The sequence below is a fragment of the Fistularia commersonii genome, chromosome 11, assembly GCF_037954325.1.
Source record: "Fistularia commersonii isolate RoL2024-O1a breed Wild chromosome 11, RoL_Fcom_v1.0, whole genome shotgun sequence".
In the NCBI taxonomy this organism is placed as follows: Eukaryota; Metazoa; Chordata; class Actinopteri; order Syngnathiformes; family Fistulariidae; genus Fistularia; species Fistularia commersonii.
In genome coordinates, this window is record NC_141294.1 from 4,728,449 (window position 1) to 4,862,870 (window position 134,422).

At 38.1% G+C, this 134,422-nt stretch overlaps 3 protein-coding genes across 10 annotated transcripts; 1 reads left to right on the top strand and 2 right to left on the bottom strand.

Annotated features, from left to right (window-relative positions):
* The first annotated feature begins 17,759 nt into the window (after positions 1 to 17,759).
* Positions 17,760 to 67,635, top strand: LOC147229270 (zinc finger protein 236). 3 transcript variants are annotated; one of them, XM_086154595.1, is made up of 34 exons: positions 17,784 to 17,856; positions 19,693 to 19,832; positions 21,237 to 21,401; positions 21,500 to 21,678; positions 23,151 to 23,281; positions 25,084 to 25,256; positions 25,926 to 25,955; positions 30,574 to 30,696; positions 31,058 to 31,231; positions 32,719 to 32,896; positions 33,155 to 33,427; positions 34,188 to 34,391; positions 34,644 to 34,776; positions 35,985 to 36,245; positions 36,482 to 36,714; positions 37,250 to 37,351; positions 37,563 to 37,705; positions 38,603 to 38,706; positions 41,686 to 41,837; positions 42,215 to 42,391; positions 42,545 to 42,845; positions 43,556 to 43,659; positions 43,799 to 44,233; positions 46,068 to 46,204; positions 47,562 to 47,793; positions 47,876 to 48,067; positions 48,772 to 48,930; positions 53,008 to 53,085; positions 54,688 to 54,833; positions 55,338 to 55,466; positions 55,908 to 56,102; positions 57,897 to 58,026; positions 58,388 to 58,561; positions 60,874 to 67,635. In XM_086154595.1, exons 1-34 carry the CDS (start codon positions 17,805 to 17,807, stop codon positions 60,993 to 60,995), a joined length of 5,661 nt encoding a protein of 1,886 aa, XP_086010721.1. In that variant the 5' UTR covers positions 17,784 to 17,804; the 3' UTR covers positions 60,996 to 67,635. The 3 variants fall into 3 exon arrangements, with proteins under 3 accessions (XP_086010723.1, XP_086010721.1, XP_086010722.1); XM_086154596.1 differs by lacking the exon at positions 53,008 to 53,085; XM_086154597.1 differs by lacking the exons at positions 25,926 to 25,955; positions 53,008 to 53,085 and having other exon boundaries at positions 17,760 to 17,856.
* On the bottom strand, positions 62,827 to 78,654 carry LOC147229271 (myelin basic protein-like). Of its 5 annotated transcripts, XM_086154617.1 has the most exons (7): positions 78,205 to 78,654; positions 69,985 to 70,092; positions 69,836 to 69,862; positions 68,853 to 68,882; positions 67,551 to 67,634; positions 67,403 to 67,420; positions 62,827 to 64,243 (listed from the first exon to the last, which is right to left on the bottom strand). In XM_086154617.1, the coding sequence occupies exons 1-6, from the start codon at positions 78,322 to 78,324 to the stop codon at positions 67,418 to 67,420; spliced, it is 372 nt and encodes a 123-aa protein (XP_086010743.1). In that variant the 5' UTR covers positions 78,325 to 78,654; the 3' UTR covers positions 62,827 to 64,243; positions 67,403 to 67,417. The 5 variants fall into 5 exon arrangements, with proteins under 5 accessions (XP_086010743.1, XP_086010742.1, XP_086010746.1 ...); XM_086154616.1 differs by lacking the exon at positions 67,403 to 67,420; XM_086154620.1 differs by lacking the exon at positions 68,853 to 68,882 and having other exon boundaries at positions 67,551 to 67,625; positions 78,205 to 78,572.
* mbpb (myelin basic protein b) lies at positions 78,205 to 118,382 on the bottom strand. Of its 2 annotated transcripts, XM_086154614.1 has the most exons (5): positions 118,107 to 118,382; positions 117,479 to 117,535; positions 102,440 to 102,492; positions 92,732 to 92,816; positions 78,205 to 78,756 (listed from the first exon to the last, which is right to left on the bottom strand). In XM_086154614.1, exons 3-5 carry the CDS (start codon positions 102,482 to 102,484, stop codon positions 78,458 to 78,460), a joined length of 429 nt encoding a protein of 142 aa, XP_086010740.1. In that variant the 5' UTR covers positions 102,485 to 102,492; positions 117,479 to 117,535; positions 118,107 to 118,382; the 3' UTR covers positions 78,205 to 78,457. The 2 variants fall into 2 exon arrangements, with proteins under 2 accessions (XP_086010740.1, XP_086010741.1); XM_086154615.1 differs by lacking the exon at positions 117,479 to 117,535 and having other exon boundaries at positions 78,458 to 78,756; positions 118,107 to 118,338.
* Positions 118,383 to 134,422: the final 16,040 nt, after the last annotated feature.

Genomic DNA, 134,422 nt, shown 5'->3' on the forward strand with positions numbered 1-134,422 from the left:
TTGATTCTGCTCTGACACTGAAGACGCACTCGACAGTGACCTTAAGACAAATGCATGTGTGTGTGTGTGTGTGTGTGTGTGTGTGTGTGTGTGTGTGTGTGTGTGTGTGTGAAAATCTGTTCAATGAAAATCCAGTGTTACAGATGAAAGACAGGAGTCACATTGTGCGGGGATATAATAGTAATATTTGCTGTTATTATTATTATAACCGTCATTATGGGGGTTGACTTCAATGTAATAAAGAATATGGACACACTTTGTAATAACAAGAGGACTAACCCTTTTTATTACACCTATTGGCTGATCTCGGTTTGTTTGCCCTTTTATGTCAAACTTAAATCCACAAGAGGGCTCGGAACCTGATTTGTGGCAGTTATTACATTTCAGCATAATCAAAAGAAATCTGAAACTGACAGATCTGGTGCAGATCTGTTTTTCTACTATCTCATAGTTACCTCTCTGTCTTATGTAAAAGTTCTGACTAAAGTGATTTTACGGTGCAAAGTTGTTTCCATGTTTTTTTGGGGCAAATATATTAAGTTACCATCTCTCCGACAGGTCCCGAAGTCTGACACGTGAGGTATAATTGTAATATTAACAAATAAAATTAAAGCTAAGTTTATCACATAACTACAATACCATAAACAACTGTTGCCCCTCATATCCTGCTGCGTTTTCAGCTAATTTGTTTTTCCCTTTTAAAAGCTTTACTTTATAAGATTGCAGTTAAAACAGAAAAAAGTGGGGGTGCCGCTTAATGAGATGGTATTTTCGGCCAACGCTCGTATAAACTAGATGTAAAAGATAATACGTCATTGATTCCCATAGTAAAAATTCTTTTGTCACAGCAGCACCACAACAGCAATAAATATGAATATAAATATAAATAAAAGAGACAATTAAAAGGACGAAGGCAACAACAAGGATAAAAATAGATAACAGAATGACAACAGCACGGATAAAGATAAAAGGGCTGAAACTGATTCAACAGGAAGACCTGAAATTCTGGCGAAACCAGGAAGACAAATATGACAATACTAAGCTTTACTAATCCGTAGACAAATTGAATTGTATTAATGTTATAGGCACTAATAGTGGCATATCTTTCCTAATGTGATACATGTGACACATGACACAAATGTGACAAATGTGACATTTTGTGCAATGAGCAAACATAAAGAACATAAGAACAAAGAAAATTCCAGCTTGTTTGCTGATTTCATGTGTAACAACTACCCCACTATTGTATTGTTCTGGGTGTTTTGTAGAGGTCAAACTTGTTCGCTCAGCATGCATGCAGTGAGAGGGAGACATGTTTTTGACTGCTGATGTGCCAGTGACTTAAGACACACAGACAACTTATCAGCATTGAGCCCTTGAATTGTGAGGCAGCTAGCCTTTCTACAGCAGCTCCAGAGCTTCACCTGAACTCCCTTAGCAGAAAATATAGACTGTATTACTTATGATGAACAAGTGAAAATACATCTTAAAAACATATTTTGACATTGAAACACACCCACGCACATGTACTTATGTACATGCACATCATTAAATCATTGGAAAAGATAGGCTATCCATATCTAAAAATGCAAAAAAATGCAGTGCTGCATTCTTGAAATGTGATCTACTTGTATAAAGCACACACCCATACACATACATATGTATGGCCTTTCCTCCTACACAAACCAGATTAATAAAAGGGCAATTTATTTGAATAAAAAAATGTGTCTCAACGATGTGAACACACATATACCGTCTGCTGACATTCATTATTACAGGTGAGGAAGAAAATACAGAATCACACCCAGAGACTTAATGACAAGACACACATAAGTAATACATAGTTGGAACACAATGAACAGAGCCTCGCTGCTCTCTTGCTTTCTCTCCCAGTAGTGTGTGAGTCACTATTCAGATACTTCCTGTTATTAGAGAGCAGTCTTTAAAACAGCCCCCTTCTCTCAATTCATACTTTCATTTGCAGGGAACGGCAGGCCAAACACACACCAAGGTGTCCTCTCTGTTTTCCTCTCGGAATCAGTTGGCTTCTTTGTTGTTGGCAAACGCCCTTCAGCTGGCAGGTCACCCACTTAGCATTTTAAACCATACCTCAGTGAACGCTTACTTTTAGAAGGAGGTTGGAAAGCCCTCTACATGCACTGTATGCTATATTAGCAGTGTCTGTGCACAAAAAAAATCATGCATATGGTTGCACACTATTGCAAGCTGAGCTGCTTGTGTATGCACTGCAGACATATAAATACACCTGAGGGTAACAGTCTGATAAGCTGCCTGTGGTATCAAAGTCAATGTGCACTTTTCCAGAAAATACATTCATTATATTTCTTTTCTTGCTTTATTCTAGGTTGACTTGCTCAGATGTTGCATGAATGAATCACTCAAAAAAAGTCAAAGTTAACCCTAAAAAAAATTCTCGAGACATTCTTCTTTTAGACATCGTGATTTTTTTTTCTCTCCTCCAGCTGTGACCCAGTCTTTTTTCATATCATAAAATTACGTTTATTCGATCTTTTCTTAAGATGAATGTCTTGGCAGTGATGTTTTGTTGGCCGTAACACTTCTATCACAAGCACTCTCCAGTGACTGACACCTTCAGCCCCCTTGTGTTCAATTAGCTTGCTGTGCATTAGCGGTTGCATGCTAATTGTCAGCTGGCAAAGGAGTGCGAGGAGAACTCCCAAGGAGAGACCTCGGGGAGAGTTGGGGTTGGTGGGAAAGGACTGGGCTGCCTTGCTGCCTCACAACACTATGAGCCCATACATGGAGGATATATGCTGCAAGCAGCATGAGAGAGCGAACATCTCTCTGTACAACATGAAATATTTATGCAAGGTCACATTACATTGTTTGAATAAGGCAAAGAACAAACCATTTGCACATATCTTCATCAGTTTTTTTTTTCAAACCAAATTTGTTTCAACTAAAAGTGCTTTTAATTTAGTATGAATTAATCTCAAGCGCACAGAGGGCACTTTTTTGATCATGTTAATGCAAAGGCGGCATTTTTTTTTTTTTTCACAAATGCAGCGGATACTCTATCTCTTTTTATCTCTTCAGATAGTGCTTCAGTAATAAGGAAGATATACAGACTTTGAGTGTTTCTTCTTCAGTCTGTATGAGGATATGCTGCTCCCTCATTCCCTTTTTCTGTATCGTGTTGACTCAATCTGAAAAAGCCTTAGGATCTCATCTATTTCTTGGCACTCTGTTTTTTTTTAAATGTTCACATCTCTCTTATTTTTAGCCCCCCCCCCCCTACACTGGCACCCCCAACCCTCCTCCTTTCTCTGTCCACCTTTTCTTCCCATCTTATCAAATTCCATAGGGTGGGGAGGGGAGGAGAGGGTGGATCCACCCACATGAACGATCATCATTCATGCTATTTTAGCAGTATTGTTCTCTGAGATGGACCACTGCATACACCTGCCAATATGGTACTCCGAGTTTTTGGAAATACTGAATTAAAACAAACTCATCAAACACATAAGTATGTCCATACATTGCCGGGCAAACGTGGAATCACGCTGATAACAATGAATTTATCAGCAAATGTAAAGATTAAAGATATACTTTAGGTGTCTGTCCTGACTGTGTGCAGTGTGCAGCTGTATAAGAGGAAGGCAAAGGCTACTGAAAAGTCTTCTCTGCATAAAGAGAAGGTGGCTGATTGAGAAGTCCCCGTTTGTGTTCAGTTGCTAATATAGTTATGTGGCGCAGTTGTGCATTAATAATATCATAAGCCCATCTGAAATGAGAAACTGGGGACTGTATGCTCAGTGATTGAGGCCATTTCCTCTGTATATGTATATATGTGTGTGCGTGTGAGTGTGTGTCTGTGTGTCTGTGTAGGCGCATGTCCGTTCATGTGCTTTTTTTTGTGTGTGTGTGTGTGCGTGTGTGTGTGTGTGTGTGTGTCCATGCATTGTAAGCAGCAGTGACTGCAGGAGGCAGCCTGATGGATACAGGATCATACTGCAGCACTGACATTGTCTTCAGTCCTCCTCCTATTCCATCTTTTGCCTCCCTCACTCTCTGCTTGCCTCTCAGCAGAATTACAACTCGAGATACCGCACACACACACACACACACACACACACACACACACACACACACACACACACAAACACACACACACACACACACACCCTGAATATGCACAGTTTGAGAAACAACTACAGCCAATTGCAGCTGTGCCTGTTGACAGGCTAGAGCTCAAATGCAAGAGATATGATGACAACACATGCACTGAACACACACAACCACAACCACAACCACACACACGCGTGCACGCACACACACAAAAAACAGAGTGATGGGGATAGAGAGAGACAGAGAGGGAGGAAGGGAAAAGAGAGTTTCCAAGCTTATTCAAAAGCAGCCAAGCATGCTCAGAGACAAGGTACTAAAGGAACAAACACTAAAACAAAAACAGACACTGGGGAAAACACAAAATTTTACAGCAAGGGTTTCATCATCAAATCTAATGTCACTTTGCAAGTCTGTTACAGAGCACACATGAGATTCCGTGACTGTCTTAAAAAGGCAAACAGGAAGTGAGACTGGGATCTGTGGTTATACTGTACCTTGACATAAACGGTTTATTTTACTGGTGACAACGACCTTGTTATGAACAGCTGTCACGGAGAGGGGAAATATCCACTCCTGTCATAGCCTTGTAATTCAAACACGCTCTGTGCGTCCACGCATTCAAAGGAGAGAGGAATTGTGTATGTGTGCAAACATGCACTGGTGTATGTGTGTTTTTGTGTGTGTGTGTGTGTGTGTGTGTGTGTGTGTGTGTGAGAGTGTGAGTGTGTGTAAGGTGGGGGAGCAAAAGGTGCCTAGTGCTTGTGTATGTTATAAGTAAACTAGTGTTTATGTCTGGATTGGTCACAGTGCTGTTATCAACATTTTGTTGGAGACTGGCACTGTTTTTAAAGCCTTTACATTTTTTTTTTCCCTGCTGACTCTAAAACCTGAGCTGCATGGTTTCCTGCATTACATTCTTGTAAATGATATCTCAGTATCACTTCCTTCTTTCTTTTACACATTTAATACAGGAGTTTCTTTTTGAAGGCCGGCGAGACTGCAGTTGTATATAAGGACAGTAATTAATGTTTTCTTAGGAAAGGTTAGTCACTCTTTTTGAATCTAGGATTCTAAATATTTATTCATTTTAAATCACAGGAAGTTTCCTTAAAGCTAAGGCATTGCGGTTAAACATCATTAAAGTCTGTCTGCATTGGAAGAATCTAACATCATTTCTCATTTTCAGAGCCGTCATGTTGCAGGAGTGTTTATTTGTGTGATGATGATGTTGTAATTAACACGTTGGCCTGGACGTGTTGCCTGTCTGACATTGCGTCTGACATTGAATCTGGCGGTAGACAGGCGCTCAGAGGCATGTGATGAGTACGCCGGGGAAGCTGGTCTAGACTCCAGGCGACACACCATATGATATTGATTATCTTTTGTTTGGCTATCTCTGCAGCTCCTTGCCCTGAAGGACTTAACTCACATTATTGTCTGGCATGAAGCTCGATTACTCCAATTTACTGAGCACTCCACCCAGCAGTAAATACACTGCAGTTGAAATGTGTCCAGGAGATCCCATAACAAGACAGCAAAACATCTCATGTTTTTCAGGTTTGTTATATTTCAATTAATGGCCTGTTAACACCTTGTGAAAGTTTTGCAAAGTTTACCAGGGAAACAGCTGTAGGCAGGCCATTATCAGAAAATGTAGAAAGTACTCGATGTGTTGCTGAGACATTACCGAGGTTTGCTCTTTCCTCAACATAAGTCATATTGAGTCTGGTGACTTTTTCTCATGAACCACCATATTGTTGACAGTTGTGTTTTTTTTAGGAATGTCTGTAATTAGATGGCTTGTTTTATTCCTCCCTTGGATGAACTGTATCATTGGTGATCCTGGATTTTCCATCCGGCGGCATTAGAAGATCTCAGTTTGTTTGTTTTAAAATCATGGAACACTTTAGTGTATGACTTACCAGCGCTCAGAAAGAGGGTTTATTATTTAACTGCTGACATTTGAGAATCTGTTCAAGTTACAACCTACCATTGGGTCAAATTCTTACTTATGAAATAACTGTACTGACATAATTTTAATTCAACTAATACGCAATTTTGGGGCATTCGAATCCCAAGCACTGGAGCCTAACTAGACAAAATCAATTGTTTTCAGTTTTTTTGTTCAATATCTTGATTACTAGTTCTTCTAAAGCCCATATATTGCAAAGCAACGATGAAAAAAGAAAAAAAAATGTTTTGCTGATAATAAATTCCATAAGTCTTTATCAAAATATCCTATTATGTAACTTTAACCATGGACGTGTGGCACTTCAGACAAAAAATGAAAGTTTGGGCCGTGACAGGAAACATCAGTTCTCTAAAGCACCGAAAGAGAGCTTATAGAAAAGACAATGTGATGAGTAAATGTAGCTGCCTCCCAGTGATAACCAGCTCTCCTGACAATGCATGAAACATTACTTTAGCCGGAGGAGCTATAAAGTTTGGACCCTATATTACCTGCTTTGCAGACGTTTGAAAAAATATGAAATAGTGCTGTATCTTATCCTGCTCACAAACCCACTCACCTAACCCTTTTCTCAGCCATTCTCACTCACCATCATAAAAAACCCCCACACATTACCTCCCCCGCCAGTATGGAAAAGTTGAAATCGGTCATCATTTCAACTTTTACTTTGTGTTGTGACTGGCAGCAGTGAAGTGAAGATACTGCTGTATTTCAGATGGAATGTGATTCAACTGTCTTTTCCATTCCACCTGTAGATAATTTTGAGAGCCAGATTATTGCGCATACATATGTACACTATACACATGTATACATACAGTGCATGTGTCGGGGAAAGCTTTATCGTATTAGCCTCTAATCATTACATTCATTATTTTGATTTTGTAACAATCATAAAATATATGGGAAATTTCTTAATATTTTTCTATAAAGATTCTTCAAAATGAATTACATTTTACTTAATATGCTTATATCTTGCAGACACAGCCCCTACCCAACCTCCCATCATACAATCTAAAGTTAGTAATAAATATTTAAAACAACAAATTCTGTTCTCAACTAATAAAGGGCTTCAACAGGTGACGGTGGGGGCAGATGGTACGAAATCGGCTTCATATTTTCTTCTAGGGGGTAAGTTAGAAATGTCTTTGCATTTACTGGTGATCGTATATGGACATGTATTAAATGTTAAGGTGCAATATAAGACATATGACAATTATGCAATCTATCCATCCATTTTTTAACAATTTATTCTACTCAGGGTGGTGGGGGATGCTGGAGCCTAGCCCCGCTGCCATCGGGCGAGAGGCGGGGTACATTAGTCAAGGGTGTACGCCTGGTCACCAGTCAATTGCAGGACCACATATAAGGACAGATGACGGTTCACTCTCATATAAACATCCAGGCAATTCTCTATTTTTCCAGTTAACCTGCATCATGTTTTTGGACTGTGGGAGGAAACCGGAGAAGCCGGAGGCAACCCACACCAACATAAAAACCCAGGAAGGTACCGTCGGAATCGAACTAGGGTATTTCGTTAGGCTGTGAGGCTAACCACTGTGCTACCATGCCACCCTATCATACATACAATATATACATTATTTCAGCAGGTGCTCTAAAAAAGGTGGAATTTAGTTATAATGATGTTACAGAAGATGATACAAGTGAACTGAGCGTTGTGTTGTTTCGAACAGTCTACTAATAAAAATGTAAGTACACACGTGTTCAACTTTGGGAATATCTATTTGTGAATGTATAATATTTCAAATAGTTGTTTTACAGAGCACTGCACACAAACAAATATTTCATGTTGCCCTTCATTTATCTTCATCTTGCTAATTATATCCAAGGCATGTGTGTGCATCTGTGTACACAACTGTGTTTGGCTTTCCTACTTATGCCACAGACAGCTGTTGTTTGTGTTGCCCCGAGTGCTCAAACACGCTTTGTAATTAGTCCTATCTATGCTTCTCTTAAAGTGCCGAATGCGAGGGAAGGAATTGGAGGAAAAGAGGGGCGACTCCCCCACACATGTGCTAGCAGCACCATCCTACTTCATCTCCCTCACCCACCCCAAAACCTTTCTTGCAAAGTGCCTGAATATCCTTCACCCCACTTAGCCCCACCACCACCACACAGCACAGACAATAGCTTGAAAACAGAAGGCATGTTCAAAACAGCTGACGTCGATGTTGGGTAATGATATTATTTGAAAGTATTTGCTGTACTGATGGTGTATTAACATAATATTTATCCACTAACATGTCTCAGCTTACTACTTCTATCATGTCGAACCTGTTGACACAAACTACCCAACTATTTGCTTCAAACCAGCACAACAGCCAAAGGCAGTCAAATCTTACAAAATAAATATGTTGGAGAGTCTTTTGCATAATCTTAAGGATATTAAATCGGACGAACGTAACTTTAAAATCCAGATCTCATAAAGGAAGGTGAGGGAGGAAGTCAAAGCATGTCTGCATTTTTTTTTTTACCAAGAGGGGGATGGGTGCTTTTTGGATTGTCCCTCCTCCCTCTTCCTCTGTCTTTTTTCTCTTCCCTCTCATCTTTGTTCAAGGGCTGCCTGCAAACACAACCCTGAGCACTGAATGAGATTCACAACGAGTAAGTCAAAAGTTGCTGGAAACAGTCAGAAAGAATGGTTTTTACTTTAGCTATGGCGTGTTATTATCAGCCGGTGGTCAATATATCCGTGTGTGCATGGAAATGAGTGGGTGGGGACTCAGGAAAGTTTGCAATGAAGTGAAGATAAATGAATGAATAAACACAGACTTATTGAATAAACACAGACTTATTGACAACAGACATATACCCCACCATTGTCTGGGGTATGTAAGCAAAATGTTGATCCCCTTTTCAACCTTGGTGTTTGTTCGAAAACTCACGTCATGAGTGTGTTTGTGTTGTATCAGTGCAATTAATACAGGCTTTCAAATCTGTGCAACAGAGCAAGTTCATTATGATCCCCCCCACCCCTCCTCCAAGTTGACCCTTTATCATTATACTGCAAGTGGTTCTGGAGTATCTCCTGGCTTAATGACCACTGATGACGCACAACACAATTTGAAGCTCCATCTACATGCAGTCTAGGCTTGAACATACAAAGGACTTCACTGACAACGCCCTCACAAAGCTTGCATTCCTCTCATTTGTAAATCACTTAAAAGCATGACAAATGTGCATTGGGAGTTTCAGAGCGTCCCTCTTGAAAGCATTTGCAAGTCTCTCATTCACAGTCTTACACAGCAACATTCTACCGATTACACATAAAGTTTGGCATACAATGCATGGTTATTGTAGCTCGATTAGTATCGTCGTGAGCTGAAATATTGACTATAATGAAAATGCAATTTCCTTGTGCATTAACAGTGCTCATCTTTGTTTCCTCGTTTGGTTCCTGGTGAATGATGTGTTTCAAATGACTAAGGCAGGTCAGTGTGATGTGCTTGATTATGTTCAGTGTTTCTGTAGGCTGAAAAGAGTTTTGTAGTTGTGAAATGATTTTGAGCAGAGAGGCTGTTTTGACTGAAACACAAAACAAAGGGGTCTTGTCCACAATACTAATCCCACAGGAACATTTCTACCATTGACTGGGAATTACTGTGTATTTCAATCATGTGATGGACCATCCAGCAGGGGTTTACAGCATTTTCTTTTGTGATTGGATGTGAATAAGCTGATGGCAGTACAAAGGAATTTTACAGTGATGTTTTTTGATTAGATATACTATATGTGAGATTGTGATCTTTGTGTATTATTTAAAAATAGCAGTCAAGGGACCTGCATAGCGTCGCTTTTTCAATCTCTGGGTCCAGATCCATTTGTTGGTCATGAAGGGGTTACTTGCTGTATGTGTCGAATTTATCATGTGCTATATTGAGACATAACCTTGCAAATACCAGACTATTTTCCTAACTCTAAACCTTAACAGAATTTTTGTCATTTTTCCTACTTGAAGTAAAGTGAAAAATGTTTCCAAGGTCAAAACATATCAAGCTCATCAGAAATGCACCAGAATAATAAGATCCAGCATTGACATCATTACCTTTTAAATTGATGATATCAACCCTGGAGGGGATTATCTGTCTCTTCAGCTGCTAAATGCTCCATGGTGTTCACCAGCAAGTCACTGTGTGCCATTTAATGCTTGGCAGGTAGTGTACAGTGGGTTTGTACGTCCTTGTAAACAACTGAAAGCATGGAAAATGAACAACAACAACGGCAATGAGATCAAGGAGATGTTCAGAGCATAGTTATAATTCTCTGTATCTAGATTATTGTATGCCATTTTATGATAATGAAAATAGCTTGAAGTCACATTGACTGTTGTGTTACCAGATTATTGTTCTTGAATAAGATGAAAAAAACTGATCAAATGATCATGCTAATATAAAATAATTGATTGGGATCAGAATGTATTTACTTCATGATGTTTATTAACATATTATCATGTGCTACTCAAGATAAGTTGAAACAAGCAGCACTAAATGTATCGCGGCAAATCCCATGAACTGTAATGCTGTAGACAATATATAGATTAACAGCCTCAGAGAAAGTGGTGCACTAAATAAACACAATTACAATTTTCACAACCAACAATTTAACAATTAATCAAATCATTCAGGTCAATTTGATTTTTTATCATGAAATGTATCATGCGCTAATGTCTTTACTGACTCGACAGATCTTTTATTAGCGGGTGTTTACAACATTTTTAATGTCAGTTTTTGTTGTTGCCGCTTTTGCTATCTCATCTTCACTGCAACTGACATCAAAAGACATGAGAGGTGCCGTTCGAACATTCTGGTAAACTGACAAGGCTGCTTTTGTGTCATAAAGAAAGCTATTTTAAAGGCTGAAAGGGAAGTGTGACTCACTTTCCACAATCTACTCAATTATGTTTTTGACATTGTAACATAGAGTAATACAGAAAAACATTTTTTTTTTTTTTTTTGTGATTGCCAGTGATCTAAGAGGCTGCTCAGAAAAAATAACCCAACATTCCCATTTATGGTTGTTTTTGTTTTGTGCGTTTTACTCTCATGAGTTGTGAAATACAGGAAAGTGGAGGGGAGTGTGTGCAATCATTTTCACCGAAGCTTTTAAGTGTCCTCTGGCTTCATCAGCAACTCAAACGTGGAATTAAAGAGGTTAATGCTTAAAAAGAGAAATAAATCAACAAACAAAAACTCCATCTGGAATGTACTTCAAAATGGCACATGTATATAAGAATATTTGATTAGCTCAAAATGGACTGTTTGATTGTTTGAAGGGCACCTGTCCCTTCTTTACCCTTTACCTGACAATTAAAACTCATACTGGTTCTGAGACTTCATGACTCACACATAAATCTGCTACAATGAAAAATTAATGAAGGATACTTTGTCAAAAGATCAATTATTTATCTCCACGCAAGGTTTCAACACCTTCCATAAGTGTGTGCTCCCTCCTTGCTGCACAAGTATCAGTCCTAGGAGAGAGAAATTATGCAACGCATTAGAGATTTCTGCCGTTGAGTTTTATATCTACACTTTCTTGCCTTTGTCCTGCGAGTGTGCAATGGCATACAGCATATGAGCACCTCCGCCTCCACAGCCCCACCACCTTTGTGTCTTTGAATAAGACCCCTGCCTCATTCCTATTGTCATGTTAATTACCTGTTTGCTCTGTTTTTGAACAGGAGCCCACCATCCATCAAAGCATCTCCCAGCTTTTCATCTCACACAGTGCATCTCCACCTGTAATTAGGTTTGGGTGAGGCAGAAGATGGATTTTGTTAGCACCATGCAGAGGGGAAAAAGACATTAGGAAGTCTCCATGGCTGTTCTGGGACCAGCCTTTAATGGAGTCTAATTGATCTGAGCTGTCATGGGGCCATGGCTTCATGTGCTAGGACGCTGATTATCCTTGTGTGTCATCCTCAGTCCGTAAGCATTAGCTCAGCACTATGGCTACGCTCTTATAAGGTGACTGTATGTGTGTGTGTATACAGGTATGCACATGTGCACATATTTATATATGTCATCATGAATGTGTGCGCGCACAAGCACGCACATGCGCAAGTGAATGCGTGTGCATATTTATATTTATAATGCGTTGGGAGAGGAGTGGCTGCACTATGATCAGAATAATTTAACATCCAGATGTGCATGAACCGGCGAGGAATCGATACAACCAATGACTTCCAACCAGATGATGGCTACAATGTCATAATGCTGTGAGGTTGGAGAGAGATTCATTTTAACAGTGATGAGGGAACCGTGACATCAGGAGATGATATCAAAGTAAAGGCTAAAATTACATTATCAAAATACAGTGAAATAATAATAACAAGGTTAAATATTTTACATAAAGCCTCTTCTGTGCAGATCCATTATTGAAAAGATCATGATAAATTAGGGATCAAATTAAACCACCAGGCTGAAATAACCCAGGTTAAATTTCAGCCCCTTAATTGAGAAGCTCCCATCAATTAATAGTCTCCCTTTATGTCTTTAGATGGTCATGGTTCTATGTTAAAATGATATTAGATATTAAAAGGGTGTTCTGTGCATCACCTCCACATGTTAAGCAGCTGTATTTACTGTCTGGTTGTCTGTGCTGCTCTGCTGACCTTCAGCATTAAATGAAAAGTGTCTGCTGCCTCTGGTGTGTTTGGAAGGGCTTTTCTTTTGCAAGGATGGACAGCCATGCATTATTGATTACAAAACACTCCTGCACTGCTATTTCATCTTTCAAACACGGCTGACCATGACTTGGGATTTATTTCAGAGCAGTTTACATTAAGCCATGCTCTTTTTTTTTTGTGGGCTGCATGTTTTTTTGTTTGTGTAATCCCCCCACCCCAACTACTTTCCTGAAACGCCCACCGGGAGGCTAAATAGTAGATATGCAGAGACAACCCTCTTTTCTCCTCATCCTACAATGCAGTGTGCTGACAGAAAATTGTAAAGAGAAAAGGCAAAGGAAGGCAGAGAAAGACCACTATGGAACAACAGGAGGGTGAAATACAATCTAATCGTTATGACAGCCAGTATGTCACATCAAGGAGAATGCATTGATTATTCTGAATTGATCGTTACGGTGGTTTTTACGACACACAATAGTCATGTATATATCTAATAATCTGTGACTAGAGTGTATATTCCAACATCTCTTATTGATTAGCTATTATGATCATTGTACTTGTGAAAAAGTTGCATATATTACAAAAGAACACTTTATATTACCTGAAGTTACATTCTGATATCTTCATTTAAAATACTTTATATGACTCAGACATTTATTCCACACATTAACATTCATCTGCTTTGCATTAGTATTTCTGTTCTGGAATGCCGAATCCCCCTATTCATATTAAGAATTGCTTTTTCAGTTACACTCAGTTCACAAGAAATTAAGAAATAAAATCTCTAATCTAGCCCATCTAATACGAACATAGTCTAGTTCCCTTGCCTTTGCAATAACAGAAGGATGATGTAAAGGATGAGGATGTCATCTTGAGCTTTGGGGGATACACCTCGCTCTCAAATTTTTTACCTGTCCTGCAGAAAGGGTTGCAGGGTACAGCAACCAAACAAAGCCAGCATTCAGCAACAGTGGGGTTCACTCTGGAATGGTTGTCAGACAATCACAAGGCCACCTATAGACATACATGTGGTCTCTCATTCACTCTTACAGAAAATGTTAGACTTTTTAGTTAACATATTAATACTGGTCCAATAAGAACATGCAAACTCCATACTGAAGGTCCCAGCAACCCACTGTGTCCAAACCTTGAACCTTCTTGCTCGAGGGCTCTGAGAAAACCATCATGACACATTTAATACAGGAAAATAAATGTCACTTGCCCCCATAATTCGTATTCAAAATGTTTTTCTCTCCGACTGTTCTTTTTCAGGTGCAACGTTTTACATTCAACAAAAATAATGTCCCACTTCATGCCGGGAATGTAACTTCAAAAAATTCTCTGCGTAGAAGAAAGCTTCTTTACTAAAGCTGAAATCCAGCAGTCCTGAGGGTGTTGCAGAAAATGGCCTTACCGCCCTGGTCCCTAGTTGGAGATGGTCACAGGGGAAGATATCCATGGCGACTGTGGCTGTCAGATGCAGTTTCCATGATGCCAAGAATGATTGGTTTCGTGGATCTAGAGAGTGCTCCCTGACAGCACCGTGGGAGATTGTACGGCACCTGGGAGAAGAAACACTGGCAGTATGTGAAATGTTTGTGAACAAGGTCATTGCAAGGGTCATAGCAAGACCTGTCACCCGCCTCCCCTTCATCAGGGATCCATAGTTCAGCCTTGTGTTAAATATGGAGAATTCTGTCCCTGAATGTGAGTCTTTTTCAGTTGTTTGAGGCTTTTTTGATACATCCATACTTTGAAAAGAAACACACAAAATGACACAATGAGGAAAAACACCTCTGAGTCATCAGGTATTTTTTAACTATACAGTTTGATAGGATTAAAATGTTAAGGAAGGTTTTGATTAACCCATTACTGCCCTGGGTGTGTTAAAACCTGTCACATAAAGAGCAAGCACTGAAATCTTCTAGTTTCAGTACCGTCCAGCCTTCTCTGTTGAAAAGGAAGTGTTATTGCTGTCATTGTGTGTGCTTTGGCTTGTTAGGATGAATTGCACTGCCAGAGACAGCTCTCTCACACTCAGCATATTTGTCACTACATGAATTTCACATTGTGTAACAGAGAGATGGGAGTCCTAACAACCCCAATCCCAGAGCCGTTTACTATTTCAGTGACTGATCACATTGAGGCTTGAATGCATCTGGAGCAAAAGAGAGCAGATCACAGGTCTGGAAGAGGGAAAAAGAGAGGGAGGAAAGAGGGGCGTGGACAATCCCACAAGGTCAGAATTATGTCCAGTCTTTTGTTTTCAGTGGTGAGATCAGTGATGTGTGCAGCACAAAGGGACAAGCGGAGTTACTAGTGGTCTGGCAGAAGCAGATGTTCTTACACAATGAACATGTACTTGTTTAGTGGCTTTTTCACAGACAGCTGAGATACTCACTTCCCCTCATCGGTAACAAGGAAACTTACATAAAAAAAAAAAAAATCACAGATACACACCTGTAGGTTAAAAATGTTGCTGAGGCAAATTGACACCATACAGTTTAACTTTATCAAATTTGATTTTCTCACAACACAGAAAAATGTGTATAGCTAACAATGATGAAGTAGATATGAAGTAAAAATTAAAATGCAAAGCCATCTATTTCTAACAGACTAAAGCCACCCTCTATATCAGAAGAAAATGGTTGATAATATATAACCAGATTGTACCTCACACAGTCTGCTTTTTAAGTCAGGACCAAAATATCTTCAGCATGTAGATGAGAAGGAGACATTCATTATGCATATGATGAGTATAACAAGAACATTTATGAGAAATGTTTATATTTCATAAGACAGGCTTTACTGAATACATTTCTGCCCATAAAAATGCATACAGAAAAAATAATGAGGAAGCTGTCAAGTGAAGAGTTTCTGTGGAAATGAAATTATGGCGCATAGCTTTGATTCTGTTGTCTTTACTGATATGGTAAATATTCATTAGGTAACTTTTATTAACAGCCCAATTGTTTTCAATGTTTATTGATGTTTTGGATTGGAGGCAGGGAAATAAGATTCACAAATAGCTGCAATGGTTCAGTCATGGTGTTTTTCATGCATGCATCCACGCACACACATGCTCACACTGCCACACTCAATATATCACTAATGCAGGCAACACTCTGCATTTTGTGGTGAAAACCGTCAGTCATAGAGATAACAAGTTGTGGTAAGCACACAAATGCAAAGAGGTTTCTTCTATTGGAATTTTATGACAATTGTCTAGACCATAATAATAACCCTACAATGAAACTCAGCATAAACTCTCATGCTCTGTACTGTGGCCATCCTTAAAAAGATAGGACTCTAAAGGAGACTTTTTCAGTGACAGGCTCCTCTGCAATAAAAGAGGCCAAGGTGAAAGAGCAAAATGATAGTCTTATGATTTGAAATATTTACTTGGGCTTCAATGCTTTCCCATTGCAGGTGGGGGTGGGTGTCAGAAGGCTCCTTTTTTATTGAAAATGTATTTTTAGGTTTCCCTTTAGGTTTCAAAGACAGTAATCAACTTTACATTTATACAACGCATGTGAAAAATGGGTCTGAATTCCACTACCCATTTGTGTTTTCTTTGCAGCATTCTCCAGACTCCATGAGAATGACATAAATACAGTAAGATTACACACTCTAAAGAATATAAGGATGTATTATACAAAACCTTTCCAATAAGGAAATGGCAACACCCTTTTATGTGAATGCAGCAGATGTCTGTCTGTATAGCTGTTGTCATGAAAAGCTAATTTCAAGAGTTGGGTAAAACATTCATCTACTACCTGAAAATCCTGATTTAAATGGCAGCATTTTGAGTTAATTATCTCCTTAGATTCTTATATGAGTGAAACACGCTTCCTCTGTCTGTGGGGATTTGCACAGGTTACAACCGTCCTAGTTTCACCAACGTAATCAGTTTGCCTGAGATTACTGGCCCCTAATTTACCAGATATTCACGACTCATTGCCTCCCCCTGCTGATATTAAACTACAAATGGTTTTCCACTTTCCCCTTTATCTCTTACTTTTCTTTATTAAGTGTTTCGTTTTCAATAGGCAATCTCCTATTTGTTACTCCAATGAGACATGAATGTTGTCTCTGTATTTCTGTCCAACTAATCACCTAGCACTTTATATCATATAGTTCAAAGATGGTTTCTTGGGCCTCTTTTGAGAATTATCTCAAGAATTATCTCGAAGAGAATTATCTCAAATACATTTTGCAGATATTTTTGCAGCAATCTAGCTGGCATGAGAGAGAAGGATCACCTGCGCACATTAATTTTGTTCCTTCCTACAGAAGTTTTATTGATTAGGTCTTCAGCAGACAGTTACTAAAATAATGAAATTCCAATGCTCAGATTCTAAATACACTAAAAAAAATTTTTTTTACTGAAAAGGCAATATGAGTCCAACGTTGGCTAAGTTTGACCATTTCAGCTGGCAATTTATTTACGCTTTGTTTTCTCATCTTTGTTTTTACTTGTTTTTCAACTTTCTCATTAGTAAATAGATTTTTTAATGTGATTTTTTGGCATAACACGACATGATTTTCCTCTTATGTCCAATGTGTTTTCCTTCAATTCCAATTGATTGATTGCTTTCCACAACGTGCCAAAACTCTTTTGCGAAATACTAACATCCATGCAATCTTCTCATTTCTCCTCCATATTCATTGTTTTAACCATTTGTTCACTGCAGACACTTAACTGCTAAGCTAGCTTGAGATCAAGAAAAGACCTGTTTCATTCTTTAGGAAACACATTCAGAAAATGGCCCCAATTTATTCTTGGTGCTCTAGTGGTGATTTACTTCAGTGACTTGGTGACCTTCATATATGTATCCTTTGATTAACTATCATGCTGCTAATAATAATAATAACAATAATGATCATAATAATAACAACAACAATAATAATAATTTCGAGGCCACCTGCATATGTGTTGCAATAAATCGAACAGTAGATGTCTCCCCACTCCATGCAGCTGTGTGTCTTCATGGTTCAGACTGCTGTCTACAGATGACCGAGTCGCCATTTTGAAAAGCAAATTGTTCACAGCACACATCCGCCCTGAGTACTGGAACTATGCCGCGGGGCCGGCCTCGCAAACTGAGAGTTCAAAGCAACGACGAAACAGGTAATAAGTACCAAAATGCAAGGAATAAAAAGTAGAGATTAAAATTCATCCAAATTGGCCGGTGTTAATGGGACAAACAAATCTCTGCCTGAAATAATAACACTTCAATGTAGTGTATATAGTCCCCGGATATAGTATTACGGGTGGGCTTTGCTTTGTGCGGCGAAGGAGTGATTGAGGCGGAATGATATTAATAGCGTTTCGGTGGCTCCTCTGACTGGCTTCCAGTCTAAATTGGTGTCAGGGAGGGAAAGAACTGCGGTGCAGCGAAACGTTAGTCAAAGTACGCTTCGCGCACTTTGTCATTGTTTATCGGTTATTTGTCGTTAGCTTGTGTCGCTAACTAGCTTGCTTCGCTATAGTTAGCTTCAAGGCTAACACGCTAAAATTTTCCCCATTGTTATTTTAGTCATTTGAAATTCTCAAGTGCCGCCGATGGTTTAGTTATCAATGGGGAAAGTCGCAGCGTCCACATTGATTCAGGTAGTTTTCCCGCTGCCGCGTCGTACTTATACAAACAATTTGAAACCATGTTTATGCCAGCATCGACATTTAAACATTTGTAACATTTGACTCAACGTTAGTTTGGCTACACCAAGCAACTTTATAAAAGCGAAGCGGGATATGACTCCGCATCTGATAGCAAACTATCAACGAATAGCAAAAGGCAAAATCTTCGACTACCAAGATACGTTGAAGTTTATTTACCCCCAAAATAACCGTTGAGTTACGAAAATGCTCAAGCTGTCACTGTCCACTCACGCTGACCGCCAGATGGGCGTGTAACGGAAACGTTCAACACGGCGAGGAAAGTTCAAAACAAAACATAAAATTACACTCTTTCATTTAGCAAAGGATTCTCGTGTGTGCGTGTATATATGAATACACCCTCGCACACACATGTTTATATGCGTAGTTATTTATAAATGTGCATTTGTATGTGTACGCGTGCGCGCGACCAAATTGGGTTCGATCAAAACAAAAATACGAGGAAATGGAAAGCATGTAAATCAATTCAAAGAGACAATCTTTGCAGAAATTTAGACATAATAACAGATCAATACCAATAGATCCAAATACCTTATTTATTAGTGACATCGTCAATTTACAAAAGAATGAATTTGGGACATACGCATGCATTTACGAACTTTTGTTTATTTACATTTTAAAATGGTTTACGAGGATTTAATGCCGAATGGCCAGGCAAAATAATCTAAAGCTTCAGCCTACACCTCTCTGTCGGGGTATTTTGTTTTGGGGTTTTTATATGAACTACTGTTTCCTATTTATTTATGTTGAAATTGTGTGTCATTTATTTATGTATGTAATGAATTCAACAAGTTGAAAAGAACGAAGTACGGTCAACTGAGCTTATGCAAACATTTTTGATTCAGATTTACATAGCAGAGTTTGATAATATTAATGCTTACCAACTGTAATTGAGCAAGCAACCTGGAAAACACTAGTAATCCATATCCACATAGACTCAGGGCACTGTCCTGATCAGATGCTGCTGCTGCTGCAGTTTATTTATAATTATATTGATAGTATTATTACTATTGTCTAGTTAATATATGATTTTATACAAGACTTTGATTTTCATGCCTTGTGGATAGTATGGATCACCCAAATGTTGAAACTATAATCCGCTTCAACTCCACACATTGGACCATGAAGAGATTGTCTTAACAGGTCACGCATTAGTTCCAAGATTTTAAATATGGATCTTTGGTTTTAAAAGGTCAAAAAGTTATGCCTTGTGTGCTGTGTCACCACTCGCTCAGATTATCCCATAGGAATAGTCAATGCAGTATTCTCTCTTCTACTTCACATTAGATGCAAATGCCAGTGAAAATAAGGGGGACGGTTTCATCGATGGAGAATTCAAGGACAAAAAGTGCTCAATATGTTCTCAGATCTTTACCACGGAGAGCCAGCTCCAGAAGCATCTTCGTGAACATGAGACAAATGACAAGGTGGGTATAATATCAATGTTGAAATCTAACTAAAGTTGAGTAGGGAGGCGATGGTGTTGCAGTAGTTGGATTATTATTCCTTTTTTTCCCCACCTTTTTATTCATTTTCTCCAACTATGCTGTTGTAGTTGTTGACCGTAGGATGACATATGTCTCTGACAACCATTGAGTGTGAAGTGATTACATGTGATTACCCGCTGGAAATTGACTTAATGATAAAAGTGTTTGACAATTGAGGTGGCAGTTGTTGGCAAGAAAGTATTTGGCGTGATTCCAACCACGGTCTTTCTACGTGGAGTTTGCATGTTCTCTCTGTGTTTGTTTGGGTTTTCCCTTTGTTCTCTGGCTTCCCCCAACAGTCCAAAAACATGATACAAGTTTATTCAAAACCTGTCAAATCTGTGGTTCTATGATTGACAGGCAATCAGTCCTGGTTAAACCCTGGCACTAGCACAGCTGGGATACGCCACAGCCCCACCACATTATTGAGTGCAGCTTAAGCTGTTTATGCAATGAATGAGTGAAAGCTGTTTATGCAATGAATGAGTGAATGAAGAAGTGAAGTTCAGTAGCCTGCCACCCTTACCTGTGGGTCTGGTCTATGGTTCTCTGGGTTAGTCTTCCACTGTATCTTTGGAGAAAATTGACATTTCATTTTATGTCAGCATTCTTGTGACATTAGATTGAATACAACCAACATTTTTCTGTTTCCACCAGTATATAACAGTAATTATGCATGTCAGTTTTAACCCATGCTGTGTACATTAACATCTTTAATACTTTTATGACATTCATGCTGCCTCTTGGAAGCCCCAAATTAAATTAAACTATACCATATTTAGATGGCAATTACTATATCTAGATATACTGTCATGGTTTCACTAAAAATATGGTATAGGTTTGTTTTGAAAAACAGTTCAAGTGGAATTGTCCTGCTGTAGACTGTGATAAGGGGACACTTCCTCTGCTCGATCGCCTGTTAGACGGTTGGGAGTGTTGTTAGTCAAGAGAAAATATTTCCCCATGACACCGACCACAGGGTTTCTGTATTTGTAAGCACTATAAGATAGTTGTTCCAGAAAGCGAACATTCTCTCAAGGAAGCATGTCTCAAATTCAGCAATTTACTACAAAGTCATATAGCTACAGAAAAAAAATCAATACAGCCAAGACCAGAAACTTACTTTTTTTGACTTAAATCCTGTTTTGGAGTGATTCGCCCCTGTCAGTGAGATATTTTGGCAAACACATGGTTAGTGACTTTATCTCTAAAAATTATATCATTGGGGCACTCTGAAAATTGGATTATATCAGAGCTCTCTTCACCTTGTGGACAAGACATTGATTTAGATGCAGTTGAGTTCTTTTCCACTAATTTACTTACCCTTCCCTTTCGCCTTTGCAGCCTCATCGATGTGACCAGTGCTCTCAGACTTTCAATGTCGAGTTCAACCTCACATTACACAGGTCAACTCACATGACCTCTGATTTCACCTGCCCTGTGTGTCAGAAAAAGTTCTCCCGAATCGCCAGTCTCAAATCCCATATCATGCTGCATGAAAGAGAGGAGGTTAGTTTTCCGCCAAACAAGTGAATCTATCGTTAATTGCATTGACTACCCAATAGCAAGAAACTCAATTCTTTTTTTTTCCCTTTGGTACCTTCCAGAATTTGATCTGCGCAGAGTGTGGCGATGAATTTGTTCTTCAGAGCCAGCTCTCTCTCCACCTTGAGGAGCATCGGAAGGAGCTCTCAGGCATCAAGGTCTACACCTGCAAGACCTGTAACAAGGAGCTCAAGACTCCAGCACACCTCAAGGAGCATTTGAAGAGTCATGCCAAGATGAGGTAAGGACAGAGGTTCAGATTTCATTTTATTATGCGGCTGAAAAGCTATTTCTGTGTCAGATGAGTGAAACTGGGGCCTTATTCTCAACAACTTAGATGCAATTGTACATAAACAAGTTTCTCCAGCATATTTATCATGCTCTATAATGCTCAATGACTTGCATGGGACCAATGTTTGCAAACAACTCTTAAAAAATTCAAAAGCTGTCACTCTTACAAAACCCCTCAATATGACAAAGATGTGGTATTGTCACTGCACATTGACAGTCTGCTAGGGCATTCAAGGGACAATCTTCTAGTTGCATGCAATTCAGGAACAACATAAATCGTTGGCCGAATGCATATGACAGGAGGATTTCAGCATGTTGTTTTATATCCAAACCACCCTGCTCAGTCTGCTGTGCTGAACTGTCCATTCATTTTGTTGGTAAATAAAGACAAAGCAACCTCAAATAAAGAGACTAGTTCAAACAGTCTAGTTCAAACAGTCTCTCATGTTTTTTTCATAATCATGTAAAAAAAAAACATGATGGAAGAATTTCTTACCAGAATTGTGTTTTTTTGAGTATTGGTAGTTTTATTAGCATTTCTCCTAATTTTGGAATTTATTTTTAATTAAGTAAATGACTGGCAGATGTTTCACATATGTCATCTCTGATCAGATTTTAGGTAATTTTAGGGACTGAAAAAAGCCGGTTGGGACAGAGAGCAACATTATTGAAAAAAAGTGACTGTTTAAGACAAGATGCATGGTGAATGCACTTTGTTTCACATAGAAACATATTTTTTCCAGGTCAAGTGGAAAAAAATCCATTTTAACTGCATGTCTTCTAATGGGGTTTATTGATGTTCTTATTGTACTTCAACAGCTGAATTTCATGTTTTATCTGGAATTTTTAGATCCAGAAAAAAAACAGGGTCTCCTGGTTACTTTTGCAACAGTTTGAGTGATTCTTAGAATAACGTGTCAATGTATTTGAGTAACTAGGGTAAGATTACTTTCACTTAAGAGCTTATATGTGTAGTTACTAATCGGTAAAAGTCGAAACCATAGGAAATGGTATGATTAAAATTTAGAAGCCTAAAGTGTTAAAATTTTGGAGACATTGAAAGTGTACGGACAACTCAGTAAGTCAAAATTGAATGGAATGAAAAGAATGTGACAGCCATCACAATGTCCTATCATCCAGGAATACTTATATTTAATAAGCCGGTTGAATAAATGAAAAGGAGGCATTTTTCTGGGGGAAACTTGATACAGTTTTTTTTTTATTGGAAGCTAGACAGCCATGATCTCCTTGAATCTACAATGACAGCTCATCAGACAGGAAAAAATGCACTTCATTCCCCACCCCTGTTCCTCAAATAAAAATGAATGACTTATATAATTGTGAGAGTGATAAAAAGTTAATTGGTGTGATTTTTACAACATAAAACCATTAACAAATTTCTTGTGTGAATCTCTATTACAGGCCACTCACATCTAGTTCCAGAAATTACAAGAAAAACATAGATCGCAGTGGCTTCACAAACAACTGCCATCACTGTGGAAAGGCATTCAAAAAGCCTAGCCAGCTCGTCAGACACATACGGATACACACAGGTGAACATAATAAAGAGAAATGGAGTCATGAGGTGTAGCAAAAACAGACTGTCTTTTCAGAGAGTCTTTTGTTTTCAAGGCCTTGACTTCAGCCGCCTTGTGTCAAATACAAAAGAAGTCAAAGACAAGTGCTTTCATAGGTGTTTTCTGACAGCCAATGAATCACGATTGCCCATTCTAACCTCTCAATGCCTCTGCGCCCGAATTATCCTCGTAATGGTTGCTCGTTCAAACAATTTCTAACTTGACATAGTCACCAATGCATCTTTTAGGGTTGAAGTACATTGAATGTTGTCTCGAACAGGAATACAGAAGGGTCTTCCTTTATCGTTGCTTATTTTTTTGGTTTGATTGCTGAATTACACATTACATGTGTAATTTAATTGGATAGTGAAGCTAACTCTGAAACTCCGTTTCATATTCATACATGATTATTTTAAGTCAGTCTCTGTTGTTTCATTATGGGTTGCTGACCTGTGAAAATCTTGTGAGATGACTCACATGACAATGGGAGTTTTTTTAATCTGTTTTAATAGCAGGATAATGCAGATAAAGCTTGCAAAGATACAAATGAGTTGCATTTACATATGAGAAGGAAAATGTATCAGCGTTTGAAAAATAAAATAGGGCCTTGTATTTTAAAGTAAAAAGAAGAAGAAATTAAAAGAAAAAATGAAGCTTTAGGACGACATTTAACAGAAACAGCTGGTCTTATTATCCTTGCGGTTTAATTGCCAATATGATGGCAATTAAAATATGATCGAAATTTAAATCATACAAAGATATTCTTTATTGATCTTGACTTAAAAAAAATGTCCTCATAACTGATATTTCTAAAGTTCTCATTGTTTTTATAGTCCCCAAAACTCCCAAAGCAAAAAGATTCTACTTCTGCTAGATGGTGTATTTGAAACAGTGACAGGAGGCAGAGCTAAAGGTCGCAGAGATGAAGATGCTGAGGTTCTCTTTGGGAGTGCTGTGGATGAATAGGATCAGGAATGAGTCTGTCAGAGGACCAGCACATGTTGGATGTTTGGAGAGAAGGTCAGAGAAGCCAGACTGAGATGGTTCGGTCATGTACAGAGGAAGGATAGTGAATATATTGGTAGACAGATGATGGAGTAGGAGCTGCCAGGCGGGAGGTCTAGAGGAATACCAAAGAGAAGATTTATGGACGTATTGAGCGATGATATGAAGTTAGTTGGTGTAAGAGAGGAGGATGCAGAGAATAGGGTTAGATGGAAAATGTTGTTTTGCTGTGGCGACCCCTGAAGGGAAAAAGAGAAGAAGGTCTATTTGAAACAAAGTAAACTATTTTATAAACTTTCTTATTGAACTGTCATAACTGATTGCAAAAAGATTTGGGAGGAAAAGCAAGCCCATAGTATCATTTTGTTTCAATAGGGAGAGTTCATACCAATAACTAATATTTTACAAACATGTTTCCTTTTGATTGTAGTCCTATTTATCCATGTAGCTTATCCAGTCTGCTGCAGAATCTTGAAGCGACCAGTCATTGAGGTGCCTCTCTTTTCCTAAATACAAATTGGAATATACAATGCCTAACCCCCCAAAAATTTAGGTATCAATATGAATGTTTAGATAAAAAAATTAATTGTAATGTTGGTTTACTTTTTTAACGACGGTTCACAGACCTCACTGTAAGGTAGGAAGAAGCAAAAGAGAGAGCAAGAGAAAAAGCAAAATACTGTAGAACTTAGTAACATACAACAAGTAAACTTAACATTGTTTTTTTCATGGATCTCAACAATTGTCATTTATCATGGTATTGTTCTTTTCAGGTGAGCGACCCTTTAAGTGCACACATTGTGGCAAGGCTTTCAACCAGAAGGTGGTGCTCCAGACACACATGGTGCGACATACTGGGGAGAAACCTCACCTTTGTATGTTCTGCCCTGCATCCTTTTCACAGAAGGGGAATCTGCATTCCCATGTTCAGAGAGTTCATTCTGAGGTAGGAGCAAACATTTTTGTTGCTATCAGAGGTAAACGTTGCTCTAGCAACAAAACCTGTGCAGGAAATGCTTGTGAAAGATCAAGAAATTGCTGTACCACATAGTCCTAAAACTACATCAAACAGAACCTTTGCATTTATTTCATAAATTTGTTTGTTTATTTGCTTGCTTATTGATTGTTTCTGCTCAGCAGAATGTTTCTTACGATTGTTAAATTTGCTCTCTCATTTATACTTGTGCTACATCATATTTTAACACATTGTCAATCAAAGCAAAATATCAGGATTTAACACAATATTACTCATTGAAATTTTTGACTTAGCTCGAACATGTATCATCTCAATTGCTCCCTGTCAGATTTATGTCCTTTTCGTCTTCCTTCAGTTTTAAAATGTTTGACTTTTGTTCTTCTTTTCTTTCTTTCATTCACTTTGTCTTTCTGTTTTTAACATTAATAATGCTTAATGGTTGATCTAATAGGATTTTTTTTAATCAGAGCTTTTACAAACCACAAACTTTTTTCTTAGCTCCAACTTATTTGACTGATAACCATTACCATATAACTGAGAAAGTAATTTTACCTGGGTTATCTTCCCCAGTGTTGCAGTAAAACTTATGCATGCATGATTTTTATATTAGCTGATTCATACTTTTTGTATTCTCAATAGTTTTTCATCAATGAAAAACATTACGTAAAGGTAAGACTTTGATGCCATCTAATCAAATTATAATGTATTATGTAATAAGTCAAGTTTGTTGTCTCTAGTTTTCACATTTTGCAAAAATCAGGTTGAATACAACATCAAGTAAATTATCCTCTTGGGTGCAATGTTTAAGTAACAATGACAAACAAAACTACAACAAAATCACATGATTATTCATAGAGATACAGACATTGTATTAAACAGAAAACATCTAAAAAGTAGCATAGCCATATCCAGGGAGAAACACAAAGGCACAAATACTCAGATGCAGCCTTGCCATTAGGAAATAAGTGAAAGGAAATGTTGTTCTATGCAAATAGTGACAACACCTCTATGTTTCCACATAAAATATGAAACCCATCCAAGCATTTGGACATTTCTACAAATAAGGCAGCTTCGATTGTCTGCCTCAGGTGAGAACCTTTAGGGATGCTGATCTTAAGAATGCAGGGTTAAAAAGGGATCCCAATCCGTTAGACTGGACATGAGCTCATAAATAGGAAAGATTTGAACCAGGAACGTGCATAACCCATTTTCATAAAATGGAGAAAAAAATGGAGTAGTTGGCTATATTAAAGCAGTAGAGTCAAGGAGAACCAGGAGGGAGGAGAGGCCTTGGCAGTGTGCTGCCATGCAACAAAGCAAGAATCTCTGAAGTATTGAAACTGTCCAGATGAGGATCCGGGGTGTCAAAGTTTTGAAATAACCCGCTCAAGGGTTTTGGGTAGAAAAGAGAAGACAAATAAGTGTATTTTCGAATTACAATGGATGAAGGGAGGCTATTTTAATCAGAGGTACTATATAATTGCGGTTTCCTTGAGAGCTGTGAAACACAAGTGATCAGAGAGACTTTGGTAACATTAATCGTAAAGTACAATACAAACAGTCTGGTAGAGAGTGGATGTCATGAGATTGAGGCTGAAAGTATTGGCACAATCCGGCCTGATAATTGTATGGAGAGAATAAACCAAGGCGAAAGTAGGGTTGGCATACTTATTTTTTTGTTAAATCTGAGTTTGTAGGAAGAATTTTGTAAAACATTGCATTTTTAATTTTGTTATTTTTGTTGGCAAAGTTGCAAAAACACTCTGGCCACATATTTTGTGACTTCAGTGTCTTGGGGCCATGTCTCAATTATTTTGTTTTTGTTTTCTGCATGGTACGAGCCTGAAGAAAAAGTGACGCAGTTCACTGAGATGCCAGGCTACATTAATGCTTACACGAGCTAATGTAATGTTTTTTTCAATTATCACATTGAAGGGAATGGTAAATCTTTTTAGAGATTTAAGTGGTCAAAGGGCTTTCTAATTCAGTGCTTTTTTGAAAAAAAAGTCTCCAAAATGAACCAGAACTGAAACTTTATCCTCCCTTGTTGCTAATACTGTTGTGTATTTCATACAAAAAGCCTGTGATGAAAACAGCTTGACATAATTTGTTGTTAAATGCTTTATCGTGTCACCATTTAAATAATGAATTCATTTTTAAGCTATCTCCTGTCATGGGTTTTTTTCCGCTTTATTGACCATCATTGACCAAACTGTGGAAAGGTTTTATTTATTATAGCTTTCATGAGCAGATGTTTAATTAACAGCCACAGAAGTCAAAATAATTATGGTTCAGAAATTCAGTGGTGTGCTAGTTCATGTAGAAAATAGGCATATTGAGCCGGTCATTCTTCTTGCATATATATGGCTTCCAAAGTCTTTCATAGGCTGCTTTCTTTCAATGTATATGCAGCCGTGATCCGCTTCTTCATATATATATTTTATTTATGACTCCAGGAGGCCAAAAATTAAAAGCTTTGCATATTTTGAGACTTTCAAAATATGCATCTAATTTATTCAAGATGCACAACATGTCGGCCACTCCCAAATCTCAAAGTGATATGTTTATTTTGACATTACTGTCTTCAAGGTATCTTGGGTTACTCCAAGTGTAGGCTGAACTCCTGATTTTTGAAGTGATATATCAATTTCCAAAAAAGAGATTGTACATATAAGTGCCCGAGTTGTTACACAACACAATTAATTAAAAGTGTAAAGAATTACTGAATTCCAAGTGGAAGCATTCATTATTATTTTTACATTAAGCAGGAATTGAAATCAACCGCTGAAAGTTTTAGCTGTAATCACAATAATGTCCGAATTCAATGTGGGATAAAACTATGGTGACTATAAAAACCAAGTATAAATTTCACTGACAATTTTCACAACTAATATTTTCCAGCAAAGAAATCCAGAAATAAATGCAATGTGTTTAAAGTTGTTGAGGAAATGCATTCTTATTTTCATGTCTAAGGCAGTTCTCAGTCATCCAGGTCATAGTTAATTATTCTCGAAATCTTTGTGGCAACTGAATTTGTATTTCTTCCCTTGAGAAGAAGGGAAACCTGCCATGAGAGATTTCTCTTCTCATGAGAGAGACCTTGCCAGTATGAAAAGTTTGAGGGGTTTTCTGTATATTGCTATCAAGGTTGGTCTAAGTTTCCATTGCTTGTTATTTCTTGCATTGAAATTCTTGCAGTGTGTTTGGCCATGCTGTAGGTAATGGAGTTGATACTGCTGACGATAGGTATGAGGGGAGCTCCCTCCTTGTGAATTGTCAAGAGTCTGTAAATACTGATTGGGAATCAGGGCCAGCAAGGCCTTCTCTGCTGGCCTAGACATACTCAAAAGTGTTTGTTTTTCCCTATAAATATGTAGTAAATGTATTCTCCATGGTCTGTTCTCCTCATGTCCTATTATATCCACTGCTTGCGTTGCTCCCAGTGTGATATATTATGTTAGAGTTTTTATCAAATCAGCTTTCAGCTAGCTTGTGTTGTTGTGTTCTATGAAATCTGCCTGAAGCTTTGAGGAAAAAACAGAGCAGGCTCCTGTGGTCTGTAAGTGAATGGACAATATTGCAATAGCCAATCAGATCTCGAGTCTGCTACACCAAGGGCAGCTAAAAGGTCTTCCGCTGGACTTGACATGTAAGTGTCCTGGGATTGGATAAGCACTCGTGAGAGCCTAATGGGTGGTACTGTACAAAATATCTGAACTAAACCCATAGATCTGGTGGTTACTAACAGCTATCGTTGTATTTTTTTAACAAACATTGGCTGAAGGAGGAGATGAGTTAGATGTGGTTGCAGATATACTTGGCGGACCTTTCATGGAAAGGTGGATCGTGTGAGGAGAGGTCGGCTAACCCCAGCAGCCATTGAAGTCTTCTTGAGAACACAGCACCTACTTATTTTCAACAAGCAGGTGCTGTGGTAAAATCCATGTTAGTGTGCAAACTTTTTTTTTTTTTTAAATATGTTCTTGGAATGTTATTCTGCTTGCATTTAATCAGTGGTAACAAATATAATAGCAAATATAATAAAAATTAAAAAAAATAATTTGGATCATCTCCAATTTATAATGAAAATAAAGTGGCAATATGTTGAGTTGTTTTGCTACTGCATATTCGCAAAAACAAGTGCAAGTAATCCATGCAAGTAGTCCATTTGCTCTTATTTTCGCTATCATCTCGTTAGTGTTGATATGAACTACAGCGAATGTATACTTTATTGAACAAACTTCTTTAAGCTCACATTGCATACTACTAGGATTTAATAAAATTTAGTTGACTAATCTCTCATCTTTAAAATAAAAATAAAATCACCTTTTATTTTCTTGTTCTGACAGTATCCATGATCTTAGTATCCTACTCTTAATTGTGAAGCCAGGTCATTGATTCTGAATTGCTACAGAAATTAAATGTTGCTCGACCAGCCCATGTAAGTGGGATTCTGTATGGATTCTCCTGCCGCTGTGTCATATTGATGGTTTTATGAGGTGTATTAATTTCTGAAGGACGTCACTGAAGGCTTAGGTGTGAAATGCTACTGGTAAATGCAAGTCGTGGATTCTGCTGGCTACAGTTGATAATAAAATGGCTTCTCTATGGCTTCATCCTTTTCAAGATTTTGTAGACAGCTGACCACTTTCTTCCTGTATACATTGGTTGGGTCCCATTTCTGGGTTTCATTTGTTGTTGTTTCCACCGATAAGATCGTTCCATTCCTGTGTGACTACAGCCTGAGCCTCAGTCCAAGTGATCTAACAGGTTTCTCTCCTTTGTTTCACACAATCTGAATTTTGGCTGTACGTATTCAAATCTTAACCCTAATAAGTCTCCAGGAGTTGTACCTTTGCTTCTCCTATTGACATTTCCATTAACACAACAACCTCATTCAACCTAGATTCTTAAAGACAGCTGCAAATCAACTAATTAACATAACAAGTCCTTGCAACTTAGAGTAGCCACCAACCCTAGTTATATATGGAAAACTCCCCAAGGTCCATTTTAACTGAAGAAGACTCTTGGATGATAGATGGAATGGAAATTCAAGTTTAGTTGCCACGAAAAGATTCCAACAATAATTATAATTTTCAGGACTTTTAGGACATGGAGATGGATTTGCTGTCAGCTCAATATTTATAAATGAACTTGTTGATTGTTATTCCTTATTATCAGCATCCCTGCATTGTATACATCTGGAACTTAAGTGAATGCAAAATTGATTCATGAAAAGTATCGTTGCCGGTAAAAAAGTTTTTAAGTGTCCCATGTACTTTTTCAGACGAAAGGCGTGCCATTATTTCCTTGCTTGGACTGCAGCTGTGTATTTAAGAAGTTGGGCAGCCTGAATGCCCACATCAGCAAGATGCACATTTCTGTGATAGAGGTGCCCTCGAGCACTTCGGTAAGGCTTAAAATATGACAGACACGACAGGAGTTGCCCTTTAACCCTACTTGCAAGTCAGTTATATATAAAAGGGCTCTAGCTGTGGCTTGAATATATTTGAAGTGTCTAAATTGTTGCATTTTGAGTCCACATTCGGGCACTGTTTTTCATATAATTCTACCTTTTTGTTGTTTCTTTAGACCCCTTTCTGTAATAATTAATGTCATCTACATTCCTGTAACGCATTTATTGCTTAAAAAAACTTGAAATGACTCACTTAAGAATTGTAATTAATTTTTATTTTTATTTTTTTTAATTACTTTTTCAGCTTTTACATTATCTTCATCTTCCCGCTTTTGCGCTTTGTTTTTACTAATAGGAGACAGAGATGGGAGGTACAGCTACTGGGGGGTCAGAGGGTGGTGAGGCAGTTACGGATGTCATCCAGCAGCTTCTAGAGTTGTCTGAGCAGGTCAATGGTGATACAACCCAACCCCAACCTTCAGAGCCAGCCATTGCCATGGAAACTGCCATCAACCAGGATATCTTGCAGGTGAATAAAAAAAACCCTCCATCTATAGAGCATCAAACTGTGATGTGAAAGTGATCAAAAATGATAGTCACGAGAGCTAAGGGCATACCTTAGATCCAATTAAGAAAATTTCACATTAAGTTGTGACCTGCAGAAATGGTAACTGAGCTGCATAAAAATAAGAGCACCTGTTATTTCCAACCTAAAAAGTTTTTTAATGATGTCATCAGTCTTAATTTATCTGCACACTGGTAAAAGAGACAAAAAGAGGTGATGTATTTCATAGGCCTGCTTAGCTGTTAGTCAAATAATGTACTTCGTGAACCAAAAGGCTTACTTTTTCATGTTTCAATATGTGGCTAAATGGCTTTTAACAATGAGTCATCCTGATGAAAATGTCTAATAATGAATTTTCACAGCAGTACTGTACAGTTGCATATTTCAGGAGGGATTAATATTAAGAAAACATCTTGCCCTACAGGTTCAATTAATTTTACTCTATAATGGTTAAAAAAAAACAATCTCTTCAGGAGAGAGTTAAGATGTAGAAGAAACTAAGGCAGTGTATTAAAAACACAGAAACCTAAAAGGACCAACACTTGTCATACTCAATAACCATAGCATAGCATGCATAGTGCAATCTGACTCTAAATCTGATATTTCAAGGCATCTACATTTCCTACTTAAAGGGGTCGGTGGGTAAACCTGGGATTAAGGACACAATAAAGGTCCATCAAGAAAATCCCTAAATTAAACATGGGGTAAAGAGCTCTTCTAGAGCTTGTTCAGCTGGTGATTTTCATCATGTTTCTATTTTTCAGAATTAGTCTCCTACACAACAGATAAAGGCAAAGCCACTAGAAGATTAATCAAACACTATTAGAAAGGAATGAATAACTTGCTCAGCAAGTGCTGGCGACCTTAAATTAGAATTGAAGTTCACATTAATATAAGATAAGATAAAATAAGATAAGATAAGATAAAATAAGATAAAATAAGATAAGATAAGATAAGATAAGATAAGATAAGATAAGATAAGATAAGAACAGCTTTATTTATCCCGAAGGAAATTGTTGTGCCAGAGTTTCAAGTAAAACATGACAATAATAGATAAATAGATAATAGATTATACTTAAAGTGTAATTACATTTTAAAATCCTTAAACATTTATGTTGGCTCAGTAACTAACTTATGCAAAGCAGATCAATCAATAACCCTATCTTTTGTTATTATTGAGTTTTTGTTTTCTTACAATAAATATAACAGACTTTACCAATGGGGCAGTCTCTCCGTCCTTGAAAACAGTCACTGTAACGGAACTGCCTGTAAATTTTATGATCCCTCTTGACTCATAAAATTTACTGACAGACTGAAAAGAATCTCAGCTCTTTGACACAACAATAATATATCCCATGGATACTCAGTTTTGGCCACTTTGCTTTGTTTATTTTCTTGGTGGTTACAATCATGAACCTTTACCATTTTTTTAAATTTTTTTTTATCTACAGCAAGCTCTTGAGAACAGCGGACTAAGTGTTGTGCAGCCACAGAGTGATGCCTCATCCAGAGATTCACAGACTCAGACCTCTGAAAGTGCTGCTGTAGAAACCAAGAAAGCACATGTTCCAGACAAACCAATTAGAGAAAGGAAAAGGAGCATTTTTAAAAAACCTATACAAATGCCAGGTATTTGGTCTGATGAATCTGACTTATATTTGGATTTTTTGTAATGGAAAGCTTTTTGGAATATATTTGATGAAACTGTAAATGTTCATATGAATAATTATTTATCTAATTTTGACTGCTACATTATAAGCTATTTCTTCGCAATGGAACGCTATTCTTTAATCGAAACTTCTCATAGCTAATGATTGATTGATGAAATATAACATGTTAGCCCTATTTAATTGAAAAACTGCCCTGTGACTGTATCCCCCTGAACAGGCTCTATTAGGGAGGAAAATGGAATACGCTGGCATGGCTGTCCCTATTGCTCTAAGGAGTTCAAGAAGCCTAGTGATCTTGTTCGGCATATACGTATCCACACCCATGAAAAGCCTTTCAAGTGCAAACAGTGCTTTAGAGCTTTTGCTGTAAAGAGTACTCTCACTGCACATATGAAAACTCACACGGGCATCAAGGCATTCGAGTGTCAGTCTTGTCTGAAGTGCTTCTCTACTTCTGGCAGCATGAAGGTACACATGCGGCTACATACAGGTGAGAAGAAGGTCTTTAACAAAGACTTATTTAAATCTAAATAAAGTGAATATAACAATTCAACAGCTTTATTCACTGTCCCTTTTTTCATTTCTAATTATACTCCTTATATATACTAAAACTTGCCCAAAAGATGTACCATAGAAGTCATACATTTGCTTTGAACATGATTTTCTGCCTCTTTCTCAAGTATATGGCACAGTAAATTACACTGAAGAAAATCTCATTTGAAAGACAGACATTATTGAAGACAATATTGAAAAAAGTAGCAGACCAAATTTTACGTTAGCCCAGGCTTCTAATTACTATGTCTCAACACTGTTTTTGACCCTTTACTAATGTTTTTAATGTTTTTTTTGTTGTGAGAACTGAGGCACTGCATTTATTGAGTATATGTATGTATGTATGTATGTATGTATGCATGTATGTATGTGGGTGTGTGTGTGTGGTGTTATATATATATATATATATGTATATATATATCGTTGAATATGTATGTGTGTGTATATATATACATATATATATATACACACTCACATATACCCATATAGCTGCTACATGTAAAGCTTCTTATTCTGTAGTACTTCTGTAGCACTTACTTTTTTGTTTTAGTGTTGAGTCGTGTGTTAGTCATGTAGAATGGCTTGTATGGAAATTATTTATTTAGTTCTACCTGTTATAGTTTTTTTCATGTGTTACAGTGTCAATATAATTTTCTATAGTTATTTGCTGAATGCCATGTTTTTGTTCCTTTTCCCAGGGGTTCGCCCTTTCCCTTGTCCTCATTGTGATAAGATTTTCCGCACGTCAGGCCACAGGAAAACGCACATAGCTTCTCACTTCAAAAGCCTGCAGCAGAAGAAGCACCGTTTTCCCCGGAAAACAAACAAAACAAAAGTGTCAAAGAGTAACCTGCCACTGCCTGATATACCTCTTCAAGAACCAATTCTCATCACTGACTTTGGTAAGAGCCTGTAACGCAAGCATTTGTATCTTTGCATAGGTTTGCATGTTTGCATCTGAATTTGCATCTGAGTTTTAAATGTATACTCTTCAGTATGTCAAGTTCAATTCAAGAAACTTTATTTGTCCCATTTGATCTTCACAAGTGAACTACTTAGTTTTTATCAGTATTTCTCTACATGTGCTGTATTTTTCTGCATGGCGCTGTTTCTCTTCTCATATAGAAGTCCACATGACTTTTGTTCATTAACAGGTCTCATCCCCTCCCACAACCCTCGTCTGGCTTTCCAGCAGTACTTGGATGTAGTAGGCAGTGAGCGGCCATACAAGTGTCAGTACTGTAATAAGGCCTATAAAAAATCAAGTCATCTAAAACAGCATGTCAGGTAAGGTTTTAAGTCCCTATGCCCAGTGCAACATTAAAATATTCAAGTAATATGAAAATTTAAGGCAATATATCAACATTTTGGTAAATCTGCTTCTAAATGATAATGTTCACAATATTTATTGCAGCTACTATATTGAGTTTTTACTCGTTGTATTCCTTTTCTTTACTCTTAAATAAAACTTACTTATGATAGTCTGTGACAACACACAAAAACATTTCACTCCTTTTCTCTCAGAAGTAGTGATGAAAAGTAGTCAGGTACTTATGATTGATAGTTCAAGGTGATTCATTTGTGCACATCTAGGCTAAAGTAATATACTATCAGTCAAAACAGCTGCTTTGTAACCATTTTATTAAAACAGTGCAAAACAGAGTCAAAAATGCAAGAAGATAATCTGTGACATTGGAATGAAGGTGATATTGAGGATAAAGAAAAAGCTAGGAGGAGAAGGAGAAGTAGCTAGGACCAAGTGTGCAAATTGTTAATGTACCATAATCCTTAATATGTCAGTATATCTATATATATTACTATGTAGAGAGAGGGTATATGCAGAGTTCATCATTTGAGTTAACTACAGATTGATGTTAAGTATAAATACGGAAAATGGATGAACAATTAAAAGAGCTCCAGAACATTAATGTTAGAATCTATTATTTTTTTTTGCTAATGTATGCAGTCTTTGTGCTTAATTTTGAGAAGGTGTCCCTTGAAAAGAGGGTTTTATTTCATTTGATTTCAGCAGCCTACTTACTTGCTCTCTGCATCTCTCCTGATCTTTTTTAACCATTGCCTCATATGAGACAGTATTTTTCCTCATTTTAATATGAGGCAGTTTATATGAGTTATGACTTTACCATTCTTGTTGTTCTTTACATGTTTAGCGCTCCTCCATTCTATTTGTTTTTGGAGCACATTTGTGGTAATGGGGATGTATATCTGCCTGTAGTGACAGGTTCCATAAGTTGGTATTGAAACATGTAACAATATGCTTTTGGCAGTCTTTTTTTGTATCCTCATGAGCACTGTATAAATATATAATGTATAAACAAAAATAACATTTTTCACGTCTGCTGGGACTGAGAATAACAACAGTCGGCCTTTCAAAAGCAATGCATGCTCTCTACTGCAAATAATATTCCAGATACTAAAAGCAATCATTACTGGATTCCCCAAAGCAAAGTCATGTCAACGTTTAATTACTACAGGTCTCATACAGGAGAAAGGCCCTACAAGTGCAGCCAGTGCAGCCGGGGTTTTGCCTCGTCGGGTGTTCTCAAATCCCACATCCGAACCCACTCCGGCCTAAAGGCATACAAGTGCCTCATATGTGATACAACGTTCACCACCAGTGGCAGCCTGCGGCGCCACATGACCACACACAGTGACCTACGCCCTTACATGTGCCCATACTGCCAGAAGACTTTTAAATCATCACCAAATTGCAGAAAGCATATGAAAACTCACAGGTTTGGCTGCACTATGTTTGTTCTTGCGTGAATGGCACTTTTGCCACAGGTTTAGGAAATCTGCCAACAAGATGAATGGTGTAACTGCCTTGCAAACAATAAAAGTAACCCTTATATGTAATGCTACAAGTATAATTTACTTTTCTTGGGCAGAAGTTTTGATAATTTACAGATTGTTTCTTAGTCAAATATATAGACTACAGCTCCTGTCTTTCTTATACCATCCAACAAACCAGATATGAACTTGCCCAGCAGCTACAGCCCCAGTCAACTGAGGACCCCTTAGGAGCAGGCACTGTACCCCATGTCATGCAGGTGGAAATGGAGGGGGACTCCCTACAGCAGCCACCTGCCTCTTCTGCAGAGCAGCAAAGCATGCTGGGACTAGGACAGGCAGAAGTTGTAAATGGAGGTCAACAAGTAACGTTAGAGGCACCGCTGACTGATCAACCTCTGGTACAAGGAGAAGGTGAGCTCTTGTAACCTGTATCACTTACGAGGCTCTAATGTGGTCACAGTGTGATTGAGTTAAGCATTACAGAATCACTATAATCGTAAGATTTAAATGACCAAAAAATATTAGCAATACAGATTTTGAAAGCACCGAAAATATATATGATACTAGAATATATGAGACATTTTTAAAGATTGAGTTTGTCCTTTAAGTACCACTGGATACTGCTCTGTATGTTCCATATGGATGAACCCTCGTTTATAATTTAATTGCAGTTATGTTTGTTTGCTTGTCTAATGCTTGTTTTTTTTTAACATAAATCCTCTTTTAATGCTCCCTCTTTTTACTCGCTTCATTGACTCAGTGAGAGTTTTTGTAATTTATTTCTAGGGTGCATTTGGGTAATGATACTTGATATCATGCATTACTATATTAATTTTTTCAGCCCTTTTTTTTCCTCTGTAGAAATCAACAAAATACAGTCCAAACCTGAAATCAGTGTTCTGTACTGTTGTACAGACATTGACTGCATGTCATTCTGTGTTGTCAGATTCCTATGTAACAACCCAACATACTTTGCCTCAAAATATCAGCCAGTTTGAGCCCCCAGCTCTCCCTCAGCCTGCTTTTGATCAGCAAACGCTAACACAAGGTGCAAACACAACACACCCAACTTTGTTTTTGTATTTGTAAAGCATTGAAAATATGTAGAAAATATTTGTGCACTCTGAAATACCTAACTATTTTGTCTTGTCTAGTTGAAAAGAGAACAGAATGTCGTTTTAGAAACCATTTTTAGATCTATTTGTCACCTAACTAGCCAGTTCTTTTTAAAATCTGAGCAATAATTTGAACCTTTCCAGGCTTTACCATCACAGAACCCAGTTACAATCAGAGTCAGTTCTCCACAGTCCAGCAACTGCAAGATTCAAGCACACTGGAATCTCAGGCTCTGTCCTCCAGCTATCACCCTCCAAATCTGCTTCATGATCCCAATGCTGAAGTGGTGAGTTAGGCCAAAGTATTTCTCTACACTTCTGCTCACCAGCCGTAAACTTACAACATAGACTCCCCTGATTTTAGAAATCATGAGATAAAAAGGAAATCAGTCACTAAGACTTGTTTGCTAAAAAGAGACAGTTTTGGCAGAAGGTGCTGATAATCAACAGCATCAGCACTGTGGAATATAATCACATGCAAGATGCACAATTTATCAGGTGAATTTGCATGTTGTGTCCCATTTCTGTTAGTTGGGAATGTGCACACATTAAAATTTAATAATTATATTGTATGCTGCTGTATTCTAACGTGTTCACATCATACACTTTGAAAGAAAATGTTCAGTTTGCACACTTTGAACTAATATAGCATTGTGTGTGTCCATTCTCCTGAGACTTCCAACTCTAATGTACCCACTTTAAGTAGATATATTTACTGTCTTCAGCTACATCGGATTATATAATTTATGAGGTCTCTACAGAGGGAAGTAATTTGAGAAATGCTTTCATCTATCATTCCAGATTATTTTTTAGTCTTGCACGCCATGTATCAACAAAGGTGAAGAAAAACAATAAAACAATTACACATGCATCATAATAACGAAAACAACAAATAACTAGTAATGTCTATATTTCCAAGTAGATTGACTCTACGACAACTGGTAATAAGTCCGAGCTACATTGTTCACATTCCTGTAGAGTTTACATGTCTACCATATCTTTCACATGCTGCTTTTATTGAGTACTATTTTGTATATATTTCATATTTATGTGATGCTATCTGGCATTCACTGGAAACAGCAAAGGAAAAAATATATTTCACAAGAAAATACATTACTGTGCATGACAGTGACAACCACTTTGAATACTTACTTTGAATATTTCCCATGTTCTTGTCAATGTAGACAAATGGGCTTCTTCAGCCAAGCAGTCAAGGAGAACTTCAGCTAACTGCAGAAACACAAGACTTCCAGGATGACATTGAAGACAACTGCAAGAGGGCCTACAGGTTTTCTTAATCACATAATTATTCTTTGTGCGTGTGTGTTTGCATGTGGATATGTAGGGTTGTCGTTGTGTATCCAAACCACCTATGTTATTTGAAGATATTTACTAACTTAAGGGTTTGAGAGGCCTTTTGTTTTTATTAAATGTCAAATTCCATCAAAGATAGTAGCTACAAAGTCAAACTTGTGATCCTGCATTAGAAGAAATACCTTTATTGTAACATTCGGTCAAACATAGAGCACGACATCAATGAAATTTGACTACTGCTTTTAACGCATACTGGATGAACCATGAGCAGAAGGCAGCAAAGGAGCAGTGCCAGGGGAGCAGTAAGGGGTTTATTGTCTTGCTCAACAACAGTTTGTCTAGATAGCAGGAGCGCGGGAAGAGAATCAGGAATGTTCGGTTACAAGGATGACAGCTCTAACCCCCTGTTCCACGCCGCCCCATATTTGACATATATATTGGCATAAACTAGCCTTGGGCCTGGACATTATATTTCTAGTTGTTAAAAATGTCCCTACATTTTCCAATCATTCAAAGCCTTTTAATGTACTTTTAATGTAGTGTGAAAATCAAACTAAAGTGTCTAAATTTAAACACGTTTGTTGCGGCTATGTCACCTCAAACTTAATCAAGCCTCTATTTTCTAAATAACTAAAATTTGATGGTCAAATTCAATCCCAAAGAACTAAAGAGTATTGGTATAATTATACACTCAGTCAATTCACTACTCAGTTTATGAGGACAGGATAAAACCTGAAAGAGTTTACATATATTTCACCTCACACTCATTTCCATAAAGATAGAAACCTAAGAAATTGGACAATATACATATACAAGCCACTGTTTATGTACCAGGGGTGTCAAACTCATTTTAGCTCAGGGGCCACAGGAGGAAAATCTTTTCTCCCTTTGGTCAGAAGGGTAAAATCATGGTATAATAATAGTTTCTTTCATGGAAAAATTGCAGCTCATTTTTATGCTTTTCGAAATAATCTCGTGGGCTGGATTAGACCTGTTCACTGGCCTGATCCGCAGGCCATAGGTTTGACACCTATAATTATAGACTCTCTTAAATCTTAAAGAGCTATGTTTGCATTGTGTGCCACATAGAGACAAACAAAACATATTCTCCTTAATGCATGAAAAGATCAATGTTAGTTTCTATAACTGTCACTGAACCCAGGGGAAATGATATAAATTGTCTACAGGTTTCAAAATGATTGCTTTTAATAACCTCAGCAAACTTTGAAAATATCTTTAATTTGTCAATTTTCTGGAGATAACCATTTCATTTCAAGGCATATCCCATAAATACATTGAGGTTTGACAGTATGTTCTATTTAATTCCCTTCATGAGACCTGCCAAAAATATCTTAGTGTATTGCTCTAAGAAATATTGACAAAAGGAGAAGAGTAACATTTATCTTAATATATTGTAATTCATTCCATGAACTTCTCTGAGGAATACAGAACTTTAACTACATTCCCTGCATCATAATGAGTTGGCTGTATCACTGATAAAATACAACCATAGCAAATTTGTATTCATTTTCTCACATACACTGTTTTCTCTGAGCATTAGGCTTAATATTTATGCTGGTCTGAATATTTGCATGGTAAACTGGAGGGTGTTATTGTAAGCCCCCTCATTAAAGATTCAGACTAACCAAAAGGAAGATGCAAACTTACATCAGACACAGATGCTAAGCTATTTTTCCAAGTACTAAAGTTCATTACTAGATAAAATAACAAGCTCTATTCAACATATTTTCAAGCTTGTTTTTCCAATGCCAGCTAGTATATGTCATCCTAACCTTATTAGTAGAGACGATTTATGATACAAATCCCTCTAGGGGGTTGTCAAATTAATTCAAATTCAGAGTTCTCTAAATAGCTAATAACCTTTTGATAGAGTTTTTTCGGAGGGTTTCATCTGTCTTGCCAGGTTTATTGATATAATTTGTTGCTTTGGTGCCGCAGTCTTACCTGATTTTTGCTGGGGGATATGATTATACTCATTGTCACTAAAAGCAACCACATCAATTTTTAATGCAAATCATGAAATAAACATGAACACGGTGTCTGTGTATAGATGCAAATGGATTCTCTGTTAATACAGGTGCAGACCATTAATTCAGCAGCAAGAATGCTCATTCCTCCTAGAAGTGAGAGTGTGTATGTTGTATTCCCAAAGTAGGCACATTCGACTGCATTTTAGCCATCAAGAAAATATACTGCCCCACTGTTTTGTACTGTTTTGGGTCATTGAGACTCTTTCAAATTTGTTCAAGATATGTAGACAATAAAATTTGAACACTGCTTCCCATGCTTCATGTTGACTATGGGAACAGAAAGAGAACCTTATCTTTGACAACTTAACAAATTTTAATCATAAGGTTGTAATGAATCAAACATATATATTGTGATGCTAAACCAATGTTAAGATCAGTACAGCCAAATCGTATATAGATCATTTACAGCGCCTTTACTGTGGTGGTCAAAAACCAAAACCTTGCCTCCTAGCTGTTGTAGGCATTCTCTGCATCAGGCAAAACATTGATTTTCATTTTTTTTAAATTTTTTTTTTCAATTCTTTTCATTTTGTTGAAGTCACACCACTTAAGCTTTGCTGATGCAGATGACAAATGCAACTTGTTACCCACATTAAATAATAAAAATGGGCTGCTAGATCCTTTGCCACTGGAGGTGAAGAATGGAGTTCCAATGTATAAATCAGGTTGATCAGCCCCATGCTCTTCAGAGCCTTACCCATTATGTTGTTTCTATGCTTATCCAGCTGCTAATACTTTGGAGTAACTAGATCAGCATTATGCATTTGTCATTATCATTTACATAAGACATTAAAGTGCAATTAACAAGAGGGCTGTCAAAAGCACTCGGTTTACAGTTGGTTGCCCAGTACCTGGAGGAATATTGACCTATTGTATTTGGTGTTTTTTCTTCTCATCCTTAGATGCAGTTGGTGTAATAAAGCTTTCAAAAAGTCAAGTCACCTAAAACAGCATGTGCGGTCTCACACGGGTGAGAAACCCTACAGATGTCAACTCTGTGGACGGTCCTTTGTATCAGCTGGAGTACTGAAGTCCCATCTCAATACACATACAGGTAAACTGACAGTGATATTTTGGGAATTCAAAAAATCTTCCACTCTTAAGCTTTTTGGGTTTCTTTACATTATTGACTGAAGGATATTCGATCTTGAAAAATTAAAGGAGCTAGTATTAACATTTCTCCCAAGATTTGGTATTGAGTTCTAAGAGCACAAAGATTGCAGATAAAAATGGTAGAATTAAACATTGAACTTTTATGTTATCAGTTTCCTGCATCCTTCCAAATTATAAATCAGCAAAATATGAAGAAATTATTGAGCAAATGGAAAACTTTGTGGGAAAAAGCAATATTGTGGTTGGATTAATCTGTAGGATTTATTAAAGTATTCAAATGAAAACACCTTTCTCCTTTCTGTTATCTCCTCCTGACAGGTGTAAAACCGTTTAAATGTAATGTTTGCGACGCTTCATTCACAACCAATGGCAGCCTCAACCGCCACATGATTATCCATATGAAGTCTTTTAAATGCTCCATGTGTAGTGAGAGCTTCAGGACAAATCTGCTATATAAAAAGCACATGAAGAAGGAGCATGGTGTGGAAGATCGAAGTGAGAACACTCAGAAATTTGATGTTTTATGCACAGATATTTAATTTAACAATGCCATAATAATTTGAATGAATAGAGTGAAAATAGAAACTTTTAGTTATAATTGAATGTCTGACTTTTTTTGAAATAACTATGTGCTTTGACTTCTCTAAGTGATAAATCTGGAAGGCCAAGATGTTGAGGAAGATGATGATGAAGAAGAGGGAGAGCAAAAAACATCCAAAAGAAGAGGTTTAGAAATCATCACATTCACAGAGGAGCAGACAGCTGAACTGGCAAAGGATCCTGGTGAGGAGGCTTCGGTGTCTGAGCGAATCCTTGCACAATCAGCAGCGGAGAGGGATCGGATCAGTGAAATCAAGGACAAGGCAGTAGAGCTAGAAACAGAGCCCAAGTTTGCCAACTGCTGCAGTTTCTGCCCGAAGAGCTTTAAGAAACCCAGCGATCTTGTAAGGTAAACTTGTGTTTGATCTGTTTTCCCACGCACAACTTGACTCGGTTCTTTTTGCGTTTCCATTAGAGATAGAACCTGAAGCTGAGCACTTTTTCAGTACCTACTCTGGTGAGATTTCAAGTGTACTGAGCACATACTAAAATTTGACATCAAAAGAGAATTCTCTTGCTTTGTCTGTGACAAAAAGCCACAAACTGAGCAGCAAGTACGGCCTCCTCCCAGTGTTTGTGTGTTTCTGTGTATAATGTTGAGTATAAAAACAACAGCAGGATGGCGTTGCACTACCGTGCTCAGACGACCCAACTCACTTTGAGCAGATACCGTGAAGTAATGGAAAACTACCATAGACCAAGTTGAGTCAATCCTAGTAGTGGTAGGACTGTATAGTGGAAAAGTGCCAATATTTCATGATCGTAACACCCCAACAATAAGGTACCAGCAGGTCCTAATTGCCCCTAATCTCAGAACAGTTTGAAGCACAAAGGGATGTGTGCTAATAAAGGACAATTAATATGTAATTTATGTAAACTACTGAGGAAAAGGTTTGAAAACTGCCCAAATAGCAATCAAAAATTCCTAAAATGATGAGTGAAGTTCAAATTGTCACGATGGTGTCTTGAATTTTGTGATTTGCTGCGGAAATAGATAATAAAGGTGATGGATTTGCTTTATTCATCATTCATCACCTGTCTATTTTCCCAAATGTCCAGGCACATTCGGATCCACACAGGAGAAAGACCTTTCAAGTGCGATGAATGTGGAAAGAGTTTCACAGTGAAATCTACCCTAGATTGTCATGTGAAGACACATACAGGTCAGTGTTTTTACCACACTAGTTTTAGTTTGTTATCTGCGAAATATGCGAATGTGTTGGAATATTTATAATGATCAAGATTGTACAGGCATCACTTATAATAAAGAAAAAAATCTGAATTGCTTTGTTTTCCTTGCAGGTCAGAAACTGTTTAGCTGTCATATGTGCAACACCTCTTTCTCTACAAAGGGCAGCTTAAAGGTGCACATGCGCCTCCACACTGGCTCCAAGCCTTTCAAATGTCCTTTCTGCGACCTCCGCTTCAGGACCTCTGGGCATCGCAAAACTCACATCCCGTGCCACTTCCCAGCTAATAGTGATGGCCGCAAGTCAAAGCACTCTTCCTTGTCAACTGGTCAGGCCAGTCATGGTCAGGAACCAGGGGCAGGTCAGGCTGTAGGCTCCAGTCAAGGCCAGCAGTCAGCAGCTCCAGAGGCACTTCAGCCTGTGGGTCTGCTACAAACACCCAACTCTGACTCCAACATTTACCTTCCAGCTAACCAGGTACTGACTGGGCAGTTTGACCAGAGTCTGTTGCAGTCTGGTGGATTGGTGGGGCAAGCCATCCTGCCTGGTAAGGAATACTCAGACACACACCTTCACAAATTTACATCATCCCAAAGATCAATCCAAAATAAAGGACTGTATCTGTTTTATTTGTTTATACTTTTTTTGTGGATAAGATCAACTGTATTTTCGCTGCACATGGTTTTTGTTTCTTTTTGCAGTATGTTATAAGCAATTTGCAGAAGCAGTGGTTAAAACAGTCAAGTCATTCTGCGGACATAGACTTTCTGAAGTGCTCTTCAGATGTAAACATACTTTTGAGTTTTTGCAAACAGGGCTGTTTATTTCATTATCCTTGTGACAGGTCCTAAGAAATGTTGGCCTCAAAACTCAGCTCTTGAAACTCTCCTCTTTGAGGAGAGTGAATCTCATAATGCCTCTCTTTTGTTTGAATTATAGAGCTTAGAGGTCCGATATTATTCATGATGAATTGCCTTGTAAGGAAAGTGAAAAGTGTACTAATGCACTCTTCCTTCTTTGGATTCATATAATCCTTGTTAAATAAACATATGCAAATATTTAAAAACAGACTTAAGAGAATTATCCCTTTTCTACTTCTGGGCTTCAAATATTAAGAAAAAAGGCTCTAATTTTATTTTGTCTTGATGCTTAACATTTTTTTATAAGAATATACTTTGTTAGTGTAATTAGATTGAAAGAATGTACTTTTTCATCTGATAAGTTGTATTTGACTCAATATGTGTGTTTTTGTCATATACACTATATCATATTTTCTTTTATAGAATATTTGGGATTTGGTATTTGTATGCAAATAGCACCTCAAGCACAAAATGAGGACATTGCCCTTTTTAGTGATTAATGCTGAATTGAAATGTGCCTAAATATCATATTTTGACACTGATTACGGAAAATATGCCAAGCCATAAAAGGCAGTGGGGCATTTACACCCACTTGGATTTATGTATTCAGCTCTGGTCTTTAACTTTGTCTAGAGCACTCCACCTCATTATTTAATGTAAAATATTATGAAACCAAATCAGCACCCTTGAAATTACTTTCCATGCACTGCCTGTTGAGCATAACAATAGGGAGTTGACCAAAAATATTTCCCATGCATGTCTTTCTGCTCCAGTGCTCACCACTTACATTCTCAATTACTCTTTCATTCTAGATTTTCATAGTGCACATCATTACTTCACCTTTCAGAACCTCTAATTTTTTTTATTGTGCAAATCATATTATAGTATCAGATTTCCTTTGTTGCGTCTTGGCTATATCAATCTTTTGAGCAGAATACCCACATAATATTCTCTATAGTTTTGACAGAAATACTGGTTAGCAGAAACAATCAGTCTATTTCAGTGATTTTAATAACATTAAGGAAAAACTATGTTTCTGCCATCATTGCTATCATCCACCGTTAGCTATCACATTATTTCTTCGAATACGGAATATTTTTGTATAAAATAATTATTTGATTGTCTTCTCAACATATGCCCAGATGTTTGACTCAATGAGATGTCAAAAATGGGGGAAAGCTTTTAACCGCTCACAAAACTATATTCAATGTACTGTCTTATGAAGAAACCAGAAAACACGTGAAATAGACTTGATCCCTCAATTTTTAAAAGTAATTTTAGTAATTTTTAGTAAAGTAGTTGATAAAACAATGCTCATTGTACCGGATAAGATATGAAATTAGTTATTTTACATCTACTCTTCCTACCATAATACCTTATTTAACAGCGTTAGTTATGTACTCATAATATTCTATGTGTCAGAATATAATGTAGGATTTCTGCTTCAACTAAACAGAATGAGATTACTATAAATGTGAATATACTGCACATTTGATAATTATGTCATTGTGTTCACATGAGATCTTACAGTGTCCCTGTCTGATGGCTTAACTACTTTGGAAGGCATCCACTTCCAGCTGGCACCTGCCAACCTGGTCTGTCCAAATGTCCAGATCTCTGGCATTGACACCAGCAACATCAATAACATCACCGTCCAGGTACATTCATTCCCCACATACTGAATCCTATGTTGTGATTTATATTTTGTGTTGTTGTCTTTCACATTGGAACATGTGTCTCTGTCTTGGGTCTTTTTGCCCCTTGAAATCCACTCATTCACACTTCCTTTAGAGTGATAGCCTTTTTTAATTTTTGATTTGTTGCTTTTAACAAAAAATGAATCCGGTGTTATAGAAAAAAGTCACAGGGGACACATAGAGAACACTCTGGGGGGTTGAGGTTTTATGTCTGAAAGGAGAAGATGCAAACCATCACACTTACACTATTTGCAGATTGAATTACAACGTTAGAATTACTAAAGACTTCTCATAAGTAATGTACTGTTTAATCACTAAATGTCAGTCACATGTTCAGTGGAGCAATTTTACACTGTTTATCGCCTTGGAAAAAAGCTTTAAAAATTACTGAATGCTATATAATTAAACTTAGAAGAAGAAATATGGATGCATCTCTTTCAATGAAAGCCTTTAAACTTAATATTAATTTGTTTTCTATTCCTTATTGAACTGAGCCATCCTTGCACAGCCCAAAAGGCTTATGGGATGACTGCATACACCTTGGATTTATTTACTGGATCAATCCCACTAGCTTCATTTGTTTACTGATATTCCCCCTGTATTGTGCAAGTGCAACTAAGCAAGTGCACAGTAGGCATTCTATTCTACTTGTACAAAGAAAGAAGAATATGTTTAATTAATCGAGTGTCTAGTTATAATTAATTCCCTATGTCAAAAGGACACATTATTCTAAAGTCAAATTTGTGCAGTAGACACTTTAGCAACTTCTTTAGAGCAAAAGATTTTAATATTTCCCACTGAAGTCAGTAACATTTTTTTTAGATTGGATAAATTGATTTATCACCCACTTTACTGTTGAGAATCCCTGTAAATATTCACACTATTGTCAGCACTGGGTATATTCTATTATCCCCCCCCCTTTTTTTTGGTCAGTGTGTATTCTAAATGACTGATGATATGATTCGGTGGTTCCATATGGGCGGCTGCTTTTGCGGTCTATTTCACTTCTCTCGAGAATATTATGAGCTCACATTATTTTGGATGTGATCTCCACAGCCTCTGTGAGCATGCATGTACTGAAATTAATCTGGCAGCACCACCAGAACAGAAAAATGTGTTTCAGAAAATCTATTAAGGATGCTCGTAATGATTTTTCAATCACTGTAATAAGTTAAAATACGATTTTTAATACATATGAATGTAAAATTATTCTCTCCACTGATTTTTGGACATGACGCTCATCACATTATCTGTTCAACATCGCTCACATTATCATCATCTCCCGCTGTTCTCTGAAATACTTTGCATTTTCTTCCAGATTGATCCTGCCCTCCTTCAGCAGACCTTACAACAGAGTGGTCTTTTCTCCCAGGCCCTTAATGGTGACACTGGCCTTGTCCCCCACTCTGGCAACCAGCTCTTGTCCACTGCTGACTCTTCTGTGTCTGCCAATGTTGTGATACATCCGTTGACCAGCCTCACTCTGCCACCTTCAACCATCGCACCTGCTCAAGTCACAATGGCGGGCCTCTCTGAACAAGATTCTGCTGGTAAGTGTTAAAGAGTTATCAGGGTAAATTGAACTAGAACCTCTGTTCTGTGCTGATCCATGTTTTCCCACCAATCCCCCAGGAACTCAGGACTTAAGCCATGTTATGGCCGGTTCTGGCCTGGTGGGCGGAGGCAGCGGCGGTCAAGAGATCACACTGACCATTAACAATTCCAGTCTGACACACGCATTAGCCCAGGTTCAAGCTCAGGCATCAGCTTCTGGTTCTAACAGTGCAGCAGGAAACCCTCAGGAGATCACACTCACCATATCAGGTATAAGCAGCCCCATCTACACTAGCCATATTTTTACATGATAATGGAAGCAGACTTCCAATAAAAAAAACAAGCTCTGGTTAAAGTCCCTGAAGGTATAGTTATGCATCTGTTGATTGATTGATGAAATACTATGACTGGTACAGGGCAAAAAATATAACAACCAATAATTTACGAACCTTCCTTCTTTCATTTTTAGTAACTGAAAATTAAAGGGCTTCGTAATTAGTATGAAGGATACACTTTATGACAAGTCACCACTTTCCTGATCAAAATACAAATTGAGCAGCTGTTAAAATGCACAGAATTCACCCACCCACAGAGTATTTTGGGGGGTTTGTTTCAGCCCCATTAAGCAGCTGCATGTCAATGGCTGATTAAAATGTCAAGAATTTCCACCTTTTAAAGAAAGCCAACAACAATTCTTTTGCAAACTTGCACCACCATGGATTCAGAGGCGTGTTAACAGAATAATGCTCCCTATTTATTCCTATTAGAAACCATAACCTTATAGATTTGAATGGAAGTGAATCTCTATTCACTATGTTCCTTTTTTTGTAAAACGAATTAATTTCCCTTTGAAGCACAGAACATTCTCATTCAACAGCCAAACATTTCATGAAGATTGTAAATTGCTTAGTGATTCAATGACCTCAAAGTCCGGACATTAATTTTTTTCTCTTGATTTCTCCAAACCCATGAAGGTCAAGATCTGCTTCCCCAGCATAGCAATCCTAACGGTGCAGAGATGAATGGTAGCATCAGACTGGCATCACCACTCACAAGCCAGCCCACTAATGCAACCCTGACCATCACTAATGATCACCTACTACCGCCGAGTCCTGCCAACACTGGAATGGCTGGTAAAACCTCCCATATTTGTATTTGCATTCATTAGTGACAATATAGTAGTCATACTGTCTACTATGCTTTATTGATATGAATGACTGTCATGTCACAGCGAGATAATACTAAATACTTCTAAACTGTGGGCAACAAAATTATGACAAGAAGTGATAAATGGTTGTAAGAGTTTGTTTTCACAATTCAAACATAGTGGATGTCTTGTTATCAGAACCCTGCAAAAAGCTTCCCTTTCCTCAAACTATAAACCTGCCGTCATTTCTTGCAGTTCTGCCGCTTCCTTTTATTTTTTCACGACTACTCACTAGCTGGTGTATAATTTGCTTGAACATTTTTTCTTATCAGTTCACTGAAATCAAGGTAAATGAAATCAATGATAAGCTTATCTGAAATCTTTTGAATTCCAAAAAAATCTTCTTTCTTTATCAAAACTGCTCCCAACTTGCACCTCCATATCAGAACTTGGATATAAAGTCCCTTTTACCTTCTTGGTTCTGATTGACTAGTTAGTATCACATGGTTTCCAGTAATATCCTTGGCATTCAAAATTCAACGTGACACTCGGTGTATTAGGGGTCATTTATTTAGACATCGGCCCATTTAATCTTGTTTGCTTTCTGTCACACCAACTAGAAAAACCGTACCCTGTTTGCCATTCACAGTGTTCATATGCCAGTATCTGACTTGAGCCGGAGTAAAAGAAAAACTCTATTTTGTATTTTTAATGCGCTGTATCTTTTATTTCCTCCTTTAAGTAAGCCTAGTGTTAGCGTTTTTTATTTTATTTATGGCTATTGCAGTCTGTTCTGTGTCTTCTTTAATTTCACTGTAAATGTGGGTCTACGTGGTGTTGGTTACCTAGTTTGACTGGTAATTCTGAGATGTGTTCATTTCATTCGTTGTCAAAAGGTTATTTTAAGCAAGCAGATTCTCATGTTTGTTGGCAGTCCGGTCTCAGTCCCTAACCCAAATGCACACAATATTTCTTTGAATATTCAAAGGCACAGTTCTGACTGAATAGTACTCCTCTCTGAATACTTCATATTTTTTTACAACTTCTCTGTTCTCATACACCCCTCTCAAACCCTGTTCTTTCATGGTGAGGATCCAAAATCAGAAAGGTACATTAACACCTGCCAAATGACACAACATGGCTTGTATCTGTCCGTGGAGATTCAGGTCATGATTAATTCTTGTTGAAATCTTTTTGTGAAAACTGGACTTGAAGAACTGAAATTGAAAAAGAGTCACTGATGAGAGGTGAAACGTCCTCAAGGAAAGATATTCAAGTCCAGTTGCCACGAAAAGATTTTCTCAAGAACTGTCTGCTTTTCTCTTTTTAACAATTCACATAATGAAACTAGTCACATGCTTATATAACTTGTTATCATTGCAACTAGATTATTTTAACAGTGCACTATTGATACCATATGTTCAAAATGTCTTTATTTCTGTTCCATTTCCTCAGTCACTGATGAGAGGTGAAACGTCCTCAAGGAAAGATATTCAAGTCCAGTTGCCACGAAAAGATTTTGACAAGAACTGTCTGCTTTTCTCTTTTTAACAATTCACATAATGAAACTAGTCACATGCTTATATAACTTGTTATCATTGCATCTAGATAATTTTAACAGTGCAGTGTACCATATGTTCAAAATGTCTTTATTTCTGTTACATTTCCTCAAAGCCTATTCTTAAGCTATTTAACAGCGGTGAGATGTATTGCTCAATAGGGACATCATTAGTCAGTATGAACGCCATTGCTGAGGTAAAAAGAAAAAAAAACTTTTGAGAGAAGAATTGAGAGATTAGGCTTTCAGTCTTTGTCATGCAAGCATATGGCAACTACTGTCAAAGACCAAACGCATTATGGTGGTTCCAGATATGAAAGATTGTTCTAAAGAGACCACCGATAAGTTTGATTGACATGCTCTCCTCGTGTTAGAATGCTCTTATTCCTCTGTGTCCTGTAATATTCTCTACATCAGCAGAGGCCACTGCTGCTCAACAAAAGCCATAAAATATCACTTTAAATAATTAGGGTGCAGTGGGGTATGAAAGTTATAGCATAATAAGCCAGCTGTAGCAATAAAAAATTGACGCTATAGTGACACATTCAGACAATAACAAGCACAAATTCTTGTAGCAAACATTAGTGAATACACCAAGAGCATTTAAGACTTGCTCTCTGCGAATCGAGACCCTTGCTCATTTCTTTAAACAACAGCCCGTTTTTTCAGACCTCTATCTAGTAATGTGACCTCTACAAAGCCCCCCATCCTCCATATGACCTGATATGACTGTGTACCCTGATGGATATCCATCCATGATATGAGTGCAATATTACAAATGTGCAAATTAACAAATTTCAATAATGGGTGATTTTCATTTAACCGTTTAGATACTAGGTGTCAGCTGTTTTTTTGCAGTGGAAACAGTAAACCTATTCAGTAAACAGCTCATTCCAGTTGTTGCTTAGCCACCCTAACTCAACTATATTCAATAACATCTAACAATTTGTCATAATACGCAAGGAAGTCAATGATAATGAAACATGAAAGACAAACCAGTTTTAATACACTAGTCTGTTTTAACATTTTCTTCTGGTTTTCCTTCCTCTCATACTTTTTTACTTTTTGGGATAAATACCACAGGAACTCAGTCTATGTGTAAGGAACTGCCCTGTTCCCTGATGTGACTAGGCTGTACTCAACCCTGACGGGATGGTTCAAACAATGCATCTACCTAAAAACTGCTGTTGGTTCTCTCAAGTTCAAATGTTAATTCCTGTTCAAAACCCTTTCATTTAGTTGACAATGTAAACAGGAGATGCAAACGGTTGGTCAGTTTTACAGTTTTAGCACTAGAAGGAAAATACTTCTTGTTATTTAATGAATTTGTTTTGGCATGAAAGCTCCTCATACAGGATTGTAAATACTTCTTGTTATTTAATGAATTCGTTTTGGCATGAAAGCTCCTCATATAGGATTATGCAATCTATTGAAGACCTTAGTTGGGGTGCATTGATTCACATCAGTCCAGAGTGGCATTCCGTGTTTGGCGCATCTGGCCCCACTTATTGGATTTCCTTTTACTATTTTACTTTCTATCAGACATATACATGTGTGACTGTCGGACACAGCGAACAGAGCTTGTCTTCCATTTTGTTGGTTAACAAGGTGATAATTCCTTAACCTTTTTCAGGCTACCATATAATGTATTACGTGAAAAAGTGCAGAAGAACAACACAAAAATTATAGAAATGCAGAGAGTGCTGACTGAAGCTGCAGATAAAGGCCAGAGAAAATGTATCTTAATGAAATGAACTATTAATACATTTTTCAAGATAGTCTGTTCATAGAATTTCTTGATAAATGATGCAGATATTCAAAAATCTTTTTATTCAATGGCTATTTGTAAAGTTCAGGTCAATATACTCAAAATTACCAGGTGCTCAAGATACAGTGGTTTTGGGGCATTTTGTATTCATAGAGGTATAAATATGCATTTAATATTAGCTCTTTTCACTTAGTGTCTTTGTTTCCAAGACATCTTATAAGTGCTGTCACAAGTAATGGCTTCTTTGAAAATTGCTAAAAGGATCCCATTGTCCATTGACTGGATTTGATTAATGTACATATTATCTGGAATGAAGCACAAGTTGAAAATTATACTTTGAAATCACCCTTCTTTTTCTTTTTAGAAATATCTGTCATCAAAGAAATGGTCTTATGGCCAAATAAAATAACCCAAAATATGGTTAAAAAGACCCAGAGAGGTTCGAAAATCTTATTTTCTGACCAGTAAACTTTCTTGCATCACCCACATCTTTCCTTCTCCTTTAGACTTTATCAGCTATAAAATGTACTGGATAATGATGGATGACTTGGTTAAATTTTTTAAACATTGCAGAGATGAGTACGTGACGAGTCTTGTGTACTATGAAATGAGCCGATATGATTTGTTTGGTCAGAGATGCTGATTATTCTGTTGACTGGCTTGCTTGTCAACCAGAAGCTTAATCAAATTTTCAGTCTCATCTCCCTCTCTTCATTACTCTACCCACTCAACTCAAGTGGAAAACATCCCCACTGCTTCACAGAGCATCTCCGCCTTCACTGATAAGACTGAAGAATTCCCATCGCTCCATACAAGTGCGATTCAACCTCCGCTCTCACTGATTAACCATACTGAGTCAATTTTTTATTTAAATAAAATATCTGCCAGTGTTTTCAATATTAGAACCATGATAAAAGCACATCCATGGTGAAAGCAAATTCACATATTATCATTATTTTAGACACCATGGATCAAGAATTCGGGTACCGTATTTTCCGGACTATAGGTCGTTCTGGAGTTCATGTCACACCAGCCATAAAATGCGTAATAACGAAGGAAAACACATATAAGTCGCACTGGAGTATAAGTCGCATTTTTTTGGGGGGGGGGAGTTATTTAATAAAAACCAACACCAAGAATAGACATTTCATCTTGAAAGGCAATTTAAAATGAAAATAGAACAGAGAACAACAGGCTGAACAAGTATAGCCTATATGACACATAAACAACGAACTGAGAACGTGCCTGGTAGGCTATGTTAACGTAACATATTACGGTAAGAGTCATTCAAATAACGATAGCATATAGCACATGCTACAACCAAACAATCTGTCACTCTTAATCATTAAATCAAACGAAATCTTCTTCGGTGTCACATCTGAACAACTCCGACAACTCCGAAGGTAGACAGTGCGCCGCTTCCTCATCCACTGGTACGTCGCTCATGTCAGAGTCGCACTTGCAGTTCCTGTTATTCCAGCCTTTTTGGATCCCGACAGGATGGCGTCCTTGCTCTGATAGAGAGGCGATTGCGTTGCATGAAGCGGTAACACCAGGAAGGTCCTCCCGCAGTCATTTATATTCATCTCCTTGGCAGACGCTACTGTCCTGTTGACGAGCCTCTCCCGGCAGCACGTTGTTCAAGCACCGCGATAAGCGATAGCCCGCGATAGCCCGCGATAAGCTTTGATTGGTTGGCATTTGTTGGCTAAATTTTGATTGGTTAGCATGTGTGTGTGACGATCGACGTTATATTGAAGACACACGCAGACACAGACACACACATATCAGAGCAAGAGAGCTCAATTATTTCACACATAAGTCGCTCCAGAGTATAAGTCGCACCCACCGCCAAACTATGAAAAAAAACGCGACTTATAGTCCGGAAAATACGGTATATGTATTCATGTTGTGAGCACCAAAAAACTTTTAACTGCAGGATGTAAAATCTCAATCCAACATGTTCATCTGTGGATTCAAACATCAAAGTTGTTTCTGTTTTTTTTTTTTTTTTCTTTTCTTTATTAATTTAAATCCTAAAAGGTAGTCATTACTTTAAAGAATTATTAACTGAAAATTTGCTGGTTCATTTACCAAGTTCCTTGTGGTTTTGGTTTTTGGTTGAATAGCTAGTTGATTGATTCAACCATTGCCATAATAGTAATGATACCCAAGCATGCTCTCCTAAATGAAATTATCCCGAGTAAAATATGAAGCCTTCCTACTTTCAACTAGCAAATGTTAACAGTGGACAGACAGATGTAAGAGAAAGCATATCTGGTCTGCCCATTTTGACTCTCTCATAAATCATGCTTGTCAGTGATGTAATCAAGCAATAATTAAGCAAATTTCCCCTCTAAAAAATATGGTCAAAATTAATTTGCAAACATGCACTTTGTTTTCTTTCTCCTTTTCAGTCACCAGTCTACCTCCAAGCACCACTTCTGCGTCACAGAGCTTAGTGATGTCACCAGGAGGAGTAGCCAGTGATGGGAGTGTTACTCTGTCTTTAGCAGATGCACAGGGCATGCTGGACGGTGTAACTCTAAGTCTTAATGCACAGGTAGAGGAAAACAAAACAGACCACACTATTACAATGTGATTTAACAATATCACGATTTTTTAATGACCAATATTATTCACAGTATGTGTGGTCAAAATATGTACGAGTATTTCTCTTTAAGTGATCAAAAACCAAACATTATATACAGAAACAGGAAGCTCACAGGCAATCAGGTTCTTTCTAAACCTTCCGAGCTTTTTAGCCATTAGTCAGTGTGTTGGATTTGCAGCCAGTACTATGCAATGTGTCAGCACCTTAATTTGATTATGTTTTAAAATGCTTTTGTAGACTTTTTATGACTTGACTGATCTTTAGAGATATATTCATTTCACATTGGTTTCTGTGGTGGTAGTATAAATGTCTTTCTGAAATGTATTTAGTTAATTCCCAGAGCTTCAATATCAGTCAATTATAGTGGTTATTATATCATCAAAAGATTGTATACATTTGACTGAACATTATAGAGAGGCCTTTACAGAGCTTGTTTTTCCTTCCTTTTCACAGGGTCAAACGTTTCCTACTGTGCTGAATGATTCCAGCCTATCAGGACCACCAGCCAGTTCAGGCCAGCAGGTCATACTGGTCAGCCATCATTCCCAGTCCACCAATGGAGCAACTGATAATGCATACAATGTAAATATAGCTATGAGCTGCAAGATATCCAGGCATTGGCAAATGTACATTGATGAACTGAGCCAAAAGATAATCTTCTGTGATGGATTACATTTGTCAAGAATTTACTGCTGTCACTTAAAAACACATTGATTCGCTGTACCCTACCTTTGTTTGGACTCAATCAGTGATGTTGTTGCCTTTGTCATAACTTGTTCTCTGTGATAAATATTTTTTTTCTCCCACTACTGCGCTGTGGGTCTAAGAGAAATGCAATTTCTCTTCGGGTTTGAAATATGGGGCAGGAGACTTTGACTTGACATGATGAAATTATCTCAGCTGCTGTCTGAAAAGATACAAAAGCACTTTCATGCATGTAAAATGCCCCAAAGTAACTGTACAGTGACAGGCTTTTATGAAAGAAAATATTACTCACCAACCTGCTCTTTCTGTGTTATGCAGATCACAGGTGATGGCCATAAAGCCAGGAAAAGTGGCCATAATGAGACTGATCACCAGCACCAGTGCTTCGATTGTAATCAAGTGTGCCAAAATGCCAACGCACTGCGCCGCCACTGTCGACAAGCTCATGGCAAAGACCGCTGTCACATCTGCAGTGTGTGTAAAAAAGCCTTTAAACGAGCCACACATCTAAAGGTAAAAAGACACATGCACTGACAAGAATCTTCCATATACTTGTGGTATGAATACAAGCAAGTTCATTTGTACACAAAGTTGCCAAATGCATATAATGAGGAAGAGTGAAGCAAAAATTGCAACTGTTCATCAAAACAGTAAATAAGATCTCTTTCTCACCAGAGTCTCTGCCAGAAAGTATCTGTGGAAATAGGGACACAATTGTCGAAGTGCCTCACCACTATTTGAAGCAAAAAATAAGGCTACTTTTGTCAAGTGGTTATAAACTGTCGTTCACAGCTACAAACAAATAGAGAGGTGCTCTGTTGCTGGGTTGGATTTAAAAAAATAAACCCTTGTTGGTTGCTCATCTGGTGAACCTCTTTCTGTAGTTCAGACACTCAAGTACCTAAACAGCAGGAGGAGAAAGGACAAGGACTCTATGGCTTTTCAAACAAGCCATTTCCACTTCGTCATATTTCATAAACCCCAATCATTTTCACTTTTGGTAAAAGTAAAAGTGAGCATGTAGCTCAGATCATTTTTGGCTTTACCCAATCCAGGACCCCTGGCTTCTCATTAGTGTGATATTTAAAACAGGATTCTTGATTGAAAAAAAAAAAAATGCTACAATAAAAATAATTACACAATTTAGTAATTGCCTCAAGAAAACATTGATTTGGTAATGTGGGGATTTTTTTTTGAAATAAAATAATAAATTGTCTCTTTCTTTTCTTCAATTAGTTTATCAATTCTGTCAAAGTGTTTTAGCCTTAATTTTTCAATAAAAAGTTTCCTTTTGGTTATTTTAAAATTTAATCTTGACCTTCTGAAATTATAATTTTCTTTTCTGCAGGGCTTTGGTAGTTCATTCTTATACAAAATAGTATCGCCAAGGAGCAGCTAAGCTCATCATAACTGACAGGCAACAACAAATTTTATAATCCTTAAATTTCTCTCACCAATGTTTTTACTTAAGTTGTTATTGCTGTTATGCTTAATAACTTTCAACAAAGACCATGTTAGTTCGTGTGACGTGTTCATAGTTCTGATTTGAATGTTTGAATGTGTGAATGTTAATGGTTCCCATGGTTGCTTAAGACAATTGTGATACACACGCCTTATAATGTCAAGCCTGTATGACTATCAATAATAATTTTCTGATATTATCCCAATGTGTTTATTCTTTTCCCTTTGGCCTTTGCAATGTGTATTTGTGTTAAAGGTGGGTCACTGCTTAAATTTCAACATTTCCTGCTGAGCAGTGAATAAATATCCCATGCTGCTCCCAGATAACCTTTTCCGAATATTGATTCAACATTTTAAAGATCAATGTGTTTTTGTTTGCCAGATTTGATTGGCTTTTCTCCAGATAAATCTTTACCATGACTTTAATATATCTATGTTATTGAAATCTACTTGAAAGCTATGGCAAGTGCTTTAAACTTACATCTGTCTTATGGTTTTGACTTGCTGTCACATAACTCGGCCACAATACTTTAACCTTTACAGTACCAGTGATCATTTCAAGCCAAAACATGCTTAGCAATGTTTCTTTCTTTCAACATTAATATCAGTGGTAATAAAATTAATAATGTTAATTTCGTAATTGGCTGATATTGAAAGCTGTGAAACCTACCAATGTTATAGACAACAGTATTAAGGTATAGCAATGGTCAGTCATGCATCATCCATAATTAATTGTTGGATAGTTTTTTCCAAGTTTCCTGAATATTTTTTCAAGGAAGTAAAATGGAGACGTGTCTGCTCACTTCTTACCCGTGAAGTAAAAAAAACAACATTTTTGTCTGCCAGGAACATGAACGAGTTCACCAACCAGGGCCGTCGCCCAGCTCACAAAAACCAAGGGTCTTCAGCTGCTCCTCCTGCGTGAAGGCTTTTGCTAAGCGTAGCCAGCTGGAGCGACACAATCGTACACACACAGGTAACAGGACTATGAAAGATATTGGTGCAGTTAAAGATATTGAACAGTTTATATGAGCTAAAATACTTCTAAAATATCTAAATTTTGCTGTAGTCTTCAAATTTTTTAAGTCAAAAGAGGCTTCCATGTCCGACCACAATTATTGCTGACACAGCTGACTCTCATTTCCTTTCAAACTACCAAACAACAATCAGCAGTACCCAGTGGTGACATAAAGGCACACTTCTTGTTTTTTCTCTCGCATATCTCTAGTACTAATAGGACCCTGGATTACAAATATTTGATACATTTCACGATAGTGCTGTGTTTAATGATGATCTAGCAATATCATTGCATTAATATGGGGCTTTTTTTTCCCCAGGGGAGAGGCCATTTAAGTGCAGTCAGTGCGATAAGGCCTTTAACCAGAAGAGTGCCCTGCAGGTTCACATGGTCAAACACACTGGGAAGAAGCCCTTCAAGTGCGAGGTTTGCAGCATCAGGTTCACTCAAAAGAGCAACATGAAGCACCACATGAAGAGATCCCATGGCTATGGTGAGCACCTGACAGGTCATGCACTTACACACGAACACTCAAAGAGAGGGCTGTGAATGTGTATTATGGTCAGTGCTCACTCATCAAACATCTCCCTGGGACCACAATGTGGGAGATGCTTTTAAATTCACAATTTCTTTCTATGTCATCCAACATACAGTTCAATTTTAGCAAAACTTCACTTTTATTTGGAGTAAGTACAGTTAAAGAGTCAATGTACATCCACATTATGTTTTGGCTACACAGGCAAACACATTTATATTAAGACGTTTTTTGAAGCTTACGTACTTACTTGAACTCTTCAGTACATACACAGTGTTAGGAATTATTTTAAGTTGCACGTTCAAAGACTATTCAAAGACAATTAATGAATGTTTATTTTTTTGTTGTTTTTTTTTTTTTTAATTTTGGAAGGTTGGAAATCCTAATCCATCTCTTCCATCAGGCAACATTCAGATATTGAATCAACGAAAATATGGCTTTCCACTAATAGTTTGTATTTGTTTAAATTACAAGAATTTGATATTTTACTTTGATGATGCTTTCTTCTTAGAGTGAAGTGAGTTATGTGTACTTTTCCTGACAAAATCCTTACATGCATGCACACGCACACACATATACCTGTATACACAAACACACACACATACATGCACATTAGTATGTATGTATGTATGCGTCCTCCATTCTGAGGACGAAATGATAGTATTCAACAAGAAAACTAAAGAAAAGAATGCTCATATGAAGTTGGGAGAGCACAGCTTCTTCTCTGATATTCATGTTCTGAATGTTGATATCTAACCTCCTGACTTCTGGCAGTATCGGCCCATGGTACAGTCTTAAGCTTGTACACTCTCCGCCTATCCTGTCACAACACTGAAAGATGACCTGAAGAGGACACTTATTCTGATAAATGTGCTTTGGTTTTTCTACTTTAAAACCACGTATACAATATCACTGGTTAAGATGTTTATTGGTCAGTGTTCGTAACAGAACCGGCACATTTTATTCATTTCTAAGCTTATAATTGATTAACAACATTTTTTGCGGCATGTGACTACATTTCAACACGCTGACATATTGTTACTGACATAGATCTCCAGGTTCTTGAACAAAGTCCACTCTACTTGCTTAGGATGTAACAATAATTACAAAATTCACAATTTTATTCATAATGCATTTTATTCACAGTTCATTAAATCAGTAGAACTTACTGCATCTTCACATTAACATACACTATCTGGCCAAAAGTACTTGCTCATCTGCCTTGACTTGCATATGAACTTAAATGACAGGCCATACCTTTTGCGTAAGCGGCTCATTTTACACACATACATAATTCACACATCTGTGTACTTCATCTTCCCCTTCATAACCTCAGTACCTTTCAGAGATAAACCTAATGTCTTTCTCTTTCAACCACTACAGATAAAGCCACTAAAGTCACCACTCATGTTTTAGCCACCTTTGTACACTGTACTATTAACTCCTAACTCAGCTGCAGCTCCTCACATCTTCTCTTCATGGTGATTTGCCACTCAATTCATTAAAACATACATAAAGGTGGACAAAAACAATACCAACCAAACATAAACTCTTATGCAAAAATGCCATTTTAGCATAATGCATTACTGGTAGTAACTACTGCAGTAGTAAAATCGCAGCATACTGGTGAAAGGTCTAATGGTCTTTGTAAATGAAGCACCATTTGCCATTATCATTTGTTTGTGTAGCAATATATAGAAATAAAACCATATTTAAGTCAGAATTTTCCAAAATGCACACATACATGATTTTGGGCCTGTTAAGATGCCCGTTTGAGCTATTGGTTTGGACCCAAACCCATGTGCATTAATGTACATAGAATGTGAATTAAAATGTGTTCAAACATTCAGTTCAGTATAATAAAAAACTCAATTGAAATGACATTTACATAATTCAGCATGTAGCCTGTAACAGTAGAAAACTTGTATTAATTTATTAACTCATGCCCATTTGACTCAGTTAAATGTAATATGAAACCGGTATCATGCCATGTTTATAACTTCAAATGTGTATGTTCCTTATCCATCTCACTGTGAATTTTTGTTTTAATAAAAATCAATTCTTTTGCAGAGGAATCACCAAGAATGGTGGAATATATTGAAACTAATTTTGAATGGGTATGAGGGGAACATTATTTGTGTAGACCAATCTCTTTTGTCTGAAAGGCACTGCTAACTTGGACATGTCTATACAGCAAAGCATTGCTATATATAAATATAATATGTATAATGTAAATATATAATCTTTGTTCTTTTCTTTTCTCCCTGAAGGTCAGATACAGGAAGTGTCCCTGAGTCAAGACGAAGCCGCCCGCCAGGTAGAGGTGACACCTGATCTTGATCTGGAAGTGGTCCCTGAGTCTTCAGGAGACTGGCACAATGTTTTTCCCTGATAAACACCATACAAGACACAAAAAAGCACTACACTGTGCATTGATTGACTTACATAAAAAAGGTTCAAGATCCAGGGCTTTTGCTGTCAGAGCAGTCTTCCGCTGTTTTTCCAAATTTGCTACAAAGTCAGGGAGGCTGCGTCCCTGATATTGGCTGGTTGACTTGAATCTGTTTTGCTGCTGTCTGATCGCGTCAAATTGAGAACCTCTGGAGAAAGTTTGCTCAAGTAACAAAGGCATCTCAGAGAATGTTCCAGTCAGAGGAGTACCGATAGAAAAGAAGGAAGATACCCTCTGCTAAAAGGATCCCATAGGGATGACCATTTTGTCTTAGCATCGTTGGTCCACTCTTGGGGATGAATGTGAAGCTTCGGCAAACTGAGCTGTCACAGCTTCATTGTCAGCTGTGTCACAGCAAAATATTTTTTTCATTGTTTACTTAATGACTTGTTTTTTTATGTATTTATACTGTACATATTTCTTCGCAGAATGAAATGAACTGAAATGTAATTTGTAATTTGGTTGTACAGCACTTGTATGTAATTTGTATTGAATATCAAAATGGTTATGGTTTAAAAGCTCTGTGAGGTTTTGACTGACCATGTCATTATATCAGCAACAGTTGCAACACCATACTTTTGTGTGGACTGTAGTTCATTTTGTAAATAGTGACCATAGATACCTTCAGATCTATTGCCATAACATGACATGGATTTTTGAAAATTGTTGCGTTATTAAGCAAAGCCAATGTACAGACAAGCAGTTTTTTTGCTTTTGTATTTTCTATTGTCAGTAAATTAAGAAGATTAAAGTAATTTTTTAATAATTAAAATCCTTTATTTTTTCCTATGATGTTAAGGTTGTATTACTTTGGCTTTCAATTGTTTTAACTATTTTGCCACAGCCTTAAAATTCTTGAAATTATTTGAATTCATGAAAAATTCTGCATACAAGTCAAAAGCAGGATTTCATTCATTCATTAGCTTTACTGTATATCCTGCACTCAGGGTCTGGTTGGGCAATGCAGGGATGCCCAACCCTGTGAGGTACCCTGGATACCAGTGGCTCACTGGGTTCAGATAAATACATAGAACAGTTCACTCTGTTATTCGCACCTATAGGGTTAATAGTTGTTTACAGCCTTTCTTTAATATCTGCATAATTTGGTCATTGGAATGAAGCTGGAGAACCCAACATTGATTAAAAAAAAAACAACAAAAAAACAAGATTATCCCGCATTCTTAAAATAATCTTTAAGAATGCGGGAAAACTCAAACCGCATAAATTCAATCAATCATACAGCAGAGACATGAATCAAACCCAAATGTCGCAGACCGTCACTTTGCAAAGTTATATGATGCCTCAAACAACAACACAACAGTCAAACAGAATCTCAATGGACAGGTGCTTTTGTCATAAAATTTGATATCTTTTTACTTATTTATATTTTGTTTTGTTCTCCTCAAATAGCAAGAAAACATGTCCATTGCTCACTCTATGGCTAGTTTGCGATGATTATGAGATGGGTCATTGGGCTGATATTGGTCTTTTCATTGCCTCCTCCACCTGTCCTTTTGAATTTTTAATGTACTCCAGTTATATTACATGAAAATGCATTCTCCCGTTATTTATAAACCGGAATTGTGCTCATGAATGGCTCGGAAAGCTCAGCGGGACTAGTAATGGCTCAATGAGTCATGATTTCCCAGTTTGTCACATAGGCTGTGCCATATTTTTTTTTTTGTTTTGTTGCTGCTATGACCTGACCCAGTAACACCTGCTCTATTCACTACAGAATGTATTGGACACATAACACACATTACACAACATGTAGAGTTGGCTTTATCGTTTTTATTCATTTTTATTCTTCGTTAAGTGGCTGGCCATGTTTAATAAACATACAAGAATGGAAAGGGTCTTTACATTCGTTCACAAGATCTACTCAGAGAGGAACAAAACACAGCACTTAAAAGGCTCATGCATACACAAAAAAGAGATGAATGGTTGCTAGACATGCCTGGCTTTTAACACATGTGGATCTTATAACAGCACAAGTGCTAGTACAGAGCTCTTCATTGTTGTTTTTTTTTTTTATTTGTTATTTTACTGGTAAATATCAACAAACACCAAATTGTATATCATAACCAAGTCAGTCAAAGAGCACCTTTTTGAAATTGTGTTTTTGTGTTTGAGTCATACACAGGATGGAAACAGCACTTTGCTTAGGTAGTTGTGAGGAGAGGTAAAAGGTAAGAGACCAATGCATTGAGAGACGATCTGACATCATGCAGATGTAACACATCAGATTCTGGTAGCTTTCAAAATGGCACAAGAAAAGATTTTATTGAAGCTTAAGGAAAGATGGTTTATTGGGTGCCGTTATCTCAAGGGCTAAAAAAGAAATGAAATATTAGAAACTCACAGTTGACGTTGTGAAAATTAAAGGACCTCAACTAAGGTTGTTAAAAATAGTATCTGATTTGAAGCAGCCTTAGGCCTAAACAACAAAACACAGATCAATATCAGTTTTTTGACAGGACACTTAACAACAGGCAAGACACGGGGAGAAAAATCATCTGACCAAAGTGACTCTCATTATTGGTTAATGCTGTCACAAAACAATACTAAGAACTGGTGGGGGCTTAGGTGCAAAGAGAAAGTCCGAGGAAGTGACGCAGACAGTCGGACAGAACAAAAAACCTCTCTTCCCGAACCGAATTGTCCCAGTCTTTTCGTTCAATCAATGAGTGGCAATGACGGTCAAGTCAGTCGGACTTGCACCGGCCCTATCTCTCCTAGCTCTGGGTCTGCTTCAGTTCAGTCATCCTGTGTTAGATAAAAATGTTGAAGACACATACCAAAAAAAAAGTACAGAGTAGAGAGCCACATTGGGGGTAAGAGGTCATTCAGGCTGCACGTGTGAGTGACTTTGGGATCAATTTCAGCAAGTGGGTCACACCGATGATAACTACACGGACTCAGCACAACGCATGCGGGGGGAATGGGCAACAGATTGTGTGGCTATCTGTCAGCAGGTGGGAAGGTGGGGGTGGGTTATAAAGGAAGAGAATTAGTGTTATCAAAGGTGGAGGGGGTATGAGGTTAAAGCATGATGACGTTTCCTCCTTTTCGTCCTCTTTTCCCTCACACTAGTCCCTTTTTTTTATCTTGAACTTCTGCCCTCGTGCTGTTGAAAGGGGTTGCAGAGAGGGACTTCAGCGTTTGGCTGGTGAGGCACTCCTGCTTCCCTGTGTGAGAGACGCATTTAGTGAGAAGACAGTGATATAAACCCTCTCAGTCAGCGCCTGCATTAAAGGACTACACTGATGCATTTGTCCGGCCTATCGGTCATTTTCTTTTGTGTGCGATGAAAAGACATCATCTTCCACACAAAACGTTCCTGAATGAGGCATTGAAGGAAACCACTTCTGACACTGATGATGGCCATTTAAAAAAAAAAAAAAAAAAAAATTAAATTGTCATTTTCAGTGAGACATCTCAAAAGCATTTCACCTGTTCTTTCATAAATCTGTATGTATATTGCTTATAGTAATTAGCAATATGTAATAAATAATTTGAAATGACCAAGCCTCAACATTATAGTATCTCCTGTGTCCTTTAATGTAGGAAATAAGCATGTTAGTTTGCTCGTGGGCGTCTTCAGTGTCTGCAGTGCAGTGATGTTTAGTGAAGAAAGCCAATGAATACCAATGATACAGCTATAAAGACGAATATACATAACCAAAATAACAAGACATGATTTCATAATTTCCAGACATTAAATTTGATCATGGTATTACAAAATTAGGGAATATTCTGGATTAACTAATTTGTTGTTCACATGTAAGCTCATAAATGGCGTTATCCTACTATTATTATGTGCACAGTTATGAAAATTCATCTGTGAAGAGTTTTGATGAGTTTGGCTCAAAATCAATTTGCAGTGAGTGAGACTCTTGCACTTTTCCTCCCTGTTCTTTCACTTGGATCAATGACAGGAAGAGAGGGACTTTGAGAGGCTGAGAGATTATACAAATGAGACAAATCTTTATGGATTTCTGAAAGAGATCATCCATAATGTAATAATATAACTTCATATGAGAATGAACTCATTGGGAACTGAGCTTTTGTTCTAATTTATTATCTGTCAAAAAAATGGATCTCTCACAATGAGAAGACAAACTGAAATTGAAAGTAGAAATTTAATAAAGCAACATTTGAAATGGATATTAAAGGCTGGTATGGCTTCAGGCTCATTTCCATATGGATTTAACACCCAGGCCTCTGAAAATGGAAATGACTGTCACAATATGGTCAATGCCAATTAGCTGTTGGAGAAAAATATGAAACGAGTATCCATATATTTGTCATCCCGAAAGCTGTTTATTGTCTTGCAGATTACTGACAAGCCACTGTGGGCGCGGCAGCTCCGGGGAAATTTGTTCCTCGCTTCAGCATCGGTAATATCTGAATGATCTTATCTGAGGTACAGCTGGAGTAGCTTTGTGAAACCTAAGAGAAAAAGTGGCGGAGCATGATAAGATTACTCCTTTGACTGACACACAACACATCAGGAGCTTCTCCATCGGTTGGAAAGTGAAGTCCTTGAATAAAGGGCACTCTACCATGGATTGTAATGACTCTAATAAGGTAATTCATTTAAAAAGTTGGTGGAACAGTAGCGTCAAACTTGATGTCTTGAAACTCTGAAAACCCCTGAGTTGGGCTCCAAGCAGATCTAACATCCCCTTTCTCTAAGCTTTTTTTTAAGGCAGATCGAAAGGAGGTAATCAGATTTGCTCTCAACCAAATAATCACAGTTTTGGAGATCAGAGTTTTGACAATAGACTTGCTAATAAAACTTTTCATTGCAAATGGACTTGGAAAATTTCTTAGACACTTTGCTTCCCATTGCAGGCTCTTCTCCAGTTCTTACTGTGAGGATCTTAAGCTCTGAAGAGAGACTTAACCCTAAAGAAACTTGTGACTCATGGAAACCTTGTAGACAAGGCGTAAGGAGCTGTGAGCAACTTCAGGAATGTCACGGGTCACCTGACCGGAGATTTGCGTGGGGGTCTGTGGTCTACTTTGACTTGCTTGATCTTCCTCTTCATCATGCAACCTTCTGGGGTTGGCATGAATCCAAAGGTAAATAGGCAGATTTAGTGAGTCACAGCTACACACACACACACAAATAACACAACTTCATAGGATAGTTAATGTCAAACCAAGGGCATGTACGCCTCTCATTGTGTTCTCCAATGCTCTCTACAATTCAGCTACATTCATTTCAGATATGGAGCCAGTGGGGAAAAAAATCAAGATTATATTGAAACATGACGGGACACTATCATCGAATTCTTCATCAAAACCTTATAAAGTCCTCAATGGTAAAACTGATCACAAGGAAGATCATTTAGATTAATATAAGTGCTACTTTTGTTTCTCTCGCTTCGCTTAACATTCTTTGGTTTCATTGGTAATTGTGTGTAAAAATAACTTTGGCAACATCATCAGCACAAGTGAGTAAATCACTTTCAGGCTCGTGGCCGAAGTGAACCCCCAGAACATCCGTGGTCGAAAAAGCCCGAGTATCTTGTAATGTGTGTGGAAAAGGTAATTTCCCATCCCTGTGCTATTTGAATACGCATTTATAACATCCGTCTGAAAAAAGTAAGAATAAATGTAATGTTGACATTCACTGTTTCGCTAAAAGTACTTTTTTCATGAGAAGCAGTGCTTACATAGTAATCTGAAGAAAAAGGAATAAGGACAAGAGTAATTTGACCCAATGTAGTTAAGAAGGGTATAAATATCTTCATTGTCTCATCAACTCTTAAGTTGATTAGAATGTAGAAAATGATTCATGAAACTCTTTTGAATGTCTGCTCGGGAAATGGCAGTCCTGGTTTCCTTATTCAGAATAGTGGCTCAGCATAAATGGTGCACAAGCTGCTCGGTAAGACAGGTTAAGATAAGATCTTATCTGCTGGCTAAGAGCCGCTGGCTAAGATCTTATCTCATCTTATCTTATCCTATCGTGGCAGGTATTTTTAGCTAAGCTGTGAATTTAATGAACCTCTAGTACTCTCCATAGCACGAGTGGTAACATTGCATAATAATGTTATATTATACATTTAGCACAAGCGCCAGTACTTTTATTCAAATGGGTTCAAGTTAATTATTGCATCTCTGGATCCTTGATTTACCATCCCAGGTATGATTGTATCGGCACCAGCGTGAAGCTTCAGGTGTACGTTGCAATTGGTCTTATCTAGAAAAGCCGTGTATTATTGTGCCGCGATGCTAGCGATGAGATTAGGATGCCTTTAAAGCACATCAGTATTGACAAAATATGAGAATAAGTTAAATTCAAGTGTTTCTTGACTGTGGAATCAGTTACTCACTCTGCAGATGATACCTCACTGAAGGAGGAAACAAGAAGGGCAAACATTTTAACCATAGTTCTGTTGAATTTTTTGGTGTTACTATGTTTTCCAGAGAGAGAATAGAGACTTTTGGGTAATAAATTCAGAAAGATCATGCTGTTTTTACCATTTTGAAGATTCTAGTCAGGGAGCCTTTTCCGTCTCCTCCACTGGCCTTTTTGGCTTTGGCAGACTGTGACTTCTGGTCACCCTGGAGGTTTGAGAAAAGAGTGTTAAAAAAGGACTCCTAGAGTATCTAGACATTGTAATTTGATCAGTGTGACCTTTTTTTCAATGACCGGATACATTTTTAATTCAGTGAAAGGGGATGAAAGAGTCAGAGAATATACTGAGGAATGAATCAGCATGCTGATGTTGGAAAAATAAGAGATTGATTGCAGTGAAATACAAACTTCCCTTCACTTAACAGTGTAAATGGTTTCTATTCCTGGTAAAGATTTCATGTGAGCATTTTTATGACTTGTGAATTATGCATGATTTGGAAATGCTGCAAGGCAACACTGTTTGATTTGAAACAAGACCACCACTGATAATCTTTTTTCTTTTTTTATTTCCACAAGTTTTGCTTTTGACCCTCTGAAAACTTGAATGGTGTTTCGTGAACGCGCAAATGGTTGAATGCAGCAGCAAACCATCAATTATTGCTCTGTGGAGCGTTTATTTTCTGTTGTGAATCAGCATCCTTTTCATTCAACTTCCCAAAGTACGGTATATTAAAATAGCCTCATGCATTCAGCTCGGAAAAAAAATGTGTTTACTTTATCATTCCCAAGATCTAAATGAGAAACCTTTTGTAGCTCCCATCCAGCTTCCGGAGACATCTGCTCAAATAGTACTTGAGGACACGGTAAAATTACTGAATCCCATATTTTGAAACCACCTATTTAAGCTTCGATAAATTGTGTATCGTCCCCTGTCTCCCAGCTATTTTAACCCCACACCTTAAATTACTCCCTGTAGCTGAATGATTCCGATCAGACAACCGTACCCACACACACGCATGAGGATCTTGAATTATGCGGCGATAATGTTGTCAAATGAAGCTGCAGGCGGCGTCACTTCAAGCGCCCACAGAGGTATCGTCGAGTTGAAGCGAGGATAATCAAGAGCAAAATAAAACCCGTATTGTTCTGCATGCTATGAATATGTCAGACTGAGAAGCTATAAAATTGGGGGGGGGTGTGTCGGTGCTTTAACATAGAGTTCCGTCAAAGGGAGATAAAGATATTACCAATGATGTATGGTCAGATGATAGCAGCTTCGATGCTTTATGGAGACTAAATGGAATCGGGGCAGAGGCCTCGTGCTGGAAACCAGAGGAGGATGCCCTTCCCCTCACATCCCCGGGTTAAATTAGCCACGATGCCTTTGTGTTTTTTTTTTTTTTTCTACTTCTCAAATCACCTACCAGGCCTATCTTGGCGGCTAGTCCTCTCCACTGGACATGTAGGGAAATGAAAGACAGGGACAGATAGTAAAAGGGGAGGGGGTGCAAAGAGAAAGGCGTGTCTTACTCAGCGCAAAAGATGGCAGGTTGGGAAGGAGAAGAGGCGGGTAGGAGGGTCCATCCGGAGGGGAGTTGTTCACGGGGGGGGGGGCAGGAACAGGGGAGGAAATGGGGCAAGTTTGTAGGGAGAGGGAAGGCAAGGGCACAGGTTGAAAAGAGTCCAGATACAGAGGCAAAGACAAAAGGACAGAAACCACATCTAGGATATTTAAAAAAAAAAAAAAAAAACACACTATTTATTTAATTATAATGAATTCATCTTTAATCAGGAATCCTCAAAGTGATGAATGCCAGAGGAAAATCAGCCACTTATTAACCGTTATCGTGTCCAACTTTTTTGACATTTTATAAAATGTAATTACTTTCAACAAAATGATTCAATCCCCCTGACGGCGATTAAACGCCTAAGGTTGGTTGCCAAGGCAATCCAAACTGAATAAAAGGGGTACATTTTTGGATCAGGAATGAATTGATCACATTATGAAATATCCAAAGAATAAGTTTGGTTTTACATATTGTCATTTTTAATCACAAACAACAACTAAATGTTTTTTTTATTGGATATTTTTAAGATGAAATGACCACATTATTTTGTAAACTAAATTCAACGTAGAACTAACAAAATAATTAATTCCTTGAAATATAAAATACATAAAGTAATAATAAGTTTGTTTTACGTATTGCATTTTTTTATTATAAACAGCAACTATTTTTTAATATGGTGTCAACATTCTTTTGAAAACTATGACTGTTTCTTTCTGCTTCAAAAACATTCTGAACTAAATGGATTGTAAAAATTCCGACTCCATCGTGAATTAATAGTCTTTTTATATTCTATTTATTGTTTAAGTAGAAATTGTGAATTTTACAAGACACTGACTCACCCTAGACTTGGGAGGGGCAGGGGACACCTGAGGAAGGGTTAATGTCAGAGAGTATAGTAGTCAGACAGAGGTGGTAAAAGACCAGACAAAGAGATCAACAAAGTACACCGTCTCCGAATCTGTTTGAAAGATGCGTTTCCTTCACTCACGATCGTGCGGAAGAAGTGGACCACGGCGTTCTCTGCACCACGCTTGCCACGTGGGGAGGTGGCAGAGGCCTTCTGGGGGGCAGGGGAGAGAGCGCCGCGGAAAGAGCCCTGAAAAGAAAGGGAAATAAGAACATGCAGGTTAATTTACTTGGCAAGCTATTTATTAGCTGCAATTATTACAAAAAAAAAAAACATCAACTATTTGTTTATCTAATCTTGATTATAACAAAAAAAAAATATGTAAAAATTAGCCCTAAAATTATTAAATTAGGCAACACTTAAATCAATTGCTCTCTGTTTTCGCCAAACCTACCTGATGATCTGTGACTAAAAACACTATAAAAACTAAGATCTAAACTATGATTCTACTTGCCGGTCGATTTGCAGTTATTTCATGGCTTTCCAAGTTTCCATAGCAACTGTGTAAATAGGTGACCTACCTGAAAAAGCTCATGTTCACTTCAATATTTCATCGTTCACAGAAAGGCCAGCAAAGATAAGTCAAATCCTGCTTCAGAAAAACACTGGCTTTGAATTAGTGAAGGTATACTTATACTTAAATATGTATGTATGCGATTTTCTGGTAAAACTCAACTCAATCTTTTTTAGTTTTGCCTATTACAGTGATGTAAAATGTTAATGTAATTCAAATATCTGAACAGGATTTTTGATTGATCTTTAGATGAGATGATAATCACCTTTTCATATATTCTGTTTAGTGGAGGTCAGCTGACTTGTTGCATCACTCACATCAGATCACCTTTTGTAAAATGACGATATTGATTAAGAAACAATGTCTTCAAGCGCAGACACAAACTTTACACCTCCATCATTACCGTCTGTTATAGAAAAGTTCTTAAGAATACAATCAATCGCAAATTCGCTAACCATAGGGAACCCCCAGAATACAGTCACAGTAAAACTTAGATTACCACAACTTAATAACAAAGTTGGTTTAGTTAGAACCGCAAATCGTCCAAACAGTGTTTCTTCACTGTGTTATCTTTCATCCGATACTTCCTCAGGGCTGCGAAGGACGACCGCCACCATCATCTTTTCATGATGTGGACCGAGTGGGTTGATAGATGAGGCCATTTTTCTCCCATCTCACACGCGCTATTCCACAGTTTCACATCAATACACTATATCCTGTCTTTTCTGAGACCTGAAAGATTTACGCTGGCCCAAATCAGATACCATACGTGTGTTTGTTTGTTTGTGTGTGTGTGTCTACGTGTGTGTGCGTGGCTCACACACTCACTGTCTGAATCACTGTAACATTAATGAATTTACATACTTATTTGGTTTCCATTCAAATGTTTGCAAAATTGAATAAGCAAGAGCCAACAAGAAGGTTAGCAATCAAAAATGTAAATTACTTTTCTTTCAGATGCTATTAAAATAGAAGTAGAGGTACAATATAATCATCATATAGCAGTTTTTATAGTTGTCTTGGATATTTTCCTTTAGTAGACAAGGCCAGGAGGAAAAAAATAGCAGTCATATACTGAAGGCCGATTTGTGTTGAACAAAAGTGTCAACTTTGTGTAACAAAACCAGGAGGCAATGATAAAGTTGTAAATGTTGAGAGTGACAAACTTGCAGCCACTTGACGAATAATGTGAATTATTAAGAATATTGCCAGGTTGTTCTGATGTGATATATTGAAATATTATCACCTTTTCAGTGATAATGCCAGGACTTTGCTTCATTAAGTCACTTTTTGATGAGAGCCTTCTGTCTTGACGAGTAATATATGAATCGCTGAGCAGCATTGAATTTGAATTTGTCTTTCACCACCTTCTCTGATGCTTGCAAATGCTGTCATTCAAGCTTTTCAAGAGATAAACTTCTATTCTCTGTGAAAACACTCTCCTCAAGCTGCTAAAAAGATAGCCCACCTCATTAAACCTCACATAAAAACCTCCAAAACTCTCCGGCTGCAGGTCATTTAAAAAGTAGATTTTTATGTGGAACAATAAACACTTGAAGACCTCAGTCCATTTCTCCCCTAAGACCATCTCAATAAAGGTGATTGATTATCCGCAACTCCTTCAAATTTTACTTTAAACAAAGCGTGTCAAAAAGAATACACACTTAAGTGTGGATAAGACTGGCGCGGTGATGAAATAACAAATTGTTACTGAACAATTACTGAGGTGGTGATATTAATGAGCACAATTTGTCAAACTTTACACCAGTGACAACCAGCGGCTTAAAAAAAAAGAATGAGATCCCGAACATGCGCATTATACTTATGATGTTCAGATAATTTTATCTTATTTATCCTTTGTGACACCATTCATTTAATTGTAAATTCTCAGTGTGATATTTGGAGGATGTTTTTGAGGTGGGATGTTAACATCCATTACCTCATACTAAAGACCCAGCAAACAAAAAAAAAAATCATTAATCATGAATTAATTTGTAATCATAACCCTTAAATTTACTAAAAGTGTAAAATCTGAATACAGAGCCTTCAAATTAGCCATGATACAGTCAACAATAGAGTGATGAAACACTTGTATGACGTAACTTAAATAAGGCCTCAAATCGACACGAATAAGTAAAAAAGTGTTTTCTTTAATATGTCCCCCTGAATAACACATTTCAGATTTGCAGTTTTAATATATTGATTGCTTTTCTCCAAAACTGCTCATTTGTATATTCATTTTCTAAGAAATATTGATATGAAATACAAACATTTGGTGGACAAATGCTGTGAAAAGGACATGTCCCCATGCTGAAGTGCATCCTGTGATGTAAGAAATAGTCTCTGAATGGGGTTATATGAATATTTGCACTGATATTGTTCCAGGATGGACGTAAATCCCTCTATTCTGGTGACGTCAGCACATATTATTCCCCTGCGAGGCGTCCCCATCACTTTGACAGTGACGCCTTTGGGAGAAGTGTGTGTTTTGTTTTGTTTTTTTTGTTTTTCTTTCTGTTTCCTTTCCCTGCATCAGTTCCTGTATCCACAAAAAAAGGAGCTGGCAGAAAATGAAAGGCGGAGTGCCGAGTGGTGGTGGCTCCTGGAGCACCTTTGTTTGGTGAAAGTAGGAAAGAGCGGGATGGTAGCACAAATAGAAGATCAAATGATGGCGTGTGGATTCTGCAAGCGCCTTCCCAATTTCGAATCCCTGCGCTGTGCAGCTTTGATGTGAATATGTGCATGTCTGCTTTTCCCTTTTATTTTGCCTCTTTCAAAAATAAATGTCGACACAAAAGAATGCCAGACGGATGAAGGCAGACCCAATCAGACATCAATGGGTATGAAAGATATTTTGAAGATAACTAAAGAATATTCAAATGACAGTCAGTCAGTCAACAGCTGCTTTCCAGTCTTGGCTGGTAAAACTGGACTCTCATCCAAATATTGTGCAATTAAAGGTCTTCTGGTAAACAATGATGATATTCAGATGGTGCCTGTTTTCACCTCTTCTTTGCTGTATCTCAGGAAAACTACTCAACCGTGTTGTACGCACACATGCGCACACACACACACACACACACACACACACACACACACACACACACGCACACACTCACATGGATAGAAAGGGATCCACACTGACACCTGTAATGGTCTTCCTGTTGATGGACTGCCTACCTGCTGGTTGTTGCTTTATATATATGTGTGTGTGTGAGTGTGTGTTGATGAATGTTGAGAAAGTAATTGTTTCCGAAAGGTCAAGTCACACTTGTGACTTATTTTTAGATTGTAACATGAAGAAAATGTGTTTATGTCAGAGGCAGCAATATTTTCCAATGATTTCAATCTGGAATGTTACACAGAAAGGTATTGGCCAAGCAGTCAGTAGCTTAGCTTGGTATTCATTTCAAATAAGATGAGAAACATAATAATATGCATTAAAAAAAAAGGATTATATTCTAATAATTAAAATTCTATCACTTTCCATTTCCATTCTTAAATGTACACAGTCACTACGAATATTCTCAATGTCAGATTAAAAGGTATGTTTAAACGGTCAGGGATAAGGATTTTATCAGCTGGCTCTGAAGCATTAAATTGAGATTAATTAATTTTAATCCTCAAATGACAAATTTCATAGCATAGTGAACTATATTGGAGGATGCACTTCAGATTCAAGCAATGCCAGCTTTGCATTCAAGCTCCTGGCAACAGGACGTGCTGAGGCTTCAAGCAAGGATTGTTACTGAGAGTGAGTTGCAATGCCAGCCAAAGTACACGTAGGTTTGAGATGTGGGACAAAGTGATATTATGTAAAACCGTATTAAACATCCTGGTTAAGAATCCATGTGATCACAAATGATGCTAATAATTTAACTCTTCATCGCAGCAAAATCAGTTTCATCAGAACCTGGTTCTTTAATTAAAAATAAAGGTCAACAGCTAAGCTCTCAGTCCATTTTTTTTTTTTTAAACACTTCACACTGAAAGCTATTACCATAAATCACAGCGAGGTTTTCTGCTGCACAGCTTGAAAGGGAGCGACTAACAGTTAGAATAATTGTGTTATTTTCTCTTGGTTAGATTGTTTTCATGTCGCTGTCAGGAGGCTGATGTACAACAGCAACGCCTCTGAATCGCAATCTCTGCAGCCACATTCAGCTGCTAAAAACCTCAGATTTGTTTAGGAAGGAGCAAGGAGTTATAATTAGACTCAACTTTTGAGTATAGAATATCCTTTTTACTGCAATTGAATATATTGAATGTTGGAAAAAATTATTTTGATAAAATCCATAGTTTAATTATTTTTAATGTTAAATAAAATTGCGATCTTGAATGACATTTTGCCAGAGAAACATTGTATAATTTTACAATTTTTTTGTTGCATTGTGCAGGAAAACCAGCCTTGGCGAGATCTGATCAAATGGTGCAATTGTGGCGAATTCAACTTAACTTTGGGCAGCTGTTTCTGAATAAATAACAAAATGAAAAACACAAACAAAAAAGTAGTTAGAAGTACTTTGTTTAATGAGGTTGTGTGAAATGTTCCGTATTCAAATGAGATGCCTTCCCGTCCGTCGAAGCTGATTGTCTCCGATTAGCCACCGCAGGGGTTTTTCTCTTTCCTGCAATTTAATCTGAGGCCAAGAGAAACAAATCAAACTGTCCTTTTTCTACCTGCCACTATCCCGTGAAAAGTAAGCAGCTTCTCCATTAAAACTTCCAGATAAGTTTGCGGTGAAATATTGCACTCCGTATGACTGATCGACCAAGCGCTGACATTGATTATTTAGAGATCGAATTTGAGATTTTGATTGCTGATAAACCTACACACCTTCAGCCCTCAGTCCAAAGACAGGATATAGAAGTGGAGTGAAAGCAATGGTGAAATGTTTTCACTTTTTTTATTGAGTGCTATATTGTGCTGTATTTATTTCAGAACTATTTATTTTCTACCTTCAACTTTTGCTAGAGGATTGATCCTTTTAGATATAGCTCTGAAGTAAATAAACCGATCCATTTAAAAAAAACAACAACAAATACTTAACAAAGGGACTTAGTCAAGGCATTTTATTCCTTACCTGTAGCTCAGCAGAGGAGTTACCAAAGAAAGACATGATGATCGACACGCATAAAAGCAAAAACAAAGTGAGGTGTTGTTTAAGAGTTTTAATCAAGCAATTATTGAGGATGAGTACAGGGTCAGGTTAGAAGCAGGTAACGGCATAAGATACAGGTATTGACTGCGAAGCGGGAGGTGTGACAAGACGGCAGCTGAGTAGATATCCACTACTGCTTTCAGCAAACTAACAGGGGTCAAAGTACATATGAACCTGAGGTGAGCAAACTGATGTGAGGGAGGAACTCTCCCTCCATCGTCAAGACACTGGGGTTAGAGTTCAGTCTCAAACAAATTTTGGTTGTAACTGTGAGCAGATTTTATTAACATGATTAAACACCACCACCCTGCATCATGTGACCGATTCTCACTGCCATTGGACTAATTGTTTTGTTATTCTAACTCCAAATCTCTCCTGCTGTTTTTTTTTTTTGTTAAAAAGCCATAATAATAACAATAATAATAATAGTAAAATTTCTTTGCAATTGAATGCGAATCTCCTGCGGCTAGTCAATGTTCAAGGTTATCTTTGGTGCTATCTCTGAAATGAAGAAATAACTAATATCCTCTCACAGCAGATATCCAGGCTCAGGTAAAACATTTTGTAAGTAAGACAAGCAGTACAAGAATACTAAGTCTGGAAAAATGCTTCGCTCCTGCCAAATATTAAAACAATTGATCAGGACTGAATGAGCGTTCCTGTTGAAGAACCCACCCAAAAAAGCAAGAAGAAAAAACCCACTTCTACTAAAGCCATAAAGTCTGTTTTTCAATAAAAGTGTCCGAGGACAATCTTTACAAACAGAAGGCAGAATTGATAGTCATTTCTTTATGGAAACAAAGTGTTGGAAGCAGAAAGTGCTGGTTGTTTTTCACTAGAGGCAACTGAGGTGGGGCGAACCTGTCTGCAATTGACTTGAGATGTAAAGGCAAACCCTTGGTGAGTAATAAATATAAATTTGTGCATTTTCTTTCTGTGAAATTATCATCAGTATAGAGATCATTTACAATTCCATGGCATACTTAATAAGAAAAGCCCACAAATACTGCATCGACTTGCCTCTAGGTAAATGGAACGTTGCAATTTGTTCTGTTGACATTTTCCTAGAGTACTGAGAGACTCTTTTATTTTTTTTTCCACCAAAGCCAAACAGTTTCGAGGCAGATAGATTCGAGCATCGATCTGTGGCGGATATGCGAGTAAATCACCCTCATTCTGGGTATCTTACTTGGCACATTTTCGTAATTTCTATAAGGCTCAGGGGCATGCATATTTTAAACTGTTTGGTTATTTCTTTGTTATCAATGTGCAAAGGTATCTGATTGGTTAGCTCGATAAACCATAGCTCGGTATTACTTATTGAAAATAGTCAGCTTAGTTCAACGTATTCTCTTTTGCAGGTACCATAATATGAGATACACGATTAAACTGGAAGCTACACACGGAAAATTAAAAAAAAAACCTCTCTCCGAGTAGAAATTTGCTTTGGGCTTTAGAGAATTACAGTAGCGCTTCCAGGACTTCTGCAAGTCTGGCCAATCCCCCTCATTTAATTGAAATCACATTTCAACACCTCAAGGGGGCATCACTGAGCGCGTAAGTCACCGACAAAAAAACCTGGATCGAGGCGTGTTGGGAGTCTGTTGATAGCTGTGGCAATGCCAGGCAGTCCATTACCCGTGGACCTGGACGCCAGCCCGCAGTAAATATACACACTGGAAGAATTATTAACGTTTACGGCAGCAGAGATTTACAAAGTGGGCCTGACCGAGAGCAGAATTTGGGAAAGGAAAGTTATCGAGGTCAGCGACGCAGAAAAACTCTGGTATCCTGAGAACACGATCTGGAGTGCGGGGTCACCAGAAAGCAATGCAGGCTGAAAAATGCAGAAAAATCCTTTTTCTGCCAGAACCTGTTCCGTTAACAGCAGATAAGATTTTACACCGATTCGAATATAACACGTGCGCAATTATTTCTCTTTGATCATACATACCATAGCATCATCATTACGTTTGTGCCGAGCACAGTATAGTGACAAAGTACCTCCTGTCCCTGGCTCACAGATATTAAAATTATCTCAACATCAAAGAAACTGAACAGAGAGAAACAAAAATGTAGAAATGGAGCCATAATTCATCTTGATGATACAAACGTAAAATACCCATATTTCATATCGTCACCGTCTAGGTACCAAACTGATAGACGGCAGGTTGTTTGTTATTCCAGTCCGACAAATATTCCAATAAACAACCTGCCAGCAACAGAACAATCTCACAATTCACTTTTGACGATATCACACCTACAACATGTATATTCAACGAAACGTAACGATGCTACCAAATCAGTACCGTTCACATAAAAGAAAAAGACAATATATAATGGTGTCCATGAACGAGTCAAAATCACAAGCAATTTTTGGAATGAAAAACTAGAAAAAAAACAAACCCCAACCAACATATTATCCACTGTCAATACATAATCGGTTAATAAGACGATGTCAGATTAGAATTTTCGACTAACACTGAAACTCGACTGAGATTCAAAGCGAATGTTTTGGAAAGAAGCTCAAGGTCTGTTAAAGTATTTGAAGTAAAAAGTGGTTCTGGCTGAGAATTAGACGCTTGAAAGGAGTCGAGTTTGTATTTCGACTCTGTGCTTCCTCACCTTGCTCTTCCTCTTCTTGTCCCCTCCAAAGAATTTCCCAATCTGATCCAGGAGGCCGGGGTTCTTCTTCCTCCGGCCCAGCCCGAAGGCGGCCTGTGCAGAGCTGCTTGCGGATGCCATGGTTGGTAGTTGTAGGGATTGGCGGTAAAGTCGTGAAATGTGGGCTTCTTGTCTCTCTCTTAAATGAGAGACCGAAGGAAAGAAGGGTGAAACGAGAAAAGAGAGAGGAGAGGGAAGGAAAAAAAAAGCGAGCCTAGTCTAGGTCCTGTTCCGGTGTTTCCGACCCGCACTCTGAAGCGGCTCCGCTGTGCTCCTGGATGGTCTGCAGCTCGTCCGATTCGGAGGGTCGGTCTTTGAAGGTGTTGTCCTCTCTGCCCGGGGCATCTCGGGAGAAGAGGCGGGCCAGGTGGGGGCGTGGCGTGGCGGCGTCAGGGTCAGCAATGTTGGCCTGGGTCCAGGGCTGGCGGGGGCCCTCAGCGCCCGTGGAGTCAGTCACCGCCGGCTTCTCCGAGATGCAGCCATTGTTCTGGTTCGCATCTGTCTCACCCATTCCTGTTTCAGAAACAACAGAGGTCATGCATGGGTTCGGGCCTGGATGGCACACAGTAAACTGCAGGAGTACAATAGATCCCTTTGACTGGCTGGTGACCTTCCTGCCGCGGCAGAGCTAACTTTTTAAATCTGAACGGCAGCGATCTTCACCTGAGCATCATTTGGAGACCAGAGACTACGACGCCTTTGTCTTTATCTCTGATTTCAGAGTCCCAGATCTCATTTTCACACCTTTCCGAGGCCAGAGCAATAACACGGCGGGCGCGCTCACAGATTTTTGCCTAATCGACCGGAACTCGGTGCAGAATGGTTATAACGGAACACTTTCCTTATTATATTACATTAGGACTTTTATTTAACACGGACGTAGATCGTTTTCTCGTTAAATTACCCCGAATATCCGCCCGCCTCACTGAGGCTGCAGAAACTTTGTAACAATTGGTTCCATCGCCTCACATTGTCATTTTTTCTCTTCAGCTACATTACTTCCAATGAGATGGAAATGAAAGTGTTCCCTTAACGTCCACTTTGACAGCTATGCCAGCCAGCTCCCACAGCAGAGGACATCCAGTGCATTCTTGTCACAAAACAATATAAACACTGTATCGGGCAAAATGGTGTAGCACTACACCAGAGAATCTGTATGCTAATATTGGCTGGAACAGTGGCCCGTTGTGAAGTCTGCATAGCTATCAAAGACAAACAAAGGGCCCCGTGTCACTAAAATAACTCCTATAAGTATGAATTTCTAAGCCAAGGCATGGCGACACTTATCTGATTTGGGATCCCAGAGCTATGAGGATGCAGGGCGGTGGTTGTGAAAGCTATCAAGAAATGTATCGCACTGCTGATGCGGATGGAATTGTTGTGAAACAAAATCATCCGTCAAGATATAAAATCCCCTTGCGTGTGCTCTGCTGTGATTTATCACATTTGGGAAGAACAGCGTGCTGCGTGTCAAAGACGATATTAGGGAACTGATGGCGAGAACACCTCTTAATGGGCTGCAAAATTATTTTTTTTCATTCTATGTTTACCCAAATACAATATTTTCTTGTCATCTCTGACAAATTGCAATTCCCGAACAATAAAACTTTTTAAATCATCACGTGATGAAACAGCCCCTGCATCTGGCAATTACAATCCTAGTGGGAACACTGAAAATCCATCAATGCGTCAAGCAAAATCTTGACTTGAGGCACGAATCTAGAGGAGCTGCTATCATGTATGCTATTGTCATGCTATATCATCCCAGTATGATTTGGAAAATTATAATGCTGAAATAACTGATTAAAAGTCAAAGCGACAAAATGAACTAGACTGCAGTATCACCAGTCACCCAGTTTCAACACATATTGAATTTTCTCGAAAATATTCCAACACACTCTGCTGGGAGATCCTGAAGATGACTAGGAATTTCTAGCATCAAATTTTCTCCTATACCAGAAATAAGTACCTTGTGAAACATTTTTTTTTCTTCTTTTTCTCACAATAAAATGCTGTGCTGGCTGAGGGATTGAATGTGTAATGGGAAAGAAAGACTAGGCGGAGGAAACCAATACGACGCACTGAAACAAAGTAAAGATACAAAGGAACATGATTCAGAGGCTGGCGGTGTCTGTGTGCTTCTCACTTATTTTCCAGTGAGAGTGTGTCCTTCAAAGCAAAAGTGTCAGAGTTATATTAACATCCTCGAGGCCAATGTTGGACCTTCACATTTTGGAAATTAATATTTTAAATGTGAAATACATTAATGAATTTGTGGGCACCAGGGCAGCATCACTTATTGATACCAGGATACAGATTTCATCAACAAAAGTGTTAAAATGTTATTGTTCAAACAGCACATGATTGAATATATTTTGATGCTGAAGTTTTAAAGAGTTTTTATCAAATGCTCAAGCATATCATGTAAAAGTTGACCATTTTAAATTGTACTACTGATGCTTTCCAAATAGCACTTTTAATGGGAATTACTAATTAATGGAAAAGCAAGAGTTGGAACACAGTGACAGTCCACCTGCAATCTAATGGCCATTTTACTACTTGGTTATCCAGCACACATCATCTCTGAACTAAAATGCATTTGTATCCAGCAAAAAGGGAAATAGTTTTTGTCAGGAAATCAGTTAGCCTCCTGCAACACTCATCTGAGGCTAATAACCTCCTGTGACTTTCCCATCGGTCGACTTCGATCAACATTATGTTTAGCTCCATTTATTTTATGAACAATGGCGCTCCCAAAAAACACAAAGCTGCTGATGAGCAGCTCCCTTGGTTTTCTCTGTGAACATTTAGAGCACTAATTCAGGAGCTTTCACATCATCCCTCAAACTGGGGAAAAAAAAAAATGCATTTGTTGGCACAGAGTGAATGAATTTTTCATCAGTACAGATTACACACCAATTACCGGACCGACCACTGACATTTCTGGTTAATCTATATATACTCTCTAGCCTTTGCAATTTTGACAGAAATTTTGGTCGTAGCACTAGCTCAAGCCTCAACTTAAATGCAGATCATTCTTCTTAAAAATGTATCTATAAGATATATACATTTAGTGACGAGAATGCCGCTTCTAGCATAAACTATCATTTACTTTAAAAGACATTTATGAATGTCGATGGTATTCCTTGCAAAATAAATATTGTTCAGTTTCCGGTCACGATCACTTAATTGCCACTTGCTATTATGATCGATTGTTTTCCATTAAAGATGCATGAAACTTTTATAGGGGTTTTATAATTGCCTGTTTGTTCGGAGTATATACAATTAATTATACAGCAAAATAAATCAGCGGCTTTAGGGAAGGACCAACGATGATACCAATTATAGTCTCGAGTTTACAGACATGGGTGCAGGTTGTGTAATGATGCCGGCAAGACGAGACGTTGACGTTAATTGTTGCAAAGAAAACAACTTAGATCCCCTATATTTAAAAGCAATCCCATGTCTGGTTAACTGTTTTATAGTCTTCAGCTGTTTTATGCTGTCTGTAATTCGAGCAGGACAACAGTGATACAGAGGTAGGTCTTTTAAACCACATTAGTTTGCTTACCTTTTATTTAGGCTGAGGCTTGATGTCCAAATTATAGTAAATTAAACACTGACTTGTTTCCTTCACGGCTCAATCATTCCTTTCGTTTAAAAGTGACTGCCCGAGCCAGACAATCAATGAGCTCCAAGCAGAGGCTGAATAAGACCCTCGGCGTAAGCGGCCAATTCCTAACTCGCTTGGATTGTCTCTGCTGCTCACCTCGAAAACCAAGTCTAATCTTTTCTTAATTGTTTTCTATGTGATTGGGAGACGGATGCAGCTCATATGAATCCGGAGGCTTTAAATTCCCGGCCACTGTAAGTCCTTAAATAAACTTTTTAAGGATGGATGCAGATAAGTTGATCATACTATCTTAAAGCAGTGTTTCTGTCAATGGCTGTTGGCTTTTTGTGTCATGTAAGGAGGCCAGTTGGATAGCAAGACATATTGGTTACATGCACATAAACATACATGTGGACATGATGACACATGTAAACAAAACTCAGGGCCAATTATCAAGGAATGGAAGCCATTACCACCGAAGACCTACTGAGAATATCAGCTTGACTTTGTGAGCTCTATAAATAAATACTGGATGTATTCATGTGTTGAATTCCACAGTGAGTGTTTCTCACACCTGAATATTTATGATGCAGCAGCATCAAGTCTAAGAGCTACCCGCGAGGGAAAGCCAAGGTCAGTGTCTGCAGCTAAGACTTGGATTATTGATTGAGACCCGCTTTCACTGGTGCCAGGGGTGCTGGACTCATTGGAAAGAGATTTTAGCAAGTTACAGACATAATTAACGTCTGAGGGAAACCAGCCTTCAACAACTAGCCTTCAACATTTGCATGATTAACTCAACATAAAAGCTCCAAGACTCTCGCGAAGACGTCTTAGGCGTGCATTTGTCTCGGATAATTCAGATGATATTCGGCCTTGATGATTTGGCCTTTAACAGTTACCGGCACCCTTCCCTTTCTCTGGTGGGATGCGGTGGAAGTCAGGGAAAGTATTCTTCTGATCTATTCAACAGACAAATTCAGCGTTGAACAAAAGGAGAGAGATTAAGAAGGACAAAGGTATGCAGGGGGTGGGCTTGAATCTCCTTATTTTCCACCAATCGTTGTTGTGAAGAGGATGCGGAGCCTCGCATCGGGGAGAACAACAAGGATTGTGGTGGGACTGAAGAACGGAAAGTATGCTTCTGAAAAAACACTCAAAGCTATGTGGCTCCAGACCAACCTCCTACCCAGAGGCGAAAACCATTTTGCCTCTGCATTCATGGTAGATCTGAAGCACCCACCAGCCTGGAGAAAAGAGACCCTCTCTGTCTCTGAAAACCCAAATGACATTCAGGACTGGGGCCCTCTGGAGATTTTTTCTGGACAAGATAAGACCTTCAGCAGAACCACACTCTTATGCTAACTCAGGCCATGTCGCTGACCCTTGACCCTTGACCCGTGATGATCAACCATTTTTAAAACGGCACCGCCGTGGTTAAAAGGGAAGAAATGCATTTTACATAAAGTTCTCCGTAATGAAATTCAAGTTGAGATTTAATAGCCCATTTATACACCCTTGACCTTTACTCTGAGCATCTTTTTAAATCTGGGAGGGGGGGGGGGGCATGATTCAGTGTATTTGACTTCAAAAAATATTAACCTTGAAGCAACGATGAAGCTCGCAGGCATTCGCTGCAGTTGTCAAAGTATCACAGACAAGGATAGAAAATGTGAATGCACAAGAAATCCGTCATCGTGACTGTCAGAGAAACTTCTCTCTGTCAAGCATCTATGAGTTACAACCCAAAAAAAATGTTACGGCAAAGATTTTTGGAATCAAAACTGCAAACACTTCATGAGTCATTTTCGAGAATGTGAAAATAATCATCTACCAAAAAAAAAAAAAAAAAACATTCTGTTCCTAATGTCTGTTTTTTTCAGCAGTAATATCAATTAAATACACAAGGACTAGGCAGTCAATCCATATTACACACAAAACTTTGCCTCTGCTCCAACGGGCCTAAACTACGGGACAGCATCATTTTGTAGTCGAAGATGGATTGCCATGCTCAAGACCCTGCTGACAGTGGCAGAGATAGGAATCTTGGTTAATCTCATCATAAGTAGGAAGATTTTTAATACAGATGTGCTAAAAACTTAAGTTATCTGATGAAACTGCAAGTTTAGACTTTCTGAAAGGCATCTGGAAAACCTTAATTTTTTTTAATAACAATAACTGCTGCAACACAGTGACGGCTTTAAAAAATGAGGATCTACATTTACAAGTGAGCAATTTTAATAACACCTTCATAAGATGGGAAGGTAAAAGTACCATTACACTCCTAAACTAGTGCAACAGACAAACTCTGTCATTTCGTGATTAACTGCTGTTTTGTAATTATTCATGAGGCCTTTTAGGTAAAGTTTGAAAGTCCACAAGGATAACCCATTGCAAACCAACTATCGCAATATTTAATCATTTCCAATGACCTGCCGTTTGTTGCACTAAGACATCATTCAAGGTAGATGATTAGGGTTAATATTGAGTTGTTATAAGAAACCTGGATTATGGAGTGTGTGGGGTCTGATCCAATAGGTAAACAATCCTGATCCATAGGACTTTCTCTCTTGAAGGCACCGATTCATCAAGCATTCACATGTGGCTTTTAATTATATCAAGAAATTAAAAAAAATATATATATATATATATATATATATATATCAGACATGCTCAAGAGCATGTGAGCCAATATGAATCAGACTGCAAGCAGAGTAATATTGTATATTGTTTTACTAGTTTTGCCTGATGTTTCAACTTAATATAAATGGTTCTGTCAAATCCAGAAAGTGCTATAAATGTAGGCTAAAAGGAGAAATGTGATAATTGCATAAATATTATTTGCACCATTTTATAATATTTTTAATGCCTGGCCAGCATATTTGGATTTTGATCAGATTAAAAAAAACGTTCATATTTGGTTAATTATATAATACTACCGTAGGCTTTTTGATTACTTTTCTTTTATGAAAAAAGGACCCCAATCTTTTGACATCAAATCTGAAAATAAAGCAGGAACACAAATGAAAGATCTGGCTCTCTGATTTTATCAGACGGCCTGGTCTTACCAAAATAAATCGGGTGCAACGGATCAATCAGACAACACGGCCAATATATATTAAATATGCAAAAAGCAAGCAAATTAACATGAGTAATGACAAGTGGAAAAACATGACGTGTTTGGATCATTGACGGGCGATCTACATTCCCTCGGGATGTTTTTATATCAACGACACACATGACACACACTCTTCCACAGCTGCACTTCCGCAGTGTAGATTGTTCCCCATAGTGTGAAAAAGGCTGTAGTTCATCTTGTCAGACATATGGGATGTGTTAGCTGGACTAGCACTTTGCTTCTTTCGTGTTGATCCATCCTTCCCTCCCCCGTGGACTCTCGGAGCTACGGCCGCAGCTGCCTGTAACACGCGCACACTCGGTGATTGTCCTGCCAGATGGTCGAAACCAGATGACGTGGTCTCTTGAACTCATGGCTGCACCGTTGCACAAACTGTTACAATGCGGTGCACGAACAGAGACGACACACTGCACTACGGCTTTGTGAAGCCACTTCAAATGTCATCATGAAAAGCTGGTGGCAGAAGGAAATGAACACGCCTGTATAATAAGAGATGCATTTGAGTGAAGGAAAAAAACGAAGATAAAAAAAAAAGCACGAAGGAGGGGTTACAGGACCACTTCATCAGTTTCACTTCAGGATACGCAAGAGAGAAACCTTAAAGAAAGGGAAAGATCAGCGACAAGGAAAGGAGAGTGCGAGAGAGAAAGAGAAAGAGGGGGAATCTGAACAATGGTGTCAAATTAAAGAACACTAGTCCAGTGATGGACGCTGCCCTTTAACAATCAGAGCTTTTGAGAGGGAAGGAGGTGCTTCATGTTGGCAGTGCTAGGCCCGGTACCAACCCGTATCATCCTCTGCTACTGAGACAAATGACTGAGCTACTGCACTTACAACACATGAATGCATGGCAGGGGAACAAACGCCTTGCATCTCAATTCTATGTTACGTGCACACTCAGCAGTACTGACACGACTGGTGTGAGGATGCACATCGCATTGGACAATGATGTGCATGAGCGCGGCCGCCATGCCACAAGTACATTACTACAGTTCCAGGAAACCGAAGGGAAAATGTCACAAAGTAGACAGGAAAAAAAAAATGGAGGAAGTACTCCAGTACTTTGTTCTTTCGAGAATAAACAATATCGATCAAAAAGGCTGTAAAAGTAGAAAAAAGTCCTCTCTGAAAATAATAGACCAGCACCATTTAAATCATTACTTTTTTCTTAAGGTATGAGTAACTCTATAGGTATTGATATGTTCAAATGTAAAAAAGTCAGCTGCAATAAAAATAACCATATTGTGGTCATATTTTACATTGGAGCAAGTAGACGATTAAAAATTAGGATAAAGAAAATGACAACTTCAGGAAAGGAAAGGAAAGGAAAGGAAAGGAAAGGAAAGGAAAGGAAAGGAAAGGAAAGGAAAGGAAAGGAAAGGAAAGGAAAGGAAAGGAAAGGAAAGGAAAGGAAAGGAAAGGAAAGGAAATGTGCAGGGAGCTTTGTACGTGGCTAATAAAGAGCATGTGAGCGAATGGATTAGGGTGAACATCTATTTCAAGATGTTCATCCTTAGATATAACATAAGCCGTGAAATAATCAGGAGACATATCTGATATCCGGAGTTCTCCGACTTGGATTTCATTAGAGATTAATCGGAGCTTTCAGAGGTGTCTTGGCAGATTTAGCAACAGACTAGCAGAGAAGGGAGGTAGGTCGGATCCTCCTCCTGCTCCTTGTCAGCCAATGAAGAGGACGACTCTGACTGACCCGCCAGGCTCCGGTCAAATCTGGCTGCCTGTTCCAACCTTCTTCCCCCCTGAGAAGTCCCACATGCAATTACTCTACGTATAGTCTGTGTTAATTAAGTCAGCGTTTTTAGCAGCCCTGAGAAAAGGATTAAGGAGATTTTAAGTTTTCATCTTGTTACCACAATGGATTTACTTCTTTCTACCTTAGTCAGGTTTTCCATCAAATGATATTATGTTTTGGAATTCATAACATTTATTATTGATATTATTTTTTTTTCCAGTTTTCGGTGAGAAATGTTATTGTTGTTAGAGGTTTCGCGAGTACTGCAAATACTGCAATTTGGAACGCTGCTTTTCGATGATATCATCTACATTTAAAGGAGAATAACTCGTTGCTGTTTTGCCAGTGAGTAAAATTGTAACACCTTACTACGTTTTGATTTTTTAAACCGTGTGTTACATTTCATATTCATAGACTCTGAGCAGTTTTCTGGTATGATGCTAATAAAAAAAAGAAAGCATCCAAGCTCACTGTTTCTTTCCAGCCCTGAAAAGTCCCCTTTTGTGCCGATGCCACACTTGTTCAACAATTTCGATTGCAAATCTGACCATAATGTCTTTTGTGTGCTTAAAGTCACTAAAAGAAATAAATGTAAAATTTTCAATTATTCCACAACTCTTCTAATACCCCGCACTCTAATATTGAAAATGATTTTGGTTTCAACGCTGCCTTCTCTTCGTGCACAAGAACAGACTGACCTGTCTGCAGTGTAACAGCTTAGGTACACTCATATTGATTCACCCAAACCCACACTTCTCACGAGTGTGCCTTTTGCAGGAGACTGAAGCACAAAAACAAACTAATTACAAAGAAAGTGCATTTTCTTTTACATCAAGTGCGTCATTGATTTGTCTTTGCTCAAACGTGTCAGTCGTCCAGTTGAAAGGCAACATCATTAAATAAACTCATTTTGAATGAGCCGTTCCAGTGTTTAAGCAGTCAAACGCGTACTTCACACTTCCTTCATGTAATATTTCTCCCGCACTCTCTCAAGGGTATACATTTCAAGCTTCATTAAACAGAAATTTAAAAAAAAAAAACCTTTAGGGACTGCACAGCAAATCACAGTCTTTTTCAATACATATTTATGGGGATCACAATGCAAGGAGCAGAATCTGCCACTTCAGCTGCGGTTGATTATGCAACTTGAGCCCAAATGAAACCTACGAGCCTATGAATGAAAAGGTGGAGCTGTTAAGCACGGAAAACTGATATGCAATATTATGCGTCTGGATGAAACCTGTTGATTGCCAAGCAGCCATGCCTAAATGGAGTTTCAGGTTTGCCGTGTGTTTCGTTGATTAAAATGAGTTCTTTAATTGAGAATATAGTTTACAAAATGGGTCCCCTGCCGCTTTTGGGGAAAAATTCAGTGACGATTCTATGAGTCTAATAGCAGAATTAAACTGATAACTTGTAATAGGAGACGCATTTCTCAAGTTAAATGACTGCAATTTATCCGTCTGCTGTACTCACTGAATTGACAACCATTTATGGTTTTTATTAAAATAGTTAACTTAAGGTGCAATATCCAATTCTTTTACATCCAACTCCCACGTCAAGGCCCCTCAGTGAAAACAGGTTAAAAAGATACAAAGACTAATGGATTGCAAAGCAGGCAGTCTCATAAAGCCTCTCACAGACAGGGGTGCTGATATGTTGAATATTCATTGTGTGAATAAAATAGTTAGAATATTGATATTGATATCTCCTCCCCACATGTTAGATTGTATAATGAATAACAATTTTTTTTTGTTTGAATTTGACAAGGTAGTAAAAGACAATGAAAAAATATTCATTACATCTGTTTGTGATATTCTCACTGGTAAAATAGACCCCCTGAAATGCCTAATTTGTCAGTTCTGGTAACGGTTTTCATTTCGTGAACATTTTACAATTATTATTTCTCTGCTCAGAAAAACTCGAGTAACTGACTAGTTTTGTTTTATAAAAATGAAAATTTCTTTTCATTGACATGGATTACTCTGTCAGCACAATTACACAAAATCTCATCATTTATATGTTGCCTGAGGGCTGAAGATTAACCAGCGATGGACACTAAGCGACTCGTATGAGCAGGTAATTGGAAATAAGAAAGAAGTTAACCATAGCATTACTTCAGGGAGGCCACAAGTGCAGCTCTTACGTCTGATCCATGACGGCCAACATCACCCAGTAATTTACTTCTATGCTTTCTATTACGGCTTATTCTCCTTCCAGCATTCCAATGGAAAACATCCCCCACCTCCCCAAAAATGATTGACTTTAAATGCTTAAGCTGACTTATTCTTCTGTTTCAGCTTTCAGTCGCTTTGCAAACCGGTGTCACTCCCGTCATCATTCATGCTCAGCCCTGCCCAGTGTCCTACGGCACCACTCTTCCTCCCTGCAGATGAATAGAATGGCAAATACGTTTGCTCATCCTGACTCACTGGCTTTCTGGTAATCCATATAGTGAGGCAGGTAAATCCGATGGATGGGGGGGGGGATGTATTGCGAAAGACAATTACGCATTTTTTTTGCACCCTGGATTGTCTTAGCCGAGCTGGATGTTATCAAAGGCCAAACTGTCAAAGAAACACAAAAGACAGTGTCTGAGGCGCATAGCTTGTGCCCTCATTTTTGGCTTGCTCACAAATGACATCAGTACAGCTGTTTGAAGAACCACTCCTTGGATCTCCCTTCTTTTTTTTTTTTTCTCTGTCTCTCGTGAGTTTCTGTGAACCGACGCCGTTCATTTCTCCTCAGTTCACCCTGGCATGAGGAAGAAACAGTGACCCAGACAGAGTCAGGACAGAACAGACAGTTTGGAAGGAGTCTGGGGTTTTTGTTTTTTTTTTTCCTGAGTGGGGTCCTACTGTAGCCCGGACCAGGTAATGGAGACATAATGGGCTTTTAACAGCTGCAGAGCTGATGGTGCTGTTTGCCCTTCAGTGGAAAAGCAGTGCAAACAGGAAGTGCAGCACAGAGACATCCCCAGACACTGGACCGGCTGAGATGAGTCGTGACGCCCGCTGATGAGGAGTGGACGAAAACAGGCTCCGATAAAGCACAGCTAACCCGCCGGTTATAAACCGCTAATACCGTGTCAGTTTGGTTGAAGTTCCTTCTATTTTCTTTCGCCCTGATCTTGAATCAACAATGGCGCCTAATTAGTTCAGCACTGGGGCGCAGATCAGCAGAGGGTTTTAAAAGTATTTTAAACAGCAATGTTCTGCTGAAATCCGTTACAAGCTGATAAGAAAATTATAATTTATACGCTACGAATCTAGAGAGGACTCGGTTAAACATTAATTATCAACTGGATACCGATGTGCCCTGGAACAGCGTTTTAATTCACTCGTGTTTCCCTTTTTTTTTTTAGATCACAGAAAACACCATTCTTAGAAGGTTTTTTTCATTGCTACTACTAAATCATCAAAAATGTTCCTTTTGAACTGATCTTGAACTGAAGAGAGTTCCAATTTCATACTTGTGTGAGGCAACAATGTGAAATATCTCACTCCGGATGAAAGATTAGAAATCGCCTCCTCACATTACCAATGACATAAGCAGGTCTGATAACTAGTGCAGACAAGCATCCCGAGAAGACGGATGTACTATAACTGATGCGAGGGAGTGCTCTGAAATATTACTTGTGACAGTGTTGTGTCTGCTTCATCTGCTCCATGATGATCAATGGTAGGTGCGTAACACACGGGACATTAAATAACTGGAAAAGGAGAACTGTAACAAGTGGCTGACAAACCAATCCATCAATGACAGCTTGTATTTTTTCAACTATTAAAGAAAAAGGATTGGTAAGAACAGCAGAGGACGGTGATGTGATGCGGCCTCATTTCTTGCTGCGCTGGACGGCGTGGAAAGGTTGCATACAAAAACAAGGTGCCGCAAAAAGCTGTCTGCGTAGAGACCCATAAATTCAATCATGCACACACACAAACACATGCATGCATGCACAGGCACACAAACACCCTGGAGTCATACAAATTGCTTTTACGTAATACTAGTTATTTGATTATTGACCTTTCATTGAAATTGTATGGTTAGCCCCACAGCTGTAATTTTATCAGCATATCAATGCTATATTTGTTTTGTATGACATAACATGTATATGCTGGAAATCCTAATCATAGACGATCAGAAATGAATTTCCCGTATATTTCCACGTATGTTCTTTAAGTTATAAATAATTTAAAAAAATAATAGTGGTCATACAAACTGTAACGGAGATGACATTGCTACAACATAGTGCGCGTTGTTTTCTAGTACTGATAACTTTTGTATCATGTTTATTACCATTTAATCGATGACGTCTTCCAGTTTAAGGTGAGCATTGGTGTCACTTTCTTTCTATTGTCACATTTTACTACATACTTGTCACATTCAAATCTAGTTATATTCACAATTAGTGCTTTACTGGAATCAAGTCAATAATAAAACAAGCTGAATTTCTTAAATAACAAGTGTCACTTATATAACTCGTAAATTGAGATAACATTTGTTTTGTTTTTTTCCCAACACTGCTCACCCCTGCTGGCCACCTTTGAATTTAAATGTTTTAGGACACACTATATTAATTTGACCAAGGGACCTACACTGCTTATATAACAAGCATGGCGATAAATGCTGTGTGCACTGTGTACAAATATATATATTAAAGTATATTCATACTAGCACAAAGTAACTGGACTTACTTTGTACTTCTAGTACTGAAATAAAGATTCTACTTAACTCAGTACATGAAACCTTATCCTTTCTTTCATCTGAACTCATCCAACAAACAATAAAACAGACACACAGGGGGGAAACAGGCTTTACCTGTCCTCTGTTGCCTTACAATTCACATCTTTCCGATCCTAATGCGCCCAAAGAGGATTTTTTTTTTTTTTTTGTGTAGCCAGGTGGGGGGTTCTGTCTTGAACCAGCTTTTTCCCGTCCCTCATCGTGGGGAGCGACATGAAATCATGATGATGATTCATGTGGTGTTTTGTTCTGAGAGACTGGCCACGGTGCAAACTGTATACACAGAAAGAAAACACAATTTCCCAAGTCCTGAGAGGTGCCTGAGGCTTTATCCATACTCAATTTATATCAGCGGAGTTGACATGAACCATCTGGAGGCATCAGGGACACTAACAATTTAAATCACAGCTAAGAAAAAAAAATTGCTTTTGGGGATGTTCTATATTTCTTTTTTCCAACCAGAAAGTGTTTTTTTGTAAATTTCTGCAAATAACTGATTATTTCCTGGTCTTATTTGTAATTATTTTGTGCCAAATATAACTGATGTGTGATAACTGTAATGTGTCAATTTGTTTAACGCAAAATCTGGAGATGCCCCCCCCCCTCCAGAGTTTGTTATGCAACAAACTCTGCCCTCGTCTGCTGAACTGCAGAATTACAAAAGGCCTTTCTTCACACGGATGTACCTAGAACGTCACGCGGGGAGGGACTGAAGGTCAACATCCCAGGGAAGGCAGAGGGCGCGACGAGACAAAGTGAAGATGTTCAATTTACATGAGGAGCACTCGAGTTTCAAGAAGTCACCGAGTGTCATTCCTACCTGGTAACAGCTAATTTTAAACTCGTCAAACCGCTCACTTCTAGAAGCTTTTCAGTGAAACAGAGGGATTCAGAAAATAACAAATAAATAAATAAAATAATAGTTGTGATTTGAGCCTTTAAGATACCACAATAATCAAGAGCCCGTGGATTAGTGCAAACAACCTGTACTGTGATTTAGCGGAATAAATAACAAACCGTAGCTCTGATCATCTGTGGTGTTATTCATCAAGTTTTTTTTTTTCTTTTACAACGCTATTATAATAAACATGCCAGTTTTAAAGCATTGCCCAAGTGGTTTTAAAAGAGGAACTCACTTCTTTAGGATTTCAGAAAACAATAAATAAATGAATGAATAAAATAAAAAGTGTTGATATGAATTCACATGCAAATGCAAAATATATGTTTAACCGCTTACCAAATACTTCATCTTGTGATTCGGGTTCCGCTGCTTCATCAGAGGCTGTGATTCTCTGCTCCGCTGTGGGATCTGGTGATGAAGCCTTTAATAGGAACACAAAAAGATGTTGAAGAGGTGAGGCGCTGAGGCACCATGGCAACGGCGCAAAGACGGAGATCAACTGAAAAGAAGCTGTTCTTTACACTTGAGCTCATCTTTTTGACTACAGTTGGATTATTATCCGCGCCATTATGTGATACAAAAAGAGCTTCAATTTTTGGATAATTCACATTAAGACGTGACCAATGTGACGCCAGTTCTAAAGTGTGAGTCATACGTGAGACAGACAGACAGACAGACAGACGGACGGATAGAAAGATCAAATTTTGGGGTTGAGGCACTGATCGAACCCTTATCATCATCTTAATGACTTTTTAATCAGCGGCAAAGATGCCGTTGTTCCATTAGAAACGAAGCATTAAAAGCTGACAACCCTCCTAATGAGGACAAGACTTGACTGAGCCTTCTTCAAAACAATTTAACTTTTCATTTTTCAAGTTTAATTAATCTTTTTCTCTATGATATTTTGTGAGGCTTGACAAATCCTTTTTGGGGGTCTTAATTAGAATTACACAGATCTCCTCTTCCATTCATCATGAATTCCCCAATTAACTCCTCAGTACAAATCGAGATACCTTATTATCAAGCCTGACTAATTAATGTCATAACAAAACAAAACAAAGTCTAAATCCCAAGTGACAATAGTGTTACGCTTCTTGACAATGAATACATTTCTCACAATAACAACAACAGCACGACTACTTAGCAGCCAGACAGTTATTTCATTTATTTATTCGTTTGCTTTTCTTAGACAGCTGCAGATTACATGGAGCATAAAAAAATATTGCACAATCTACTTCCAAAAAAGCAAATTGTGAGATATCTTGAAGGGCTGAGACTAGCCTACTGGAGTTACTCAGAAAAACCACTTCAAATTGTCATTTTGCTGGATGTAATGATAACAAGTATTAAATTATTGAAGTTATTCGACATGTTATCTTTCAAGGGATTAGAAAAAGGACAATAAAATTATTTCTTCACTGGTTTCATTCAATTTTGAGAGTAGGAGAGTTGTCAGGTGCTTGGCAATATAGACGGATCCAATCATATGCTAGATGTTTTTTTTTTAATCAATGATAGGTTTACGTAAAAGTTTTTTTTTTTTTCATAAAAAATAGCTTTTCTTTGTAAAGTAAGAGCTTTACATCTCATTACACCCAGTGTTGGATTTCCAATAAAGTCCATCTACATCTGAGACAGTATGTAGCTGATGCATGACACGTGTTTTCCATGGTATTTAACTTAAAAAATGTCTTGAACAAAACGCACAATGATGCACTAAAAACTCCCAATTCATCTCAAATACTCTGGAAACCCTATATATATACATGGCTGTCTCAGAAAATTAGAATATTGTGATAAAGGTCTTTATCTTCTGTAATGCAATTACAAAAACAAAAATGCCATACATTCTGGATTCATCACAAATCATCCGAAAGATTGCAAGCCCTTTATGAAGATTATGGCTTACATCTTAAGAAAACTCAGAAATCCTATCTCAAAATATTGGAATATCATGAAAAAGTAATTTTTGTTTTTTTAATTGCATTACAGAAGAACTCTATCACAATAATCTAATTTTCTGAGACAGTCCTGCATATGCAAACAAGCGTTTGCACAGACCTGTCCTGTCTGTCCTCACATGCTGCCTCAGGTCCAACACGTTTCAGACATGGACTGGTCACATTCTGATTCCACTGATAATATTATGATCATGCTTGGGTTATGATCAGAACAACAATCTCCTGTGTGCGTTCTGGCCAAACGTCCTTAAAACCCTACAGGCTCCAAATGTGTGGATCACTCGGTAAAACAAAAATCAACAATATAAAATACTGTGAAAACAGAGACACCAATAATATTGCAAACAACAGTAATGAAAATAATAAATCAGTATTTATTATCATTGGGTGAAATAAATTAGAATGTCAATCAATTAGGGAATCCATTTCAAATAAGAGTATGCAATTAAGCATGTACTAAAATGATCATGAACTTGTATGGCACCAACACCCAGAACAATCTTGAAGTCAAAATAGCTTCAATCAAAAACAATGAAAAACAAATGGAAATGAGCAGTGTTTTTCCCCCTTCTTCTTTTTTTCTTTTCCTGTAATGTTATAAGTGTTGTCTACTGTGGAATTTCCATTGATTTGAAGATGTGGTTCACCTGTTGGGAAATAATTTCCATCCTGCGTGTTCATTTGCATGCATGCACACCAACAGCTACACTGCATCTTTTCTTCTAAAAATCTTAGGTCTGCTCAGGAAAGATTGAAGACATATTTCTTTGAACTTTATTTGATCAGAAAAGCAGGATGCCTTGTACAATATAAACATTGCATATAATAGAAGTTAAAACTGTTGGCCTTCTTTTATTTTCAATTGGTGATACATTCATACGTGGTACTACATTGGTAATACATAAACATACTGTGAGTTTATGAAGCAGGCAGCTATTGTGCCAAGCACTAAAATGTTTTGAAATGGTCATAATGTCTGTGCAACATTTTACAAAAAAGCACAGATGCAAATGAACTCAAAGCTGACAAAAAAACCCACAATAGATCTTTTGTTTTCATTATGATGAGTGCCATTTTTTCATTTAACACATGCAGCTCCGTACAAAAGACCGTTATAAAGGAATCAAGTGAGTCATATGAAAATATGAAATAAAAATAAAGTATTGTTTTACAGCTATGTCTTGGACAAAATGAAAATGAATTAGGTAGTTTTGGGGCCCTCATGAGTCATTCAAAGTGCAATAACACTGACCATCAGGAAAGGTTTATGCTAGTATTCTGATAAAGAATTAGTGAAATATTATGTGTGATCAATTTCTGAGTCCCTAGATTATATTGAGACACGAACACATGGTATGATCTGGTGAAATATTCTTCCTTGACTTTTTAGGATGCTGCCCACATGTATATGTACATGCAACCATGTGATAAATATGATAAATAAAAGCCTTTGAGTTCTGTCAAATCAGTGGGATAGCGAAAAATCAATACCAGCAGAATGTCTATGATTGTTATTTGAAAACTGCATTAAAAATAATAAAAAAGGGTCCCAGTGGATCAATAGACGCAAATGTGTGTCAGATTGGTTTTGTATATTGACAAAACAGCAGTGAGGTGTGATGGTAAACTCCAACAAGTTAATTTGGTGGAAACCAGTGCAAGGTGTCACTTAAAAAAGAAAAGCCACCTGTCAGATCTGTTTTTTTTCAGTCTATCTGAAAACATGCATTTGTTTGGATGTTCATTCATTCATTCATTCATTCATGCAAAGGATATAAACAGTTCATTATATTAACCATAACTTGCGGACTATAAGCCTCTACTTTTTTCGCATGCTTTGAAAACTGAGGCTTAAACAACGATGCGACTAATACATGGATTTTTTTTAGGGCTAACAAGCTTCATGCCGCCGAAATATTTAACCTCGTCACATTGAACAGATGAAATTACAGTGAAATTCTGAGGCTATTAAATTTTGACACTGAAGATGACGACTTTAATGGATTTCGTGCGCAGGAGGAAAACGAAGATAAGCTGGAGTAGGACAGAGTGGGGATAGAAAATAGATGGATTTTTTCATTGTGTTATTTATTATCAATCGTTTTCATCAGCCATGTTATAGGCACTGATCGGAAATAAATATTTTTATCCGGTATTTATTTAATTAAAAGTAAAAAAAAAAAATGTTTCTGTGTAAATATCTCACGTTACAACTTGGACCCCTGCAGCTTATAGACAAATGCGGCCTATAAATGAACACATATATATATATATATTTTTGGTTATTTGCAGCAGGTGTGGTCTCTATTCAGGTGCACTCAATAGTCTGAAAATCACGGTTCAACAGCCACATGAACATGCTCTGGACAAAAAAAATCTATATTTTTACAATTATTTTTAAGCCAAGCTGTAGATAACAATCTGTTGTAACGTCAATCCAGGAGATTCTTTCCATGAGTCCATTCAATGTTCTTCTCATCTGGTAAATGCACGTGTCTGAGGCAATGAAGGGTTAAAATGTCACGCAGGAAGAGGCGGCAAGGCTGATCAAGATTATCAGCACCAAACAAGTACATGAAGCTTTGATTATCTCTTCATTCCAAGAAGCTGACAACATTGTTTCACCATGGAAGAGCTGGATGTATCCTGAACATTCACAATTACATGACTAGACAGTGGTATTTTGTTTCTTGATTAAACCACATTCATTTTTTGAGTATAGTAAACCAAACTTTGTTTCCAGTACTAAGAATACATTTTTTAAATCCCTTTGTTTTTGACACTAAAGAATACTGAAAAGTCTGATGTAACATTGGATTAAATAGGAACTGAACAAATAAAATGAAGTAAAACAATGACGACAATGTCTAGGGACTCTGCCTATAAATGGGAAACAACATAATATTTGATCAAATCTACAGTATTTTCATAATACAGGTGAATGTGTATATAATCCACTTGAAACTGGGACTCAATACATTTCAGAAATAACGTTACAAATCTGAAAAGAAAAACAAAATTCCCAAAAGTTAGTAAAAATGACCACTCTTTGATTCTCAGCTCTATTAAGCCCTGTTTATGAACACATTGGGTTGTGGATAGGAAAACCCATGAGCCATTTTCCCTAAGCGGGGAGCTGCAGCTTAATGCCATCCCTGGACAGTGGTTGTCAGCGTGACTTCACACCTACTTGTTATCGGTGATGCATTTAATACAGCTCTGTTGAGCAGAGTTTCACAAAAGCTCGCTACTGCGGACAGTGAAGTGTCACCTTTGGTATGCAAGGCAGATAAGGAAAGCAGTGCAATAACAGTCATATTCACCACTTATGCATGATATTGGAGCCTTTACCCGCACTCACCCTATGAACTTTACACTGATTATACTATTATTTAGCTGTATTATACAATAAATCTATGAACATGTTTATAATCTCGCCAAACATGCGGGCTTAGGTATACTAATATATTAGCATCGGTTTGATCTGTAATGTCTTCATAATGTGCACAACTATCAACAAACACATCTCCTATCGATTTTTCGAGCTGTGAATCTCAGTGCCAAGTTGTGCTTTTTTATACTTTTGTATTTATAAGGAGGTCAAGGGGAAAATGGGAGTTCAAGGGAAAAAAAAGACAAGAGATGTACAAGGAAAGAGTGATTCTTTTTTCCCCGCGTCCAAACTAGGAGGAAATGCATCTCATAAAAACAGGTGCACACTGCATGTAAATGCATATTAGGCGTGCGGCTGCAACACGTCGAAACAACAATTATATTTATATTTCATGTCAAATCTTGTATTCTCGTTTTCATTTCCTCCGCTTGTACGAGGCACTTGATACAGTTTGATTTATACCCATGCCATTATGTTTTAAGTTGACTGCCAAGTGGACAAAACTGTACTCCTACATCCTCTTTTAGGACTGTACAAGACATACCATCTTTGAAAAAAAATGTAGGAATACTGCTTGTATTTGTATCTGCAGATAAATAAAATGATAACATGTAAGCTTGGGTTTAATTCAATAAATACATATATCCAGAATGACAGCTCTATTCCTGTGTGAGGGATGTGTTTCCTCTTTTCTATGACCCAGTTATCTCAACTAGTGTAATGTGTAATGTCACATGCCAAGTGCGCATGGACGTCAACATCTTTCAGAGCCTGGTTAACTTGAAACTTTAAAATGTGTTTTAAGTTCCTCTTGCCTGCCAGTGATGCCTGTGCCTTTTAGTTTTGCCTTTTTTTGGAGCACATTAGAGAATGCAACACATCAATATATTCATAGAGTATAATCATGCCCCATCACAGGAGGCGTCTTCTATCTTAACTTGTGGAAAAATCGACACTTTTCCAAAATACACCTGCGTACGTACCCCTTATAAAACCCAAAAGAGCACAGATCGAGACTGACTAAAGGCGGAAGTTATTGTTACATTTCAGCTTTCAATACTGATCTCACATAAAAGGTCAGGAAAAATGTACTTAGGGCTCTTTTTGAGAATAATACTAGAGCTGCCTCTCGAGCTTTTTTATCTGTAAAAAAGAAGCGTCAGACTTTAATTCACAAGCTGTTGTAGGGTTGCTTCAAAAATTCAAAGGAAAGTAAGACATGAATCAAGGGCTGACAGATGCTGATGTAATTAAATCATTTTTATACATTTATTTATATATATCTATTCTTATATTTTATTCATACATTTGGTTTTTGGTTGTGTATAATCACTGTCCTATTTTTAGCAAGATTCAATGAGGCAAGTCTGCTTTTTCCAACCTGATCCACGTGCTTTCCTTCATACCATCTGTGGCAAGCCTGACTCCCCTTTTCACTTTCAAAACATTTCGTGTTCATTATCTTTAACACGTGGCAGTAATGTTACTCAGCAGAATGAAAATACTATTTTATATGGAGCCCACGTGCACAGAGGGCATTTATTTAGCAGAACCCTTTCTACACTCTGTGTTGACGGATAAATAGGAGAACATGCTCAAAATGAAGGAAAAGGCCCGCTCAAAGGGTACAGACCACATTAATGGTTATCCATAGCAGATTATTTATGTTCATGCAAAATATTTTATTTGCCATCAATCAATGAATTTCTTTATCTCCACAAACGAGTGGAGATAATGCATTACAATACACAGCAATACATTTTCTTTTCTATCACTGGCTTCTTACATTTATCTAATTTAAGCATAGTAATTCAGTTGAGTATGACAGCAGTTGCATCAAAGGTTATGCCTAAAGGTGCAGAGTACAAATATGATGAATAAGGTAATAGGAACCTTGCAAAGGCAAATTGTTTCCAAGCAGCCTTTTGAAATTGCAATAACAGTAAACGCTGGCTCTTTGGCTAAAATGGATATGAAAATTAAGAGAAAATGCATAATACCTAAGCCTTGATAGTGCGTATAATGTGACCCCTACTGTATATGTCAAAATTAGACCGGCGATATCAACAAACCTAATTATATTCCACTTATTTCTCTGGCATGTTAACAATATACTTCCAAGTTACTTATTATTACTGTTGTTGGTCATAATAATAAAAATACTAACAATAATGATAATAATAATGTTTAGAATGTTAATAATGCTAATAATGTTGATACTACTACTACTACTACTACTACTGCTAATAATAATAATAATAATGATAATAATAATAATCATGAACATCACCCAAATATTGCTGGATTACCAATAATCGTAATACTATTAGTTGGTCCAAAACAACATAAAATTGTAGAAACTATGAGGCGTTGGCCTCTGAACTTCCCTCAGCAGTGACATTTTTTAATTTATAATTCTTCCAGTTTGACCTGAGCTAAAATAACTGGACCTGAACTGACTCTAGTGACAGATGTCGCTTGAACCTACACACTAGTCCCTCCACAAAAGGTGAGTGGCACTACATTTAGAAAGTCATTTTAAAAAGGGAGGAATCTGTGATGGCAAACCTCTCTCATATGGAAAAATAAGACTACGTGCATGTTTACTACAAACCATATTGAGAAAAATACCATGTAATATCAGAATCAGGATTCCTTTTTACAACTGTCATTCTGGGCTGTAACAAATAGAGATATATTGAATACAGTCCTGAAGTTCCACACTACTTTTTCCATCATCTTTGATTGTACATCCCAGCAGAAGCACATTTGTGTTATGAAAGATATAAGCAAACTTTGCACCTCTGCCTCCTCTGTAAGCATTCAGTCACAGTAATAGTGTCATAATCCCATAATTCGGTGAGAGATTTCATTCTTATGAATGTCATCTGTGTGATTATTTGACAAACCGGTGAATGAGAAACATTTTATCAGAGCCACTGGTGAGATGGGACAAAGGAGCCATGGGTACATTAGACCCTTCCTGTGATGATAGAGGATTTGGAGATGGATCACGACTCAGACAACAGCGCCTAAACACAACCTGCCTTGACTTTGTCACGCTCCGTTCCTGTCTGATTGTCACTATGACAACTGGCTGTTTTGCAAGATGCTTACATTTAGTCTGATATCGCCGTAATCAAGCCGAAAGAAAGAGGAAAACAAATGGAGGGAATCGAGATTTGCCAAATAACCGCTGATCTCAGAAGCCGATGATTTTTACGGTGATATTCTGCACTGATGCCTCTGCTGGCAGGGCACTCAAATGCCATTTTCCTTCCCTTTTCCATCATGTTCTTTACGAGCAAAGGAACCTGATCATCAGTAGGTGAGCCATCAGCCTCCCTGCTGGTTTGGGCGCCCCTCTTACCCAGTATGCTGACACAATCATTCTGTCCATTACTGGCACCAGCCAGGTAGCCGACCGTAAGTACATCCCTCAGGCTATTGTACATGCTGGTGCTCGAAAATACTTTTTGTCTCCATATTTTTCTTCTTTTCTTTCCCTCTTTCCTTTCTTGTCATAAGACGTAAGCGTTGCGAAGAAACTTGTCAGCTTTTCAAATCAGAATACAGCACTACTCATCATGGCTGAGACTCACATCAACTGTAATTTGGAAAATCTCTGATGGGAAAGACTTGAGCAAGGCTTGGGTTAATTACATTGCCACTCACTAGACCTCACTAGCCTCACACTGAAGAAGGGTGTTCTTAAAGATAAGGCAATATCCTCATATGGAAACAAAATACAGAAGGATATGGACAATCAGTTATCAGTGTTGGATAGTTGAGCTTCGTAAGTGTGTCGGAACAAAGTCCTGATCAACAGGCCAAAGCTAATGGCAAAAAGATACGAGTACCTAAAGAGCGTTCGGTATCAGCCTTAATGCACAAAATCTATTTACTCTCTTAAGTTCAAATGGATTTCCTCATGTTGCATTATTGCACCAATGCTTGTGGTTCTGTGGGGTTACTATAGAGCAACCCACAAGAGCCATGGTAACCCATCATGCATCTCATATTGTCATGGCAACAGAGCACAACTAAGAGCAGGTTGCAGACGGTTTCAGTGCTATTTAAATTGTGGTCAAAAAATGCTGCAGTTGATGTTTAATTTGTAGAGGATTAAAAATAATAAAAAAAGATCACAAAAGGTGCCATACTTACATTTTTCCTCCATTCTTCATAAGCAAATTCATCATGCGGGACTAGCAAATATAGTTGTCACTGACATTTAGCTCATATAAATGCAGAAAAAAACGATATAAAGTGCACAGTATTTCTTTTAATTTAGATTCTCGGTAATTTAATCTATACGGTCAGTTAATATAAAAGGCTTCCTACTGCACTGATTCTTACTACCCCTTGATTTATGTGATTTAATTATATTTAACTTGATTTTTTCCTGAGCCACGTGAAGGGGTTAACAGGTTGTTTAAGAGCTGACAAAAGGCAATACATAAGTCTAACTCAAGAAGCCTGACCACATTTCCACAGTAAGGTCCAAAGTCCAACTGATAAACGCCACCAGTTGCAATCATGAAAAAAAAAAAAAAATGTCACGCATACGCCTCACCTCCATGTCACGCCTTACAAAGTGACTTTCCACAATTTTCAAGATCATTCCCTCAGAGAAAAGCAGGTGTTTTTTAAAAAAAAAAAAAAAAAGCACGGATACACGTTTCTCACCTTGCTGTTTATGGGCGAATCCCTCTTTCCTAGATGCTGGCCCATGCTGCTGACTGTAGGGGAAAAACAGAAAATGCACGAACATCAGGAGATGATAGGAAACAGCAAGACATGTTGAGATGGCATACTTCTTATCTAAGCAAGTGGGTGGAACATTAGGATTTCACAGAGACAAATACAACTGCAAACTCTTAGAAGTTCAGCTCAGGGATTTGCAAACAACATCGGTGAAGCATTTTTTATTTCACCATGTTTTATCATTGTTGTCATCATATACTTCTACCGTAGTTCTGTTCTATTCACTCGTGGTCACAATAACTGTCAATAAATGGTCAAGTCATTCATTGAGAGTTTATAATTGTGTTGCAAAATTTGTGTAAAACTGAAAAAAAAATAGCCATTATCCAAAGCTTGAAATTACTTTATTATTTAGGATCCAAGTAATTCAGTAGATGCAGGACCAGAGTACTGTTGTTTTACTATTTGTATGGCATGGTGAGTTATGTAACATCTATTAAATGCAATCATAAGCTTATTGCATCATTACATATGCTTCTGAGGAATATATTTCGGGAAATGCATGTATTCCTGCAATAAATGCAGAAGACTGGCAAAAAAATGAAAAGAAAACATCCTAAGAGATATTTTCATGGGGAGTAAACATCAATTCACACCATTTGCAATAAGTGAGAAAAATCTGAGACGCGACGAAACGTCTTGGATTCGTGTCCTTGAAACTCACGTCCAACAAAAACACATCCAAGAACCTTTGTCTGAAAATACATTTGACATTTCAAAAGCTACAAAGATTGAAGTCAGACTGAATTTTTCAAATGAAGCAGTCTGTTTCTGTTTTGTGACATTTCCCGACTGCGGAACGATTAAAAGAATATTCAATTCTATTCTCTTTTTCTTTTACAATGCTTACAATAAAAGCATTATCTATTTGTCTTTGCCAGGAGGTAAGTGATTGTCTTGATCAGTAGAAATAAATCATACAACTATATTAGGGACAATACTTTCTTTGGGGCTTATCAGACTTTTGACAATTCAATGTATGATTTATTAATCTATTCTTGAAGGTCAAGAGAGTGATCTCAAGTCCCTCGATCTGTTTTCCTCCTAGACACAATCACTGTTGAATACTGTATGAATCACATCTCAGCATGCATTGGTTCTTTGCAGGACCAATTTCCAACACTTTCCTGCAATCGCACAAGGAATTTATGGCCTTGCGATCAGTTTAGAAGTTATTTTGAGAGGACTTTCAACATAGTGGCCTTAGCTGCTTCCTTTCCTGTCCTTTTATTCCATTTCCTCAACCTTCAGGGGAATGACCTACCACATCACCTGACTCCGCCCGCTGTAAAATATTTTCCTTTTGCACCTAACATTTTAATTTAAGCAATAATTATCGATGTTACAGCGTAGGTTTAAACAGTGATGGGATGCATGAATAAGATAACAATTATTTCTGGAAATAATTATTTCAAGTATTTGCCAGCCGGGCTGCTCTTTTTATACAGTAAAATGAAAAAAAATATCCCAAAACAGCATCACTGCAGTTACAGGGTACTTCAATATTTAACAAAGGCTACATCAAAAGAGCTTAAAGCAGCTTAAACCAAACCGGAACAATGGAATCAAATTAAGGACCCAACAAATAAATGGCAAAAAGATGACTGAGTAAAACCCCGACTGTTAAGCTCTCAATCCATCAGCAAATTAGAAATATGAGAAAATAGTATGAGCTTGTGACAGTTTGATTAAAAATCCCATGCCACCCACTGAAACATCTATTTTAATGACTGTATTCAAACCAATTCCAAAGAACTTCAAATATGTATTATCACACTATTACCTGTCATTTCTGAAATCAGACTAGTGGTATCATTCTTCAAGCTAATACTTTGTAAGTAGAGCTGAACCCAAATATTTAGCTGATCAGATATGTGGTTTAATTATTTTGGTGTGTATTTTTTTTTCAATACCGGGGTTTTATTCACATTTGTTTTAATGGAGGATAACTAAATTGTAAAATAAGCAACCAGTAGTTGGGGGCACAGTGGTATCAGAAATAATTATTTTGAACAAAATTTAGATTTAATTCACTTCAGCAGCAAAAGTCGAAATTAAAGCAAGATAGTGAAATGAACTGGAGAGGAGAGAAATGAATTAGTCGGAATTAGGAATGAGGAATCAGTCGCAGCAAGACACAATATATGTGTGTAAATGAGAGGAACTCAGTTTGGAAAAGAGCTAAAGAAACAGATTAAAGCAGGTTGGAATGGGTGGAGAAAAGCGTCAGCGGTATTATGTCAAGAAAGGAAAGGTGGACAAGACAGCGGTGAGACCGGCGATGCTGTATAGACAGGAGGCAGAACTGGAGGTTGCAGAGATGAAGATGTTGATATTGTCTTTGGGAGTGACGAGGATGGAAAGGATCAGGAATGAGTTCATCAGAAGGACAGCATGTTAGATGTTTTGGAGAGAAGGTCAAAGAAGCCAGACTGAGATGGCTTGGTGATGTACAGAGGAGGGATAGTGAATATATCGGAAGACGGATATAATCAGGCAGGAGGTCTCGAGGAAGACCAAAGAGAAGATTTATGGATGTAGTGAGAGAGGATATGAAGTTAGTTGGTGTGAGTAAGTAAAATACAGAGAATAGGGTTCAATGGAGAAGGTGGCGACCACTGAAGGGAAAAGCCGAAAGGAAAAGAAGAAAATGAAATGAAATGACACATTAATATCCGATCAATGATTAAATATTAATTCATTACAAATAAATACCGATCATATAATACACGTGAAGTCATTTAATAAAAGGGATGGGATGCATTTTTTTGCTCTGGGATTCATGATGATGCACTCACATCATGTAATAACATGTGCCACAGATGGTTGATGGAGGGAGAGATGTGGAAACAGGGAAAGAGGAGTAAGGCAATGCTATCCATCTGAGGTGAAAACTAAACGCATCTGAGCCCTTTCAGACTGATTCTCAGCAAAAACCCTCCGCCAAGTCTTTGAATCGCGATTGAAGACAAGGCAAGTTTATCTTAACTGAGGCAGGTGAAAGTTAAAATGCACAGGATTGAAGCAACAACACACACAAGCCAGTTGAACGTGTGTATTTAGCTTGGATGTGAAGGTAGGTAACCTAGTCTTTGGTCAAGTGTTCCTTAGTTACAACTCCAGGCAATCAAAACCAAACTTCTTGTCTAAAGTATTTGAGAAAGATCCAGAAACTCACTTTCAGTGCTTGATATTTTAAAAGGATGAGCAACTGTTTTTTTTGAAGGTTCAAACTATATTTAATCAGCATGTACAGTATGTGGACTGCTCCCAAATGAACATTATGATAGAAATCAAACTCCATTAGAAACGACACAGGAAAATACAAATTTGTAGTAGTATGAAATTTTGTTAATGCACTGAAGCCTAATGTATATTACTGATAGATATGTTCTTCTTTTCCTTTCAGCTTTTCCCCTCAGGCGTCGCCACATCGAATCAACCTTCTCCATCCAACTCCATTCTCTGTATCCTCCTCTCTCACACTAACTAACTTCTTATCCTCTCTCACAACGTCCAAAACTCTTTTCTTTGGTCTTCCTCTAGAAGTCCTGCCTAGCAGCTCCAATTCCAGCATCGTCTACTAATATATTCACTATTTGGTATTCTAGATATCCCCATCATTGAACTAACATTCAGTGGAAATGTCAACATTTGAAAAGATTAGTAGATTGACTGTGCTGCACCGGAGGATTCTGAGTGACTGGATGTGAAATATTACAGCCAGTTTTCACTCTCAAATGTTCACTCTAGAATCATAGCTGCGATCTTGCAAGTACTTGCAGGAAAAGACAGTTGCACAATAGAGTGAGAAAGAAACCAAGATTTGAAGGGGTGGCTTGGATAAAAGGTGGCAATTACTAGTACGTTTCGACTCAGAGAGAAGACCGCCCCTTACATACTGACCTGTCATTTTGGGAAACAGTGGGAAGGCGTGAAATGAAGCAGTAAGATAAAGCTAAATGTCACCTCTTCCAAACTGCAAAGGAAAATAGATAGATAGATAGATAGATAGATAGATAGATAGATAGATAGATAGATAGATAGATAGATAGATAGATAGATAGATAGATAGATAGATAGATAGATAGACAGACAGACAGACAGACAGACAGACAGACAGACAGACAGACAGACAGACAGACAGACAGACAGACAGACAGATAGACAGATAGACAGATAGATAGATAGACAGATAGATAGATAGATAGATAGATAGATAGATAGATAAGATAAGATAAGATAAGAACAACTTTATTAATCCCGAAGGAAATTGTTGTGCCAGAGTTACAGAAAATATAACAGTAATAAAAAATAAAAAGAAAAAGGCAGGATTAGAAATAAAAAAAAAACTATGAACTATAAAGTGTCTCAGTGAAACTATAAAGTGTCTTAGTAAACAAGTGATAAAACTATAAGTGTCTTAGTAACAAGTGAGATAAGGAGTGCACAATAGTATGATAAAAGGAAAAATTGTAGTGTAGCTGTTATGAAATTAAATATTGCACAGTTCTGAATATTGCACAGAGAAATTAAATATTGCAGTTGTTTTTTTTTAGGTTAAAGATAGGTTTTTATAGATAGACAGACGGACGGACGGACGGACAGACAGACAGACAGACAGACAGACAGACAGACAGACAGACAGACAGACAGATAGACAGATAGACAGATAGATAGATAGATAGATAGATAGATAGATAGAGTTATTATGAATAAGCTGACAATTGTGAAATATAGATATGAGGTATATACATGATTCAGAATGCTGCCATGGAGGGCATGAGATATTGGAGGCGCCTCAGTGCATTTCTCTGCAGGCAGATTCAACCATTGCACTGTCTGATGGCACCAGACTGGAATGCTTTTTTTTATGGTTGTTCCGTTAAAGTTGCATGAACATCTCATTCATTTTAGATTTTGCGGTGTGTCTGAGTACATCTTTTGAATCATTTCCGTATGCCTTTGTATTCAGTCATTAGAAAAGTAAAAGCACTTACAGCCTACATGCAGGCAACAGGGAGAATCCCTTATCTCTTTAAAATAAAAAAAAAACAACTTTGCATTTCATGTGAGTTAATATCAGGGCACATCTCGCAGCCTACCAAACGGAGATGCTTGTATTTCTAAAGGTTATCGAGGGGTTTCTACAATCTGTTAAAGATGAGACACCAAAAGGGACGGACGTAAACATATATTGTCATGTAAATCTTATTTAAGACCACCTGCATCACATCAGGTGCAAACTGCAACAATCAACCCTTACACAAGGCCAACTTCCTTTTTTCACAGAGGCTACTCAGAGGACAGTTATTTGTTTTACTGTCTTAGCTTGGGGAGACGAAGTGGGTTTTAGCTTGCAGGAAGCATATATATCTCTTTATGTCAGTGTGTTTTGAAAAACTGATAATATTTCCAGTGGATTTGAGCCACACTACAACAACTTCAGTAATTAAACTGAGATGTACTGGGTATCGAAACCGGTATCTTCGCTTGCTTGCTTAACCCTCCCTAAGTATCACTGAGGTTTCATTTTGTAGAAACAATTAAAATAACAAAAAAGCAGGCATATTTTAAACCACTAGGATGAGATCTGTCTGATGGCAACTTCCTCAAACAAAGGGTCGGAAAGTACGAAACTGACTTTTATATGACTTCCACTCAGAGATTTATGTGAGAGGTCAAGTAAATAGTCGAGTGTTTTTTTTATCTTTCAGTGCAGGATTTTACCACTATGAATAGTTTTCACTAGGTTAAGTGCAATCCTTTGAGATCCATTTTCCCACAAATGCACAATGCTTGAAGGAATATGTTTGTCAGTAAACATTTTTTCTAACCACAACCAATCAGATCACAGGAGACTTTCGGGAGATTTAGGGGGGTTAAATCTCTTAATTTAGGGTTATTTAAGTCCTACAAGAGGATGTTGGGTTTCTTCCAGCTTCCTTTTATATCTGTATTCTGTAGTCACACGTGAAACCTGTCACGCAAGAGGCCAAGGCACCAAATTATTTATGAAACAAAAATAAAACCACAAGAAGATGCATTAAGTTTGCTGTAAAGTCCCTCAATTTGGTTCAACAGATGATGAAAAGGTCAAATATTCCAACTGGAACTTTTTATTTGGATGACAAGTCACTGCAAGATGTTTTCAACCCCCCTGGCTTATATCTTTGTAAACACACAGCATTCTATTTCTGTGGAAAATGAATAGAAAAAGCCCATATGGTCTTTTATTGCAGGTTGACTCTATAGGTTCTGCCCTAAGTGGAGTCTGTCACTGCAGCGTGGCCGTTTATGCTTAATTATTCCACTGCCTCCAGCTATAGATTGGGGGAAGGTGTACTTAACTTCAGAAATACACATTAGCAAACTCTTAAAATCTAATTAGGTTTGAGGTCTCAAAGCTCCCAACACCTTCCTCAAACTTTTTTCCCCCAAAGCATCAGCTTGTATTCAGCATATTGCTCGGAAAAGTGAGATCAAATAGTTTCTTTTAAAACCAGCGCCTCCTCCGTGTCAGCCACAAAAAGTTTGAAATCCCCTCTGAGATATAATATAGCAAAACTGCAAGGTGGGAATCATTCATCATTTATCAGTCTTGTTATGCAGAGAGGGCCTCTTAGGGGCAGGAGTCAGTCCCAGCAGGACCTGGGTGAGAGGTGGGATTTAACCTTAACCATTTGGAAGTCAGACCACAGGGCAAAGTGTCAAGATGAAAATATTCACTCTCTCACATGAAGATGATTCATTTCGCTGTGTCTTATTTTTCTTCTTTTTTGTACAGCACCTAAATGAAAAATGCTTATTATTATCACAATCTGGATTATTATAACTATTATATTATTATTATTATTATTGCTGTTGTTGTTGTTATTATTGTTATTATTTAAAATAAACCAGATTAAATAATGGTTGAATGGATTTCTTCCAACCAACCAGCTGCTTGCCACTGCACACTATGCCAACTGCAATGTGGAACTGTAAATGACTAATTAAAAAAAAAAAAAAAAAAAATCCAAATAAAAAGAAAACAACATGCATGCTTGGTTAAAAAAATATTCATAATGAAAAAGAAAGGAAGAAGTTAATCGATGAATAAAAATCTGAAAATAAATACAAACGAAACAAATTTGGACTGAACCGATTTTAAAAAGTGAGTGACAGATACATAAAATTACACCCTAAAAAAATGACAAACACTTAACACACACTTAAGTCCAGATGCAGGAATCTACTTAGCAATTAGCCAAAAGGATTTCACATGTATGTTTTGTTTTGTCTGGAATTCTTGACTCCATCAAATGTGACTCTGAAATCTTGTGATGCATTCTAATATTCACTACAATTTGGCATGACCGTCATTCAGCTTTTTCTCATTTTCAATGACCTAAGAGTGTTTTATTTGAATGTTCCTTGCCTACTGGTCTAAATTGCTGTTTTACACTACAATAGCTATGTAGTGAGGTGGCAAACATGTGGCGCTTGTTTTTATTCTCTTTTTATCTATATATTTTTTTTCTAGTTTCCTGCTCTGCTTCATCTGAGCTGCCCAAATGCATTAGACGCACCCTGTGAAGCCCCCAGAGTCATGATCTGTTTCCATTTAGCGAGCCTCTGCTTTTCATTCTCTCAAAAGGTTTTAACACAGAAACCTCAGCAACTTAAAATGTCTCAACCAGGCTGCAACACTGTCAAAAAAGAAATCACTCACATGCCCTGCTTTGGCCGGTCCGGAAATAATTCTTGCATCGATAATTTCCGGACCGGTACCGGTAAGACATAGTTTCCGTACTGTTGTGTGAAGAAAGTGACTTGCGTTTCTCTTTGTGTACACATTGTAATAAGTGGCAAAACTGATAATTGGTTCGCTTACGGCGGATACGACATATCCATTGTAGTTGCCATCCGTCAATATTCCAGGTCAAAAAATGTATATGGTTTTTGTTTCAAGTGAATTCACCAATGTACAGGACTGTCTGAGAAAATTAGAATATTGTGATAAAGTTCTTTATCTTCTGTAATGCAATTACAAAAACAAAAATGTCATACATTCTGGATTCATTACAAATCAACTGAAATATTGCAAGCCTTTTATTATTTTAATATTGCTGATTATGGCTTACACCTTAAGAAAACTCAATAATCCTATCTCAAAATATTAGAATATCATGAAAAAGTAATTTTTGTTTTTTTTAATTGCGTTACAGAAGATAAAGAACTTTATCACAACATTCGAATTTTCTGAGACAGTCCTGTATGTAGGTCATGGTCAATATTTGTCTCAAAGAGAAGGTATCTGGTTATGCCTGGTACACAGCATAGCGTCCAAGAATCTGGCCTATCCGGTAATGGTCATCTCATTTCCCTTCCCTACCCACTCTCTATATTGCTTGCTGAAGGAGACGTTATTTTTTTTCTTTTTTTCCAGTGTTCCAGCCTTCTTACTCCCCTGCAGACCAATGTTTGTCAAACAAGTGAATAAGTTAGTGAGAAGGTTGCCTAGCTACATGCTGCTTTCCAAAGACAGGGAAGAAAACAAGATGATGATGATGATGATAGTGATGCGGTGATTGTGAAGATAGTATGAATAAAGAGGAAAAATACTGGTCATCTGATGTCATATACAGTGGATTCAATTTCATTTTGGAAGATAAATTAGCTGGATAAAAACCCTCATAATAGTGGAAAATTGTTAAATGTCACGGGAGATTTGTTATGCAGTCTACAACAACACCGAAAGTCAAATTGTAGCTGGTTCCGAGCAGTGAAAATGGTCCGGATATAGTGTGAAACATGAGCAGTAATGCTGCTGAGCAAGCTGTTTATAATAAATCCATTACTGTATCTTGTGCTTGTGCTTCTTTCTATTTTCACCACAGTCCTTTTCTACCAAGCCTCTCCCTACTTGAATGACCAGTCCTCTGTGAACTAAAATTGTCTATTTTCTTTACAGATTACCTACAGCAAAGGGAAACTAGGTTATCTTTAAATTATCTTAAATTAAAAAGCAGTTGATACAATCAGTCTATACAGTGTATAACTTAGTTAACTGATTATGATGTTTAAAGTTAAATCATTTGTAACACAAAAACAGAGAATATTCAGTTTGAGATCTGATATATTTCGATTATGTAGGTTACCCCCAGATTTTTTTTTGTTTCAGTAAGAGTGGAGTTGATGGAATTTGAAGGATTCTATGGCGGCAGTCGATGACATTGAGAAACCATGATAGACACACATGTCTGAATTGCATGCATATGTCAGCAGGGGATTATTAAATTCCATATATTAGAATTAACTGAATACATTATACATAGAGTTTTTTTTTTAATTATTTTTTGGGTTAAAGAACACATTTTTTTGTTTCTTTTTTGCAAATGGGCTACAGAACAAATCATAAATAAGTGGGTTGTTTTGTTGGTTTAATAATGCTCTTAATTGCAAGCTCTTAATTCAAATCCAACAAAAACAAATACAACCTCCCACTATATTCAGCGTTTATAGAACGCACTATGAATTCTATTTGTTCTGAGAACTGCTTTTAATTTAACTGCTTTTATGCACATTGCTTTCCCTGAATGGTGGCCTGTTATTTCAACATTCCTCCCTTAGGTGCACGTTGCTGTCACACACAGATAACTGGCTCCAGGTGTATCTGTAGAGGGTAAAATGTCTCACATCCCCTCAACTAACAGACAGCTGTTACACTCATGCATCCTAACCCATCACCATCTGTGTCTCTAGAGCTGCCAATGCCTTTGGAACTGATTCGAAATGTTCCCTTTAAGAATGTTAACAATCTCAGTGAGCAATAGAGCAATACTTTGTTAGTGGATAACAGTTAATACGATACGCAGTCACATTCATGACTTGCCACGATTACGTTATTACTCTTGGGCTGGATAACAATGTCAAGTTTGTTTTGAATGTCGTACCAGTGAGGGTATTAGTGCATGGATGCAGGGAGGGAAAGAAGCCAGCCAGCGCTGTTTTGTCAGCTCAGTGACCAGCTGCAACTGTTGCTCGGACACGTAGCAAGTCCACCATCAAGAGCAGTTGCATGTGTTTGTGAGCTACATGGACCTGATACCTTCTTAGTATCGTATTCTTAAAAAACAAAACAGCACGCTCTCACAACTGAGACGTCGAACATGTGTTTAAAACTATAAATGCTACCTGACTACCTGCTCTTACCGGCTCTTTCAATAATTTGAGAATTTGGCTTCTTAAAACTAGGCTAGTCTTAAAATGGGGAAGTTCAACTCACGATAATTGTATTTTTGCTTTTTTTTTTTTTTTTTTTTTTTTTCATCTTCATTGTTTTGCTGTGAGTTCCTGAACTGTAGAGATATCAGGACTTAGTACGTATTATGTAGTACGTATTAAAATATGCCATATATTCAATACTATAAAGGAATTTTCTTTTGAGGTGCAAATCAACCAAAAAAAAATAAAAATTTTGAGACTGCAGATATTTCTCCATAAACTTGTGGCCCAGCTTCTCAAGGCAACCATGAGACGTCTTTATGGTCGCTTCCGGTAAATATGTGATATGGAGAGGAAATAGTTCCTCAAAAAAAGCGTCTGACTTCAGTTTAAAGTCTGTGGATTTTCACATGGGACCGGGTTATGACTTCAGAAAAGTACTCTATGATTTTTTTTTTCCCTCCCCAATGTAATTTTCTTAGCACTTTTGCCACTTCAAGCTAAATTCCAGTCAGTTAGGGAAAAGAAAGAAAAGAAACCATCTATATGACTGATAGTTCTAAAATATATTACTTTTCATCTCTGACATTGCAATGTTTATCAGACCAAATATCAATCTCATGTTACTCATTAAAAAAATGCTGTTTAAACTGTGCAATTACCTCATATCACTTATGTCTCGCAAATCTGATATCTACAAAATCCACTTACTAATTAACATGGCACAAATACATCCATGAAAATAACTAAGGTTGAAAATACCGTCAACTGCAACTATTCATATTTCAAGACACTCACATAAATTTTTCGTTTAATCTATGTCTCTTTAAAAAAGAAGTTAAAAAGGAATCAAAAATGCCGGACTAAAGCATCAGGCTACTCTCTCCTTCTATGTTTTTTTTCAATTTCTGAGAAAAAAGATGAAAATATAGAGGCTCCGTCATCTTGAAAGAACACACAAGCTTCTCCGGGAATATTATAAAAGAAAAGCATTGCTCCTGGGAGCCGACACTTGCATGGTAAAGTCAAGTATTTATTTATTTTGCTTCATGCCGCCTGCACTCCAAAGGGTGGCCTGGTGAACTCAGTGGCTCGAAATGTAATACTCTTCAGTGAAGACGCACAGCCACTTGGGGGTTTCATGACCGATGCTACCTATACATCAGAAGACTTTGAAAAGACTCCCTGAAAACCATCATCTCACACCTGCTCACATCACAAGACAAGTTTTCACAGTTTTTAATCGCACTCTATCATCAGCCTGAAATTTTACAAAGACTGTGAATCTTACTGGATCACAGTAAGCGCACAGAGACCTGGCCATCACCATCAATAACACCGTGGTAAGGCCAACCCCACTGCGAGAAATTTGGGTATGGTCCTAGACAACCAACTGGCAGCAGTCGCACGTTGCTGAAGATTCCTCCTCTACAACATCAGGATAAGAATAAGAACAACTTTATTTATCTCGAAGGAAATTGTTGTGCCAGAGTTTCAAGTAAAACATAACAATAATAGATAATAGTAAGAAGGAGGGAGAATAAGAAATACTAATAAAAATATAAAGTGTCAAAGTCGAGGCTATAAAGTGTTTTAAGGTCTTAAAAAGTACAAAGATTTGAATGTTCCCTTCGGCTGAAGGAAGAGGAATTAAAAAGTCTGATAGCCTCAGGTAGGAAAGACCTGTGGCGTTCCGCGGATTCCTCACAGAGGATACGGCGCAGATACTCATCCGGGCTCTAGTCATCTCGCGTTTGTGGACTCCTGCAACTCCCTTCTTGCCGGTGCCCCGGCGGCGACCATCAGACCTCTGGAGCTTTTTCAGAAAGCGGCAGCCCGCCTGCAGTTCAACCGTCCCAATGTCTCCCACACAACTCCCCTTCTTATGTCCCTACACCGGCTCCCGGTAGCCGCCCGCATCAAGTTCAAGTCCCCGGTGCTCGCCTACCGGGCGGTGAATGGGACAGCCCCGTCTCATCTCCAGGATATGGTCAAGCCACACGTCCCTACCCGTCCCCTCGATCTGCCACCTCCCTCCGGGCGACCGTCCACCCCATCGCTCAGAGCCCCCGATCGAACCGGTCTCGGCTCTTCTCGGTCTCGCCTCCTCAGTGGTGGAAGGAACTACCGAAAAAGGTCAGAACAGCAGGGTCGCTGCCCATCTTTCGCCGTAAGCTGAAAACATACCTCTTCACCAAGCACTACATTACTAATCACACTTAGCCCCGAACCCCCCCGCCAAAAAAAAACAAAAAGGATGGAAATGAATGTAAATATGTATACGGTTCTCAGATTGCTATCCGGTTGAGTGGTCACTTCTGACATCCGACTGTTGGTACTTTGGATCTTCGGAGACTGAATTGCACTTCTTGTAAGTCTCTTTGGATAAAAGCGTCTGCCAAATGACGGTAAAGTAATGTAATGTAATGGTCACTATCTACAAGACTATAACTACATTCTTTCAGTCATGTTTTTTTCCTGACATGCAATGTTTTCATTGGGAATTTGCAGAGCTTCTGCTTTGTCAGTCCATCACTTTCAGTCTCCACTCGGTCGTGATATATTGAAGGGTTGAGGCCGTACAAGCAGGGCTTTTCAGGGCACCATCATCCGCTCCTCTAATGATCAGTACGTCCTTCGCCATTCCCTTTCATTCATGCCGCCAACAAATATCACCTGCTGCCTATACCACTCTGGTGATTGTTTGTTATCATGTTTTCCTATTCCCTCTTTTTTGAAGGTCATCTATTAGTTGCTGATTGTGTTATGCCACCTAAAGACTGAAAGACTTGCGATAATATCAAACGCAATTGGCATTGTCATAAGCCCAAGACGAGTAAAAGACTGATTTGAAACATACCACCTATCCTTGATGATCAAGATGACAGAAAACACAAACTCCAAAAATGTACCTGACTTTCAGTTTTTAGTCTGCAACCGTGAAAAACCTTTGACATAAGCCCCGCAAAAGCTTCGACCTCTCACCATAGTTCTGGGGGCAAATACTTTCCCTTACTGATCTGCCCATTCAGCAAAGTATAGCAGCACTGTTCCACAGACAAAGCCTAAAAAAGAGTTCTGCCGTTGCACTGGAGGCGTTCAAATAGGAAGTAATGTGGCTCAACCTGTCTGCCAAGAACAGACGCAAACAGGGTGGAAGAAGGAGAAGAGAGGAAGTCTGCAAACACGTGGAGACGGAAGTCAAATAACCTCAATGAATAACCAGCAAAACTTGCGTGGATGAGCGGGACGCGTGTTAGATGGCTGATAACACACTTAAAATTGTGAGAAAATTGTAGAAAAATACGATCGGTTTCAGTCAACTCTGGAGAATACTTAAATCCAATTTTAATAAATGAGTCTTTGTTTATAAGACGATGGAATGCCAACAGGGACACGTGACAGCTGTGTAATTTTTCCCTTAGCTGAGCCCGGGCCAATCCCATCAAATGCAAAGGAATGCATTCCTGAAGCCTTCTCAGCCCAGGTAGTCAAACAGTCTTCCCGTCAAACTATGTGAAGGTTGAACAACTCCTTGCATCCCATCATGTACGTGCCAGTTTGGGTTTTTTTTTTTCCCACCTATTAAGAAAATCCTTGCAATATAATCACAATAGCACAGACATTTTTCAAAGGGGGCGGTCGGGACATGTACCAATCGCTCTGACTATGATCGGGGAAAAGCGATTGTTTATATAAAAATATTTAGGGCTTCTGAAAACATGTTTTGTATTCTGTCATGTTCCTCTTAAAATATGATGATTTGACCTACCTAGACTTGAACAAAAGCAGGTTTCCTCACTGACTAAACCCTGTCTAGAGGCCATTCTGAGCATCGGAAGAAAATAAATCAGCACTGTTTGGACACATGTGCTCATGTGTGAATGGTATTTATAGATCACGGAAGCACGCAGTCACCGCTGGAAGACTGTTTGCTAAATAAGAAAGCGAAAAGCTTAGCATGGGGTCTTTTGCTGCTGTTGCTTGCCAGCTCTGTTCTCAGCAGTGTAATGCTAAACAGCTGCTCAGTCCTGCAAATACACGCTCTATGCCTTCACTACAGGCCGATGCCACTTGTATACTGAGTGACAAGGAGACATAGCCGCTGGCTGATAGTCACCTTACAGTTATTTAAGTGATCTGTTTCATTCCATCCAAGCTTTGAAATGAACGCCGCATTTCATTTCCCCATGTCAGTTCCCTGGCCAATACACCAGTATATCTGAGAAAATCAAAATAAAAGCAAAACTGAGAAATCGCGCCTTACTGTAATTCTCTGTAGGGCAAAGTGATAGTAGGTGGGAAACAAGTCACGGGGGAGAACGAGCACAGACTAAAAGCACCGATATGTTACGACAGAAAACAAATTAAATCAAATGTGACCATAACTGTAATGACATTTATTTGACTGTGTGAAAGTTGAGGCCAATTGTGAAGTTGAATTTATTTGTAAAAATAATTTAATATGCTTCGCAAGCAGGTGTGTTGGAACCATTTAAAACATCAAACCAACACACGATTAAAAACTTAAAAAAAATAACATTAGCATTTCAGGAATCACAGAGGGAGTGGAGATCCTCTATAATATAGGCATCGTATTTCGAATACATTTCGCAGTTTTAACGTTGACGTGGTCTTGTGCGTGACTAACATGCTTCACGTAACAAGTGCACGGCAACAAAAGAATCATTAGGACCTTCCGATGAATTCGGCACACATTCAATCCACCTTCATCAAAGCACACGTACTCACGTCTAAACTAAACAGCTGTTCCGTCACTCCTCTTCTACCGAAACACGCCGACGTTTCCTGCAGGAAACACCGAAGGTCGGTTAAACTGTTTTCAATGTTTTCACTTATTTTGAAGTGTCTTTGGGATGTTTGACGGACGCCGAATTTGAAATCGACCCGTAATTGAAATAAAATAGCCTCAGATTTTATTCTGCACTTTAGAATAATGTTGGCTTTGTCAAAGACGTGTCGAATCGCATGAAAATAGAACTACGATTGGTTGCTCGAGAGGGAGACGCGGTGGGGCGGGTGGTGGTGTTGCTTGTAGTAGTAGCTGTGGCGGGGTGGTGGGGAAGAGGAGGGAAGGGGGGGGGGAATCCGACCGAAGCTCTGTGACAACACAATGACATCGAATATTGACATTATTATGAATAAAACGCAAATCGCTCAAAAACATAACGCCCCCCCCACCTCCCCTCGCCCCTCCTGCAGGTTGCGAAACGGCCGTCGCTACGCGTAGTAAACAAGTCGACATGGTTCTTGAAGGGGGGGGGATCGTTCACAAAATACTCTTCACAAATACAGAACATGTGTGCGATTGGATTTGTGTGTGTGTTTGACAATTCCACCGGCTTGACTGTGCACATACCCTTCTCCGGTTTGACTGTGTCAACCGCATCCACAGTTGAGCTTCGGACTGGATGGACCAAACTGTCAATCTTCTCTCAACCGCGGCCGACGGTGGTCGTCAACATCGACGGACTGACGGGAGCTTCTCTCCCCCACCACACACACACTTTTAGGGGTCGGTGCGAAGAATAAAAACAAAAATGAAATGTAAAATGACAGAAATAAAAGAACGGTAGATGGGTGGGGGGGGGGGGAAGGAGAAAAAACGCGTGTCGATGCTTCCTGATTTAGGTACGGCGGTGATGATGATGTTTGTAAGGGGTGGGGCGGAATGCAGCCTTTTGGTTCACACACACACACACACACACTGAGCGCTCAGAACACGTCCGTGCACGTCCGTGGAAGAGCGCTTTGTCGTGGTTCATCGCCGGGAAGGCTTGGAGAAACATTTTCTTATATGACTCTTTTTTTTTTTTTTTTTTTAAATGATAGTTACTCAAGCGCACAAATCCCACCTGCAGGGATTTCTTGTGTTTTGTTTTCCTTATAAGGGTGCCTTGCTCATAGTCTCAGGGAAAGTAACTCATCAGTAATTCACGCAGTTATTTGTGCGTTTTTCTTGGTGTTGCCAAATAGGAGGCCGTATTCACACACCTGACTTTGCGTGAACAATGGTTGTGGACGCACTTTGTCATGTGGGGTATTAAAAGAGTTTTATACACAGTCTCCTTTATTTGTCACAGTAATGATAATACCGATCATTATCAGTGTTATTATTATTAATAATAATACCTAATTTATGATTAATTAATCTACTGCAAATTATACATTGTTGTTATTATGATGGTTGGGTCATGTACAGAGGAGGAATAGTGAATATATTGGTTGACGGATGCTGGAATTGGAGGTCTTGAGAAGATTTATGGATGTAGTGAGAATAGATATGAAGGTGGTTGATGTGAGAGGGGGATACGGAGTATAAGGTTAGATAGAGAAAGTTGGTTCGCTGTGGCGACCCCTGAAGGGAAAAGCCAAAGGGAAAATAAGACAAAGACTATCTAGGTATGTGCCGTGCTAAGTACGATTTTCTAACTGGCCCCACACTGTATATTAGACGCTATATTTATATTGTAGCGAGTCATGAATGTAGGGGTTTATGTTGATGCTTGTTTTCTGTGTGATTTTGGAGTTTCTAGGAATGATGTGGGTGTGGTTTGGGGAGCAATGAATTCTGTTTTTTTTTTTTGTTTTGTTTTGTTTTGTTTTTACCTGAAATTGAGGAGGAACAGTTCATTGCATTGCAGGCTTGTGTGGCGTGGCTGTGACCAATACAGCTATTGCTCATTAAACGGACATTTTAGCGTCACATTTTCCCTGACTAAAACGCCACGCTATATTTTTTTTCAGAATTTATGAAATAAATCACAATTCTAGCACCCGCACTCATCACATATCCCCTCACTGAAATATTAGAAATATGTATGCAAGACCACCTCCACTCATCTACCAAAGAGTGATAAGAAATCTAATGTTTGGTTCAAATGTTTTTTTTTCTACTGAAGACATGGATTTGCAATTGTTTTTCTCAGGACAGTCAGAACTTGTGAAAACAATATGAGACAATTACCATCTGATGCAACCCAAAGGCTTTTAGCATCTATATGGTGAATATTAGTGACTTTAGAATATTTGGCAGAACATGGCTTTAGGTTTCCGTCAAAAAATCCAATTTGCAGCTGGCGCTATTAAGATTTTTAATGGTCTTCGGTAAATTGTAAGTGTGCAGGTGTTGGCACCAACCAAAGCCAGAGGGGACTAGCTGTACTTAACCTACAGATTAGTTTCCTCAGTGTGTTAAGGTTTCTGGAGAGTGCTTTCTGCAGCCTGTAGAATAGATGTGGAAATTTTGCATGAGCGTGTGTTTGTGTTGGTCTGCGTCTCTGCCCGTATTTGTGTTTATGTGTGCTGCACCAGACGCTCAGAATCTGCAGTGGGTTCTTGATAGAATCTCCTCAGGAATGAAACAAACCAGCAAGGTGAAATAGACCCCAGGTTACCGGCATGGCCGGTGTCATTAGTAATACTTATTCTGACATGATAATGTGTTTTGGGGCTGGTGGACAAGGAGTCATGGTGACCCCCTGTAAACCCTGGGTGATGCACCCTTTCTACTGGCTATATCTTTGGCTCAGAACCCTGCCAGGACACTGTTGCATAACATCCCATTTGCCAAGGTTAACCTTCAGTTTTTGCCTGGGAAATAAATGTGTTGCATAAAAGTATCATTCGCATCTAAATAGGATCTTTGTTTTTAGACAAGGTCCCTACTGATCGACTTCTGTGAAGACAAGATCAGGGTACCTATTTATTTCATTTTAAAGCAGGACTATTACAAAGACTGACAAGAAATAGGGCAAACCTGAAATAAAAGAAGCCCCCAATATACAATAGCTGACATACTAGTTAAGTGTCCCCCTAAACCCTGATTTTTATCTCTACAAAAGCAGGTTTTATCATGGGTGCTTGCTAACTTACTTGATGTTTACTTTCTGTACTTTGAAGAAGCTAACAATAAATGACACAAATAAAATGCAGCTCCCATGTAATGATATTTAGCACTTTAACAGCTATACTTCAGACAAATAGTATATACTCTAAGGCATAGGTGTCAATCTCTTGCCCGCAAGCCAAATTTGGCACTGTAATTATATTTGGCCCGCAAAGCCATACCAAATGACTATTAGAGCCGGCCCACCGGGATAGTCTACAGTGCATGTGCCACTAATTCTACAAATCCCAGAATTTTCTGCTGGTGTTTTGGCGCAAAAATCACAACAGGACCCATAAATGCCCTCTCCTCTGTTGAGAGTAGTAGTGACCTTATGCTAATACTGGCACCCTGCTACTTAGGCAGAAAACAGGATTTTGCATGTGTGCAATATTAAGTTATATATTGTATAGTATTAAGCTATGCTTGTTCTATACTTAGTTTTAAGCAAAAATTGTTTGGGTCCATATGAAAAGGTTCATTGTTACATCTGGAGGAAGATTTTTTTTCAATAAATATCAAAGTTGGTCTGCGACTTTGTCCCAGTTTTGAATTTTGCCCCACTGTGTATTTGAGTTTGACACCCCTGCTCTAAGGTATACTCTTGGTATAGATGTGAAAGATAAAGAGGATGCATTCTGCCTTTCGCCTGCAAGCTGTTTGGTGCCTCAGGACCCATGTGCTTATGCCCTATTGTAGCTTTCATCATTCAAGTAGTGGTCCCAGCCAAAAGTGGTCATACAGCAGTGCTTTTGGCTTTTCAAACACACCTCTGTTTTCCTCAGCCAAGCCACTGATGTAACACATTGTGTTTTAGGTCACTTCTTATTATTGGCAAGCCACTGTCAAGTTCATGTTCAGACATGTAGCACAAAGCACGATTTCTTTGTTGGTCTTGTGTACTTATGCTGCATTTAATGTGTTTGGTTGCAGGACTGTAGAAAAGGGCAGGACACAACCTTGAGGTTCTCAGGTGCAGACATGGCAGTGGGTTTAAGGTACTTTGTGAACAAAACTGAACAGTGAATTTTAGAATATCTGTTTTAAATGCAGCGTGTCAGTATTTTCTCCTCAAGTACAAACTATACCTTTTAGTAGAATAACCTGTATGTGGATGCATTATATATTGGGCAGATGTTACTCTCTGTCATTTCACTCCAATCACACTTTCTCGGCAGTCTGGCCAATACTCGAATCCCATTATGATCTGCCAGTCTGTCACCCATTACTGCAAATTGCCTATGGTTGGCCAGTCAGCAGAGGAAGGCACATGTATTGTTTACTTTGGAAAACACAGAAATACACTTCATATATATATATATATATAAGTATATATACATTTTTTTTTCTGACAATAGATATCACTATGTCCATGTGAGACCTGAAGTGAATAGAAACGGTAATGATGTCAATGCTTCCAGACAGGTTGTGAATCCACCAACCCATGTGGTTTGCAGAGGGCAATGACCTCAGCCCGGACAACCATTATCTCCTTATTTACCCGTACCAAATAAGGCTATTGAGATTTGTACCTATTCACCACAAAAGATAATTGTTTTTGAGGAAAAATAAATAAAATTTGACGGAGTTCTTAAAACTGCCGTACTCGCACCTGGCTATGTTACAGTGAAGCATTATATTGGTTCAGAAATGCACTCTTAATTTAGATAAGATATTCACTGCTGAAATTTTTGGATTTGAATGGGTTATATTGGTCATTTAAGAGGACAACTAAGAAAGCCAAATGTTTTTTGTTTCCTGAGGCACCTCTGTTATAATAATAATAATAATGATAATAATAATAATAATAATAATAATAATACCTAACCCTTATTATTATTATTATTATTATTATATTTTTGATGTGATCATTTGTGACTTCATATGAGTACAAAAATACAAGAGCACATAGCAGCCAATGATCCACGTTTCATCATATATCCTTTGACTAAGTGAGAAAGGACGTTGCAAGTTATTAGGAATAAATGTAGAAAATGTAATGATAATTATTTTATATAATGTTCTCCAGTTGATACTCCCCTAGTGCCTCTACCCACTTCTCTTTGTGTGTGTGTGTGTTTGCATGTGCACGGGTGCCGGGGCACAGAAACATAGGCTATTATTGGAACCTTCGAATTCTATTCTGTCACATCCATCTTGCAGGATCATTGAACCAGCTCAGTCAATACAGATTCTCACACACATTATCATTTTTTTAGTCATCTAGTCAATCCTATTATTTTTTATTTTCTCCCTGCATGTCTGCCTGCTCATCTTTTGACTCATATCGACCCTACGTCTCATGAGCACTGGAGTTCAACCAAGCTCAGTTTTTTCCTTAAATTCATCTATTGGCTAAACTCAATCATCCTTCTGTGCTTTGTATAATCAGCCTTCAGCTCAAGCTTGCAATTTAATTCCTTTTTTCCAAATAGCACTCTCCTCATGTTGCTGTGTCTGGCCTTTTGGCTCATTACCTAAGCCCTGTATCGCTAAATTTGATACAGATGTATAATTTCAGAAATATCCTGAAGCCTGTTTAATAATTTGCTTAAAAAAATAACATTCATGCACGGATCTTTATTCATGCTACTATTATCAGGGTTGCAACCTGTTTTCATTGAAATATGGCGTTCGTAAAACAAAACAAAATCCTTGGTGGTATCATTGTAAAGTAATATAGCAAGTGGGTTTTATTAAGTTCTGTGCCAGACAGTGGGTGACAAATTGTGTGACAGACAGACTGAGTGAAATGTGTCACAACAGTCTCTATTTTAAAAAATGCACCCCAGAGGAGTGCTTTCATAACTCTCGAGATGAATGTCACAGTAACAGGGCTACAAGTAATCTTTATCCTGAGATCATCTAATTATTTGGTAAAGACATTTTTTTTTTCTTTTTATCATGCTTGGGTGTCTACAAAGCATGGATGTTAAAAAAGTTTGTTGAGAACTCAGGGACAATTCATTCACTTATTAAACTACCATTTTGCAAATGATCACAAGATGGCTTAAGCTCCGCAGTCAAAGTGACAATTCAAGGTGCCTGAAAGCCTGAATGGTTCAGTTCAGTATAAACAGTAGACTGTGTGGTAAAAATAGATTTGGGATTTGTTTTGGATAAGAAGGCTCAGTCATGAGATGTCTGTTTAGACATTTAGCTAAAAGGAGTAGATGCTTAAAAGGTTGTTGGAGTGGTTGTTAGAATAACCTTTGTAGGTTGTTAACCTACTCATGGTACTTGAGAAGGAAGCCAACACATGCAGGAAATGGCAGAACCCTCTGGCAAGGGTTTTCTTGAGGAAGTACTTCAGGTTCAAGATCATGCAGATTTAATTTCCTTCGGTTTTATACTTCATTGAACAGTATTCTCTTTTTGAGAAGAACTGATATAAGACAGTGTAATGGAAAAGCTGCTTTTGTGTATTATTTTCAGTCCAGCTTTGTTGAAGACGTTGTCTTGAAAAGCGTGTAATTCCCATCCAAGTGCTATTAAGATAAAGTTGGATAAGATAAGATAGTCTTTTATTAGTCCGACAATGGGGAAATGAGTTTGAAGCGGTGCTTTTCCTCCCAAAACATGGAAACCTGGATGGAAAGTTGGAAAAAAATGGGAAAATTGCCCTCGTGTGTGAATGATTGTCTCTATATGTGGCCCTGCAATTGACCAGCGACCCATGCAGGGTTGCCCTCTTGCCTAGTGACAGCTGGGATAGGCTCCAGCATCCCTTGTGACCCTAAATGTAGGATAAGCAGTAGATACAGTAATGGATAGATGGATTTGTTTTCGTCACTACACGTCCGTCAGCTCTGCAGCCTCAGCAGGGTCCTGCAGGATGCATGTTTGCCTCATCAGTCTGCATGTGCTTCGTAGACTTTGAGAAGGCATTCGACCGTTGTTCCTCGGGGAGTCCTGTGGAGGGTTCTCCGGGGAGTATGGGGTCCAGGTACACCTGATACGGCCCACCGTTCAGTCCCTGTCCTGCTGGTGTCAGAGCTTGGGCCGCACCGCCGGCAGTCAGTCGGATTCCTTTTACCAGTGAGGGTTTGCACTCTGCCACGGCTGCCCCTTTTCACCGATTCTAATCATAACATTTATGAACAGGATATCTAGGTGCAGCCAGGTGGGCCACCTCAAGATTGCGTCATTTTGGCAGATGATGCGGCTTCACCCGAGCGTAATCTCCAACTCTCACTGGATTAGTTCGCAGCCAAGTGTGAAGTAGCCGGGATGAAAATCATCACCTGTAAATCAGATGCCGTGGTCCCCGGCAGGAAAAGGGTGGAGTTCCCTCTCCGGGTCGGGGATATCAGAAACATGGATGGGGTTGAGAGAAAGTTATGAGTAAGCTATTATTGAGTCTCAGACTTGTAAGGAAATTGTAGAAATAAGTAACAAATAACGTTTCTCTAATTTTGATTCTGATTATTGGAGTGAAATAGCAGATGCTCTGTGTATACCTGTCGAAAACATAGCATGGTGGCAAAACATCACTGAAAGAATCTTTTCAAAATCATCAGTCTTAAGCCTTTAGGTCTAAGCCCAGCATCAGGGTAGATAAACATGTGCACACATAATGTTTTTACCAAAACATTTAATTGTGACTACTGTGAGATGTTATATATATATATATATTTTTTTTTTTTGTGAGTAGCCACTAAAACTCAAAAGTTTAAGGAAAAACTGCCAGACTCCAAAAAAACAAAGTACATTTACCTTTTATGATGAAAAAACATGATGAAAAAAACAAGTTACAACAATTATATTCTTTACTGTGTTAGTGTTCGAATAGTTTAGTAATTCCAGCACAATCCCCCTGTCCCTCTGAGCTATGGGAAATATTTGCTGTTGCAGTTTACTTTTAAAATCACACTCTTTTTAGCTGCTTTTTTTCCTCACTCTCCCCCTGGAAATAAATAACAAATAAAAGCTGTAAAACCTCCCAATATCTTCAAAAGCATGAAAGAATGACACAAAGCTGACTTAAGAGAAGACACTTCAGATGAAACTTACAAAATAAATTATTTCAAAAAATGTATGAACAGCTGTCTTTTGAGGCAAAATCCTGACAAACCAAAACATTTGAGGTTATTTCACATGTAGTCATGTAAAGATTAGTCATATGGAAAAATTCTATATAAAATACACCAAAAAATGACTGCGTTACAATTTCCAGTGTCATTAATATAAAAAAAAATTATAATAGAATATGAGAAATGAGTTGCAATGGAGCGTGCTGTCTCTGTTGTGAAGATGAATGGTGTAGATTCTTAAATACTGCCTCAGAAAACACATATTTGTGCAAATTTTATTTCTGTTCTGAGGGAGTTGTTTACAACACAGTAATTTATGTAGTTTCTATACCCATCTGTTTTATATCCGGTACTCTTTAATCAATTCCCAGCACTGTATATTTTGAACTTTGTTTTGTCAAGTCCTGTCAGGAATGGATACAACTGTGAAATCATGTGTATTGTTACATTCTCTACACCCATTTATTCTTTGTTTATATCGGAACCTTGTTGATTACCAAATAGTTTGTTGGAGTGTTTTGAATCTGCTTGAAATATTTTATTGGGTTTAATAGAGCACAGAGCTACATCTCATGCACTATTTCTTGCTGTCAGCTAAAGCTCAAATCCTAATGTCAAAAACTAAGCTTGCCCTCAAGTGAACCTCAACTAAAGCTTTTGCAATATTGAATATACATGATCGGATCTGATTGCATCACACAAGGATGTAGCAGAGGAAATGGGAATCAAATTGCCTTGGGTGGTTCAGGTCCGTGTTACCGTGACTTAGAGCTTTTGGTTGCATTCGTGTCAACAGAGGATTGGGCTTTTCAGTAAACGTGGGGTGGGTGGGTGACTGGAGGGGGGAATCTTCATTTTTAATGCATGCTCAGGAGATCACCAAAATGCAGAGAAAATGATTCCACGTTAGCAGTCATTTTGTGATGACGTATTGGCCCAGAAACTGGATCTAAATGGCATGAATTATCCTTCCCTGCAATTTCGGAAGAAAAAGGAGATTATTTTTTTTTGTATCTGTGTTGCTGTTCTGCAAAATGTATGGGATCAACTTTATGCTATGCAAACCAAAGCATTTATAATATCCTTAGTTCCTTATTGATCCATTCAAATGTGACAAAACTGTGGGTATTTGCTTATGCTAGTGTGTTGACAATGCAGATTGTTATTAAAAGGTATAAAACACACGCTTTCCCCAAAATGCAGTGTTTTTACGTGTCACTCAGTGTTTTTTTTAAATATTAGCTGGAAAGAAATCCAGGTGGCTTCCACTCATCTGCACTTGTCTAGAATGTAATTAGCCTGATTGAAAAACCTCATCCATGCAGCAGGAAGATACATTTTCTTTTGGATTAACTGCAGGGCTTCCAAAATGCATCATTCAGATACATTTTAGAAGCCTATGGCAGCCTTTTTGTTTTGTTCAGAGACGTTATTGCAGAGGGGGGGAAAGTAAGCAGCTTTGTGAATGATTACTTTTTAAAAAATATGTTCGCTGTACTGAAAGCAGGAGGCACCTCACGTCAAAAGAATTAAAAGTACTTCAGACAAAATGTAAACTCGATGAAGATCTAAATCTCAAATGATCTTGTGTTTTACGCGGCATAAATTGCTTTCTTTATATAAATCAATTCCATTTTGCTCATTTTTGTACGATTCAGTTTTTGATTTTGTCTTTTGCAAATTAACTATCGACAAATTAGCAGTCAGAGCAGTGAGGCCCAGAAATCCCTCTCCCCTGCCACATGGTCCAGCTCTTCTGGTTGGGGAACCCAAGGCGTTCCCAGGCCAGACTGGAGACGTAGTCTCTCCAGTCTGCCCTGGGTCTTCCCTGTGGTCTCCTCCCAGATGGACATGCCTGGAATACCTCCCCCGGGAGGCGTCCAGGAGGCATCCTGACCAGATGCCCCAGCCACCTCACCTGGCTCTTCTCTTGGCGGAGCAACAGCGACTCGACTCCGAGCTCCTCCCACACCAAACTTCTCACCCTATCCCTTGGGAAAAGTCCGGCTGCCCTGAGGACAAAACTCATTTTGGCTGGTTGTATCCGCGATCTCGTTCTTTTGCCACTACCCACAGCTCATGACCATAAGTTAGGGCGGGAATGTAGATTGACTGGTAAATTTTCACCACGACAGACCCGTGCAGAGTCTGCAACACTCCACTGATAAATAAATTAAATTCAAATAAATTATTATTATTATTATTATTGTTCAGTGTAGGTTTTTGGGAGAGGCAGCTGAAGCAGATACGCCCAGATTTCCTTCTCCCCCGGCCACTTGGTTCAGCTCTTCCAGAGGAATCCCAAGATGTTTGCAGACCAGTCGAGAGACATAGTCCATCCTGCGTGTCCTCGGGCCTCCTCCTGATGGGACATCGAGGCATCGAGAGTCTTGCTAAGGGACATTTTAGCACACAAATAGACAAATCTAATACTTTCAATTATATCCTCTTTCAAAAGTGATGCTTTTTAGAACGTGGAAAAAAAAAATCAAGAGAAATCAGTGAAATGTGGCAAATAAATCAACATGAAAATAGCTAAAACGTCTGAGGAAAATACAAATCAGTGTACTTTGTTCAAAATGCTAATACATATTCATGCAAAACATCAGTTGAAATGTCGCAAAACAAAAACTTTACATTTGGATTAAGCAACAAAACCAAAGTTTAAGAGAGATGTTGCCAGACAGAAAGAAATAACATGATACAAATAAGAGAAGGTGACCAGCAAATGACACCTTGAAAGAAATTAAAAAAATATATATATGTTGAGGAATCTATTTGAATGACAAATATTTGCTATCAGAATATATAAAATCAAATGAAATGTTGCAAAAAAAAATTAACACTTGGATTAAGCAACAAAACCAAAACCAAGGATTAAGAAAGATGTTACCAGACAGAAAGAAATAACATGATATAATAAGAGTAGGTGACCAGCGAATGACACTTTTAAAGAAATGTAAAAAAAAAAAATCTATGTTGAGCAATCCATTTGACTGACAAATATTTGCTATCAGAATATATAGAATCAAAAGTTTTAGGCACCTACTCATGAGCTATGGCCTGTTTTTTCAGTGAAGTAGAAGGAACATATTGAGATTGAAGCTGTATGACTTGTTGAAGCCTCTAGAGGTCAGTTGCCCACTGGGCCAGTGATTAATGTTTGCTTTGCGTCCGCCTCTCAAGCAAGCTGTGCTTTGCCTTCCTGTTTCCAAGACTACTGCCACCTCCACTGGCGACTCAGTTGCAGAGTGATATGTTCCCCCATTCGGGCAATCTTATCTGGATAAAAAAATGTAGCAGGAGGCCATTCTCACCGTGGCATTAAGTGGCTTTCAAGTCATATGAATTTATAAATAAATTCATATGACTTGCAAAACGATAGCGCAGATGTGGCCTGCACCTTAAAGCAAGAAGATCCCGCCTCACAGCAAGAAGGTCCCTGGTTTGATTTGCTGGATTTGCTGGGAGCTTTCTGTCTAGGTTTGCATGTTCATTTTGTGGGTTTTCTGCTGATTCTCGTGTTTTCTCCCACAGTCCCAAAACATGCAACTGGTTCCACAAAATTGCGTGAATGAGTGAGAGAATTGGACGTCTCAGAATGTAGCCCTGTGATAGATTGGCAACTGATCCAGGATGTGCTCCGCCTCTGGCCTGCTAGGATAGGCTCAGCCACGTTGTGACCCTGACTGCAGAATTAGCGGTACACAGTGGACCCCTTGCTACTTTTGCGCCCTTGCTATTTTTTATTTTTTTTGTAACTCTGTTCTCACGATTTATTGTTCTTTTTTCATGATGAAATAAGCCTAAGAAGAAAAAAAAACAGTAAAAAAAATATAGGAAAATTAAACTAAACTTAGAAGGAAGAGGAAATAGAGGAAGAGAAAGAGAAGCGACAGAAAAGGAAGAAATCGGAGAGAATGTGTCGCAAGATTGAGACGACAACAATGTTCGGTCGGTCCACTTCCGCAACTTGATTGACTTGGCCGTAGCATTTTATAAAAGCATTTTCAACCAGTAAAAAAAGCAGCGGCAGCAACTGCCTAAGTCAGGGATGTCAAATGTACGGCCCGCGGGCTGGTACCGGCACGCCAGGGGGTTCAATCCGGCCCATGAAATAAATCTACAATTTGAAAAAAAACATTACAATCAGGAACTAATCTATAAAAATAAAAACACAGTTCCTATATTATCTGCTAGGGGCGCACTATTTTCGTCGGTGTTAGCAACATGGCACAACACTTTGTGACTCAGAACTTTCAACAGCTGGCAGCAATGCAGCTTTCAGGTCTGTAAATAGCATTTTGTCTTATTGTTAGAAATGTACCTGCTTTTCTTTTGGCCCCGACATCCTCATCAGCAAGATGTCGTTGTCAGAAAAGAGAAAAGTGGACATCGAGTGGCTTATTTGTTCGTTGAGGTTAATAAGAAATCTGTATGCTTGGTGTGGATGCGGCAAGTTTCGGTGCCACTATGTGACTCGCTATAGAAAAAAATACAACAAAATGTACGGAGAAGAAAGAAACGGAACATAATGTTGTTGAAATTGCACTTAGTTTTCTTAAAGAATCTCAGGTTGTTCATCATGTACTTTTTTTTACAGGAACAGTTCATTACTTATAAAGATTTTTATAATTTACCTGTTCTCCTTTACACTAAAACAAAAGAAAAATTTGGACTTAGTATTACCTCTGGGTAATTATGCAATACTTTTACCGGCCCTGCCCCCTTGACATCAAAATTACCAAAATGAGTGGCCTATAAGGATGTTTCTGAAGAAAAAAACACCAGTAAAGCATATGCCTGCACCTACAGCCGAAGGCACAGGTGTATGCACAGGGAGATTCGTTGAGGGTAAATATTTCTGTAAACACCATCAAAATTATCATGTCTCGACTTTGCGGAAATTTACTTGTCACAGGGGGTCTTGGAACGTAACTCCCGCGAAAAATGAGGGTACACTGTACACAATGAACAGATGAAGTCTTACAAAACAAATATAGCTACGTCTTTCTGCATTCATTTGTGTGAAGCATAATGCCAATTCCGCCCATGACTAAAGGAGCCACATGATACTTTTAAATAGCAAATACATTTACCTCACTATTGCTGACAAACTGTATATCCAGTAGAACTGACTAAGACAAGTTACGGAAATTGTGAATGAATATGGAGACTCCAAAATAAGGGCACGTTTTGGCGTTCAACAAACAGCTGAACCTTTTAGCCACACAAGTAGCTAATCCCTCCAGTGTATCTTATGGTTATTGAGAATGTCCTTGTCTCCCCTCTTTCTATTTAATCACATAGAAAGGGGAAAAAGCAAGGATAAGATCTCAACAAAATAGCAGAGTCACTGGCACTACCAAGGATGGCATGTAATATGAATCTTTTGACAAACACTCCAATCTCACTCAGGGATTTACACTTAAGGCTCTCAAATATAGCTGGAGTTTTGTGGTAAAATCCTATAAACCTGAACCTTAAAATTCCCATCAAAAGAGATTTTGCATTTCAGAAGAAAAGTAAATGAGTAGATCTTGTTTCTTCTGCATGCATTCATTATTGTATTAGGCTGATAATATATTACTTAGCCCAACTAAACACCAAGAATTCACAGATAATCCAAAATTCTGCTTAAGCTGTGACAAATATCACCTGCTCACAAAGGGTAACGCTGACATCAAATCAGAACGGCTTTCTTACTTTTATTGTTATAATTGCAATAGCAATGGCAGCCATATCATCCATTCACTATTAACATAGCAGGTTATTGGTTGTTAAAATTCACCAGTTTATTTTATATGACAATAAAACAGGTCCAAAATGAGAACATTGGAATAATCTCAGTACGTCTTGGGACATGTAAATCTTTTGCAATTGCTGGCAATCAGATAAAAAAGTGGCACAGATTCACATCCACTTCAAACACACAGCACAAGGGGAATTAATGTTACCAATTAGACCTGCTGTCATTCAGGCCTCCCTAAACGCTCAAATCCACAGGAAGCATTAACATGACCATTAATCTAGAGACTCCAGCTTCAGATGGGTCTAAAATGTATTTAAAGCAACCCTCTAACTGACAACATCTCCATCTAGTGGATGGCATTCACAAAGAAGCATCAAATATTAAATAACTCTTAAGTCCGGTTGTTTGGGGTTGGTTTGCACGGGGAGAGTCAGGCGCAGGCAATGTTATGTTATTGCTGCCATGATAATGTGTACGCATTAACACAACTCGAAAACATAAACAACAAAATCTCACAGATCTCGCAGGATTGTTTAATGTCATCCACATATAGACAGCAATGTTGATGCTCTTGTGATGAAGCAACAAAACAAAACAACCCGCATAACCATTTGGGAAGCACAGGTTTCGTCTAGTTTCTCCCGTTTGATCCAGAGTTCGAACTAAATGTCAAACTGCTTCAATTCGCATAGATTTTGGATGATTTTTTTTTTCCTGTCTTTTTTAAGTTGAATGAGAGGAATGTTTGCATTTGATTGCTAAACTCAGTAACTTCAATTCAGTAACCACTTATCACAACGTACCGTAGCTCTGCATTGTCCAGTGTGGTTGGAGAGTGAAAATCGATTTGTTTTCATTCTGCCATTAAGTCCATAGCATAAAAACAACATCCCATCTTGCATCCCTAAATGTGGAAATTGAAGTGGAAGTATAACCATAACAGCATCCTTGGGACGAATTTAATAATATATGAATTAACAGACAGACTATCAAAACATATCACAATTATGAGACATTAGAAAAATGGGTCTAGGCTATACAGATTTTTGAAAAAGCAATGTATTGTATATATTTTATATAATGTCAGTATAACCTTTTATCTATTGGATTTGTATGTCTGACCTTTAAAGAAGAAATTATATCATTGTTGGGAGGTAGTACTTAATGGATTTGTCTTTTTGCCTGACGGATTGTGGTTGGGATGTCCATTTGTTGGGAGGAGCAGCGAGCAAGGAGCCGAACCTCGGGGCTCCCAAAGTGCCGGGAGCAGAAACCGCAGATTTATTCCTCCCAAACCCATTTCTACCTATGCATTGCAGCTCTTTCATCACTGCTGCCAGCCGAGCTGCGCAAACCTGCATCTGTTTCATTCTTGAACACACCTCAGTCCATTTGGTCACGCTCATAATCACTGGATTGGAATTAGGGAACAATAAGAAAAGCAATGGACATTAAATGTTCTTTTTTGAAAGGAATATCAACCAGTCTTGCTGATGAAAGATGAGAATGTCCAATGGTGTCAGTTAAAAGCAATCTCAAAAAAGCATCAAGTATTAAGATAAATTGCTGGAAAGTGGTCCTAAAAATAACTATTCAACAAAATCATAGATTATTTGTATAGCATGTTTTTAAGCAAGCATAGAGGAAGTAGGAGATAAACAAAAGTAGGCATAATATATTAACATAGAAGGAAGGAGGGAATGGATAAAAACCCAACAACATTACCTTTATGAACAGAAACCCATCACTAGAATGTTGTTGGCAGTCGTCATACTATACGCTCTTTACTTGTGGTTATTATTTGATGTGAGTGTATAACTGATATATTACAGAGCAAAAATGGCTCCCAGGTGAACATCAGTCATACCGCGGATTTGCTTGGCAGCTTTTTAAGATGTAGGATATGTTTTCTTTTTTGTATTAGTACCATCCGTATGATCGACAAAGCCAAAAGACCAACGATATACAATAATTTGACCGTATGAATGCATAGATATCTATCATTTCACCTGAAATTCATCTAGTCTGTGCCTGCTGTGAAGCACTAATCCTTCAGTTCCGCTTATTTAAAACACATCACAATACAGTGAATACAGTTTACAATCATCAGAAGCCACAGAATACAAATATTTGAATGTTTGACTCCGGGGAACGACTATGGCATGTAATCCACTCTAAAATACTATAAAGGTGTGCACGGCTTCCATTCGCTGGGAATAGTCATTTTCATCTGACATCTAATCCCTTAAGTTTTAACTTAAAATATTCGGTTTGATCATTTTTTAACGCCACACAACACATTTTCGAGAGTTTTAAGAGCCTCCCATTCTTTATCTATATAGTAAACAATTAACGTAGTCAATTTCGACCAAAAAAGGGACAGCACAATTATTTTATTATTAGAAAAAAAAAAACATTTGAAAATGTAATAAATCAGTTATAAAACATTTTGTCCTCCTCTTAATTGATATTTGGGTGCTTGCTATCTTAGTCTTAGTGACATTGAGCATCATTTGCTTTGTTTAAATGTAAGTTCTTTAGCTATTTAACTGTTTGGTAACTGGTTGGTGAAATATTGCACTAAATAGAAATGAAACTGATTTGCAGTGAATGAGATCATGTTTTTATCGTGCACTCGGTTGGGGCTGGAGTGTTTCCCAACTTCACCCTGGACCGGCCGCCAGTTCATCACAAAGGCGCATATAGAGACAAACAACCATTAACACTCTCATTCACACATCTTGGCAATTCAGGTTCTCCAATCAACCAACTGTAAGTTTTTGGATAGTGGGAGGAAACCCACGCAGACACGGGACAGCATCCAAACTCCAGGCAGAAAAAGACACCTGTCAGAATCATATTAGGAACCCTTCATGCTGAGGGGCAAAGTCAACAAACTCTGGCCTTGTAGTTATTTATTTTCTGTATTAGAATCACAATCAAAATCAACAATACCATATTGATCCTGGAGGAAATTGAGTTCTTCATCTAAATAACACCCT

Coding starts and splice junctions, on each gene's coding strand:
- mbpb (XM_086154614.1), bottom strand. CDS start 102,484: ATGGGCCAGCATCTAGGAAAGAGGGATTCGCCCATAAACAGCAAG. Junction 92,817..102,439: donor ATTCGCCCATAAACAGCAAG/GTGAGAAACGTG, acceptor TTCCTATTAAAG/GCTTCATCACCAGATCCCAC. Junction 78,757..92,731: donor ATCACAAGATGAAGTATTTG/GTAAGCGGTTAA, acceptor TTTCTGAAACAG/GAATGGGTGAGACAGATGCG.
- LOC147229270 (XM_086154595.1), top strand. CDS start 17,805: ATGCCGCGGGGCCGGCCTCGCAAACTGAGAGTTCAAAGCAACGACGAA. Junction 31,232..32,718: donor TCAACCAGGATATCTTGCAG/GTGAATAAAAAA, acceptor TTTTATCTACAG/CAAGCTCTTGAGAACAGCGG. Junction 44,234..46,067: donor GGGGCAAGCCATCCTGCCTG/GTAAGGAATACT, acceptor TGTTCACATGAG/ATCTTACAGTGTCCCTGTCT.
- LOC147229271 (XM_086154616.1), bottom strand. CDS start 78,324: ATGGCATCCGCAAGCAGCTCTGCACAGGCCGCCTTCGGGCTGGGCCGG. Junction 70,093..78,204: donor ACAAGAAGAGGAAGAGCAAG/GTGAGGAAGCAC, acceptor CTTTCTTTTCAG/GGCTCTTTCCGCGGCGCTCT. Junction 69,863..69,984: donor TCCACTTCTTCCGCACGATC/GTGAGTGAAGGA, acceptor ACCCTTCCTCAG/GTGTCCCCTGCCCCTCCCAA.